At 36.1% G+C, this 107986-nt stretch overlaps 6 protein-coding genes and 1 pseudogene across 16 annotated transcripts; 1 reads left to right on the forward strand and 6 right to left on the reverse strand.

Annotated features, from left to right (window-relative positions):
- Positions 1 to 7055: 7055 nt before the first annotated feature.
- LOC147532017 (pentatricopeptide repeat-containing protein At3g02490, mitochondrial-like) lies at positions 7056 to 9126 on the reverse strand. The gene is made up of 2 exons (XM_086649885.1): positions 7157 to 9126; positions 7056 to 7059 (listed from the first exon to the last, which is right to left on the reverse strand). Exons 1-2 carry the CDS (start codon positions 9124 to 9126, stop codon positions 7056 to 7058), a joined length of 1974 nt encoding a protein of 657 aa, XP_086506011.1.
- Positions 9127 to 23784: 14658 nt separating this feature from the next.
- LOC147532018 (uncharacterized) lies at positions 23785 to 31288 on the reverse strand. Its single transcript, XM_086649886.1, has 5 exons — positions 31052 to 31288; positions 30691 to 30861; positions 25146 to 25914; positions 24322 to 24971; positions 23785 to 23826 (listed from the first exon to the last, which is right to left on the reverse strand). Exons 1-5 carry the CDS (start codon positions 31286 to 31288, stop codon positions 23785 to 23787), a joined length of 1869 nt encoding a protein of 622 aa, XP_086506012.1.
- Positions 31289 to 45111: 13823 nt separating this feature from the next.
- On the reverse strand, positions 45112 to 47463 carry LOC147532019 (uncharacterized). Its single transcript, XM_086650669.1, has 2 exons — positions 47271 to 47463; positions 45112 to 46116 (listed from the first exon to the last, which is right to left on the reverse strand). The coding sequence occupies exons 1-2, from the start codon at positions 47278 to 47280 to the stop codon at positions 45260 to 45262; spliced, it is 867 nt and encodes a 288-aa protein (XP_086506795.1). The 5' UTR covers positions 47281 to 47463; the 3' UTR covers positions 45112 to 45259.
- A 3832-nt stretch (positions 47464 to 51295) lies between these two features.
- LOC147532020 (cytochrome P450 711A1-like) lies at positions 51296 to 83010 on the reverse strand (annotated as a pseudogene).
- A 2145-nt stretch (positions 83011 to 85155) lies between these two features.
- On the reverse strand, positions 85156 to 91414 carry LOC147532021 (cytochrome P450 711A1-like). Of its 10 annotated transcripts, XM_086649134.1 has the most exons (7): positions 89816 to 91400; positions 89656 to 89746; positions 88755 to 88950; positions 87130 to 87282; positions 85911 to 86682; positions 85722 to 85817; positions 85156 to 85632 (listed from the first exon to the last, which is right to left on the reverse strand). In XM_086649134.1, exons 4-7 carry the CDS (start codon positions 87273 to 87275, stop codon positions 85300 to 85302), a joined length of 1347 nt encoding a protein of 448 aa, XP_086505260.1. In that variant the 5' UTR covers positions 87276 to 87282; positions 88755 to 88950; positions 89656 to 89746; positions 89816 to 91400; the 3' UTR covers positions 85156 to 85299. The 10 variants fall into 10 exon arrangements, with proteins under 10 accessions (XP_086505260.1, XP_086505255.1, XP_086505261.1 ...); XM_086649129.1 differs by having other exon boundaries at positions 88755 to 90601; positions 91243 to 91414; XM_086649135.1 differs by lacking the exon at positions 89656 to 89746 and having other exon boundaries at positions 91243 to 91396.
- Positions 91415 to 96172: 4758 nt separating this feature from the next.
- Positions 96173 to 100018, forward strand: LOC147532022 (nucleosome assembly protein 1;2-like). The gene is made up of 11 exons (XM_086647123.1): positions 96173 to 96454; positions 96562 to 96605; positions 96714 to 96809; positions 97775 to 97867; positions 97950 to 98037; positions 98122 to 98183; positions 98579 to 98763; positions 98836 to 99013; positions 99105 to 99148; positions 99339 to 99540; positions 99687 to 100018. The coding sequence occupies exons 1-11, from the start codon at positions 96391 to 96393 to the stop codon at positions 99753 to 99755; spliced, it is 1125 nt and encodes a 374-aa protein (XP_086503249.1). The 5' UTR covers positions 96173 to 96390; the 3' UTR covers positions 99756 to 100018.
- An 868-nt stretch (positions 100019 to 100886) lies between these two features.
- Positions 100887 to 104285, reverse strand: PM-ANT (Mitochondrial substrate carrier family protein). 2 transcript variants are annotated; one of them, XR_015228292.1, is made up of 3 exons: positions 103734 to 104238; positions 101143 to 101834; positions 100887 to 101039 (listed from the first exon to the last, which is right to left on the reverse strand). XR_015228292.1 is itself a non-coding variant. In XM_086650661.1 (2 exons), exons 1-2 carry the CDS (start codon positions 104076 to 104078, stop codon positions 101205 to 101207), a joined length of 975 nt encoding a protein of 324 aa, XP_086506787.1. In that variant the 5' UTR covers positions 104079 to 104285; the 3' UTR covers positions 100887 to 101204. The 2 variants fall into 2 exon arrangements, 1 of the variants encoding a protein (XP_086506787.1); XM_086650661.1 differs by having other exon boundaries at positions 100887 to 101834; positions 103734 to 104285.
- Between the last annotated feature and the right edge of the window lie 3701 nt (positions 104286 to 107986).

Here is a 107986-nt window from a genome sequence, read left to right on the forward strand (position 1 = left end):
TTCTAGCATCGACGACTCACATTATTTTGCATCAAATGGTCGGAATTAACTCATAGTTTATGACCAAAACATTTTCTTCTGTAGAAGAAGTCCACTTTTGAACCAATGCAAACTCCATTATTTTCATATAAACTTTTATAAACTACTTAAGTTTAGTACAAAACACTAAAAAAATTACATGATTCATCCATATGTAGCATTCATCAATTCATTAACATGAACATAACCTTCATTCAAAAATATTGAAATATTTATATAATGTTCCCAACACTTTGTTCACATTCATCCATCTAGGAATTTAGTTTTGTCAAAAAATTACAACCGTAAACTCTTAAATCAAAATAACTTAGCTCGTCCAAAAAATAACAATCTTTAAATCAATTAAGTATCTTTATGTTATCCAAAATATCAAAAAATATAAGAGTTACTAATCTAGTTCAATCATCGATCATAACAATTTTTCTCAGCAAGTCAGGGTTGCATCCACCTTAATTACTAACTTTGGGGACACTTCTTAATGAATTGATGAATTGATGGAGTTTGCATTAGTTTAAAAGTTGACTTCTTCAACAGAAGAAAAAGTTTTGGTCGTAAACTATGAGTTAATTCCAACCATTTGATGCAATATAATGTGAGTCGTTGATGCTAGAACTAACAGTAATGAAAAATTGACAAAACTAAATTCCTAGTTATATAATGAAGACGGAAAATGGTTGCCTACAAATAGAAATCAATGCATGGGATAAGTAGCTCTAAAGTGACACGTTTTGAGGAGGTGCCTCCATGGTTAACCCCTCACGCCAAGCAATGTGGAAGAAACTTTGGCCCAAAACTATCACCGTGATGGAACATCTTATTTTTGGTCCACAAAACCTCAGGCCTCAGGGTCTAGGGAATTGTTAAATGCACTCACCATTTTTGCTATATGCACTCACATCTTTTTTGCTTTCAAGATGAAATACCTTTGATGCGAGTGTAAATGAAAAAATTGGTGAGTGCATTTAAAACTTCCCGCTCTTATGTTGGTTCCTTTTAGTTGGACCTTAACGTGGCCCAACGAAGAATAAGTAGATTAAAAGTACCCCAAACCTCAAACTTACTCTTTATTTCATTAGTATTATAGGCACTCACTCTTCATGGGGGATAAGATTCAGAGCACAATAAATAAATTCTTTTTACCTAATTTATACTCAAAAATTTATGATAAATGTTTCACTCTTGTATTCATTCATGTACTTCTTTTATCATTTAGACATGCTTTACCCTTTAATATATTCATGATATGTCCATGTCAAACTGACGACCATTCCAAACCCAACAAGGTAGTAACTCAGTCTCCACTTAAAGTGATACATTATCATAAATACATGGCATGATTTAAAAATGACCATTATAACATTATAAAAGATTGGTTTGTTAAGCAATTATGTCAGGACAAAACTAGAAATTAGCGTTAGGAAGGGCTAAGACCTCAATGGGATACAATACTAGGTCAGACCAGACACTAGGGTCGAGCTGGATTAAGTAGAGTGGTTGAAGCGTCAAATTTTATAAGCTAAATATTTAATTAAAAAATTAAGAGGATTTAACTCATTAAAGATCATTACACCATCATCTAAAAAGTGAAATAAATATGTAAGACAACATCTTTATCCGCCTTTTAGAGACATCATATTTGCGATAGTTTAGATAGAGACATAAACGACGAAAGAGAAAGAAACATAAAGTAGAAAAAGGTAATTTGGGGAATAAGAAACACAGGATCCGTATAATCTGAACAAAAAGGATTATTTCTCAAATAGCCCCCAACTTTATGACCGGTTTCCTGCCTAGCCCCCTACTTTATCAAAAATTCCCATATGGCCCCCTTTTTAAGATTCCGTTATAACACCACACCGTTAACTAGTCATAACCTTCTCTCCTCCATCTCATCACCTCTTTATGCCACCTCATCGTCTTCACCGGCGAAAGTCGCCAGCCAGAAAATTTTCGGTCCACGACCTTCAAACATAAAAAAACAAAAATTTTTCCTCTCTCTCTAATTTTTTTTTCTTTCCTCTCTCTCTAGAACAGATCTAGAGAGAGAGAGAGGTTTGTTCATCACGAACGGACCTGGTATGTTAGTGATGAACATACCTCTCTCTCCAGATCTGTTCTAGAGAGAGAGGAAAGAAAAAAAACAAAAAAAGTTTAGAGAGAGAAAAAAATTTTGTTTTTGTTTTTATTTTATTTTTATGTTTGGAGGTCGTCGGCCGGAAAATTTTCCGGCCGTCAACTTTCGCCGGTGAAGACGATGAGGTGGCAAGAAGGTGAAGTGGCAGAGAAAGGTTATGAGATAGAGGAGCGAAGGTTATGACTAGTTAATGATGTTATAATGGAATCTTAAAAAGGGGGTCATCTAGGTATTTTTGATAAAGTAGGGGGTAGGCAGGCAACCGGTCACAAAATTAGGGGTTATTTGGTAAATAACCCTAATAAAAATTGACATAGCTCAAATTCACTATAAATGTGGGGTCTAACAGTAAACTAGTAACGGGTGAAAATGAAGAATTAAAGGGGAGCTAGTGGGGCCACAAAACAATAAGATGGAAACGGAGAAAAATATTAAAGGTACTTCGAAGGAAATTAGTAGTCAGGTCTCTAACATGCAATCCAGACCATCTACAAACTGGGCAAAGATGTTTGTCTTGACAAGAAAAACCCGTTTCCTTATTAGTGCCCAACTCTAGCCAGAGGTATAACATTGGTCCGCCCCTCCTAATTTTGCTCATGATTATGTCATTCGTCAAATTATTTTGTACAGTTTTGCTAAGTAAAATAGTGTTATAGGATGGTGCGGACCAGCCTTCTAAACTGCTAGTGATACTGTCCGCTTTGGCACACCTGGGCCTCACGGTTTTAAAAGGCCTCGCTAGGGAAGGGGGTTAACCTCTTAAGAGGAACACCGCACTCCGTCTCACCACCAATGTGAGATTGCTTTAGAACACATCCTCCTAAGACCACATCACAGTAGAGCGAATCGTGCTGATAACGTGTTATAGGATGGTGCGGACCAACGTTCTGGACTGCTAGTGATATTGTCCGCTTTGACACACCCGGGCCTCACAGTTTTAGAAGGCCTCGCCAGGGAAGGGGTTTAACCTATTGAGAGGAGCACCACCAATGTGGGAGTGCTTTACAACAAATAACATATTTTGAGATCTTATGTCGTTGTTTTTTTACTTTCTGATAGACAAAAGGGTTATTTTCTTCTTAGCTCCCTAGTTTGTGACTAGTTTTTTTGGCCCCCTTTTTTTTGTTAATTCAGAATTGGCCCATTAAAGTTAACTGTTAGTTAACTTTAATAGTTACGTATTTGTTTCCACAACTACTCTTATTATCAAAATAATTCTCATTGATCTGCTTCTTATTTGTTTTCTCTCTCTAACCTCCTTCTTCCGCAACACCAAAATTGCGATCTCAATCCATCTCTGTCGATGCCATCACCTTATGTCAAAAAACCACTACCAACACTATTCGTTCCACTCCATGTTCTACGCATAATAGCCCTCAACTACATCGCAAAACAAGCACAATTCCATGGGTTACCCACAAATAAAATAATGCACCCATTTGTGATTACTCAAATCAATTTTCTGCGTATAAATAAAAATTTATAAACTTCTAGATTAGGGCTAAAAACCAAAAGTTCGAGATAAATCAAATCGAGTTTGCTTCGATTAGCTTTAAATTAAACATCAGCTCAAAGATCTTGTGAGATCATTCAATTTAACTCCCAATTATTTTTTTTGGATCTAAAAGATCTTCAAAGATGAGCTCATATAGGATATAAATTAAACATCAGAAATTTCACTAACTACCAAATGCATGCAAATCAAAATAACAATAAAAATTAAACAGATAAATTATTTCTTGAAAGAGGATCCAAATAAGAAATCCTAAATTCCCCAAACATAGGCCTTTAAGACCAAAACTTAGTAACCTACGTCAAATTGAAATCTTAACTCAAATAAACACGAAAGCAAAATGGGTATTTAATCCCAACAGTAAAAACCAACTCAAGGAACCAATCAAGAATGCCCTAAAAACAACAAGATTGAAGTAAAATGAACATCTAAAACCTATGAGTCAAAAATCAAAATCATTAGACTAAACGAGAACTCCTCCTCAATTATCAATCAAAGAAAAAAAACCCTAAAAGAACTAGTTTGATGAAGCCACAAAGATGATGATGAATTGTTATAACTAAAAGTCGCGGAAGCTATCGAACCTACCCAGAAATTAATCCGATTATGAAGATTAATCGAAAAGCTAAGCCAAAATCAAATATGCGAACAGAATTTAACGAGGTTCGGCCTAAAGCCTACGTCCTCGGGCGAACAAGAAATCTTTATTGAAGGATAGATGAAGACGACTAACACAACCCGCAAGTTCGTCCCAAGATGGTACCGTATAGAAATTTACCTTCTATACTAGATCTTCGACAACCGAGAAATTAAACACCGCTCAAAACTATGAACAAAAAATTTCTCTCTCACTTGCTCTCTCTCTTTAGCTCTCTCTAAAGAAGAGTTGTTGTTGCTTGTGTTGGTGTTTTACAAAGACTCAAGACCCCTATTTATATAGGATATCAAGCCCCATAAACAGAAACTTTGCTTTCTAAATTACTTTGGTGCCAAAATTTAGAAACCACCTATATGGTGCCCAATAAACCGCCTATGGTGCAAGCCAACTAAACCGCCTCTTTTGAAATTGGAAACTGCCTCTCACAATTCTCCACCTCGTACACAATTTGATACTCTTCAAATTTTGGACGAACACTAGGATACTCCTTGTAAGATATATCTTCTTCTTGTAACTACTTCCGACTGCACCATATGACCATGGCTGCCTACGTACCCTTTTATAGGATCAAGCCTACCGTAGTTCTACCAACCCTTCACATAAAGAAAACCTTGTCACCATTACGCCCTTTCGGGCAACTTAACACGAGCCGATTTGTAGCAATTCCAGGCAATGCTGAAACTTGCTACACGTCACCACTTTAGTCAACATGTCCGCGGGATTCTCATCTGTGTGTACCTTCATGAGAGAAACATCACCTTCCTCTATGACATCTCGTACAAAGTGATACCTGACATCGATATGCTTAGTGCGAGCATGGTGAACCTGATTCTTCGCCAAGTGGATCGCACTTTGACTATCACACCATACATCCACGCACTCTTGCTTAATCCCTAGATCATCCATAAGACCCCACAACCACAATGCTTCCTTCACACCCTCGGCCATAGCCATATACTCGGCCTCCGTAGTAGATAACGCAACTGTAGATTGTAACATCGATCGCCAACTAACTGGAGCACCATGTACCTTAAATACATAACCAGTAGTAGATCGTCTTCTATCTAGATCGCCAGCATAATCCGAGTCAACATAACCGCTTACCTGACATGTGTCTCCACCAAAGCACAAACCCGTATCAACGGTACCCTTCAAGTACCTCAAGACCCACTTCACAGCTTCCCAATGTGTCTTCCTCGGGTTTGCCATAAACCTACTAACCACACTGACCGCCTGTGAAATGTCCGGACGAGTACACACCATAGCGTACATCAAACTGCCAACTGCACTAGCATACGGTATACGATCCATATGATCCTTCTCCACCGTAGTAGTGGGAGATTGTTTTCCCGAGAGCCTGAAGTGTGGTGCCAAAGGTGTTGACACCGCCTTTGCATTCTGCATCCCAAATCGAGAAACTACTCGTTCGATGTAACCTTTCTGATTCAAGTACAGTTTCTTACTTGACCGCTCTCTCTTAATCTCCATTCCCAGTATCTTCTTTGCAGCGCCCATGTCTTTCATCTCAAACTCTTGACTGAGTTGAGATTTCAACTTATTTATCTCCACCATGCTTCTAGAAGCAATAAGCATGTCATCCACATACAAAAGGAGATAAATAAAGTCACCTTCGCGAAGTTTCTAGATGTATACACAACAATCATAGTCACTTCTGCGAAAACCATGCTTTAGCATGAAAAAATCAAATCGTTTGTACCATTGGCGAGGGGATTGTTTTAATCCGTAAAGAGATTTCAACAAACGACATACTTGATTTTCTTTACCCTCAACCTTGTATCCCTCAGGTTGAGCCATATAAATTTCTTCTTCCAAATCTCCGTGCAAGAAGGCGGTTTTAACATCGAGTTGTTCCAGCTCAAGATCACTATGAGCAACAATACTCAATAACACCCGAATAGAAGTATGTTTCACGACCGGTGAGAAGATCTCATTGTAGTCGACCCCTTCTTTCTGTGCATAACCCTTGTGATGTAGAAACGCAGCGGAATTAAAGAAGACGAATAAACTAAACAAGAACGATAAAATAAAGATGAAATAACTCGAAAATACTGAACTTTATTAAAACTTCAAAGGGGGTTTTCTCTTCAATCTGAGAATAATAGACAAACTAGATATCCTTTTATAGGATTCTGGACTTTCCTAGATAGACTTGAATTAGACTTTCTAAATACTTAAATACTGCAACTGCCTAAATAACTTAGACTCAAATATGAACCTTTCCAATTATTGGAAATATTAAAATAGCATAATTCCTAAACCTAAATTAATTAATAATCATACTAAAATAAGGACTTCCTAATTCTACTCTCTCTGGCCGGTTGGTCCATGACCGGGTCCGGTCATGGAAATAGTCTCCACGCCGGGTGCCCCTGCATCAACTTCCCCTTCTCCCACGAGGTTCGTCCCGAACCGTTTCGATGAAGAAAACAATGGGATGCACCCGCAGACGATAACTTTCGCTATACCGATCCGTAATTCCCATTTTTCACGAAAGTAGCCGAGAATTCGAAGAAGACAATGATGGACTAACGAATCCAGTATAATTTGGGCCCCTAGATACGACGAGATTCGTAAAATCAACTGTAGTGAAGAAACATCCAACAAATTGTGACAACGACCGTCATCTTTTAGTGGGATGAAGATGATTCCGAACACCATATATTCCTCCATGAAAATTCGAACTTTCAAATTCAACTTCAATTCCATACAAAAATCAATAATATTCAAGACGATTCCCCACATATTTGAAGTGTTCAAATTAATTTGGGTTGCGAATTCGTTTGGCTTATACCCAACCACAGTTAAAATAACATGGTTAAAGTGATCCTTTGGATGAACCCTAGAAACATACCCTATTTGAAGTGTCCCAAACTTTGATATGTACTCTACAAAGGGTTCCGGGTAAGGTGGGTAATTGTGTTTCTTCATTAAACGTAAAAGCTTCAATGATTCTTCAAGTTTCCCGCTTTTCAGTAAATTATCAATCATAGTTGTAGCTTGCCAAGGTCTTAATTTACCAGTATCGACCATCTCAACGAACAAAGTATATGCTTTCTTTACGCTCTTCTTGTTACACAAACCGTTTGTTAAGACTTCTAAGAGATCGGAATCGGCTTCACCGTTCTTCTCTAACATCCTAGTGAAACAAGTTAATGCCTTTTCGACTTCAACAGCTACAATATGTCCTTGAATTAAGATGGTCCAAGTCTTAATATCTGGAGGACATCCTTGCTCTTCCATGTCGTCTAATATCTCACAGGCTTCCTCCAATCTCCCAGCTTTACAGAGTCCAAAAACCACTTGACTATAAGTGATATTATCTGGCTCATAACCTGCAATTTTCATTGTCACTAGAATCTTTTCAGCTTCGTCAAATCGCCCAACACTAGTCAAAGATCTGTGAATCCCATCATATTCAGATTTACTGAGAGAATAACCAGCTGACTCATACTTCTTCACAACTCTAAAAACCAAGTTTAGATCTGGGTTAGGAGACAAGGAGATGTGTCGTAAAAGTACACTGCAATTTTGGGTCGAAGGCTTGTAAGGACCATCCATCATAAACTCATAAAGCTCCACTGATTCTTTCATCATCTTTCTCTTTTGAAATTGTCTGGACAACTTTATATATGTGTCGAGATCCATCTCATAACCTACACTTTTCATCTCCTTTACCACGTCCCAAAACTTATCAATCGCTTCTTGCTGCCCAAGAACCTTAAGAACTGCATTATAAGTGACACAATCATGTTCAAAATTCTTATGACTTTTAGCCCAATGGAAGAACTCCAAAGCCTTCAACGGGTAACCTCTTAGTTCCCTTAAGATCTTTTCAACAAGATTTTGAGATAACGAAAGATTCAAATCCACTAATTTCTTCTTAACCTCATCATTCCAATCAGAATTCGTAACGACCTCAATCACGGATTTAACAACGGCATTTATAGAGTTCGCTTTAACCATCTTAGAGAAAAATTCAGTTAAAACAGCAGCATCACTAGTCAAATTCGCTTTACGAAAATTACCCAAAATAGTTCTATAAGTTTCCTCATCCATCTCACAACCCTCATCAACCATTTTTTTAACCAATACCCAAAAATCCATCATGGAATCCTTATGCTCCAAAACCCTAACCATCAAGTTATAAAGAGTAGAATTGGACTTAAACCCATGTTTATCAGATACCCAATTAAAGAAATTTAATGCCTTTTCAGGGTTTGATTCAATTTTCTTCAAAACATAAATAACAGTTTCATAACTTAAGGTAGGATGTGGTGGTGAATCTGGTAGAGTTTTGGAAGCGGTGTTTAGTGGTTGTGTAGAATATGGTTGTATAAGAGGTGGTGAATTCGGTGCTGGTGTATCATAAGAGTTCGGAGGGTGTGGTGGTGGTGGTGAGTATGCTTGCGAAAAACAATAAGATGGAGGTGATGGTGTAAAATATACTGGTGGTGGTGACGGTTGGTATTGAGAAGTTGACGGTTGTTGTGTATGATAGTTCGATTGAAGTGTTTCTGGAAAAACAATAGACAGTTGTGGTGGTGATGAATTTGCTATTATAGGTGTTGAACACAGTGGTGAATACGTTGGAGGTGTATAATTAGAGTATAGTGGTGGTGGTGGTGGTTCGGAGGATGGTGTCGGATAATAATAGGATGGAAGTTGTGATGAGTTTTCTCGTAAGGGTTCTCCCGGATTCCAATGATAATCGTACGAATCTCTACTCGCATACAAACATGAAGTGCATAAGCATTGATTCATTATCCCTTGATTAGTATAATCCGATGAATTATAATTCTTTTCAGGGATATAATAAGATGGATATTGATTGTACTGATCTGGAAAAAAAATTCCAGAATCGTTAGCCCAAAATTTTGGTGGCTCTGAATACCACATGATGTAGAAACGCAGCGGAATTAAAGAAGACGAATAAACTAAACAAGAACGATAAAATAAAGATGAAATAACTCGAAAATACTGAACTTTATTAAAACTTCAAAGGGGGTTTTCTCTTCAATCTGAGAATAATAGACAAACTAGATATCCTTTTATAGGATTCTGGACTTTCCTAGATAGACTTGAATTAGACTTTCTAAATACTTAAATACTGCAACTGCCTAAATAACTTAGACTCAAATATGAACCTTTCCAATTATTGGAAATATTAAAATAGCATAATTCCTAAACCTAAATTAATTAATAATCATACTAAAATAAGGACTTCCTAATTCTACTCTCTCTGGCCGGTTGGTCCATGACCGGGTCCGGTCATGGAAATAGTCTCCACGCCTGGTGCCCCTGCATCACCTTGGCCACTAGTCTTGCCTTATACCTTGTACCCTTGATTTCGGAAGAATCCTCTTTCTTCTTGTACACCCATTTACAACCAATAACAGACTTACCTTCGGGCAATGGGACAACCTCCCATGTCTGGTTCTTGTGAAGAGACTCCATCTCTTCTTGCATAGCAACCAACCAACTCTCTCTTTCTGCCGCGGCGATAGCTTGTTTGAAGGTGACCGGCTCGTCGTCTTCCACTGAGAGTGCATATTCAACCAGATTTGCCTGCCCGTAATGCCTAAGAGGTTTGTCTGACCCTAACCTCTGTACCGGCTTATATAACCGTTTCGGCCTAGTGTGTACCGAAACATCCTGCTGTTGTTGTTGTAAAACTTGTGTACCTTCCCCTTGAACCTCCTCATGATCGGGTTCATCAATTTCCTCATCCTGAGTATTATCCTGATGCTCCACCTGATCATGATTCCTAGAAACCCGTTGGTCTTCGGCTTCTACTTCCACTACTTGAGCTTTAGTAGACCCAACATCACCACAATTAGGCACCGTAGCTTTCGCCATAGCTACAATAGATGACTCATCAAACACCACATCTCTGTTGATTACAAACTTCTTGTCTTCCGTACACCATAGCCGATAACCCTTGACTCCTGTAGCATATCCTAAGAAAATTTCCTTCTTTGCTCTATTGTCAAGTTTGTTACCTTTAACATGGTAATAGGCCGTACAACCGAAAACCTTAAGTCTCCCGTAATCTGCATGTTCACCTGACCACACCTCGTAAGGTATGCCGCCATCTAAAGAAGAATGTGGAGACCTGTTCACAATATAACAAGCTGTAGCAACAGATTCTGCCCACCATTCTACGCCTAATCCCGAATTGGAGCGCATACATCTAGCCTTCTCAAGTAGTGTACGATTCAATCTCTCTGCGACACCATTCTGCTGAGGTGTGTTTACTACTGTCCAGTGCCTCACAATGCCTTCCTGATTACAAAACTCCTTGAATGCCCCATCCGTGTACTCGGTCCCATCATCCGACCTTAACGTCTTCAGCTTTCGACCAGTTTTGTTCTCAACCATTGCTTTCCACACCAGGAATGTGTTGAATACCTCATTCTTATGCTTCAGAAAATAAAGCCAGACAAATCTCGAATGATCATCAACGAATGTAACAAAATACCTGGAACCACCCTTGGAAGGTAACTTTGCCGGTCCCCAGACATCGGTATGTACGTAGTCTAATACCTCTTTGCTCCTGTGCTTACTTGTAGAGAACGTCACCCTGTGTGCCTTCCCGAACACACAATGCTCACAAAACTCCATGCAAGGCTTCTTCATGTCCTTCAACAAGCCTTTCCCGCACATCAGAGATAGACCCTTTTCTGACATATGCCCAAGCCGCATATGCCAAAGCCTCGTACTAGCCGTTGGATCCCTTCCACTGATTCCTACTGCTACATCTCCAGTAATTGTTGTCCCCAAAAGTTTGTATAAATTACCGTAACGAGTACCTCTCATTACCACCAAAGAACCCTTAACGACTTTTATAGAGCCATTCTCTATAATTATCTTACAGCCGTTCCGCTCCAACACACCAAGGGAAATTAGATTTTTCCGCAAATCGGGTATGTGTCTTACGTCCGTGAATGTTCTCACCACTCCATCGTGCATCTTGATACGTATTGTTCCGAGTCCCACAGTTTTACATATACTATCATCACCCAGTATAACTGTACCACCATCTATACTCCTATAGGTAGTAAACAACTCCCTATTTGGACACATATGGTGTGACGCCCCTGAATCAAGCATCCACTTATCGAAGATTTTCTCAGACACCTCTGTCACCGAGAAACATTCATCCGCCTCTTCTGACACATATCCCGCCTCTTGCATCTCTTGTTTCTCCTTGTAGCCTTCGTTCTTTTGCTTCAACTTTCTCTTTGGACAAGCCGCTTTAAAGTGGCCAAGCTCACCACAACTAAAGCACGTTTTCTTGAAAGAGCCTCTAGATTTGGATCTAGATTTCCCGCCCTTTCCCTTTCCCCTTTCATTACTCCTCCCCCTCGTTACAAACAACCCTTGTGCTTGTTCTTTGTCTACTCCACCCGACGCCATACTGCTAGTAGCAACCTTACGAAGGTCATCCGCTAATAGCGAATTTCTCGTATCTTCCATGCTTAGACTATCACCAACAAGCATCAAAGTTTGAACAAGGTTCTCATAGGATTTAGGCAATGAAAGTAACAATATGAGGGCTTGGTCCTCATCCTCAACCTTAACATCAATATCCTTCAAATCTGAGATAATCCTGTCAAACCTATTCACATATTCCTGAATAGAAGAACCCTCTTCCATTCTACATGTGAATAATTTGGATTTTAAGTAGACCCGATTCGTTAAAGTTTTCGTCATGAAACTGCTTTCTAGCTTTAACCACACACCCGCCGCCGTTGCTTCTCCGTTTACTAGGAACGCCACGTCCCTCTCAAGACACAACATAATGGTAGCTCGTGCTTCGAGATCTAACTCTTCCCAATCCTCATCTGACATATCTCCTGGTTTCTTTCCCGTCAACGTCTTGTGTAATTTCTGCGAGATTAACAGATTCTTCATCTGCATCCGCCAATAAGAAAAATCGTTTTTCCCATTGAACTTCTCTATCTCATATTTCCCTGATTTGACCGTACCACTTCTCGATCCCATCTTCTCTTCGTTCAATCTCAACAAGGCTCTGGTACCAATTGTTATAACTAAAAGTCGCGGAAGCTATCAAACCTACCCAGAAATTGATCCGATTATGAAGATTAATCGAAAAGCTAAGCCAAAATCAAATATGCGAACAGAATTTAACGAGGTTCGGCCTAAAGCCTACGTCCTCGGGCGAACAAGAAATCTTTATTGAAGGATAGATGAAGACGACTAACACAACCCGCAAGTTCGTCCCAAGATGGTACCGTATAGAAATTTACCTTCTATACTAGATCTTCGACAACCGAGAAATTAAACACCGCTCAAAACTATGAACAAAAAATTTCTCTCTCACTTGCTCTCTCTCTTTAGCTCTCTCTAAAGAAGAGTTGTTGTTGCTTGTGTTGGTGTTTTACAAAGACTCAAGACCCCTATTTATATAGGATATCAAGCCCCATAAACAGAAACTTTGGTTTCTAAATTACTTTGGTGCCAAAATTTAGAAACCACCTATATGGTGCCCAATAAACCGCCTATGGTGCAAGCCAACTAAACCGCCTCTTTTGAAATTGGAAACTGCCTCTCACATGAATAAATGTAGACTTATACGAGAGTGGGATTTTTTTGGGGGAAGGAAAGAAAGGAGTAGTAGAAATAAGAACACATTTTTCATCTTCCATTATGAAAAAAATAAAAGAAACCTACAAAACTAGTTTGGTGAAGACACAGAGAAAGGTGATGGTGACGATGAATAAATGTAAATATAAAGGAGAAAAGGAAGAAGAAGGTGATTTTTTAAAGAATGGAGAAGATGGGAGTTGTAGAAATATAAACACGTTAATTAGATGAAGGGTAATAAAGAACATGAAAAAAATAATCTGTTACAGATGGGTAAAGGTTTAAAAAAATAAAGTGGATCAAATTTGAATAACGTAAAAGTATGAAACCAAAATAAAGTTAGTCACAAATTGGGGAGGCGAGAAAGGCAGGGGCGAGCCCACATAGGGGCCGTGGGGGCGCAGGCCCCCACAGGCCCAAATGTGAGCTCCTTTAGCTGTTAGAGGTGCTTGTAGTGGACTCTTTAAATACCCAGGTTAATCATACTAAATCCTTTATTAACAGCCCACCTATTAAATGACCAAACCAACTTCAGCCCACTAGTAATTACATCTCTCAACCCAATTAATAATTGCCCATCCACCAAAGTAATAACTGCCCATTTTAAATACAACTCAATTAATTACCCTGCATGTAACAAAAACCAGTACCTATCCATCCCTTTAAAGTTACTTTAAAACCCTAATTCTGAAGTCCTTACATTCTCATCTTTTTTCTTAGTCTTAATATCAAAAGAAAACAAAATATGATTTCTCTTTTTTTGTTCCAAAAATGTGATGGAGAGATGTTTTAAACTAAAAACTGTGGATAAATTTGTTATTTTTTTTTTACTTAAATGTGCCCCCACATCAAAAAAATTCTGGCTTCGCTTAAGAGATAAACCGCATGACACTTGATAATTATTTTTGTTTTCTTAAGGACATCCCTATAAATTTTACACTCCACACTTTTGTGATTAATAATAAAAGTTGTGTATGGTGAGAGACTCCCCCTTCCCACATTTCTAGTGTTAATTATTATTATCAATTTTCTCCAACATATCAACTTGCTTTCCTTTAAGTGATCTTTCATTTTACTTCCCATACCACCATATCAACTTGGTTGGGGAAATCATGTTGCATTTTACTTTTCTATATCCCATCCTTTTTTCCTTTACATCAGTTTAAAGAATAAATATACTGTGTAAACAGTTAAAAGAGATGTACTACATAAGGGTTTTGTTGGTTTACTCATATACAAAGGGTTTTAACGTGAGTTATTGCAAATGAAATTTTATGTGTTATTTCACGCAAAAAATCAAGTAATTTGTTATTTTGGAACTCACGAGTCACGACCTATTCGCTTTTTTATGGTCCACGAAATTTTGTTGATATTTCACTAAAATGTACACAAAAAATTCTGAAAAAACTCCGTAAACTTAAAAAAAAATCAAGATTATGATCAAACTTAAAGTTCATACATTTCACGATCAATATTCATTCGGGAGATGCTACAATGACTTAGAGGGTGACTTAGAGGATGACATATATAATGACGTGGAGTACACTAAAAGACAAAGTTTTTTCAAAATTTGACTACCGTGGAGACCGCTTTTGTTTCCAAATAAGGAAACATGTCATCCTCTAAGTACCAAATTCTAAGTCACTCTATCATTTCCTTATTCACAAAAGTCTCTAAAGAACAAACATTCATATGCCTTAGGCCACCTGTCATATGAAAGAATGACCATAATAGTGATTGTTTCCCGATTCACTAAATCCTAATATGGTATTCAGGGCAGACTCACCTTGGGGCCTCTGGAGGCAAGTGCTCCCACAAGTCCAGATGTGGTTCTTTTTAATAAACCTCCCTAACTTGTATAAAACAGGATTTGACCCTAATAAAAGCCTACTCCGCTAATAATCCATTCCTAAGCTCAACTTTTGGTGTTGGTGAAAGTAGGCCAAGCATCAATTATTCGATGGGTGATTTTAGGGAAATAAAGAAATTTTTCGGGGTGCAAAATTTAGGGTGGAAACGAAAAAATTTAAGACTTTTTGTTTCCCCCAAACACCCAAATCCTTATATTTTTCAGCTCCATCTTCACTCTTCTTCCTTTCCCACTACCACCATCAACTCTGTCGACCTTTACACAAATTCTGGCGCCACCTTCAACATTTCTGGCGACACTTTTCTTCTTTTTTTTTTTTATTCTTTCTTTCTGTCTCTTCTCTCTTTCTCTCTTCTCTCTCTCTCTTCTCTCTATCTTCTTTCTATCTCCGGCGAACTCCGGCGAAGGGGCCCCCCTTCGCCGGAGTCGAGATCTGATTTCAAACCAGATCACGTCTGGTTTCGAAACCAGACGAGCTCCTAGCGGAGGGAATCCTCCCCTTCGCCGGAGATAGAGAAGACATAGAGTAAAAGTACAAACAGTAAAATGAGAGAGGGGAGAGGAAGCAAAATGTCGCCGGACAACTCCAATCCGCGACTTTGAGGGTGTGTTTGGGGAAAGGGTTTTAGAAATTTTTGGGGTTTCCACCTTTTTCCTCAGAAATTTTTCTTTCTTCCCCAAAACACCCACCATTTATTCAATCTCATGAGACATGAAAAAATTGGTTTTATGTGTCACTAACTGACTTACAATGCAATCCGGATCTATAAGTATCTCCAAAAATTAATCTATGTTTGAGCTAAAAGTATTTTGCGCTAGTAAATGCCTACCATATTTTCTACACGAGAACAAAAAGAGAAAATACAATTATGGAGATGTTGTACAAATTCCCCTTGGGGATTTCTATACACTGCCGCCGAAGGCTAAAGCTGCCATTCCATCTCTTGTAACCCAAATTTGAAGTGTGTTAGTGTTAGTAACTATATGTTGTCTTCCCATCCCCAATTTGTAGCTCCAACAACTTGAGAAAATTTCCAAATATCTCTAACATTAAGGGAAAATGAAAAAAAGTTAAACTTAATTTAGTTAGGTCGTGGCTTTGGGGCATAAAGAACAATTTTCAATAAATAAATTCTTTAGGGAGTCCATATTTTATACATTCTCGGAGCATATTTTTTTTTAGCCCAAAAATTCATTTGTTTAAACATCGCTCCTATTCTTCATCTTCTGCATCACCTTCACCCACAAATTCCGGTCAATACCACCACAAATTCCGGCCACCACCACCATTTTTTTTCTCTCTGATCTCTTTCCCCGTCCGCCATCTTCTTCTCCTCCTCTCTTCCTTTATCTCTTTCTTACACTTTCCCTCTCTTTTTCTCTTTAAAATTCCCAGCACATATGGGATCTGCTTGAGTTTAATCTTCTTCAACCCGAAGAGGATTTCTTCCAGAAATCTCATCTTTTTCATCTTCTGATGTGGTGGGTTTTTATTCTCTGGTTGTTCGGTTGATTTCTTCTTGCTAAGGAAATTAATATCATCTTTGATCTTGATTTCTTGAACATATGGAAAAGAATCAAGTTTCGACCTAGATATTTAGCACCTACGACATCAAAGGTACTAAAAGTTGACATCATTGTTGCTAAATTTCAAGAGTTAAGATTATTGGGAAGTGAAGAATATGGAGAGGGAAGTTGAATTTGCAGAAATGGAGAAAGTTTGAGATTTCATATAGAGAAAATATGTTTGGTTGTTTGATTGATGAATGAATGACAAGTTGAGCAGGTAATTTGAAAGGGGAATTGTATTTATAGAGAGAGATAGTGGTTAGTCGGTCAGGAATACGAAGAGGAAAAAAAGAAATGAAGTGGGTTGGCCATACTTCTCCAAGTTCCTTATATCCTACTTAGGGGTTTCAATTTGTGCTTTACTTTTCATAGGCGTTGCTTTATTTTTCATTGAGTTGAAGTTGGGATTTTCAGAGAGAAGAAGTTAGAAGTATGAGAAAGATAGAGAGGAAGAGGGGAATGAGGTAGAGAGAGAGGAGAGAAATAAAATAGTGGTGGTGGCATGAAATTATGGTGGTTGTAGTCGGAAGTGTATTGAGGTGAGGTGAAGATGAAAATTAAGAGTTAAAAACAATCAAATTTATGTTTGGGCAAAAAAAACAAATATGCCTTTAAGTCAATCTTAGTTGGCTAAGTATTTAGTCCCTAGAGATTTATCTTTATTCTCCAAAGCCACGGCCTTTAATTACTATGTTTGTCTTGTTGGTCAAGTTTTAGAAAAAGACACGTGTACTTTTTTTTTTGCGGGAGGGAAATACATGTGTATTTAAGTTGTAAATGTATTTATATTAGTATTTTCAATTATTAAACCATGTCCTTATAAAGAAAAGTTTTTGATCCACAGTCCGGGCGGAACTCGGAGGTGTTGGGCCAAGGCTATAACCCTAGCTACAGTTAACAAGCAAATAATATTTTTTGTCGAAATAAAAATGCATTAAACTTGAAAGCAGTTTACAGTAAATAGTAAATCTTTCTATCAGATTTTATGACATTTTGCACTTCTAGTATATGTAAACAAATTTCTTCTCTTGAATTTCTTCTTTTTAGAATAGTACTACTATAACTATAATTAATGTCTTTTACAGGTTCTGACTGGATTAAAATTACAAGATTGAAGAAAGGAATTTACTTATAAATTTGAAGAGTTTCTTTTTAAAATGATATATCAATTGGAAGTAAGGTCTGGGGGAGCGCACAAATATGAAGAGAAGTGATAGAATTATTTTATAACTTTGATCCCTCCAAAACAATGTTTCGAGGCTAAAATTCAGTTGACATCGATAAACCATCCAGAGTGATCCTTCCTGGACCCAAAACAACCGAAGTGGTTCCATTGAGCGCTCCAATCCACCAAGAAAGGGTCCCACAAGGTGTTAGCTAAGTTAAAAAAAAAAAAAAAAACCTCAAATCGAGCTATTAAAGTGCCCATATAAGTGTTAAAGGCATCTCTGTCTCTCTGGAGACAACTTAGGAGGAGTATCCGAGTATCTATTATATAAAACAGAAGGGAAAAAATGATTGGGACAAACATCTTTTTTTAATAATAAATATTGTCTAGAAGCCCTTGGACATTTACAATATAGTCCTTTTCTATTGATGTGGATGAATCAACGATCCAAAACAAATCTATTTACAAAAGAATTGATATTGTGCGTTGCTTTCTTCTACTTTCTACTAGAGCTCTATTTTTCTTTAGACTATCTTCATAAAGGGAATGAATTAGGGGTTTTCTACATTATCTCCTTAGAGGGAATGAACTAGGGTTTCCAACCATATTCTGTTCATTACTTCTCATCAACGGAGGAGCATCAGTTACACTACCTAATGTTAATTCTTCTAGGATTAGGGTTATGTCAAGACATTCTTCTAGGTATTATACGTAACTGAATTCATCTCATCAATCGATCTTCTAGATATGTTTTTATTCCCTCTATACAATCACATTATGTGTTTTGTCAACATTCTTCTGCTTAGGGTTTTTATTGTCACATTTTACAATTGTTCAAGGGTTTATATATAATATCTAGTCGGCGGCTGTTTTCTCAAGCACTTCACCATCCACTCATTCTACAGAGGTTGGTAGTGTGATCAATTTGATTCATGCTTTCAATATGACTGTTATTAGCCACTTTCAATTTGAGTCCCGCTTTTGGTTATTTACCATGGGATGGATTTAACCAATTTGAGTTTGATTGTAGTGAATCCAAGTTTAATTTGTGATTTCTTATTTTGCAGCAGAAGAACGAGGAGATATTAATCTTGCATTTCAAGTTGGTGGAAGCTCCAAAACCATTGGAAGGTAGTTTATAATTTGCACTTGATTATATTTTCTAGAAAATGTTATAGGGTTTGTTTTTTGGTGCTTAGAGATATAGATATGAGACAATGTTACAGAATTTTTGTCACTTAAAGTCTGGTTGTGAATTTGTAATCATGATAAACATTCTTAAGTTCTTTTAGGGGGATTTGCGCTAGCAGTGGCATAAGCAAAAGCTTAGCACAGTGGAAAAGCATTTGATACAATTAAGAAACACAATATTCATATTTGGGTTTTCAAATATATCTTTGTTTTCAATTTCGGTTATCTGCAACACGTAGCAGGTGATTTTTTAATGTTTTCTTATGCGTGATTTATAGTCCTCTTTTATTGCAGACTTTAAAGATGTAGCTAGAAGCAAAAAGTACTTAACAAGTGGTTTTTTTTTTTCGATCCTTGGTTGTAGACTGAAATCAACATCTTTCATTTTTCAGTAGGAGAAATATTTATATTGTTAGAGCTATCAATTTTATTTCTAGATAGCTAAATGATGCAATTTATGTTCGTTTAGCTGGTGAAAAAGCACAAAAAGTATGAAAGTATGTTTGTTTAATGTTTACATTTACTGTGATACGGGAAATCTATAACCAGTCTCCAATATTAGGTCTCATCCATATTTATACCAACGCCACAAGAAACATGTTTTATTATTATTGACAGTAAGTATAGGGACTTCTACTTTTTTTTTTTTTTTTTTATGAAGAAAACATAGCATAACTAAAAAGTTTACGGGGGACGTGTTTTAAGTCCAAAATCGCATGGTCAATGAGTCTAGAGACCAAAGATAATCTGAAATAGAAAATAAATCCACTCAAAGTAAATTACATGGCTATCCTCTCATTTTCTTTCACTACCTAACTTATCCTAAGTTAAAAAAATAACCTAAAAAAAAAAAATACCATAATAATATTTAGAGATTCATTAAATGATTTCCTCAAAAACACACTTTTCTTTCCGAAAAAATAGTTTCCTTTCCGTTTAGCAGAAGACATTTTTTTTATATTTGAATTAGAATTTCCAAAAGCAAACGAAGAGAGAGAGAGAGAGAATATCGCCCCTTTCTACTAAACCGAGTGGAAAGGGTGAAATTTTCGAGTGGGAGAAAGGGAGAAACGATTGCTGCTATCGTTCATCATCTACATTAGTGAAAAGTAAGTAAATTTCATTTTGATTTTCATCATTTTGATTGTTCCTTCAAGTTTTCTTATGATTTTGAATGATTTTTTCAACTTAAAACCAATTAGGGTTCGATTTGCTAGGGTTTAGTTGTTTCAAAGTGTATTGATGGAAGTTTTTTTCAAAACCATAAATTAGTTCACAGTAAAGAGTAAGTTTGTTGTTGCATGCAACAAGAAATTTCTAGGGTTACATTGTATTTGTTGTTGTTTAATTTCCTCTCATTTTCTTATGATTTTGGGTTACAATGTGTTTGTTGTTGTATAGTTTATTTGAACAAATAACAACTAGAACTTAATCTCTTTATAAAGTTTAGTCATGCCTACATCTTCTCTAAAAAGTTTTATTTAAGGGTTATTACTACCCAAACTTGATTGACAACCCTAGAACATTATATGTTGGTATATGATTAATAGTTCCAGAATATATCCGATTGTATAAACAGTTTATTTTTTTTTCTAGCATTTTTGAAGTTTATCATACAACCCTTTAATGGTAAATACGCAAAACTATTTTCATAAAAAACCTGACTTGTTTGACTAGCATTTTTTAGTTTCTTATAGAAACACATGAATTGTGGCTACCCAAAATTGTTTGTATGTTATTTTGGTTAACACATATTTGAAATTTAACTAGTATATATGTTTTTTGTTAGTCAATTTGCAGATTCAGAAAAATGGTAAGATTAAAGCTTCAGACAGACAGGAAAGTGGATTGTCGAAATTCGGTGGCTGCGAAGGATAATGTAACTCGAAAACCTGAGGTGCGAAAAAGTCCAAGAAATAGAATGTTACAACAGACATTGGGAAGTACGGTAGAACCTACTTCAAAGAAGAGGAAATCAAAAGAAGTTGTGGTATAGTATTCAATTAATGTTTTATTCTCAAAACTTATAACATAATATGCAGTTGATATCATTTTATGATTTGTATCAAATATCTATGAAAACAACTTTTATGTTTAAGCATTTTATATTATGATTCTATTTGTGTTGTGTATGTAGCAAAACGACCCACCCGGAAGGACAAAAAGGAAACTTTTGATAGATGAACAAGTTGAAAAGATAAAGACAGCGAAAGAGGTTACACCTGCAAAGTGCAAAGGTAAGAAGATAGGTCGTTCTGCGGAGGAAGCTCAATCCGAATCTGAAAGTGTAAGTTTTTTCCACAGAAATTCTTATTCATAACAGATGCTAACAGATTTAATATAAATGTTAGTAGAATACTTACAATTTAGCCAAATCAATTTCATTATGTTATAGCAATTTATAGGTTTTGCATAAACTTTCTTAATGCTTTAAAAATTCTTGTGTTGTTCATGGTTAATAATACTTGTAATTGTTATTTTATCATTGGTCAGGTGAAGTTATAGAGGGTTTTGGAAAGAACTCCATTGGTGGAGCTGGTTCTGGAAGGAGTACAAATTCGATAGGTATGGGTCAAAGATGGTTTATGATTTCCTAATGTTACTATATTGAACTTATAAGCGCATTTGTTGTGAAAACAGATTTTGCAGTATTTTAGAACCTTTTGTGTTAATTTGATAAACATGAAGGATGTCTTAAAATCCTTCATGTTTCAGTATTATAACATATGTTGTAATGTTTATTTCAATTATTTTTGTTTTGTTAACGTTGTTGTACAGAAAAAATGAATTTGGATTATGATAAAAGGAAATCCGGAGAGCGTAAAGTCTTTGCACTTTTACCTACACCGACGTTCAATCTTGATTTTGATACGACTATGACCAATGACTTTGTGGACGTGACCGATATAGCAAGATCCTTTAACTCTAATAATGAAGTTGGTGATTTTCAAGATGATAAAGAGGAGATTGTTGATCTTGGGTGTGATGTTGTAAAAAAAAAATCACCAAACTCGATGATTAAGAGGTTGAAGGGACAACCAAGATTGAGAAAACCAAGTGAAAAGGTTGCTAACACTCTGGCAGAAGTTAAGGAACCTATTGAAGTTGATCTCCAACCGTCACCGAAGAAAAAAGTAGAAGCCTTGGACAAACTTGGAAACTGGAAAAAAAGTCTCGTTTACAAGACGTTGTTGGACAAAGAGTTGCCCTTAATTGACGAATTTAACAAGAAAGGAAATCGAAGGTAAAGATTATCTTCTCAAATACGTGGTTAATTTTTTGTTAAAACATTTATTTGCTAAAACTTATATGTATGATTTCTTTTGAAGTATTGGTAACACAAGCAAATGTGAGAAAGTTTTAGAAGTATATTTATGTTTTTTCTCCTACAATTGTAATATTGCAGAACAGTCATCTGGTCAAAGGACCCTAAAAGCTACATTACTGGAAGGCAACTCGACCTGCTCATGCTAAACTTCGAGTGTGATGCACAAATAATAAATTGGTATGCATCGAAATTGTGGAACAGCAAGAAGAATGAGCGGAAAAATGTCGTTTTCCTGTCATCTGAGCTCTTTGTGAGTAATATCTTTCAATTACCTATGAAATTTTATTGATTTTACAAAAAACTCTAAAACTGGTAGGAGCATTTATCAATTTCAATTAGCATTTATAATTCGCACCTAACTAATACCATATTTTAAACAGAGTATGATAAATTTTAAATTCTCCGAGCCAAACATCAGAGCGCATCTTCATGAGAAATTGAAGACGGATTTTAGTAGATATATGCTTAAAATATGCGCTCCTCTCTGTACTCCGCTCCAAGGAGGTCTTGGTCTGGGTCAACATTGGACACTGCTTGTTTATTGTTTGGATAGTAAGAAATGGACACACTACAACTCCATGATCTTTGATCATCAGACTGCAAAAAGGTGTACGGCAAATGCAACAAGATTGGCTAGCATTATTTCAGAAGCGATTGTCGAGCTTGACCTATTCAAGCCCCACCCAAAAGTAGTGGTGAAGACTCTCATAGAGCCTACGGATAAGCAACAAGGAGAAGCGTAAGTTATTCTTCAAAACAAATAATTTCCAAAACATAATTTCATAAGAAATTTCCAGGTTTTTTCTAGCATTTTTGAAGATTCTAAAAGCATAATTTGTGGGTCTAAAATCTGCTGATGGAAGACTAAGTTGTTCATTATGTTGAATTGGTTTGTTGTTTAAATTTGACAGGCCTGATTGTGGGTTGTATGTGATTTTGCACATGGAAGAACTTTTTATCGAATCGAACTATAATCATTTTCCTAACGGGATGTCAAAAGATGACTGGACAAAACAAGCGCGAAGGAAGAGGGGTGAACTAACTTGGTTGTTGCTGAATGATTCAAAGAATATATGGAGAAAAAATGTTTAAGTTAAGATTTATCTTGTATTTTGTTACGGGCTTTGTGAAAAAACGAAGCAAACATGATTATGTTTTAAGTTCGAAGAACATCTTGAGCAGTTTTGGTTATATTTTTCAATTTTCTTTAATACCACAATTATATTTTAGATTTCGTTCAAAAGGTTTATAGATATATGATTAAGATGTAACTAAAACTTCTCGGACACTACTGAAACTATACAATTATAAGACGTGAAACGGCAAAGGCATGATGAACTCAAACCCTTAATGCTAAATCCAATGATAACATATATAACTGTGGAAAGAAATGTATCGTTCAAAAACATAGCAAACATTAGCAAACATATGGCTAAAACCAAACAGCTTTGATTATATTGAAAATTGCTAAATTGCTAGAAACATTAAAATAATGTAGACACAATTTCTCCCACACTACAAGCATTTTTCTAGTTTATCGATAATTTGTAAGTTAGTCTAGCCAAATCATAATACCAACTTCCACGCATATTATGGAAATATAAAAAGTAAAATGCATAAAACATATTGAAACATCCATCAAAATACATTCGAGTTTAACTACGACAATCTCTTAACTATTAAAATTTAATAGAAAGTAGCAGAATCCTCTTGTTTAAATACGATAATCTGTTAACATTGATCAAATTCTCTAAACAAATAAAAGACTTAAGTAGCATATTTCGGTTTCTAGCAGCTTAAGTAAACCTGCATAATCAAAATTTAATTTAGTTATCATATAGCTGCCGTGCATGAGCCACTATTGTGATAAGCCGGTTTTTTACACCGGCTGCAGACCCTCATTTTTTTGGGTATGTTTCCTGAGCTCTCTCTTCTTACTGTCCTTGGCCTTCCAGGTTTTCGCTTTGTTAACGGAGGTAGTGTTCTTGTTTCATCATTGTACTCCATTGGCTCGTCATAATTTGGTATTGGGTAGACATAGTATTGATAAGTGTTGACGAACGCTTGTTTGGTGAAAATTGGATCAAAAAAACTTGTTGTATCACCATCATAATTCTTGATGCACAACATGGCATGTTGACAAGGGATACCATTTATCGACCACCTACCGCAACTACATTTGAGATCAATGAGATTGACAGAATGAGTAGGAAATGAGCATACCTCGTACACAAGATCGCCAGCAGGGATTATTGCCCAAGAATTAGCCAAATTAAAACGGTATTCAAGTTCAATATTGATTTTGGGGCATAGGAAGTGACACCATTTCTCAGCTTTGATTCTCTTCTTGTTCATCCTTTTCATTATTCTGACACGGATAGAATCCAACATAACTGTGATAGGTAAAACCCTGTCATCACGTATCCAGTTGTTGAAGGTTTCTGCCAATTGAGATGAAATTGCACCGTAACGTGAACCAGGGAAAAAGGAATCAGCCCAATTTTCAGGGTTTAATGACTCAAAGAATCGAGCCACATTAGTCCCGCCCATATGTACCATCGATGCCATATGTTTGCGAAATTCTGACTCAGGTACCGCACGTGCTGCCTTAAATAGTAATGACTGGAAATACCCCGACTTCTTAGCCCCATTTTTCACCCTTAGATTCAGGTTATTTTTCAAATGCCACGCACAAAACGAATGCAACGAATTGGGGAAGACACCCTTAACACCTTTTAGTATTCCAGAGTGTCGATCTGACATGAATGTATAATTGGTGTTAGGATCAACACTTTTGTGTAGGTTTTTGAAAAACCATTCCCAGTTCTGATCATTTTCACTATCAACAACGGCGTAAGCAAGAAGAAACATGCCTGAAAACATCAATAGAAGTAAAAATTTATGTAACAGAATAAACTTAATTCAATTAGAGTTTAAGAGTTGTTATATTATATATGTAAAATGTTGAAAAAACCACCTTAGTGTTACAATATATTAATGAAATGGTAACAGAAAACGAAATGTTCTAAAGAATTCTCTGAACATACCATTGTTTCCGTCCTTCGCTACAGCTGCGAGAATGCATCCCTGAAACTTAGACTTTGCAAATGTGCCATCAACATATATGACGGGCCGGCAATGCATAAAACCTTTTCGACATGCGCCTAAGGAAATAAAAATGCGGATGAATCGACTGGTGATGCTGTCAACTTCGAGATCAACTATGCTATCAGGATTAGTTCGATTAATAGCCGAAGCATACCATTTTAATTTAGAATATGAATCCTCTTCTTGCCCAAATACAGTGCTTAAGGCTTTTTTCTTTCCTTTGTAAGAGAAGTAGTAGCTCAAGTTAAGTCCGAAGTCTTTTAGAAATGACAATTCTACATCCTTCGTGCTTTTGTTAGGGTTGATCTTAAGATCTTCGGCTATGAGACCTCCTACAAGTTTGCTTGATATTTTTGCCTTCGAAGAGTTTAGAATAAAATCAGTGCAGCCTATGTGATTTAAATTGAACTCCTTTAATAAGAACATATTAGGAGATCTCATGGGGGCATATCCGTGCACCTTAAAAGGACATCCATCTCCATGGCACCCAACAGTAACCCTATACCGATCGTTCTTTATAAATTTGTAACTTTTTTTCGTACTGATAGAGTAATGACCAATAGCATCTCGGAAGGCTTGAACCCCACCCTCAAACTCTTGACCGACGTGGGTAAAAATTGGACCCCATGCTTCTGGCTTAGTTATTTTTTTCTTAAGGTAAGACCCATTAGTATTTGCATCACTAAAATCCATGGAGTGATTGAATAGCTGCAGAAAATAATATAAAAGCATTAAATATTCTTGCTTTTTAAACTACCTTATTCAAGTTCATTCAACATATGCTACTAGAATGTAAAAAATGCTACTATAATCAGTAAGATGCTAGCGAAATAGTAATTGCTTATTAAACTACATTATCAAATGCATTCATCAAATGCAAGTAGAATGTAAAATATGCTAGTAGAATCAAGCCTTCCGATGCTAGAAAAATAGTATTTGCTTAATAACCTACTCTAACAAATTCATTCAACAGATGCTAATAGAATGTAAAATATGCTAGTATAATCATGCTAGGAAAATAGTGTATGATTTCTAACCTACTGTAAGAAATTCATTCAACAGATGCTAATAGAATGTAAAAAATGCTATTACAAACAATAAAATGCTTTAAAAATGATGTTTGCTTTTTAACATACTGTAACAAATTCATTCAATAAATGCTAGTAGAATGTAAATAATGCTATTAGAATCGATAAGATTCTAACAAAATGGTATTTGGTTTTGACGACATCTGTAACAAATTCATTCAACATATTGCTAGTATAATGCGAAAAATGCTATTAAAATACAGAATATGTAGGGAAAACAAATTTACTCTATAAAACTTTTTTATTAGAAAAAGATAACCGTCAACTGTGATAGAGATTTCAACATTCAAGTGATAAAAAAAAATTATTAAATTTAAGTTTTTTGTTAAAATAAATTAATTTTTTGAAGAAGATTATAGTAATACAGATTGTGTTAATAGGGATTTTTAGATTCTAAAAATTAATTTAAGTCAAACATACCTTACAAACGAAATTGTAGATGTTTAATTGGATCGAGGTAGAGATAAAAACCAAATCACAGATTCATACTTTCTTGAAGTTGAAAGAACATAGAGTTAGAGAGAGAGAAATTCGTTTTTTGGGAGAGAGCATCTCATTTTAGGTAAATATCCATTGAAATGGTAGGTTAATTTAGACAACTATAAGTTTTGGAAACAATATATTTTCTTGAATTCAAAGAACATAGAGATACAGAAAGTGAAACTCGTTTTTGGGAGAGATAAAGTAGTTTTAGGTAAATATCCATTGATTTGGAAGGTTGCTTTAGAAAAATAATTCTTTTGGAAATAAAGATTAACATTAAATGTCCACCATAATTGTATTAACTTAACCATTATAAACCTTTGGTTTACCAATGGTTAAAAAAAATTTATGAAAGGGCAAAAATGAGAAAAAATTAAAAGATTGATGTATGGGACCCACCAAATAGTGAATTTTTGGACTTATTTTACATTTTCGATTTATTTTGGTTTAATTTTATTTATTGATTTAGGAGTGGATATATGACTTATTACCCCCCCTATTTTTGGACCTTAAATACAAAACTCAAAAGTTTAATACAATGTTTTAGCATACATCCGTAACAAAAGAAGACCTCATTTGGGAAAGCTTAAATTTTTCACAGCTGCTTTTATATGAGCACTTTATTTGAAGTGCTTAAAACAAGTTAATTTTGGTTGTTTGGTAATCTCTATAGAAAGCGCTATTCATACGTAAAACTAGTAAAGTACATTTGGTAACAATAAGCTGAATGTAGTTTTATGACTTTATCCGACCAATGATATATTGAAGTATTGAACTAAATAAGTAATGAAAATAAACATTATAAAAATGAAATAAAAATAATGATCATAGGTGTGAGATAACTTAATTCTTAGATTAATTTTTAAGTTTCTCTTTTTTTTATTATGTTATGCTACATTAACATATTCAACAATAAATAAATAAAAAAAGTGAATCTCCATTTTGGAATTACAAGTATGAATTATAGTAACAAATTCAATAGGGTTGCCATTTGTCTTTTTGTAAGTTTTTCTAAAAAAAATCTTTTTAAACTTTGTCTCTTGCAAATTATACCAAATTTTAAATTTAAATATTATATTTCGAACGAATAGTTTATAGTTAGAAAAATAGAATCAATATGTGAAATACGCATGTCACACATGTACATAACAAATTAAATTTGTATAGGACTGCATCATTAGGGAGCCTATGTTGAAATTAAAAAATCTTAGATGCTCCAAAATAAGATGAGAAGTTGACCACCCCTTATTTAAGAGTCCCAATGAGTAAGTGACTATTGAGTTTGTTCAAGCATCAGTATGGAATTTACCTGGTTCCGCTTTATATAAACTACTATTTAGAACATGGTCTACACAAATTACATGAATTTTTTTTTTTTTTGATGAGAAACAAATTACATGAATTAGAAGAGGGGCAACAACGGTTGCTAGAATGCAAAGGTATAATAAAAAAAAATAATGATTAAAGCAGTGATGGTAAGTACAATGTCATTAATGGTTTCAGTTTTTAGTCAATGAGAAGAGTGGGTTAGTGAGAGAAATGAAAAAGGCTAGAGAGATATAGATAAAGAGAGTAGGAAGTGACATCTTTAACTAAAGAGAAAAATATGAAGTGATGTTGTCAACCAAATGGAATCGAACCCGGGATGTGTATGTCTATCGTCAACTCCCGTGATTGCTTCCCGAAAAAGCCAAACGTAGAAGCCACAAATTGTGGCTTCTGCTTTTTGGTTGATAAAGTGCTTTTAGAGATTTTAAAAAGCTGTGGATTATTTTGCCAAACATGACAAAATTTAAAAGCACTTAAAAATAAGTGAAAAGCTACTTTTCCACAGCTTTTAAGCTTAACCAAACGCGGCCGAAGGTATTACATTCCATATTCTTCTACTAACATTCCTTTACCCCGTTTAGCTATAGAGTCCGCCTGAGTGTTGCATTCCCGGTTGATAAATGTGAATATAGTACCGTCAAATTTATCACGGAGCTCTTTAACTTGTTGCATGATCTTTTCAGATTGCCAGTGGAGACTAACATTTTATCCATTGATAAAGTGGATGAGTGTTTGGTTATCACTTTCGATATTAGTGTAGTAATAGTTCAATTCTAAGGCCCATTTGATGTTGTAAAGTATGGCAATGCTTTCACATTCTTCCGCATTCTGACCTCGTACAGAGTCTGCCACTGCAATAATAAAAGCAGCTGTTTCATCTCTGATAATACAACCGATCCCTGCTGGTTCCGAGTTCTTGGAGAAAGAAGCGTCAACATTAATTTTAAGATATGGTGTCGATGGAGGTCTCCATATTTCCTATTTGGTTTTTTCCCTGCATACTTTAGGAATAAAGGATTCAATCTTAATAGGCGTAATAGTAGTGGCATTTATCCTTTCAATGATTTGTCTAGGATTTTGTTTTGTTTTGGAGAAGCAGTTTTCACATCTAGCTTTCCATATAAACCATAGAATTTTGGCGTGAAATAGGGACTTCTACTTATTTCATGCCTTGCGAGTGAAGAATAAGTGCCTTGGTATTACTTTATTTCTTTGATTTTGTGATTCAACATTTACAGTCGTGTGGACACCAACTGATCTTTGACTCTTAGAAATTTCTCATCCTTGATTTTCCATTATATGTACGCGGATATACTGATTTTGTCATATTATATATTGGTTGCATCTATAAAAATTATTTGTAATATTTTCAAAATTTTCAGATCAATACGAAAGTAATTTTGATTATAGATTGCGTCTTGGCGAAGGCACGGGCTATACCCTAGTGCGACAAAAAGAGGGGTCTTTAACACCTTTGGGGTGTGTTTCTGAAAGTTCCCTACTCCAAAAATAATGAAATTAAGTACCAAAGAGGGGATGACCAAGATTGTAAGGGCACTGGTGATGCAGGCGCATAACATGTGGGCCCACGTCCACGCGTGCCCACATCCTATTCGACCATAATAGTAGTCCTAGTTAGTATAGGATTAGGAAGTTACTTTAATTTGATATTTCTTTATTTTGAAGTTTCTATGTTTTGAGTATTTTATTATTTTAGGAATCCTAGTTTGAGTCTATCTAGGAAAGTTTGTTATCCTATAAAAGGAGGTCTAGTCTATTTTATTATTCAGATTGAAGAGAAAACCAAATCAAAGTTTATAGTTTATTAAGTTTATTCAGTTATTTTACCGTTCTTCCTTTACTTTATTTATCGTTTTTATATTTCCGCTGCGTCTACATCAAGTGGTATTCAGAGCCAAATTTTCTTTAACCAATCACAATGGTTAATCCTACCGTTCCTACTCCAACAATCAAAGAGAAGACACCAACTTTTGCATCCGAATGGGACAACATCAACAAGAAGTTATCCTCGGTTACAAAATTGGAAGAAGCTTTCGAAAATTACAAGAAGGAAACTATGGAAAAATTCGAAAATCACAAGAAGGAAACTATGGAAAAATTCGATCTAGTCAATGATTCGATCATGAAGCTATCTAAACAACTCGAAGGCATATGTAAGTCTCCCTATTTTACCACTACTCCTTCTTCTACTACTTCCATTCAAGCATCATTATCACTTCCAACCACAACACCAACTTCAAATTCGATACTTCGACAACCTAACACGACCCCAATCTCGATTCACATCAACCCTACATCACCACTATCACCGGTTTTCCCACTCACTTACATAAACCCCACAACACCACCATCTTCTCCTCCACCATATCCACCACCACCACCTCCGTACTCTTGTTATATAACACCACCATATTCAACAACGTATTCACCACCAACCCACATCACCTTCACCGACTCATTAAACCCTATCATAGGTTTTCTACACCCTACAACCACCGAACCTCCACCACCGTATTCATCCCCTTCTTCCAGCACCAACACATATAATGGCTACCAATCAAACTCTTATACTTCCCCCACTTCTACCGCCAACTTTCATGGCTACCAATCGAACTATCATAATTCCCCCACTTCCACCAACACCTATAATGGATACCAAAGTACATCCAATCTCCCTGAACCACCCCCACCTTCCTCCACCACCAACTTCAAGGGATCTCAATCCAACTCTTTGCTAAACCATAGTTATTTAGACTACAACCTGAATTCTACAGGCACTCCTAGTTTCTCCACTACTAATTTTTCAATCCCAACTACAAGCACCACCCAAATTCCAATTCCTCCCAACAGCTATCACCTCACAATCATACCTAACACCACAGTCTTCCTACCCAATCAACAAATTCCACAACAACTTAACCAACCGTTTCTTGATCCCATCCCAACCTTAGAGATTGAAACCCAACAACCCACTCAACTGTATCCAGCTCCCACAATAACTTCCCTGGTTCGACCAATCCGTACCCAACCCACCTACTACCGACCCATTGACAACCACCCCTCTCACCGAACCCGCGAATCCGAAATTCTCTTTCACCGAATCCTTCCACAACAACTGAACTATCACCCGCCCACAAGCCAAACCGCGATTCCCCAACCATCAAAGCTAACTACCCCGTCTCCTCTGTTGAATGACACTGCTACGGTATTAGGCAACACGTTTGAAAATGATATGAATTCTTTGACACACATTGATGATGTTGGTGAACCCCAGAACTCCTCTTTACTCCCTAGTCCACTTGCTTTCAATCATGATGATAACTTACCATCCGAAGTACAAAAGTTATTCATCATCGATGAAAGTGTTTCTGTTGAGTTTTCTCATGGAATTGATTCTGCTTTTGTTATTGGTGCGTTTGATCGTGGTTATGTTAGTCCAATTTCTCTTTGTGATGATTCTCAAGGACATGCATACTTTTCTTACCTACACCAAATTCAACATAAAGCAGCTACTCAGAACAAGATGAAAGGCTTGGTTGAGTACTCTACAATATTACAAGCGGATACTCATAACAATATTCGGATTATGGCAAGTTCTGAAAATTTTCATACTTTTACTTGGGAACCTGGTGATTCGTTTGTTTTTATTCATTATCTACAATTCGGTCGGAACTTCGATTTGGTATTTCATGTTGTTCTTAACAGAAACAAGGTTGAATACATATTGGATTGGAAGATAATATTCTTCATTGATTTTCCGCGAACGAGGAAGTTAGTATTTGCAATCTTCGTCAGCCACTTAAAAGATGATGGGAGATGTCGAAATTTATTGGATGCTTATTCACTATTCTTGCTTTGGAGTGAATCTTTGTATCCTATGATTCAGATTATAGTTGTTACTTTGGTCCAGATTTGTCTTCTACGGATTTTCAGCAAATTTCGTGAAAAGTGGGAATTAAGGATAGGTATGGCGAAGTTCATCATATGCGGGTGCATCAAAAGGTTTTCTTCATTGAAAAGGTTCGGGACGAACCTTCTGGGGAACAGGGTGCTGATGCAGGCGCATAACATGTGGGCCCACGTCCACGCGTGCCCACATCCTATTCGTCCATAATAGTAGTCCTAGTTAGTATAGGATTAGGAAGTTACTTTAATTTGATATTTCTTTATTTTGAAGTTTCTATGTTTTGAGTATTTTATTATTTTAGGAATCCTAGTTTGAGTCTATCTAGGAAAGTTTGTTATCCTATAAAAGGAGGTCTAGTCTATTTTATTATTCAGATTGAAGAGAAAACCAAATCAAAGTTTATAGTTTATTAAGTTTATTCAGTTATTTTACCGTTCTTCCTTTACTTTATTTATCGTTTTTATATTTCCGCTGCGTCTACATCAACTGGAATTTTTGGTAAGAATTTATGGGTCTTTCATTTGATTTTGTGATAACTCTTTTCAGTTTTTTAAGGGCGTATCGGATTGTATTCTTCCTTTTTTAAAACTAAAGACGTATCTTCTTAATCTCATATTTTCTCATCAATTCTTTTTTTATTTCATGAAAAGCGAAATATTTAGTAACAAATCAAACATAATGGAATTCTATTTCACTATTACTTGTAAGATAGAACAAAAAAATTCGCCCTAGTTGTGATTTTTTTCATCTATATGTTTCCATATGATGTTTTTGGGGTTTTACCTCAATTTCGACCCCTCAAATTGTAAACGAAACTGTCGCAATATGAAACTGCACCAAACTGTGTAGAAAAAATAATAATTGGAAGTCCATAAAATTTGGGAGGATATTCTTGAGGAGAAAATTCTTTCTTGGGAGATTTTGGAGATAACTGTTCCGTTTTGATGCAAGAAAAAATAAGGACGGAGAAACGTGGGATGATATTGAGTAGTTTCGATTTTTCTATAAAGATGGAAGTACAAAAATCAAAACTGAAAGTAATGAGGTGACTCTAATATCCTTTATTTGTGTATTTAATTAATCAAAATTAAAAATTCTTATCGTTAGATTTAAACTGAAAAAGGAAATAGACTACCAGACTCATCTCTCTTATAAACCGGCTGACATTTCTATTATAATTGAGTCTCTTTTACATGAGATTATTTTGTTGGATGAATGTCCATGCTGAAGCCACAGAGAGAATATCCAGCGTGTATAAAAGACGTGTTGGTTCAGCATAAGATTTAGTTATCTAACAAGTTCAAGTATCATATTTCCGCAACCAAAGATTCAATCTTATATCTTTTCCCATAGATGGATGGGTTTGTAATAAGAAAAGATCGAATATTCACATACCAGCAATCAAAGATTAGTGTAGTCAAGAGACAGTAGAAGAAGTAACAACAAAGTTGAAAAATGATAAAAGTACCCCTTGTTGATTCTCCAGGTGGCCTCTTCACATGGGAGGTCATTAGCGCAATTTCTACGAAACTCAATTTCTTGTCATGTTCATTTAACCAAGTTCTGGAAATTCTATGGGCACCAGTTCTTTTTTGGGTCTGAAAATTAAGAAATTGCCCATAGAATATCTAGAGTTTTTTTTTTGAAACTCTTGTCAACAGAAAAAAGTTCTAGAAACTCTATGGGCACCAGATTTCTTTGGGCCTGAGAATTAAGGAAGGTGTTACATATTTTCATGGTTTTATATATCTTAGTTTTTGAATCTTTGACAAACTAACTTAGTTTTTTTTTTTTTTGTTGAGCAGAAAAGAAAATACAACCAGACAGAAGTAACTAAGACCAACACTAGTACAGCGAGGATGGAAGGTCAGATATAGACAGCCAAACCCAGGAACCGACATGTATCTTACTCCACTTGGCTAGTTGGTCAGCTTTGTAGTTGCCTTCTCTGTGGATGTGAGAGTAGATCACACTGGTGAACTGTGCTTCTAGCTGAAGAACTTTATCTAAGACTTTGCTCGTTTGCCAGGATATTTCCGAAGTCTCCCTGTTGAGCCATTTCACCAGGCTACTATTATCGCTTTCGATCTGTACATACTGAATATTTTTTTCCTTGACCATAGAATAGCTTTAAAGATCGCCCATGCTTCACATTCTTCCGCATTTTGACCCCTCACATTACAAGCCATTGCTGCGATGAAGTTTGCTCTGTCATCATGCATGATACATCCAATCCCTGCTAATTCCTGAGCATTAATAAAAGAGGCATCGACATTGATTTTTCTAAACGGTGGTAAGGGTGGTAACCAAGGAGTAGTTCTATCAATCTTTCTGTTAGTGGTTTGGATTGGAGGGATAAGGGCCATACATTTAATCTGGTCTATGAGTTTCATTGGTACTATTTGTATGTTAGAGAAGCATTTATCACATCTTGCTTTCCAAATCTGCCAAAGTATGTTAGCAAAAAGATTGCTGATATGATCGTCAAGAGTTTTCCACGAAATAATCCATTCAACTAGATTAGTGATATTGATAGAAAAGAGATTAAAATGGAACCAAATCACCTGAGCCAAATCGCAGTGTAATAGTATATGAATCAGAGTTTCTGTCTGTAGACAAAATTCACAATTAAATTTGTTTCCCACATACTTACCAATTTTCTCTCTAACCGGTAGGCTGTTAGTACAACATTTCCAAAGGAATAGTTTGATTTTTGGCTGTATTTGCATATCCCATATGAAGGCCCATTCTTTATTTTCTACCGGATAATGTTCCGCACGAAGATAGTAATACATAGATTTGATAGAGAATTTACCTGATTTGGTGAGAGACCATCTGGGAATATCCTGCATTTGTTCCTGTAAATTGATACTTAAAATAGAATTGCATATATCACGAGTAAAGCATTGGTTTAAGATCGTCAAATTCCACGTATTATTACTAATTAATTGAGAGACTCCAGTAAGAGTACTATTCGTGGGGTTACTAATAGGGAGAGGGTAATTGGGGATCCAGTAATCATGCCAAATATTAATATTCGTGCCTTTATTAATGTCCCAAAAGGTTAAATTGGTCACTTTCTCTACCTGTTTGGCTAGGGATTTCCAGAGCCACGAGTGGTGATTCTTTGCAGTTTTAGGTCTGTGCTCTTTGGTGAAATACTTGGCTTTGAGAATATCAGCCCAAGGAGAACCTGAGTCACTAAGAAGTCGCCAGACTAGTTTACTGAGAAAGGCTTGGTTGTCGAGATGCGGGAAACGAAAACCCAAACCTCCCAGCTTCTTTGGGAGACAGATGGTGGACCAGTTGATAGTATGGATAGAACGAAGTTTTCCCCACCAGAAAGCTCTTTGCAGAACTTCGATGCGGTTGCTTATACCTTTTGGAATGGCAAAGCATTGCATTTGGTATCGGGGAACGGCCGCTGCTATTGCATTGATAACAACAGAGCGGCCAGCCGGAGAAAGGAGAGAGGATTGCCACTTAGAAAGTTTATTTTGAATTTGAGTAGTGAGGGACGAAAAGACTTTCTTTTTGTTGGCATTGATGAAAAGATGGGTACCCAGATACTTATCAAGATTGGAGGATTGATGCACTTTAAAGTTGCGAATGATCATACGTTTGAATTTCGGATGGGTGTTTTTGGAGAAAAAGATCGTAGACTTATTGTAATTGATCATCTGTCCCGACGCCCGACAGAAGATATCAAGGATGCTCTGCAGCGAGGAGATGTTGACTAACGAATTCTGACCAAAAATAATACAGTCGTCTGCAAAGAGAAGATGTTTGAGATTGATGCTAGTGCCAGGGATAGGAAAGCCTTGGAAAGGCTTGTTCAGATTATTCGATTCCAGCAGACGACTCAGGCCTTCCATCGCCAAGGTGAACAGGAAAGGGGAGAGGGGATCACCTTGCCGAATGCCTCTACTGACATTAAAGGTGGGGCCAGGCCGACCATTAATCAGGACAGCCATGGTCGAAGTGGAGAAACACGTCTGGACAAGACTAACCCACTTGGAGTCGAAGCCCATACTTCTCATTATGTTTGAAAGAAAAGACCATTCAACACGATCGAAGGCTTTAGACATATCGAGTTTGAGAGCGAAGAAGCTTTTGGCCCCCCTACAAAGCTTGAAAGAATGGACCACTTCTTGACTAATGATAATATTATCCGTGATCTGCCTTCCCGGAACATAAGCCGCTTGAAACGGGGAAATAATCTGAGGAAGGACGAGTTTGTGTCGATTAGCCAGGATCTTAGTAATGATTTTGTAAGTGGTGTTAAGGAGACTAATGGGACGATAATCGGCTGTCGACTGGGGAGTTTTGGTTTTAGGGATAAGGCAGATGTGAGTGTGATTGACCTGCTCAGGCAGGTGATTGTGAAGGAAGAAATTGGAGACTAGCTGAATGATATCAGGTTTAACTGTATCCCAGTTGGACTGGTAAAAAAATGGAGGGAAACCATCCAGATCCGGGGCCGCCTCCGGTTTAAGGGATTTGACTGAATTATGGATCTCCGTCTCCGTTGGGATGCTAGTGAGAACCAGATTCTGGCTACTGGTAATCTGAGGCTGAAAAAGGTCAAAAATCTCAGTAGGACAACTAGGGTTTTCCGAGGTGGAGATGTTACGCAGATTGGCCGAGAAAACATTGGCGATATCAGAGGCTTCCTGGATCCAGTGATCATTGTTGTCTTTGATGGCAGATATACGATTTTTCCGATTACGATTAATGGCTTTGGCATGAAAGAATTTAGTGTTTTGGTCACCAAGGTGAATTTGATCATTTCTGGATTTCTCTTTCCAGAGACTCTCCAGCTGGATATACGCTTCCTCTAGTTTTGTTATTTAGCTCCTGGTAGCTCTCCGAGCTGTCCGTGGTTTGGATAGCCTCGGTAAGGTTGCGAATGCGAAGATCGATGTTGCCGAACACCTGCTTGTTCCACCTGGCTAACTGAATAGCTAGGTGGTTCAGTTTGGGTTGAGTAGAATTGAAAGTGGGAGACCAGTGGTCCTGAATGAACTCCCGACACTCAGGGTGAGACATCCAAGTCCTAATGAATTTAAAAGGTCTATTGCCCAGGTTAGAGGGAACATGAGTAGTTAAGAGAATCAGGGTGTGATCAGAACCCACTCCGGGTAAGTGCGTGACAAGAGAGGAGGGAAAGTCAACCAGCCAGCTATGGTTAGTGAGGGCTCGGTCCAAACGCTCCTGAATGAGCTTACCATTAAACTGTCTATTAGTCCAGGTGAAGGTTGGGCCTTTAAAGCCCGCGTCCCGGAGGCCCAAGGAGTTAATGACCTGGTTAATCTTGGGTACGTAAGTGGGGATTTCCTTTCTGCCTCCTTCCTTTTCAGAGGGATGTAGAATCGTGTTCAAGTCCCCCATTACGACCCAGGGGATAGAGGGCTCAATCTTGTGAAGACTAATAGTGCTCCAAGGGGCCATCCGGTTGCCATTACCGTTAATGCAAAAGTGAAGCCCGAACTAACGTGGGTGCACATAGTATGTATCATGTTTTCATCAGCCCAAATAGTATTAATGTCAAAGTCAAAAGAGCAAAACATCCCAAGCCCTCTCGCTTTCTTTATGGGTTCGACGACCACAAGCTTGTAGTTGTCACCCAGTCTGAGAGTGTTGTGGAGCTGCTTAGAGGTGCTCTTAGTCTCCGAAAGAAAAATGAAGTCCGGTCTATTCGTTTTAATAAGTCTAAAGAGGTGTTTACGGTTTAAGTATTGACCACAGCCTCTGATGTTCCAGGCAAGAATGGTTAGGTCAGGTTTCAGAGGTTCCATAGGTCTAAAGGCTCCCCGGCCTCAAACAGAGGGCACAGAAAGGGGACAACAGAAAATAGCAGGCACCACAGGAAAGAAGAATGGAAAAAAGAAAAATGCACCACAAATAAACACTTAAACACGACTAAAAAGAACAAAGTACAACTAAAACGGAAAGTCCACAGAGAGCTAAACAAAAGTAACAACAAAATATAAAGGCACTCCTACTGCCCCTAAACAGCCCAAGCTCGGTACTACTAGCCAAAGAACCAGAAAGGATTCTAACTGAAAACGTGGAGGAACCACCAATCCAGGAGAATCAAGCACGGCTAAAAGGTTCCAAACCAGAAACCTCAGCCAAGAACTTTGGTTACCAGTACCAGACAACAACCCAAGAACTGCCAAAAGATGAAAAACAGAAAGCAAACAGACCAAAACGAAAACTAAACGAGAAAGATAAAACCCACAACCACTAAAATAAACTAAAGGCCCAAATGGATCAAGCAGACTGGACTGGATGGGTGACACCATCTCCTTCATCCCCTTGCACTAAAATGTTGAGGCTTCTGGACAGAATCATCGACTCTTCAAGGAGAGTCTGGGTTTCCTGGTTATCCTCAAACAATGATTGAATATGGTTATCTTCATCAGAGAAATCAGTCGAACTGATAGAGTGGTGACTAGCCTGTGATCGAGTTCTCTTGCCAGAAGGATTGAACAGGAGGTGGGGAGGAGTGGGGCGATGAACTGGTGATGGTGGAGGGGCTAATAGGAGAGGTTCAACAGGTTCAGGAGAGATAACAATCGTTTCATCCATAGGATCATCTAACGGATCAGAATCTGAGTTTTCATCTTTACCAGAGTAGTAGTATTGTAGAGGAGACGGACACCTACGAAGAGGGTGTTCGATGATGCGGCAATGCTGGCAGATAGCTCCAGGGAATTTCTTATAACTAATTTTGATCTCTGTAACCGTATCATTGAAAATGGGGTTAACCACAGCAAGAAGGGGGATCTCACATCGTATAAGAAGTTAACTCGAATCACCGGATTGTTGACGCAGCCGAGATTTCGAGGGCGAATCTGGATGATCTTTCCCATGCTTTCGAAAATTGCATCGAGGTCTATCTTGTTCTGAATGGCCAGAGGGATCTTGTGTAATGTGCACCACATAGGTTCATAGAAGAGGTCGTCCGAGGGTTCAGAGAGAGGGAAAACAACTCGTTTTAAAACCAGAAGCATTCCCCCAGAACCCACGGCCTACCATAGTTGAGGGTGTTGAGAACAAATAGGCTTCTAGGTTTGATTAAGAAAGTGTTGATGGGGCCTGGAGTGAAAGCATAGTCACAATCTCTGAAAAACGTGATTGGGGGTACAAAAGGCTCTTGATAAAGGTAAGTGAGGCTTCATAGGGATTACACCACCGAGCTACGAACCCTTCAGAGATGGGTTGTAGCTCTGGTTTTGTAGAGGGTTTAGCAAAACGGATGGAAAGTCTACCTCGAGAGGTGAGTGTTGATTGGGATGCCATAGTAGACCAGAGAGGGAAAGAGCAAGAAGAAATGGGTGTTCTGTAAGGAGTAGTGGAAAGGAGAGGAGCTTTGGTTGGGTATAAGAAAGGATAGAAGAAGGACAAACCAAGAAACCCGACGAAACATAAAAGCCAATATATCATTATAGGGCTGCATGCAAGGGGATTGGGGGGGAGGTCACCACCAGCGCAGACTACTCTCGGTTTCCGGTGGTGACTGATCCCATTCTAGAGAGAGAAAGGAGAAAGGAAAACGACAAAAGCAGAAAAACCAGAAGAAAAACTCTAGACAGAAGGAATGAAGTAAAGACGAAAAGAAGAGAGAACCAGAAGAGAGAAGGAGCGAGAAGGAAAGGTTAGTACCTTGATGTGATGACGGTTGGGTTTCCCACGCTGTATCTTTCGTTCGCGAATTAAATACGACTTGAGTTCTCCCCAATCATCGAGCTGTCAGTTATCGGGAATGATCAAAGGAAGGATCTTCTGTTCGATTTTTCTTCTCTTCAATCTCTCCCGTGATCTCTGATGGGACATGAAAATGTCTCATCTGAATCTCTTAACTCGGGTTAGTTAGTCCATTTCGAGCGGTTACTCTGATGATTTGCTTGTTTTTCTTTCTCAGGTCTCAGTTATGGAGTTCAATACGAAAACATCGTGATAAAGACATACTTGAGGGGCATTTTAGTCATTTTAATGTCAAGGGTATTCTGGTCAATATTGTTCTCATGTAAAAGTAGAGTCCAAGACGAATCCGTGGGTGAAAACGGATGTCGAATCGGAGTCCGGAGCGAAAAGTTAGCTGAAGTCAAAGATCGGAATGAAAAATGCTTGACCAGATCAATCGGATGACACGTGGCAAGAAATTAATGGGTAACAGGATTAATCAGGACGTTATTGGTGTTCATTTCGGTATGGTCTTCGGGTCCAGTGGGATAAAGTCGAATGGCAAAATGAAAAATAATCTGGTACTCCCGTGCGTCCATATTTCGGTGCTCCCGCAAGGATCAGTGGTCCTCCTTTACGTCAGAAACACGTGGCTGCATCGAAACCTATGTCGTACCACCTTTTAGTCGTCCGCGAAGCAGCAAATCAGGCCTTCTTAGCCACCACGTCACCTCCAGCACGTGAATAACAAATTGGGCATATACAGCTCACTTCAAATCCAATCTTTCCCACATCTTTTTTGGAATTTCTTTTATTTCCTTCTATCTTCTCCAACTCTTTGGAAAGAAATATTTGAAAACCAGTAGGGAGAGAGAATGAAAGAATATGCTTTGGAAATAGGTGAGTTGTTTTCTATCTCAAAGAAGATTGTTAACAAGATAAAACAGAGATTGAGATTGAAAGAGAAGGCATAGCTGGAAATATTTTTAGAGAGAGAAAGAGAGATGGGTAGCTAGAGAATATATAAGTTTGAAGATATAAAGGAGGGATTGATTCTCAGAGATGAAACAAATAGTTGGAGAAGGAAAGGGAAGTTTGAAAGACTGATATTTTTGTAGAAAGCTGGAACCGAATTAGATATTAGAGAATACAGAGAGAATCAAATATTGGATTGAAGAGGTGATTTCCACAGAGATTGCTGTTAGCACTTTCATGTTGGTTTCATCATAACAACCAACTAAAACACTAATCCCTTGATCTTTGAATCTCATGCTTGTTACAAGTTACATGAGTAGAAATAAAGGAAAATCAAGATAAAAAAGTATGTACCTTTCTCCATTGTAGTAGATGGTTTCTTTAATCTTTATCTTCAACTTTCTTCTCTTTTTTTCAATCTTTAACCTTCTTGCTTCTATATGAGATGGAGTAAAGTAAGTAGAGATGAAGAAGACTCTTTTCTCTTTCTCTTCTCTAGCTCTCTAAGTGATGGACAAGAACTAGACTTTCTAGAGCAAGAGCCCCTAGCTTTCTTTCTCTAAACTCCATCTCTATTTATACAAGTCTCTAATCCATCATAGAGGTTGTATAAGAAGCTACATGGGTGGCAAGTGTCCCTTAATGCACCAAACAAGAAGCCACTTGGTGTAGACACAAGACAAGTGTCCTCTTATGTGTCAAACAACAAGCCATTAGGTTTAGACACAAGACAAGTGTCCTCTTATGTGTCAAACAACAAACCATTTGGTGTAGACACAAGACAAGTGTCCTCTTATGTGTCAACCAACAAGCCATTTGGTGTAGACACAAGACAAGTGTCCTCTCAAGCTTATAGATTATCTTGGATTGAGTTTTCTTAAGCCCACTCCTTTATGGGCCTTGATTGTATGGGACATTTAGGTATGGGCCTTGTACTTGCTCTATTTTGCATAGAGCACACATAAAATGTATAAGCCCATCTTACATTCTCCCACTTGGCCCATACAATCTAAGGCAAAACAAAATAGATTTATTTTTTAATAAAATTGGTTTTTTTTTTTTTTTTTTTTTTTCGAAAGACTCGATCAAGGGCTTAAGACTAAGAAAACAGACATGCGCGCATTTTTAACAAAACATCTCAATCCATATCTAGTACATCATAATATCATCAATAAGAAAGTTGCTAATGCGAGTCATGGCGGTTACACGTCTTAAAACGACACGTTTCCTTCCATGTACCACAACACAACAACCCACCTATCATGATCATCATTAGGAGTATAGTTACAAATCTATATACATAACTAGATTTGCTTCAATTCAGCTAGAAATCTTATCAAGACAATTTCTATCTTGCTAAGACTATTCTTGTTGTTTTTCAACTCATTTTCAATTATGTGCATATATGAGTAAACAAGAATATAGAAACATAATATCACGAGATCTCAAAAGTGTTTATAGAAACTTCATGCTTATTCAATCCATATCATTATAAGGATTACTAAGACCCATTGTTGCAACATGTTCCTTAAATGTCTTAGTGTTCAAACCCTTAGTTAATGGATCAGCTACCATAAGCATAGTACTTACATGTTCTATAATCACTGTATGTTTCCGAACCTCCTCTTTAACGATAAGATATTTGAGTTCGAGGTGTTTGCTTCCCCTTGAGCTCGAATACTTATCATTCTTAGAGAAGTATACTGCGGCGTTGTTATCACAATAAATTCTCAGCGGCTTGTCTATAGAGTCGACGGTTCCAAGCCCTGAGATAAAATTCTGCAGCCATAAAGCATGAATCGTGGCTTCATAACATGCCACGAACTCAGCCTCCATCGTGCACGACGCATATATGCTTTGCTTAATGCTTCTCCAGGATATGGCTCCACCTGCTAAAAGAAACACATATCCTGAAGTAGACTTTCTGCTATCAGCACATCCAGCAAAATCAGAGTCTGAGTAACCCTTTACTTCCAGATTATCAGTTCTTCTGAAAATAAGCTTATAATCTTTAGTTCCTTGCAAGTACCGCATCACCCTCTTTGCAGCTTTCCAGTGAGCCATTCCTGGGTTACTTTGGTAACGTCCAAGCATACCCACTATAAAGCTAATGTCAGGACGGGTACAAATCTGAGCATACATAAGGCTCCCTACGGCAGAGGCATAAGGAATATTTCCCATTCCTTTCTTTTCAAGATCATTTTGTGGGCATTGCATGAGATTGAACTTATCCCCTTTCATTATTGGTGTTTCGATTGGTGAACACTCTTTCATGCCAAATCTCTCTAGAACTCTTTCGATATACTTCTTCTGAGACAATCCTAATAAACCTTGTTTGCGATCTCGGAAAATTTCAATTCCGATAACAAAGTTTGCCTCATCCATGTCTTTCATTTCAAAGTTCATAGAGAGAAATTTCTTGGTGTCATACAATAAACCAAGATCATTAGTGGCAAGAAGAATATCATCCACGTATAAAACCAAATATATGAACTTACTCCCACTAGCCTTCTGGTATATACATTGGTCAACAATGTTTTCTTTAAATCCGAAAGCTGTAATGGTATCATTAAACTTAAGGAACCATTGTCGGGAGGCTTGCTTAAGTCCATATATTGATTTATTAAGCTTACACACCATATGTTCCATCCCTGCTTCTGAGTAGCCTTCTGGCTGCTCCATGTAGACCTCTTCATCTAAACTCCCATTCAGAAAAGCTGTTTTCACATCCATTTGATGAAGCTCTAGATCATAATGAGCCACCAAAGCCATAATGATTCTAAAAGAGTCCTTTCTAGATACAGGCGAAAATGTATCATGATAATCGATGCCCTCTTTCTGAGTGAAACCCTTTGCAACAAGTCTGGCCTTATATCGTTCAATTTTGCCCTTAGAGTCGAGTTTAGTCTTAAAGACCCATTTACACCCGATTTTCTTACACCCTTCAGGCAATTGAACTAGATCCCAAACTTTGTTCTGTTTCATCGATTTCAACTCTTCATTTATTGCATCAATCCACTTAGAAGAATCATCACTTTCAATTGCTTGTGAAAATGAAACTGGGTCTTCTTTACTCGTTCCAATGTCGTATTCAGATTCCTGAAGGTACACCAAATAATCAGGCGAGATAGCAGGCTTTCTTATTCTCTGAGACCTGCGTAGCTCTAATGGATTATGAGGTTGTGGGCCAGTCATTTGTTGTTCAACATCATCAGTGTGATGACTCCCAATAGGAACAACAATCTTTTCAGAGTGTAAGGGAATAGGAACTGCTACCCTTACTTCTTCAATAACCACATTTCGTGGTTCAGGACTCCCACTAGTCTCAAAATCCTCCAGGAACCTAGCATTACCAGTTTCAACAATTCGAGTTGTATGGTTAGGACAATAAAATCTATAGCCTTTGGATTTATCAGGGTATCCAATAAAGAATCCACTGACTGTTCTTGAATCCAATTTCTTTTCATTTGGGTTATAAATCCTAGCTTCCGCTGCGCAACCCCAAACATGCAAATGTCTCAAACTGGGTTTCCTTCCAGTCCACAACTCAAATGGAGTTTTGGGAACTGACTTACTAGGAACTCGGTTTAAGACATATACAGCCGTCTTAAGAGCATCTCCCCACAACATAACGGGTAGAGTGGAACTAGATATCATGCTCCTAACCATATCCATTAAGGTTCGATTACGCCTTTCAGCAACACCATTCTGTTGCGGCGTTCCAGGCATTGAATATTGTGCACAAATGCCAAGCTTTTCAAGGAGTTTGGCAAATGGACCGGGATGTTGACCCGATTCATCGTATCTGCCATAATATTCACCACCCCTATCCGATCTGATGATTTTCACTTTTCTTTCTAGTTGCCGTTCAACTTCAGTGATAAATACCTCAGCTACACTTACCGCTTGAGATTTATCATGCAACAAATATATGTATCCATAACGTGAAAAATCATCTATAAAGGTGATAAAATATTTTTCTCCACCAATAGAAGAAGTGGAGAAAGGTCCACAAATATCGGTATGAATGATCTCAAGAAGATTTCTGCTTCTTGTGGCTCCTTTCTTGGTGTGTGTTGTTGTTTTTCCTTTTATACAATCAACACATGTCCCAAAATCAGTGAAGTCTAGGTTCGTGAGAATCCCATCCTTCACTAATCTTTCCATTCTTTCTTTCGAGACATGTCCCAATCTTTTATGCCACAAGTTAGCAGAATTTTCTTTAATCCTGTTACGTTTAATTCCAAAATTAACATTATAATGCAGGGTTAAAAGAGTTTTTGCAAACTGATCATCAAGACTGATTTTATAATGTTTACCACTTACAATACCAGAACCCACAACCGAAGAGTTTTTAACAAGATCAAAACGCTGGTTACCTAAATTCAAAAAGTACCCCAAAAGATCTAATTGAAACATAGATATCAAATTTCGAGACATCGAAGGAACAAAAAGAGTATCAGCCAAGTCCAAAATGTAACCAGTTTTTAAAACCAAACGATAAGTGCCTATAGCAAAAACTTCAGAAGGGGACTCGTTTCCCATTAAAATAAAACGCTCAGTCGGACTTGGGGTTCTGCTTGTAAGGAATCCCTTTCTTTTCAAACCAAGCCTTACGTTTTGGACAGTCAGCTAGAAAATGTCCTTTCTTTTTACAGAAATGACATTTCCATTTAACCTTCTTCTGAATATGGCCCTGGGATACTTGAGCAGGTCCATCATACTTTGGTGAATTAATTTTCTTTCCTTTCTTTGGCTTCCATTTATTTTTCTTTACTTCTTGAGAGACCATATGAACTGAAAAACTTTCTTGTTGCTTAAGCCTTGTCTCCTCTTGAACTAACATACTTGAGAGTTCATTTACATTCCATTGTTCTTTCAGTGAATTATAATTCATTTGGAATGTACCATACTGAGGAGGCAAGGAGTTCAAAATAAAGCGAACAATGAAAGGTTCATCCACGTTCATACCAAGTCCTTTCAACTTTGCTGCAATGCTTGTCATTTCTATAATATGCTCTTGCATTCCCTTAGTACCATTAAACTTCATGGTAGTTAGTTGAGCCATCAATGTGCCCGCTAAAGACTTATCAGCAGCACGAAATCTTTCCTCAATTGCCTTGATGAATTCCTTAGCATCATCAATTTGAGGAAGAGAAGACTTTATGTTGCTCGCAATTGTCATTCGCATAAACATTAGGCTTAATCTGTTCGATCTCTCCCAGGCCTCAAACAAGTTCTTTTCATCCACACTACTAGAGACAGTAAGAGCAGTGGGTTTATCATATAATAATGAGCGATCCAAGTCAAGAACACCTAAGGTGAATCTGACATGTTCACTCCATTCAGAAAAGTTTGAGCCTGTGAGCATGGGAACAGATGCAGCTTGCGAATGAAGTGATATAGGAGCTGAAACTGCAAACATCAACCATCACATTATATTATAAGCAACTAATAAAAATATTAGGATCGATAGCAAATTATCCTATAAACAAAAATGGCACCATCATAATTTATCCTTTGGGACTAAATTAAGACATACGTGCAAACAACACAAGTGATCATCATTAATCATTCATTTATTGTATCATCTAACCACAAAAAGGTTTGTCACCTTTGGGCAACACAAACCAAGTTGGTTAAGTCATACAATACCACACATCGATTAATTATTGTAATTCATCTTTGGACAAATCATAAGACAATAATAATCGACCAATTAATTAATGATGTCACAACATTTCATGCATAAGACTATAATGAACTATAACATATGTGTTTCTCTACTCCATAAATTGCTTTGGCAATATTTCATAATGGTTAAACACATAATTTATTGTTCACTAAGATCTCATTTTATTTAAATAAATCATGAGTCACACTAAATACAAACATTAAGGTATTTAATTAATCACACATACTCATGTTTCTTTAATTATGTATTCATGTGCATAGGAGTAGTAGCAAGTATGTAAGAACTATGACCATTAATTAGTTCTCACCATGCAACCAATAATTACCAAACATTGGTTTAACCTTATTCATATCTTCACAAATTTTTATCATATTACTTAATTTCAAAGTAATAAAATAATGAACTATTATGACATAACTTGCCTCCACCTTTCTCCAATGAAGAAAATAATACATGAATACACATATTAACACTTAATTGCTAATCTCTACAAGCAATTAAGGGTCTACCGGAAAACCTTTCTCCGGACACCGGAAAAAATTATAGAGATGCATTTTCCATAAATAACCATAATATACACATGCATGAACTTCTTATACATAATAGTAACTCATGCTAGTATACTAACATCTCTCTAAATAAGATCATATCTAAATCATGAATGCAACTATAAATCTATATAAATAACTACTCTCCTTTCAAGAACAAACATGAGATTCATCAACCATGGGCTCTGATACCACATGTTAGCACTTTCATGTTGGTTTCATCATAACAACCAACTAAAACACTAATCCCTTGATCTTTGAATCTCATGCTTGTTACAAGTTACATGAGTAGAAATAAAGGAAAATCAAGATAAAAAAGTATGTACCTTTCTCCATTGTAGTAGATGGTTTCTTTAATCTTTATCTTCAACTTTCTTCTCTTTTTTTCAATCTTTAACCTTCTTGCTTCTATATGAGATGGAGTAAAGTAAGTAGAGATGAAGAAGACTCTTTTCTCTTTCTCTTCTCTAGCTCTCTAAGTGATGGACAAGAACTAGACTTTCTAGAGCAAGAGCCCCTAGCTTTCTTTCTCTAAACTCCATCTCTATTTATACAAGTCTCTAATCCATCATAGAGGTTGTATAAGAAGCTACATGGGTGGCAAGTGTCCCTTAATGCACCAAACAAGAAGCCACTTGGTGTAGACACAAGACAAGTGTCCTCTTATGTGTCAAACAACAAGCCATTAGGTTTAGACACAAGACAAGTGTCCTCTTATGTGTCAAACAACAAACCATTTGGTGTAGACACAAGACAAGTGTCCTCTTATGTGTCAACCAACAAGCCATTTGGTGTAGACACAAGACAAGTGTCCTCTCAAGCTTATAGATTATCTTGGATTGAGTTTTCTTAAGCCCACTCCTTTATGGGCCTTGATTGTATGGGACATTTAGGTATGGGCCTTGTACTTGCTCTATTTTGCATAGAGCACACATAAAATGTATAAGCCCATCTTACAATTGCTGGATATATTCCGTAGGAAATATATGCAAGAGAGAAAGAAGAGAATCAGAAAAATATAATTGATTTTGCTTTTCTTATAAAAGGGAACTTCATCTTATGATCAAATCATCTCGACTAGGGGGTCTTCCTCTGGTAGCTCAACCAAAACAGGAAATTACAGAGAGAGAGAGATAGAAAGAGAAACCATCATCATCATCTTCATCTTTTCTACTTCTTCTTGTATTGTTTCTTTATTTTTGTGAGAGAAATAAAGAAACAGAGATTGATAGAGAGAGATTGAGTGATTGTAAAGAGAGAATAGATGGGAAGAGTTGAGAGAGAGAGAGAGATATTGTAGAGAGAGAAAGATTGAATCAAATTTATAAATCCATTTTCATCTTCTTCTTCTTCTTTATTTATCATCACTCGGTTATAGACATTAGAGATTGTTCATAGCTTGTTTAGAGAGAGAAAGAAACAGTATAGAAAGAGAAATAAAGAGAAAACAGAAAAGGAGAAGAAAAACCAGGGAAGAAAAATTATTTTCTCACCTGGAAATAGTTTCCGGGAAGATGAGAAAATAATTTTCCCTAAGGTCCTGTTTGGCTGCGCAGAAGAAAAAAAAGCGAAAAAGGTGTTTTCTCTCCGATTCTTTACTTTATTTTCCAATTCTTTTTACATAATGCCTATGAGTAACTAATTTTCCTATCTAGGGTTTTAGATGAAGTCATAGTAATCATATTTTCGATAAATTTATTAAAGTTTTTATTATTTTAACGATAAAATCTTCCGGGTTTTTAGACCGTTCATGGACTAAAACCTGAGTTATATAAAGAACTCTCTAATTAGATCAAAATTAAATTGTCGTTAGAAGTGATTATATGGATGAATTCAGAAAACCTAGACTCTCTCCCATTTGACTTCTCCCCAATTGAGTTTCACCTTTTTAATCGTTTTATTATTTTATTTATTTATTTATTTATTTTTAACACCAAAATCCTAAAAACCAATTTCAAAATCAAAACCGAGTTACTTCCAAGTCTTAGAATAGGTTTCACTTAGTCTCTGAGGAACGAACCGGTCTTACCGGAAATATTACAACTTGACACCCGTGCACTTGCGGGTGTAGACCTATTTAGGGTAACCTTTCTAGGCCCATCAATCTCTACGGTAACTGCCTAAGGAGTGCGAGTAACGAGGTGGGGAGGCTGAGTGTAATGATGGCTATGAAAGGGAAAGTAAAGACCGATGCTTGTTCCCGAGAACCAGAGAAGGAGTAATGGTAGCGCCGCCGCTTGATATTGAAGAGGAAGGTGAAAAGGAGAGAAGAACAAAAACCCTAGGTGATGTCACCTGGGAGACTCTCTCTCCTAAAAAAAACCTCTCCTCTCAGCCATTGTGTTGTTTGATAGCCTGTTCTTAGAGAGAGAAAGAGCAGAGATGTGTGGGGAATCAACAAACTAACTTAGTTGTCATGTACATTTCAAACATTTTGTTTGCTAAATTCTATGTAAATAATGCACACGTAGATGTTTTTGGACAATTAATATATTTATGTGGTGACATTCTTTATATTTAAAACAATCATTTTATTCTTCAAAAAATATTTATTATATCTATTATCTATTATATAAAACAGAAGGGAAAATGCTGACTGGGACAAACATCCTTATTTAATTATGTATATTGTCTAGAAGCCCTTCCCTTATATTACAATATAGTCCTTCTAAGAAATAAAATAACATATCTAAGAAAAATAAGTTATATAAAGAAAAAAAAAAGATTCTCGGGTTTAGAAATAAAATAACCCATATAAAATAACTATTTCTTGCACAACACAGCTTTGGAAATAAAATAACCTATTTCCTTTTTCTTTTTTCTCATAAAATTTATTTCCAAAATAACCTATCAATTGGAAAAATAACAAGTTCTAGGGTTTAGTATTCATATCATTCAGTTTGATATCTTCATTATTACATTTCTTGGTAATATGTGTTTAGGACAACTTGATGTTCGTTTGATTTCTTTAATAATTTCGTTGAATGTTGATTGATATAACTGTCCGTGCCTTCGGGCACGGGTTATACCCTAGTATATACTAAAACAGAAGGGAAAGTGATAACTGGGACAAACATCCTTTTCTAATAAAGGATATTGTCTAGAAACCCTTCTAAAAATTTAAAATATAGTCCTTTTTAGAAATAAAATTACCTATTTGAAGAAAAAAAAATCGCGTCCTTAAGAAAAAAAAAAACTAATTTAAGAAAAAGGAAACAAAAGATATTTCAAGGGTTAAAAAAAGAAATTAAAATAATTCTCAATAAAATAATAACAATTAAAGATATTTGAAGGGTTAAAAAAGAAATTAAAATCTCTCCCAATAAAATAATAACTAATTTAAGAAAAGGAAACAAAAGAAAATAATACAAAAAAAAAATTAGGGTATCTAGAATATAACAATATTAAATATAGAAGGTCGTGTGACATGTTTGGAGAGAGCGCCTAAAACAATACTATGGAGCGACTCTAGAAGTACTAAACTAAAATTTCGTCACATTTGATTAATACAACTGTTCGTGCCCTGGGGCACGAGATATACCCTAGAAACCCTTTAATAAAGGATATTGTCTAAAAGCCCTTCTCGAAATTTAAAATATAGTCCTTCATAGAAATAAAGTTACCTATTTAAAAAACAATAATCGTTTCCTACTTAGAAATAAAATAACTAATTTAAGAAAAAAAGAAACAAAATAAACTTCAAGGGTTAAAAAAAAGAAACTAAAATCTCTCTCTCTCTCTCCCTCTCAATAAAACAATAACTAATTTAAGAGAAAAGAAACTAAAAAATAATACAAAAAAATAATAAATAATAAAAATCTCTCGCTCTCAATAAAATATAACAATAAATTTCGTAACATTTGATTGATACAAGTGTCCGTGCCCTAGGGCACGGGATATACCAATTTTCAACTTCAATGATATCTGGCCCCCTAAATCTCGGCCACGCCCCTGGAGTCCAAGGGGTTCTCCTATAAGTGACGATGTAGAAGGAGCAATCAAGAGGAAGGAAATCAGGGTACTATAGTTAGTATAAAGATTTGTGCTTTCATGTTATAATATATTCTTAATGGTTTCGACAATTGCAACGAAATCATTATTTCAAGCTCAAAACAATATGTTTCCGTCAGATCACTTAAAAGTCATGAGCTAAACCTAGGGAAAACAAGTTAATGAAACAAAACAGGTTAGAACATCGAATGGCGGATAAACCTTCGGAACAAAACATCCATCCTTCAGAGACAAAAGCCAATTAACTACAATTGTCATAAAATGCCGAAGCGATCATTGGATGAATATCTTTACACTGGTAGAACATAATTTTTAATTGACATAGTGCAAAATTCATAAACTAGGCTGATCTTTTGATCACTCTCAAGTTAACACCATATTTAAAGTTGAGTGCAATACCATACTCTAAAGCCAATGGGTTTTCCACGTTTGGTGAATGTTGAAACATGTATCTTCTATAGAGATGAATCAATGTGAGCTTTACCTCTTGTATGGAAAATTTCATTCTAATACATTGTCGTGGACCAAGTCCGAACGGAATACGAGCATATGGGTGTCTGTCTTTCTTTTCGTCACAGTTAGGATCAAACCTCTCCGGCCGGAACTTTTCTGGTTCAGGAAAATACTTGGGATCTTTTGCTAGGACACCAAGGTGCTAACCAGATCCATGCACCCTACAACACAAGAAGGGAAATGCTAGAGAGCCCAGCTTTGGTGGCCATAAATCAGTCCAACTGAAGTGGAATTCACTAAAAGACAAAGTTTTTTCAAAGTTTGACTGCCCCGGGGTTGTCTTCTAGTGAATTCCACGTCAGCAGGGCTGATTTATGGTCACCAAAGTTGCGCTCTTTAGCATTTCCGACACAAGAAACTTTACAATTCAGTATCCGTTCATTCTGACATAGGCGGAACTAAATGTGGGCCCGCGGGCCGGCTCGAGCTCGTTTAGAATATTACTTTTGGGAGGACATAACCTCCTATCTCTACTTGTCTTGATGCTTCCCTTGCAACCAATGGAGATACAGTATAGAACCTCATTGCTTCCTTGATCACCTGTCAAGAAACAATCACATAAAACTACTTTAGTATTACCTAATATGCAAACCTAAAATTCATGGTAGGTTCATATCAAACCAAATATTGCCTGATCAAGGAAACTTATGATGAACATCATGAGTAGTAGGCATCTGATCAAGCACCCTGAAGCCGCCAATCTCTTCCAAGACCTTCTTCTCAACTTCGTAATGAGCTGAAACTAGATGAAGTATCCAAGATAATGTGAATAAAGTCCTCGTTGATCCTCCTAGAAGATATTCATAAGCTAGTGCACTAATATAGTCTGAACTAAACACATTTTTAGCAACCTTATCTGATTCTTTAGCATTTAGTACTAGTGATAAGAAATCTTTCGATCCTCGATCTTTGTCTTCCTCTCTTTTCTCAGAGTTAGTCCGTGGAAATTAGAGATCAAGATAAATCTTTAAGCACTAGGAGACACCATATATCAACATCTAATACTGTAAAATCAAATTTAGCAAGGTTAGACGTCTCAAAATAAAACGAAAATATAATACCTTCACTGGTGTTGTTGTCGAAAAACGGACAACATAACGGCTTAGCTGGTTAGATTTGGAGAGATGAACGAATAAACTGATTATCTTCGTTGGCTAGAGACTCGTGCAGATAACGAATTATATAATAAACAAAAGGGAAAGGAGAGGAGAAATAATAATTCTGATTTTATTATAAACAAAGTAGAACATTAACAAGACAGAACACTAAACTTCACTTAGAGAATTATGTAATGAAGAAGGAAAATGGTTGCCTACAACAATTTTGACTAAAGTGGAAGCTATCGAACCTATCCTAGAAATTGATCCGATTATGAAGATTAATCGAAAAGCTAAGTCAAAATCTAAATATGCAAACAGAATTTACGAGGTTCGGCTTTAAAGCCTACATCCTCGGGCGAACAAGAAATCTTTATTGAAGGATAGATGAAGACGACTCACACAACCCGCAAGTTCGTCCCAAGATGGTACCGTATAGTAATAACCTTCTATACTAAATCTTCGACGACCGAGAAATTTAACACCGCTCAAAACTATGAACAAAAAATTTCTCTCTCACTTGCTCTCTCTCTTTAGCTCTCTCTAAAGAAGAGTTGTTGTTACTTGTGTTGATGTGTTTATTACAAAGCATTCAACCCCTATTTATATAGAATATAAGCCGGTTAACTTAGTGTCAATTTAGAAACCAACCAATTTGAAACTTGCCAAATTGAAAAACCGCCATTCTCAATTTGGATTTCACAAACCGCCTAATCTTGATTTCCAAACCGCCTCATCATGTTAAACCGCCTCCCACAATTCTCCACCTCGTACCCAATTTGATACTCTTCAAATTTTGGACGAACACCAGGATACTCCTTGTATATATCTGCTTCTTGTAACTTCCTCCGACTGCGCCATATGACCATGGCTGCCTACGTACCCTTTTATAGGATCAAGCCTACCGTAGTTCTACCAACCCTTCACATAAAGTTTACCTTGTCGCCATTACGCCCTTTTGGGCAACTTAACACGAGCCGATTTGTAGCAATTCCAGGCAATGCTGAAACTTGCTACACGTCACCACTTTAGTTAACATGTCCGCGGGATTCTCATCTGTGTGTACCTTCATGAGAGAAACATCACCTTCCTCTATTACATCTCGTACAAAGTGATACCTGACATCGATATGCTTAGTACGAGCATGATGAACCTGATTCTTCGCCAAGTGGATCGCACTTTGACTATCACAGCATACATCCACGCACTCCTGCTTAATCCCTAGATCATCCAGAAGACCCCACAACCACAATGCTTCCTTCACACCCTCGGCCATAGCCATATACTCGGCCTCCGTAGTAGATAATGCAACTGTAGATTGTAACATCGATCGCCAACTAACTGGAGCACCATGTACCCTAAATACATAACCAGTAGTAGATCGTCTTCTATCTAGATCGCCAGCATAATCTGAGTCAACATAACCGCTTACCTGACATGTGTCTCCACCAAAGCACAAACCCATATCAACAGTGCCCTTCAAGTACCTCAAGACCCACTTCACAGCTTCCCAATGTGTCTTCCCCGGATTTGCCATAAACCTGCTAACCACACCGCCTGTGAAATATCTGGACGAGTACACACCATAGCGTACATCAAACAGCCAACTGCACTAGCATACGGTACACGATCCATATGATCCTTCTCCACCGTAGTAGTGGGAGATTGTTTTCCCGAGAGCCTGAAGTGTGGTGCCAAAGGTGTTGACACCGCCTTTGCATTCTGCATCCCGAATCGAGAAATTACTCGTTCGATGTAACCTTTCTGATTCAAGTACAGTTTCTTACTTGACCGCTCTCTCTTAATCTCCATTCCCAGTATCTTCTTTGCAGCGCCCATGTCTTTCATCTCAAACTCTTGACTGAGTTGAGATTTTAACTTATCTATCTCCACCATGCTTCGAGAAGCAATAAGCATGTCATCCACATACAAAAGGAGATAAATAAAGTCACCTTCGCGAAGTTTCTTGATGTATACACAACAATCATAGTCACTTCTGCGAAAACCATGTTTTAGCATGAAAAAATCAAATCGTTTGTACCACTGGCGAGGGGATTGTTTTAATCCGTAAAGAGACTTCTTCAAACGACATACTTGATTTTCTTTACCCTCAACCTTGTATCCCTCAGGTTGAGCCATATAAATTTCTTCTTCCAAATCACCGTGCAAGAAGGCAGTTTTAACATCGAGTTGTTCCAGCTCAAGATCCCTGTGAGCAACAATACTCAATAGCACCCGAATAGAAGTATGTTTCACGACCGGTGAGAAAATCTCATTATAGTCGACCCCTTCTTTCTGTGCATAACCCTTGGCCACTAGTCTTGCCTTATACCTTGTACCCTTGATTTCGGAAGAATCCTCTTTCTTCTTGTACACCCATTTACAACCAATAACAGACTTACCTTCGGGCAATGGGACAACCTCCCATGTCTGGTTCTTGTGAAGAGACTCCATCTCTTCTTGCATAGCAACCAACCAACTCTCTCTTTCCGCCACGGTAATAGCTTGTTTGAAGGTGACCGGCTCGTCGTCTTCCACCGAGAGTGCATATTCAACCAGATTTGCCTGCCCGTAATGCCTAAGAGGTTTGTCTGACCCTAACCTCTGTACCGGCTTATATAACCGTTTCGGCCTAATGTGTACCGAAACATCCTGCTGTTGTTGTTGTAAAACTTGTGTACCTTCCCCTTGAACCTCCTCATGATCGGGTTCATCAATTTCCTCATCCTGAGTATTATCCTGATGCTCCACCTGATCATGATTCCTAGAAACCCGTTGGTCTTCGGCTTCTACTTCCACTACTTGAGCTTTAGTAGACCCAACATCACCACAATTAGGCACCGTAGCTTTCGCCATAGCTACAATAGATGACTCATCAAACACCACATCTCTGCTGATTACAAACTTCTTGTCTTCCGTACACCATAGCCGATAACCTTTGACTCCTGTAGCATATCCTAAGAAAATTGTCTTCTTTGCTCTATTGTCAAGTTTGTTACCTTTAACATGGTAATAGGCCGTACAACCGAAAACCCTAAGTCTCCCGTAATCTGCATGTTCACCTGACCACACCTCGTAAGGTATGCCGCCATCTAAAGAAGAATGTGGAGACCTGTTCACAATATAACAAACTGTAGCAACAGATTCTGCCCACCATTCTACGCCTAATCCCGAATTAGAGCGCATACATCTAGCCTTCTCAAGTAGTGTACGGTTCAATCTTTCTGCGACTCCATTCTGCTGAGGTGTGTTTACTACTGTCCAGTGCCTCACAATGCCTTCCTGATTACAAAACTCTTTGAATACCCCATCCGTGTACTCGGTCCCATTATCCGATCTTAACGTCTTCAGCTTTCGACCAGTTTTGTTCTCAACCATTGCTTTCCACACCAAGAATGTGTTGAATACCTCATTCTTATGCTTCAGAAAATAAAGCCAGACAAATCTCGAATGATCATCAACGAATGTAACAAAATACCTGGAACCACCCTTGGAAGGTAACCTTGCCGGTCCCCAGACATCGGTATGTACGTAGTCTAATACATCTTTTCTCCTGTGCTTGCTTGTAGAGAACGTCACCCTGTGTGCCTTCCCGAACACACAATGTTCACAAAACTCCATGCAAGGCTTCTTCATGTCCTTCAACAAGCCTTTCCCGCACATCAAAGATAGACCTTTTTCTGACATATGCCCAAGGCGCATATGCCAAGGCCTCGTACTAGCCGTTGGATACCTTCCACTGATTCCTACTGCTACATCTCCCTTATTGTTGTCCCTAAAAGTTTGTATAAATTACCGTAACGAGTACCTCTCATTACCACCAAAGAACCCTTAACGACTTTTATGGAGTCATTCTCTATAATTATCTTACAGCCGTTCCGCTCCAACACACCAAGGGAAATTAGATTTTTCCGCAAATCGGGTATGTGTCTTACGTCCGTCAATGTTCTCACCACTCCATCGTGCATCTTGATACGTATTGTTCCGAGTCCTACAGTTTTACATATACTATCATCACCCAATATAACTGTACCACCATCTATACTCCTATAGGTAGTAAACCACTCCCTATTTGGACACATATGGTGTGACGCCCCTGAATCAAGCATCCACTTATCAGAGATCTTCTCAGACACTTCTGTCACCGAGAAACATTCGTCAGGGTCTTCTGACACATATCCCGCCTCTTGCATCTCTTGTTTCCCTTTGTAGCCTTCGTTCTTTTGCTTCAACTTTCTCTTTGGACAAGCCGCTTTAAAGTGGCCAAGCTCACCACAACTAAAGCACGTTTTCTTGAAAGAGCCTCTAGATTTGGATTTGGATTTAGATTTCCCGCCCTTTCCCTTTCCCCTTTCATTACTCCTCCCCCTCGTTACAAACAACCCTTGTGCTTGATCCTTGTCTACTCCACCCGACGCCATACTGCTAGTAGCAACCTTACGAAGGTCATCCGCTAATAGCGATTTTCTCGTCTCTTCCATGCTTAGACTATCACCAACAAGCATCAAAGTTTGAACAAGGTTTTCATAAGATTTAGGTAATGAAAGTAACAATATGAGGGCTTGGTCCTCATCCTCAACTTTAACATCAATATCCTTCAAATCTGAGATAATCCTGTCAAACCTATTCACATATTCCTGAATAGAAGAACCCTCTTCCATTCTACATGTGAATAATTTGGATTTTAAGTAGACCCGATTCGTTAAAGTTTTCATCATGAAACTGCTTTCTAGCTTTAACCACACACCCGCCGCCGTTGTTTCTTCGTCTACTAGGAACGACACGTCCCTCTCAAGACACAACATAATGGTAGCCCGTGCTTCGAGATCTAACTCTTCCCAATCCTCATCTGACATATCTCCTGGTTTCTTTCCCGTCAACGTCTTGTGCAATTTCTGCGAGATTAACAGATTCTTCATCTGCATCCGCCAATAAGAAAAATCGTCTTTCCCATTGAACTTCTCTATCTCATATTTCCCTGCTTTGACCGTACCACTTCTCGATCCCATCTTATCTTCGTTCAATCTCAACAAGGCTCTGGTACCAATTGTTATAACTAAAAGTCGCGGAAGCTCGAACCTATTCTAGAAATTGATCCGATTATGAAGATTAATCGAAAAGCTAAATTAAAATCTAAATATGCAAACAGAATTTACGAGGTTCGGTTTGTTGGGATCCCTCCATATAATTAAAGGACTCCTAATTGGAATAGGATTTCCCTTATTCCTTGTTTGGGGAAAAAATAGAAGTTTCTATTTTTTCAAGCCTAAAAAGGAATTCCTATTTCTATTGGTAAACCTCCTTATTTATCATTATAAATAAGGAATGAAAGGGAAGAGATTATATACAACAACTTCCAGAACAAAGAGAAGTCAGAGAAAGAGAGATTTCTGAAGTGGTTCTTTCAAGAGAGATTGAAAGAGCAGAATATTGGTTTGAAGAAAAGAAGATTATTAATCTTGTGAAGCAATTTAGTTTGTGGTTATCTTCTTCAACCTTTAGTAATCTAGGATTTGGTCAAATCCTAAGGAGTAAGAGATTTTATTTCTTTGTTTCTTTGTTCAGTTTATCCACCATAGGTTTGGTGAAGAGTTGTCCAAGAGTGTTTCTACACATCTTGAAGAATTGTGTAACCCATTATTTAATTATAGTGGAAGATTTCTGGACTAGGTCCCGTGGTTTTTTACCTTCTAGCTTGGAGGGGTTTTTTGCCACGTTAAATAATCTTGGTGTCTCTACTTTTACTTTCACATCGTTTATCTTCATATTCCTGAACAAGTTAATTAGGTTATTTTTCCTAACAAGTGGTATCAGAGCTAAGGTTGGATTTATTGTTCAGAAATATGGAAGTGAATACTAATCGCATGATTAGTTTAGATGGAGAAAACTACTTGATGTAGAAAGCAAAAATGGAAGATTTGTTATACTGCAAAGACCTAGCTGCACCCATTGAAAATCACGGTACAAAACCGATGAAGATAGATGAAGAAGACTGGAAGGTATTAGATCGTAAGGTTGTTGGATTTATTCGACAATGGGTAGAACCCAGTGTTTTTCATCATGTATCGACGGAGACTTCCGCTTATAGTCTATGGAAGAAATTAGAAGAATTATATGATCAGAAGACAGCTGCCAAAAAGGCTTACTTGTTCAGAAAGCTAGGAAAATTACAATATAAAGAAGGAACCTCAATTGCTCAACACTTGAATGAGATGAAAAGTCTAGTAAATCAGCTTTCTGCAATGAAGTTAGTTTTGGATGATGAGTTGCAGGCCTTACTTCTTCTAAATTCTTTACCAGATAGTTGGGAGACATTGGTGGTGTCTCTTAGCAATTCTGCTCCTGATGGCATAATGCGTATGAATCACGTAACAGGTAGTTTGTTGAATGAAGAAACAAGAAGGAAATCATCGTCAGACGAGTCTCATTCAGAGGCACTTGTTACAGAAAGACGGGGGAGAAGTAAAAGTAGAAAACCTCATAACCGTGATAAGTCAAGGGGGAGATCAAAACCAAAGAAAGAAGTTAGATGTTTTGGTTGTGGAAAAATGGGTCATTACAAGAGTGATTGCAGGAAACCAAAGAAGGAAAATAAAAAGGATGATGAAAAACAAGATAATGTTGCGGCAGTTGCATCAGGTGATGACATTATCTTACTCTCAGGTTGTGGAGAGACTTGCTTAAGTATGACTGAGTCAGAACTAAAAACAACATGGTTGGTTGACTCAGGTGCTTCGTATCATGCTACTCCATGTAAGGATTTCTTTAGATCTTACAGAACTGGTGAACTTGGCAAAGTCAGGATGGGAAACTTAGGTTTCTCAAAAATCGTAGGAATTGGAGAAGTGAAAATCGAGACGAGCACAGGGAGTACAATGATTCTTAAGAATGTGAGGCATATACCAGATCTTCGATATAACCTAATCTCTACCGGAGTATTAAATGATGAAGGATACTACAGTCACTTTGGTGATGGAAAGTGGAAGCTCACAAAAGGGTCAATGGTGATAGCAAGAGGGAAGAAGTGTTGTACTTTATACAGGACTCAAGTAAAACTGTGTAAAGGAGAATTGAATGCAGTTGAAAAAGATTCTTCCACTGATCTTTGGCATAGAAGAATCGGGCACATGAGCGAGAAAGGACTTCAAATCCTTGCTAAACGACAAGACTTACCGAACGTAAAAGGTATAAATTTAAACACTTGCTCTCATTGTTTAGTAGGAAAGCAACATAGAGTATCCTTTCAAAGGAATGCATCTGAAAGAAAATCCAGTGTTTTGGAGCTTGTTTATTCTGACGTTTGTGGACCTTTAAAGGTCAAAACACTTGGTGGTGCTTTGTATTTCGTTACTTTTATAGATGATGCTTCCAGGAAAGTTTGGGCATATGCCATAAAGACCAAAGATCAGGTACTTGCAGTTTTCAAGAATTTCCACAACATGGTAGAACGGGAGACAGGAAAATCATTGAAGAGCATTCGCACTGACAATGGAGAAGAATACATCGGGCCGTTTGAAGAGTATTGCAAAACCCATGGTATTCGACATGAACAGACAGTTCCCAAAACTCCTCAACAAAATGGTGTAGCAGAACGCATGAACCGCACTATTGTGGAGAGGATCAGATGTATGCTCTCAGAAGCAAAGCTGCCTAAAAGCTTCTGGGGTGAGGCAATGCGTACTGCATGTTATCTGATCAATTTATCACCTTCGGCACCATTAGATGGAGATGTAGCTGAGAGAGTGTGGGCTGGGAAAGAAGTCAGTTATGAATACTTAAGGGTGTTTGGTTGCAGGACTTTTGTGCATATACCTAAAGATCAAAGAGCAAAGCTTGATGATAAAGCCAACCAATGCATCTTTTTAGGGTATGCAGATGAGAAATTCGGATACAGGTTATGGGATCCAGTCGATAAGAAGATTATTAGAAGTGGAGATGTGGTCTTTCTTGAAAATCAAACTATTGAGGACTTCGGGAAAGTTGAGAAGCATGAAAATCATAGTAATGATCTCATTGATCTAGATCCACATATCTCTTCTAAGGTTATGCATGATAATGCAGGTGAAGAACAAAATCATGAAGATGAAGCTCATGAAGATGTTCCTATGGGTGATGATGTTGAGCAAGGAATGGAAGTTCAACATGAACCACTAGCTGAATTGAGAAGATTGACTAGAGATAGAGCACCATCTACCAAGTATCCTCCACACGAGTATGTGATGGTTACAGATAGTGGAGAACCACAGTGTTATGAAGAAGCCATAGATGATGAACACAAGAAGGAGTGGTTGAAAGCTATGCAAGATGAGATTGAATCATTGCATAAGAACAACACTTTTAAGTTGGTTGAAAAACCTAAGAATAAGAAAATTCTTACAAATAAGTGGGTGTTCAAAATCAAGACCGAAGAAAGAAATTCACAACCACGGTATAAGGCACGCCTAGTGGTGAAAGGATTTGGGCAGAAGAAGGGTATTGATTTTGATGAGATTTTCTCTCCGGTGGTGAAGATGTCCTCTATACGGTTAGTATTGGGATTGGCTGCAAGTATGAACCTAGAAATTGAACAACTAGATGTCAAGACCGCTTTCCTTCATGGTGACTTGGAGGAAGATGTGTATATGGAACAACCAACAGGGTTTGAAGTTAAAGGTAAGGAACACTTGGTTTGTAAGTTAGAGAAGAGTTTATATGGGCTGAAACAAGCACCAAGACAGTGGTACAAAAAGTTTGAATCATTCATGAAGGATCAAGGGTATCACAGGACGGCTTCAGATCATTGTGTTTTCGTTCATAAATTTCCTGATGGAGATTTGATTATATTTCTACTTTATGTTGATGATATGTTGATTGTTGGTCAGGATGCTAATAAAATTAGCAGGTTAAAGAAGGAACTAATTAATAAGTATTTCAATATGAAAGACTTGGGTCCAGCAAAACAAATTCTTGGCATGCATATCTCTCGTGATAGAAAAGCTGGAAAACTTTGGCTATCACAAGAAAGATACATTGAAAAGGTTCTAGAAAGGTTCACAAAACCAGTGAGTTGTCCATTAGCCAGTCACTTCAAGTTGACTCGTGATCAGTGTCCATCAACTAGAAGTGAGAAAGAAGAAATGGAGATAAATTCCTTATGCTTCAGCTGTAGGAAGCTTGATGTATGCAATGGTGTGTACAAGACCGGACATTGCATTTGCAGTTGGAGTAGTAAGCAGATTTCTTGTTAATCCAGGCAAAGAGCATTGGTTAGCAGTGAAGTGGATTCTGAAGTATCTTAGAGGTACGTCTAAAGCTCGTATATGTTTTGGTAATGATAAGCCAGTATTAGTTGGTTACACAGATGCAGACATGGCAAGAGATGTAGACTCTAAAAGGTCTACATCAGGCTACTTATTTACATTTTCAGGGGGAGTAGTGTCATGCCAATCTAAATTACAAAAGTGTGTAGCTTTATCTACTACAGAGGCAGAATATATTGCCATTACAGAATGTTGCAAGGAGATGTTATGGATGAAGAGACTGTTAGAAGAACTTGGTATGAAACAAGATAATTATGTTATTCATTGCGACAGTCAGAGTGCCATCCACCTCAGTAAGAATTCTAGTTTCCATTCTAAGTCCAAGCATATAAATGTGAGATACCAGTGGATCCAAGATGTTCTTGAAGAAAAGGTGTTGAAGATCGAGAAAATCCATACTGACGACAATGGTTCAGATATGATGACAAAACCATTACCCAAAGGCAAACATGAGCTATGTAGCAGTGTTGCAGGTTTGGGGATGGTAGGTCCCTCTTCATAAGTCGGGAGGGGGAGTTTGTTGGGGTCCCTCCTTATAATTAAAGGACTCCTAATTGGAATAGGATTTCCCTTATTCCTTGTTTGGGGAAAAAATAGAAGTTTCTATTTTTTCAAGCCTAAAAAGGAATTCCTATTTCTATTGGTAAACCTCCTTATTTATCATTATAAATAAGGAATGAAAGGGAAGAGATTATATACAACAACTTCCAGAACAAAGAGAAGTCAGAGAAAGAGAGATTTCTGAAGTGGTTCTTTCAAGAGAGATTGAAAGAGCAGAATATTGGTTTGAAGAAAAGAAGATTATTAATCTTGTGAAGCAATTTAGTTTGTGGTTATCTTCTTCAACCTTTAGTAATCTAGGATTTGGTCAAATCCTAAGGAGTAAGAGATTTTATTTCTTTGTTTCTTTGTTCAGTTTATCCACCATAGGTTTGGTGAAGAGTTGTCCAAGAGTGTTTCTACACATCTTGAAGAATTGTGTAACCCATTATTTAATTATAGTGGAAGATTTCTGGACTAGGTCCCGTGGTTTTTTACCTTCTAGCTTGGAGGGGTTTTTTGCCACGTTAAATAGTCTTGGTGTCTCTACTTTTACTTTCACATCGTTTATCTTCATATTCCTGAACAAGTTAATTAGGTTATTTTTCCTAACAAGATGAACGAATAAACTGATTATCTTCGTTGGCTAGAGACTCGTGCAGATAACGAATTATATAATAAACAAAAGGGAGAGGAGAGGAGAAATAATAAAGTCTGATTTTATTATAAACAAAGCAGAACATTAACAAGATAGAACACTAAACTTCACTTAGAGAATTATGTAATGAAGAAGGAAAATGGTTGCCTACAACAAAAAATCAGTGCATGGGATAAGTAGCCCTAAAAGTGACTCGTTTGAGGGGGTGCCTCCATGGTTAACCCCTTACGCCAAGCACTTTAGGAGAAAGTAGATTAAAAGTACCCAAACCTCAAGCTCACTCTTTACTTCATTAACATTATAGGCACTCTCCATATAGCCACTCACTCTTCATGTATGGGGGGGCAAATAGGTTATAACATTCAAACCAAAATAAATGAAATTTGTTTTCCTAATTTATACTCGATAATTTATGATAAATGTTTCATTATTGCATTCATTCATGTACTTCTTTTATCGTTTAGACATGCTTCGCCCTTTCATATATTCATGATATATCAATGTCCAGTTGACAACCAGTCTACCATTCCAAACCCAACAAGGTATTAAAAGACAAAAGTAACCCAGTCTCCACTTAAAATGGCACATTATTATAAATTCATGGCATCAAGACGTGATTTAAAACTCATCATTATAACATTGTAAAAGTTTTGTGTTGTTAAGCAATTATGTCATGACAGAACTAGAAGTTAGGGTAGGAATGGCTGAGATCTAAATGGGATACAATACTAGGTCACAGGGGTGTGGGTGAAGGGGTGCGACCGGCGAACTGGGCCCCCCTCTTCTCCAGAGCCCCATATCTGAAAAATGAAATCTGATAAAAGATGTTATAATTTAAAAGTCAAATAATTACGCGGTACCATGTTAGCTCAGTTGGCTCATGTCTTTGCCTTCAATTTTTTTTTTTTTTTTGATGAAAGAGTCTTTGCCTTCAATTTAGTTTCTTTTTCTTAGTTTTTCCATCTTATGGGGCAACGAAGACTTGATTTGGGCTACGATGTTATAAGGCCCAATATTAATATTTTATATACCCCCAACATAGACATCTAGGTAGTTAGTAGGTTAGTTGGTTCCACCGTGACTCTAGATGACATGTCTTCATTATTATTTCATAGAACCAGCAAACATGTTTATTTAGACGAGTTTGATGCCAACGGTAAAGCTAAAAAAACAAAAACAAAACTAGATATATAACATATGACGTTTCAAATTTTTTTCTTCCTCTCCTTCCTGTCATATTTCTTTTTCTTTCACTCTTTTAATTCAATAGAATAGATTTTTCCATTGTCAAGTTACAAATTTTTGTTTCTGTTCTTCTATTGATTTTGAAGAAAGAATAATTTGTTAATATACATATTATAATGAAAATGTAGATTCTGTAACCATATGTTTATTTTAATGTATTATAATTCATACATGGAAATTGTGATTGTCTTGGATTTCTTACTTTGAATACATGAAATATTTTTTTTAATTTTTTTAAAAATAGACTAGTTATACAAATAAGTTTTTTACAGTATGAATTTTTAATTAATAACATATTCAAAGTTAATTAAGTTATTACGTGTAACCTATGATTTTTTTTACTCTTCTATTGCAATATAAGTGTCCCGATTAAAATTTCGCACCGAGACTTAAAATTCTCAGCCACGCCACTGCTAGGTCATTCTAGACATTAGGGTCGAGCCGGGCACTTATTAAATATTTCATTTAAGTTGAAGGGTTGAATTGTCAAATTTTATAAGCTAAATTTTTAATTGAAAGTTTGGAGAAGTTAACTCGATCATTACACCATTATCTACAAAGTGAAATAAACATGTAAGACAACATCTTTATCCGCCTTTTAGAGACGTCATATTTGTGATAGCTTATACATAGACAAAAATGACGGCGGAGAAAAAAAACATAAAGAAGAGAAAACACAAAGGTAATTTGGGAAAGAAGAAACATAGAATTTGTATGGAGTCTTTTTAAAAAGAGAGGAAAATTATAAGGCCCAAAATTCGGGTCAAAATATCAAATGAAGCCCAATCCGGAATAATAATGCAAAAAAAACCCAAAATTTAAAATTACAAAACATTCATGAAAATTTCTGAACAAAACACAGTTTACTCTCAACAATTTTGTAAATGTACGAACAAATTTGTTTTTGTTCACACATAATTATATATGTTGTCACAGTTTCAAAAGTGTTGTAACAGTTTCAAAAGTATTGGCAACAGTTTAAAAATTGGGTTTATTTTACATTATTATTCCTGAGTGGGTTTTTTTTCGTATTTGGGCCCAAATCTTGGGCTTTTCTTACATAAAGACTTTTAAAAATAGACATAGCTCAAATTTACTATAAATATGGGGTCAAACGGTAAGCTAGTATAAGGGGTGAAAATAATGGATCAAAGGGGAGCTTGTGGTTCCTTAACAAAAAAAAAAGGGGAGCTTGTGGGGCCACAAAAGAATAAGATGGAAAAGGTCACAAATTAAAGGTGCTTCCAAGGATATTAGTAGTCTCCTTCAACAAAAAAAAAAAAAGGATATCAGTAGTCAAGTCTCTAACATGCAGTGGATCTTTCTTTGGAAGGAGCTGCCAGAGGAACTTTCTCAGTTGTATGCCAAGATACTTTGGTTTATCTGGAAAGCGCGATGTGATAACTGTTTTAATGAAACTAAGCAAAACCCGAGACAAATTATTGACAGAATCAATAACAATACAATCACTCCCCTCATCATGGGGACAACGACCAAAACCAAAACTAAAAAGACTACCAAGAGTAGTTCCTGGACTCCCCCGGAAACACCTTTCCTCAAAATTAATGTGGATACCTCTTTTACTATCATGACAGAACAGGCAGGTATCGGAAACATCATTCGAGATGAAGACTCAAACTTCATCATAGCGGCAGCTGACTCAATTCGTTGCCAAAATGCTGAAGAAGGTGAAAGTATAGCAATTCTCCACAGTATGAGATGGGCTTTAGAGTTGAAGATATCACACATCCACATTGAAAGTGATAATCAATCCGTGATTAATTTCACCAACAGCAACAATGTGGGCATACACTGGCAGACGAGATCAATTCTACAACAGGTCCAAACCCTCAGGAGACAATTCGAAGCCACGATATTCTCATTTGTTCATAGAGAAGGTAACGCTCCAGCTGACGCGCTAGCCAAGTGGGGACGAAGACACAAGAGTAGGAAAGTGTGGAACTCCATACCATCTTTTATTAATGCGCTTTTGTAATTTTGTTTCGTGTGTTGTAGACTCTTTGGTTTTAGTTATGCATGGTTTGTTCATCAAAAAAAAAAAGTCTCTAACATGCAAACCAGACTATCTAAAAACCGGGCAAAGATGTTCTTCTTGGCAAGAAAAACTCGTTTTCTTATTAGAGTCTGTTTGTTATGTGGGAATGTCTGAGTAAGAAAATAAATCTTTTTCTGATGGGAAAAAAAGTCAAGTTTTTCTCTTGTGAATGTGAAGTTCAAGTGTTCGGTAAGAAAGTAGGAAAATAGGGGTGCCTCTAGAAAACGATCTACTAATTTGGCTTTTGGGGAGCGCCTTTACAATTTTAGCCATTGGTCTCATTTTCTCTGCCCTATCCCATCTAGGTCGAGAGAGTGAGAGAGTGTGAAGATAGAGAGATAGTACAAATCGGTAGAGAGAGAGGGGGAGTTCAGATCCATAAAATGAAATTGTGTTTTTGATTCAAGCTAAATCACATAAATCATACTTGGAGTTAGGTTTATGCAAGATTCACCACAACTTCTTGGAATCAAATTTGGTTTTTGCAATTAGGGTTACAAGAATCATACTTGAATCAAATTGGGTTTTTTTACTTCAATATGAGTTATAAGAATCATACTTGGAATGGGGTTTTGCAAGATTGACCACCACTTCTTGGGATCATATTGATTTTTGCAATTACAGTTACACAGAATGATACTTGTTATTGGGTTAATGCAAGATTTCTCCATCCCAAAATCGATGAGAGAGAGAGACATTGAAATCGTTCCAATACAGTATGTTAATGAAGTATTAAAGAGGCTAATAAACAGATCTATGAGGTATCATTTCGTTATTAATATTAAGAGCTCATTGAAATGATTTTACTGGTAAACGATTTGGTGAAGCTTTATAGTCGAGAGATGGAGATTTTGACGCCTACAGCAAGAGAGATGGAGAGGTAGAGAGATGGTGAGGTACAGAGAGGAGCAGTTGTGATAAACTCGGAGAGGAGAGAGATCGCGTCAAAAAGTTGGTCCTTTTTCCCATTTTCACGCGTTTCAAACAGACCCTAGAGGGGGGTAGTGGTTCAGGACATTGGAGGACACTCAGAGACAAAATGTTCCAGAGACATTTTAAGACATTTCGGGACATTTGTCCGTAGACAAAATGTCTTTATGGACATTTCAGGACATTTGATTCATAGACAAAATGTCTCAGAGACATTTCAAGACATTTGGTTCATGGACAAAATGTCCTGGGGACATTTCAACATATTGAATCCATGGACAAAATGTGTAGTAGATATTATTATTATTATTATTATTATTATTATTATTATTATTATTATTATTATCTCATCATTGAAGGATAATTGGTAGACATTTATTATTTTAATATTATCATTATTGTCAAACCATATGAAATAATATATTTGTACTCATATTTCAATAATATATTTTTCGACTTTTGTGGACATCTGTGGATATCTGAGGACATTGATGGCAGTTGGTAGACATTTATTATTTTAATGTAATCATTATTGTCTAATCATACGAAATAAATTTGCCTTACTACTTTTTTTTTTGATGAAATTTGCCCTACTACTTTGAAAATATATTTTTCGACTTTCGTAGACATCCGTGAATATCTGTGGACATTGATAGATATTTAGTTGATATTTATTATTTTAATATTATTACTGTCTTACCATATGAAATAAAAAAATTAATTAATATTTCTAAATATATTTTTCGACTTTCGTAGACATCTGTAGATATCTGTGGACATTGATGGACAATTGGTAAATATTTATTATTTAATATAGTTAAATATTAATATAATAATAATATAATATAATATAATACAATATAATATAATATAATAGTGATATAATATAATAATAATAATAATATAATATAATATAATATAATATAATATTATAATAATATCATTTGATAATAATAAAATTTTATTATCTTCCTCAAATATATAATATAATAATAATAATAATAATAATAATAATAATAATAATATAATAATGTAGTAATATAATAATAAGATAATATTATTATAATATAATTGGATAATAATTATTATTTTTATTACCTTCTTTACTCAAATATATAATAATAATATAATAATAATAGTAATAAAAATAATAATAATAATATAATAATAATAATAATAATAATAATAATAATATAATAATGTAGTAATATAATAATAAGATAATATTATTATAATATGATTTGATAATAATAATTATTTTTATTATCTTCCTTACTCAAATGTCCCCAAGTGTCTTCCATATTTTGAGAGACATTTTCTCTCCAAAAGCTCTCCAAATTTACACTAAAATGTCCCCAAAACCAATTTGTCTTGAAATGTCCCTAATTTCGTGTCCCGAACGAATAACATAGACATTTGGGGACATTTGAAATGTCCATAACCAATAACACGAACATTTGGGGACATTTGGGGATATTTGAAATGTCCCCAACCAATAACACGGACATTTGGGGACATTTCAAATGTCCCCAACCAATAACACGGACATTGGGGGACATGAAAATGTCCCCCAAAGTCCCCAACCACTACCCCCCCCTAAGTGTTTTGATGGAGACCATCTTCCTATTGGGCCTCACGACCATGGTGATAGTGGGCCTCACGGTCAAGAAGCTACATTAGCGTAGTTTCTATAATTAAGTATTTAGGGTTTCCATAATTATGAGTCTTAGCAATCAAGGAAAGTATTATTAGTAGTTATCTTATTTCCTTATTTGAGTCTATCTAGGAAAGTACAATCTCTATATAAGAGAAGTCTAGTCTGTCTTTGTTAACCAGATCAGAGAATATTATCAACCAAGTTTATTATTAATCAAGTTATTAATCAAGTTTATTGTTTATCGTTATTTTATTAGTTTTATTTCGTTAGTTTAGTTTATTAACAATGGTGGATTCCATTACTTTTACGCTTTCGCAACAATCTACATCAGCTGGTATTCAGAGCTCTAAAAATCTGGGAACAAAAGATGAAATTTTTTTCATGGATACATCTCTCCTTGAGTGTTGGAAAATTTTTCCACGTTTGGATTGGGATCCCTTTCGAGATTCAAAACAATTTTATGTTGAACGAAAATATCCTGAAAAAATTAATACCGTTTCTAAAATTCCTCTATTCGACGGTCAATATCATATAAATTTTTGGATTCAACATATGGAAGATTGGTTCATAAACCAAGATATCCACGATGAAGATAAGGTTTTTCTCATCGAACAACATATGTCCGAAAGAATCTATGAACAATTCAATGCAATGCAATGGGGACTCATTAATCAAGGGAAAAAATTTGTAGACGATTGGACTACATTGAAAAGCATCTTCAGGTATGTTTTTCTTCCTTTATATGAATATTTTTCATATATTGAGACAAATATTAAATCAAGTAGACAGTTCTCAAATGTTACTTCGGTCACCGTGCTCGATAGTATTGAAAAAGAAGTTCTTGACAAAAAGAACAAAAATTTCTCAATGACTGAGGAAAAAGAAGAACAAAGTGAATTATCCGAAATTCCTTCGACTACCATGGTCAATATTATTGAAGGAGAGGTTTTTGATAAAAAAAAATCCTAGTTTTTCAATAATGGAGGAAGAAAATTTCGATGAGACAGATCAAGAAGAAGAAATTCAACTGACTAACACAAGCTCGAATAAATTGTTTGATCCATATATGATTCCGGGAGACGAATTAGTTGTGTCGAATCATAAAATACTTTCTCCTCCATTGATTTCTTCATGGCTTTCAACTTCAAAGAATCATACAAACCAATCTTCATGGCCCTCCATTGTTTTTCCAAGAACAAGACAGGTTGTATATGTGACCTCTTTTGTCAAACTAAAAGACGACGGGCGATGTCGCAATTTACTAGACGTATCTACGTTGGTATTGCTTTTGCGAGTATCTTGGCAATATATGTTTCACATTATAATTGGTGATATTGTCAATATTTTTCTTCTTCGGATTTTCGGCAATTTTCGTGAAAAGTGGGAACTAAGGATTGCCTTCAAACTCGTCGCCGAAGTTACCTTCAACATCGCTGATATATATCCTCATTACTTGGACGATCCGCTTTATGACAACACCAACTTGGGGGCAAGTTGTTCCGCAGCGGGGGAGTATGATGGAGACCATCTTCCTATTGGGCCTCACGACCATGGTGATAGTGGGCCTCACGGTCAAGAAGCTACATTAGCGTAGTTTCTATAATTAAGTATTTAGGGTTTCCATAATTATGAGTCTTAGCAATCAAGGAAAGTATTATTAGTAGTTATCTTATTTCCTTATTTGAGTCTATCTAGGAAAGTACAATCTCTATATAAGAGAAGTCTAGTCTGTCTTTGTTAACCAGATCAGAGAATATTATCAACCAAGTTTATTATTAATCAAGTTATTAATCAAGTTTATTGTTTATCGTTATTTTATTAGTTTTATTTCGTTAGTTTAGTTTATTAACAATGGTGGATTCCATTACTTTTACGCTTCCGCAACAATCTACATCATGTTTGAATTCTAGCAAGGGGTGTAGCCTTGGTCCACTGCCTCCTAATTCTGTTCATGATTATGTGCCAAATCAGTTTGTACAATTTTGCTAAGTAAAATAGCATATTTTGAGATCTTATGTCATTGTTATTGTACTTCCTGATACATAAAAGGGTTATTTTTTTAGCTCTCTAGGTTGTGATTAGCTTTTTTCGGGCACTTATTTTTTGTAAATTCAAAATTGGTCTGGTTTTTTAAATTGTTAGTTAACTTTAATTGTTAACGTCTTGGTCTGGTTTTTTAAATTGTTAGTTAACTTTAATTGTTAACGTCTTTGTTTCCACATTACTCTTATTATCTAAATAATTCTCATTGATCTTCTTCTTATTTCTTCTCCCTCTAACCTCCTTCTCCCGCAACACCAAAATTGCAATCCATCTGCGCCGCCGCCATCACCTTATGCCAAAAAACCATTACCAACACAACTTGTTCCACTCCATGTTCTGCGCATAATAGTCGTAAACTTTATTGCAAAACAATCACAATTCCATAACTTACCCACAAATAAATAATGCTCCCATTTGTGATTACTCAAATCAATTTTCTGAACATAAATCAAAATTTATAAACTTCTCGATTAAGGCTAAAAAAACAAAAGTTTGAAATAAATGAAATCGAGTCTGCTTCGATTAGCTGGTCACAAGGGAAATGAAAAAAAGTAACTTGTGGGATCATTCAATTTAACTCCCTATTGTTTTTTGGATCTAAAAGATCTTCAAAGATGAGCTCAAATAGTCTATAAATTAAACATAAGTTGTAATAAATTTCACTAACTACCAAGTGCATGCAAATCAAAATAACAACGAAAATTGAACATATAAATTATTTTCTGAGATTAATTATGGAGAAGGTTAAAGAGCATCCAAATCACAAATCTCAAATTCAGACTGGGTATTAATCCCAACATTAAAAATCAACTCAAGAATCAAGAATGCCCTAAAACCGACAAGATTGAAGTAAAATAAACATCTAAAACCATGAGTTAAAAATCAGAATCCTTAGACTAAACAAAAATTCATCCTCAATTATCAATCAACGAAAAAAAACCTATAAAGACAGATATCTTTTTAGAGAAGGAAATAAGGGAGTAGTAGAAATAGGAACACATTTTTTACCTTCAATTATGAATCAAAGAAAAGAAACCCCTACAAACTAGTTTGATGAAGACACAGGGAAAGGTGATGTTGTGGTGAGGTGAGGATGAAGAAATGTAAATACAAAGGAGAGTGGGAAGAAGGGGGTCATTTTTTTTTTTGAATGAGGAATATGGGAGCTACAGAAATAGAAAGACATTAATTAAATGAAGGGTAATAGAGGAAATGGGAAAATAAGTTTGTTAAAGATGACTCGTAGTTTTTTTAAAAAAAAAAATGGACCAATTTTGAATTACAAAAAATAGGAGGTTAACAAAGAAGCTGGTCACTAATTAAGGAGGCTGAAAAAAAAAATAACCCTAAACAATAATAGTTGTTTAGTAATATCTCTGGAGATTCTAAGGTATATGGGTCATAATACTTAGTGTCTAGAGTGAAATTTGTGTTCAGTTTATTGTTTTGTTTGTTGAAATTTCAAAAAAAGAAAGAAGCGAAGACAAGGTGACACTTGAGAAATCTTTTGTTTTTTGAATTGTATCCCTATGACTTTCTATATCTCACACTTTTGTGATTGATACTAAAAGTTGTTTATGGTCTCACATATCCACACTACCCGTGTTAATTATTATTATCAATTTTCTCCAACATATCAACTTGCTTTCTGTAACTGATCTTTCATTTTACTTTCTATACCCCATATATCAACGGGGTACGCGAACATATACTTTTCTATATCCCAACTTATTTTCCTGCGCATCAGTTTTAAGAAAACATATATGTGTGTGAACAGTAAAAAAATGTTCAAGATAAGGGGTTATTTGGTGTACTCATATACAAAGAGTTGTAAATGAAATTAATGTGAGTTATTGCAAATGAATTTTGTGTGAGTTACTTAAGGCAAAAGATCCACTAACTTGTTATTTTGAAACTCACGACTGCTTCTTTTATGGTCCACGATATTTATTTGATATTTCACTAACCTAGACGTTCATACGTTTCACAATAAACGTTCATACCTTTTTTATTGGAAGTAACAGAGCACCATAAGTATGAATAAAAGTGATAGAATTTTCTTATAACTTTGATCCATCCAAAACGACCCCTCAGGGGGCCAAAGCAGAATTATTTTACAACTTTCATCCCTCCAATTAGGGGTGACACTAAAGACCGCGAAGACCTAAAGACTGGTGAAAACTGAACCAGACTGAACCACAAAAAATCGGACCAAAATAATCTGGTTTATATTGGTCGGTCCTTTTTTGATTGAATTGGTCTTTAGGTCAGGTTCAGCCCATGGGTATAAGGCCTAAAATATTGTTCAAAAAGGGTTAAGGGTCCAATCTTCCCAAAAAGTGGGTTTTTAGTCCTTTTGCACTTTGGACCTAAAAACCCTTACTATATAAACCCAAATCCCGTCCATATCTCCGTACAGATTTTCCGCTATTTTTAAATTGGGGTCGGACAAAAATGTAAACAACATTTTTGTAACGTGATTTATGACATTAAATAGGAAATAACGGATATTTCCAAATCAATTTTCTCTCTCTTCTTTACAGATTTGGAAACCAAATCAAATCTCCCTATTTCCGAATCAAATCAAGGACCGAATTTTTCTGGGATCAATTTAGCGTGATTTGGGGGTTACTACACAAAATGTATATATCACTTTCTCTCACTTAACTTTCAAATTTGAAAAGAGTATATTTTCTAGGATCAATTTAGCGTGATTTGGGGGGTTAATATACGAAACATATATATCACTTTCTCTCAATTGAGCCTAAAAGGTTACCCTAAATAGGTCTCCACCCGCAAGTATACGGGCGTCAAGTAATAACCCGGTAAGACCGGGATCGATCCACGAAGATAGGAAGGTAATAAGAATATCGAGAAAGTCTAGCCCACCGGTCTAGGTGTCAACCACTAACTCAGGATAAAATGAAAAGATGATAATTGGGGTTTTGATTGGTTTATAATAAATAAACAAATAAAACGATCTAATCTAAAAGTGAGAGGTGAGAGTGATTCGGGGAAAATGGTCGAGCAAGAATCGAATGAGGAGGATACTTCGATCCACAAAGTCGATAGTGACTAGTACTAATGATCTATAAGCATGAAAAGTCAGTTAACTTCGCTCATTTACTTGGATTGGTCAACGAACTCTTGGTTTAACTCAGATTCCAGTCCATGAACGGTCTAAAAACCCGGAAGATTTTATCATTAAAAGCAATAAAACTCTTGTCACATCAAAACATGTTTCACGAGTATCCGACTACAAAAGTTAGCTAGACATGGCGATACAAATAATAAACGGGAAGAAAACAAAGAAAGTTAAGGTGAGAATCTCCCTATTCCGATGAGGCGCGAGACTAAGATCGACGGGAAATATATGTATTGAAGTGTTGTCGATCTCCCTGTAAAAGAATGCAGGAGTCCCTTTAACAAAATATAATAGGTGTCCTCTTAACCAAACTTGACCTCCCCTTAACGACAATGTCTTCTTCTTCCTTTCAAAAACAATCCACCATTAAAGCTATAACTAAGCTTTCTCTCGCTAGAAATTTGAACACCAAAGCACAAGGAAACACAAGGGAAATTATCAAGTGAGTAACTCAAGCATAAACCCTAAAATTTCCGGCCAAAAAGATGGCCGGAATCACCACAAAACTGTCCGACCAGATCTGCAATATCCGGCCAAGAAATTGAAATCCGAGCTGCTCTGAGGTTCGGCCTAGCTTCCCGTGCTCCCGGTTAAGCTTCCCGTAAGCGTCTCGTGCTCTGTTCGCCAATACCGAGCTATGAAAGCTTGCTGTTCCCTCTCGGTTGCTGCCCGTCCTCTATTCGCCGGCGTCTCGAGCTGTTGAGGGAAATCCCGAGCAGCTCTTCCCGTGGTTTCTAGCCAAGACCCGAGCTTCTTCTCTGTACCGTGAGCTGTTGTTCAAGAGAAGCTAGCTGCTGTGAAGGCTGATCCCGATCTGTTCTTCAAGTGCCCGTGCTTTAGATGTGCTGGCCGGCCAAAGCTATGGCCGGCGGCTACTTCCTCTCACTTCCTTTCCCTCAACTCCCCTCCTAAACCCTAAAATCCTCTATGAGAAGATGACCAACCAGCCTTCTCTTTTTTTCTAAAACCCTTGACTTGGTAAGACTAACTTTGAATTGGGCTTATAAAGAGAGGTGCCCATAAACTTCTCCTTTGGTCTTCTTCCTTGGGCTTTTGGGCCTTGGATTTTGGGCTCCATTAAGTAACCAAGGGGTGCCTGCATAATTGTTTCTACTTCTTCTAATTTTCAGAAAATACAAAAATGTCCTTCGGCTTCTTTCCTCCGTAACTTTTCCGTTCCGACTCCGATTCAACTTCCGTTTTCACCGACAGACTCATCCTTGACTCCATTTGCCGTCTAACCTCTGATTTTCTAAAAATGACCAAAATACCCCTGGTGCTATATCCTTCCGGTTTCTTCCACATGAGACGAAAATGTGACGAATTGCTTCGTTTTATTCCGAATGTAATGTCAAACTCCAAATAAGCTTCCTAACAAGAAAAATACATAAATTATTAGAAATAAAACCCGAAACGAACTAACTCATCAAAGTTAAAGTATCCAAATGTGGCATTTTAACGCCACATCATCTATTACTTCATTTTTGTTGTTGTTATCCAAGATTTCTGCAGTAGTAGCCATGAAAGGATGCTATGTAACATAACATAAGAGTCTAGAGAGAGAAAGTGAAAGAGAGAAGAATAAACAAGAAGAGGAAGACAAGATGAAAGATGGGTGCTTAAGGGTTGAATTTGGTTTATTTGAGATTTAGATGTATGATGACCTTTTACATTGAAAACAAAATAGAAGTAAACTAGAGAGAAAAGATGATATACATAAGCATTGAAACAATTTTAAATCCTTCGAAGTTGCCTATTAAGAAATGGATCAACTGTAAACAATATGTATACATATTTTTAACTTACTAGCCCTTCAACAAGGTTTCTAATTTGTTTACAGTTTCCAAATTCTAACCTGCCTCATTAAATTTGAGGAAGTATTTCATGGTTTTCCTTCAAATTCTCATATTTTGGCTAGCCATATAAACATAATAAGTCTAGCATTCCCGTAATTATTATTCATTAATATAACCAGATTAATGAAAGAGGTTATGTACATGAACTCACCTTTGAAGAAAAACTACACCTGATTTTTGCTATGAAATTTATTAGAATGGACATGATGATTTTGTAATTAGATTGCTAGCTAACGTAGAGAGAGAATGGATTTAGAAAGAGAGATAGAGATGTTTTAGAGAGAGAGGTGGATTGAATGGAGATGATGGTTTAGTAATTAGAATGCTTGAGAACTTTTACTATGCCTTCATGAATGATGAGAGAGAGGCAAGCAACATCACCATTACTGAAAAGTTGTTTGGAGAAAAGTTTGACGAGTAGTCTTTGGAGGAGAAAATTTTTACCCAATAAAAGGTGGGTCAGCATTTTCTCTCTTTTTGGAGAAAATGTGGAAAAAACAGTCACGTGACTAGATTTTTCCTTTTCCCGAAATTACCTATCAAACAGGGGAAAAATTACTATTTAAGAGAAAGTGTTTCCATTTTCCCCACGAAAATGGCTATCAAACAGGGCCTTATATATCGCTTTCTCTCATTTAATTTTCGTTTTCACTTATACATAACCAAACATCCCTTACAAATTATGAAACATGTTCATAAATTATGTACAATTTGCGAACATTACAGCAGCATTTGTTTTCGTTTTTACTCATACATAACCACACATCAAATACAAATAATGAAACAAGTTTGTAAATTATGTGTTAGTTGTGACGAGGAAACCCTCATTTGTCATGTATATACCGTAATTTATCCAATGGTTCACATTATTTATACCAGAACTTAACGTTTTTTACACAGGTATACTGCAGTATCTTCTCAACTATCTGAGTCATTCAACAAACAGCAGTTACACGCTTTAAATCATTCTTGATAAACTTGAAATCATGTCTTGTGTTTATATTATACTGTTGAAGGGCGAATCGAAATGCTTTAGTTTTATCTTCTTCCCTACGTTGGATGATTCTATAGGAATTTCCATCAGTAACAACTAAACTACAAAACAAAAATGTAAATAATTGTCAACAATACATATCATTATGAAAAACTACAATGGAAAATGTTATAAAGTATATAGATTGTTTTATAAATTTCATAGTATTGTTTAATAAAGTATATGTATTGTTTACTTTCTCTTACAACAAAATTGTACGGAATCTTCACTGGTTCAAATGTGTAAAGCGCAATAAATTACCTATAATTGTTTGAAAATACAAATTGTTTACATTCTGTTACAATAACATTATACGGAATCTTCTCTGGTTCAAATGTGTCATGTTCAATAAATTACATACAAATTCTTTTAAATTACACATCGTTTACATTCTGTTACAAAAAAACGTGTCATGTTCAATAAATTACACATAATTTCTTTTAAATTACACATCGTTTACATTCTGTTACAAAAAAAACGTCCAGAATCTTCTCTGGTTCAAAAATGGTACAGTTACCGGGATCTGATATAAAGAAATGTTCTACAAATCAACATCTGAAACCTAAATCTAATGAAAAATAAATTAATACATGGAGACAAACATAACATAATCGAATATAATGAATTAGTAAACAAGGATTTAACATTAATATCGTAAATCGAATATGAAGATCTTAGAGAGAGAAAATCATGAATAATGATGAATATTTGAAAAGCTGATACAGAGATGAAACCGATTATAATGAAAATCATAAATATCTTTGAAGAAGATGATGAAAAACATTAAAAGAAAAATTAAACTTGTTGCTAACCTCGAAAGCAACTGTTGATCTTCACAATGGTGGGAACTGAGTCCTTTAATGATGGAAATCAAAAAAACGATGAAGATTTCAGCCGGTATAATGAAGATGAAACAGTTTTTCGAGAATAAAAAATGTAGAATGAATAAAGGATTCGGTTTTAGAGAGAGGAAAAAGTAATGGTTTTCGTTTTTGGATAAGAATGAAGGTAGTCGTTTTTGTTAATAGGATCGTGATTGGAGAGAGAAGGTGGGAGATAAAAATAGAAAACAAATATTTGAGGATTTTGAAGGAAACGAAGTTTTTGTTTATATAGAAGGTTAGTTTAGGTATTATGATTTAATATGAATTTTAGGGATTTGTGTTTTCTCTAGAGATGGATACAAAAGGACTAGCTTTCCATTTATGTTAATATTTTGGTTTATAAACCCACTAGGGTATATCCCGTGCCCTAGGACACAGACACTTATATCAATCAAATGTTACGGAATTTATTGTTATATTTTATTGAGAGATTTTTATTAATTATTATTTTTTTGTATTATTTTTTGTTTCTTTTATCTTAACTTAGTTATTATTTTATTGAGAAAGAGAGATTTTAATTTCTTTTTTCAACCCTTGAAATTTATTTTGTTTCTTTTTTTTCTTAAATTAGTTATTTTCTTACTAAGAAGGAAATGATTATTGTTTTTTAAATAGGTAACTTTATTTTTACGAAGGACTATATTTTAAATTTTGAGAGGGGCTTCTAGACAATATCCTTTATTAAAAAAAGATGTTTGTCCCATTCATCGTTTTCCCTTCTGTTTTATATAATAGATTTTTTTTGTATTATTTTTTTTGTTTCTTTTATCTTAAATTAGTTATTATTTTATTGAGAAAGAGATATTTTAATTTCTTTTTTGTTTTCCCTTCTGTTTTATATATTAGATTATTTTTTTTGTATTATTTTTTTGTTTCTTTTATCTTAAATTAGTTATTATTTTATTGAGAAAGAGAGATTTTAATTTCTTTTTATAACCCTTCAAATTTATTTTGTTTCTTTTTTTCTTAAATTAATTAGTTATTTTCTTACTAAGAAGGAAAGGATTATCATTTTTTAAATAGGTAACTTTATTTCTACGAAGGACTATATTTTAAATTTTGAGAGGAGCTTCTAGACAATATCCTTTATTAAAAAGGGATGTTTGTCCCAGCCATCGTTTTTCCTTCTGTTTTATATAATAGATTTTAGGATTAGAGAGGATTAAAAGTGTGTTCAAGGGTAGATTTTTAGACCATAAGGCCAAAAATTATTCTTATTCCGATACGATATTGAGTGAAAGAAAAATTAGCGAAATTGTTGTCATTGTTAGATTATATTAATTTGATCTGTTGGCAAAACTAGCCTCAATATAATCTTTTGATTGTTAATATTTGGTTAAATAAAATTCAATTTAGGTTTAAACCGAAAAACCAGACCGAAAGACCAGTTTTGAAATGGGTGGTCTATTTTCTTCTATACGGGCTTTTGGTCGGGGTTTTTTTACATATAAAAACTGGATCATTATAATAGGTACATGTTCAAATAGATCAAAAAACTGGTCCACCGGGACCGGTTTCACCCCTACCTCCAATTGCTCCACACAGACAAATCATAAATTGAATTTTCTGCTTAACTAATCTTATTACAACAAAAAAAATCTTAATAAAACAGTTTGCCACCTCGAAACCGTCACAATAAAACTCGATTGACGTCGATAAACCATCTAAAGTTACCTTCCTATGGTTTCTCGACAAACAATTTTTACGAAAATGGTTGTTTTCATTTGGGTCGTGCTATACCCAGAACAACCAAACCGGATACTTTGGAACCCCACGCGGAAAGGGTCACATAATGTGATGGCTAAGTTAAAAAGAAAAAGGAAAGGACGGTGTGCTAGTCAAAAGACAATAGATGAGGTCACAACAAAGTTAAAGACGAACCAGAATGATCATTCAAAAGTGAAGAGATCGTTTCAACAAAAAAAGTGAAAAGATCATGAACATCCCTAATGGGACTCTAAAACTTCGAGTGTCATTTAAGATTTTGATTTTTTTTTAAAAATCCTTCTCCATTAGGACACTTTATTAGACACTCCTTGAGGATGTGGAGACATTTATTATGGATTTATTGATTTTTTTTAAGGGATTTATTGGTTGGAAGCCCAGAAAGTCAGGGGTTAATAAACTCCTGTCCTAGCAAAGAAAAAATATGATGCAGGTCCAAATAGGCAGAAAAGTGTCAGCCTTTCTCATTTTTTTTTCATCCTAAATACCCTTGACAGTACAAAAAAAAATTACATTTTTCTGACAAAAGTACATCTTTCCATTTACTGCATGTTCCAGTCCAAGAAGGAAATCTTCTTTAATAGATTTTGGTCAGAGACTTCATCATTTTCTATATCTCTCTAGCTTATCTTTTCTTTTTCTCTCTCTCTCTCTCTCTCTCCTCTCTCTCTATCTCTCTCTCTTTCTCTCTCTCTCTCTCTTTCCTCCCTCTCATCGTATCCTCTTCGACTCTCCTTCTTCTAAGTTCTGGCGAAGTAAATGGTCCCTTTGCCGGAACACTTCGTCTGGATCTGGAGTCCATATCCAGGCGAAGCTATTTGGTTCTACCAGACAACGCTTTGTCTAGTAGAATCATACCATCTCGTCTGGTTTTTGAGACGAGGTTTCTGGCGAAGGAGTCTCCCCTTCGACAAACCATAGAAGAGTATAAAGAGAGGGAAAGAGAGAGAGAGAAGCGGGAGAGAGAGTAGAAGAGTTAATGGTCGCCGGAATTAGCTTTGGTGGTGTCGTCAAAGTTAATGCTCGCCGGAGTGTATGGTAGTGGGAAGGAAGATAGAGGAGGAAGAAAATAAAAAGCTTTAAAAGTGGCAGTGTTTGGAGGAAACAAAAAAAAAGATTCCACCCGAAACTTTCTTCCCCGGAAAATTTTCTTATTTCCTCGAGACACCGACTTAGATTTTCTTTCATATATTTACCTTCCATTTTTTTCTCTCTATATTTTCTTCAACATCTTTCTCTCTACACAATTGAATGATCTTCTTCCTTTAGTGTTTATGATGAAATCCGTGAAGCAAAGATTATGGGACTTAAAGATTATTTTTAACATATTTGAAGGATTCAACATGGAGTAATTTTCTTGAACAGATGTAGAGTTTTTTCTTAAATAGATCTAGATTTTTTCTTTTTTTTTTGTTTGTATGATGTTGATTATGTTGATGATGATGATCAATAAAGAGGGATTGCTTTGTTATCCGATAGTTGTAATTCATTAGATTATGTACTGTTACACAACAAATTTTCCTATACTTTCTCCTCCGAAAGTGTAAGAAATTCTAAAAGTGTATAAGACACAATCATATGTACAGTACATGACATTTGATTATGTAGTGTACATAACAAAATGTCCTATACTTTCTTTCTAGAAATTATAATAAATTTGAAAAGTGTGTAGGACACAATCAATGTACAATACATTTAATTATGTCATATGTATAAGACATAATCGTATGCCAAATGTACTGTATGTAAAAAAAAAACGTTTTGTAAATTTTCAATAAAATAAGCTCCGTTTTGGAAGGAGTATATAGGACATTTGATTATGTTCTGTACATTTTATTATGTGCAGTACACAACAAAAGGTCCTAAACTTTTTTCTGAGAAAGTGTGATGAAATTGAGAACTGTATATGACATAACCATATGTACAATACAGTTAATCATGTACAGCACATTTGTTTATGTGTTGTACATAACAAAATGTTCTATAATTTCCAGAAAGTGTAAGAATTTTGAAAAATGTATAAAAACTAATCTATTTACAGTACATATTATGTATTTTCATTAGAAACCCAGAGAAAATAGGGAGAGATTGTATATTGAGAGAAAAAGTAGAAATTGGAAAGAGAATATAAATTAGAGAGAAAAGTGGAAATTGGAGAGAAAAAAATAGAAAAGTAATTTTAAAGCAGTAATATTTCCGTTTGTAAATAGAACAAAATATGTGTCATTATCCTAGTGGATGTCACATATGTAATTTTACAAGAAAATATGGAATGTACATCACTTTTTTGATTCGCACGGAAATTTCTTCAAACATAAATGCAATATCGTGTAAAGTACACCCTAAATTCATAATCTACATTTGTTTATTGTCAGGCAACTGACTTGTTGGCCTGTTACTGATTTTTTTACTGTCATAACTCTCTGGTTAATATCTCCTCGCTGCAGAACATTCTTGATATTTTTTGTAGGGCGTCTAGTCAGATGATTAAATTCAACAAATCTACGATCTTCTTTTCTAAAAACACCCACCCGAAATTCAAGCGTATGATTATTCGTAATTTCAAAGTGCATCAGTCCTCGAATCTTGATAAGTATCTCGGCACTCATCTTTTCATTGGTGCGAATAAAAGAAAAGTTTTTTCGTCCCTAACTACTCAAATCCAGAATAAACTTTCTAAATGGCAATCGTCTCTCCTCTCTCCTGCTGGCCGCTCTGTTGTTATCAACACAATAGCAGCGGCTGTTCCCCGATACCAAATGCAATGCTTTGCCATTCCTAAAGGTATAAGCAACCGCATTGAAGTTCTTCAAAGAGCTTTCTGGTGGGGAAAAACCCGTTCCATTCATACGATTAATTGGTCGGCTATCTGTCTTCCTAAAAAGCTTGGAGGTCTAGGTTTTCGTTTTCCGTACCTTGACAACCAAGCCTTTCTGAGTAAACTGGTCTGGCGCCTCCTTAAAGATCCTGGTTCTCCGTGGGCTGAGATTCTCAAAGCTAAGTATTTTACCAAGGAGCATAAACCTAAACAAGCCAAAAACCACCACTCGTGGCTCTAGAAGTCTCTTTCCAAACAGGTGGATAACGTGACTAAACTTACCTTTTGGGATATTAACAAAGGTACGAATATTAGTATCTGGCATGATTACTGGATCCCTAATCACCCACCACCCATAAGCAACCCCACTAATAGCACTCTCATGGTAGTTTCTCAGCTGATTATATAGTAATAATATGTGGAATTCGACTATTTTAACTCAATGTTTTAACAGTGACATTTGCAATTCTATCTTGAGCATTAACTTACAAGCACAGATGGAGGATATACCCAGATGGTCTCTTACAAAATCAGGTAAATTCTCTATTAAATCCATGTACTACTATCTTCGTACTGAACACTATCCTATTGAACGAAAGGAATGGGCCTTCATCTGGGATATGCACATACAGCCTAAAATCAAACTATTCCTTTGGAAATGTTGTACTAACAGCCTACCGGTAAGAGAGAAAATTGGTAAGTATGTTGGTAATAATTTTAACTGTGAATTTTGTCAGGAACATGAAACGATGATTCATATCCTACTATATTGCGACTTGGCGAAAGTGATTTGGTTCCATTTTAATATTATTTCTATTAATATCACTAATCTGCTTGAATGGATTATTTCCTGGAAAGAACTTGATGAACAAATAAGTGGCCTCTTTGCTTACACCCTTTGGCAGATATGGAAAGCAAGATGTGATAAATGCTTCTCCAATACTCAGATAGTACCCATGAAGATCATTGATCAAATCAAGTGCTCTACTTCTATGTCAAACCTCCACAACATAAATCGAACGATGGATAGGACTATCTTATGGTCGCCACCAATACCGCCTTATATTAAAATTAATGTGGATGCCTCTTTTATGAATGAACAGGAATTAGCAGGGGTCGGCTGTATTATGCATGATGACCAAGCAAACTTCCTTGCGGCTATGGCATGCAATGTTCGAGGACAAAACGCTGAAGAATGCGAATGTTGGGCGATCATCAAAGCTCTCCAGTGGTCCATGAAAAAGAAAATTTCTTATCTACAAATTGAAAGTGACAATAGTAATATAGTTCAACTTCTAAACAACGAGACATCAGATATATCCTGGCAGACAAGCAAACTCATCGACAAAGTGCATCAGCTAGAAGCACATTTCTCCATAGTTCTCTACACGCACATTCACAGAGAGGGAAACTACAAAGCAGATCAATTGGCCAAATGGAGTCGTATGCACGCGGGATCCTGGGTGTGGCTATCTCTTTCAGATCTTCCAGTTTCATTATACCAGTGTTTCTCTTAGGCTCCTGTTGTTAGTTTGGTTTGTACTTCAACAAAAAAAAAACCATATCCTTATTCGAGTTCAAAACAATATGGTGCTCTTAAGTAACTTGTTTAATATCAGGAAAACAATTCCATTGAAATAAAAGAGTTCCATGGAAAGTCTTCCATGGAATTTATTTCGTGGAAATAAGAGCTCTTTCGTTTGGTAGTTATTTATTATTCCGTGGAATTACAAACTTTATTATTTGGTGGACAACAAACTTTTACGAATATAATATTCAAATAAGAGTTTTGATTTACTCTTTATGTAGTCAAAATGACATTTTTACTTTTATGTTTCAGAATTACTTTTAACAAAAAAAATGTTTCAAAATTACATTTTCATCCTTATGTTGCATAAATTACATTTGTACCCTTATGTTTTGAAAACTATATTTTACCTCTATGTTGTAAAATTATTTAACTTAGTGTCACTTTGCTAATTTAAGAGTAAGAATGTCAAGCTGTGAATAAAACAAGATAAAAATGTATTTTACTACTATAAAAGGGTAAAATTATCATTTTAATGTAAAAGTGTAGACATGCCATTTTTACAAGATAAAGGTAAGAATGCATTCAGACCAAATAACGGTAAAAATGTCATTTTGATATCATACGAGGGTAAAAATGTCATTTGACAACATAAGGGTAAAATGTCAATTTGATATTATAAAAGGGTAAAAATGTAATTGTGGCTATATAAAATCAAAATGTCATTTTGACAACTTTATAAACATGTCATTTAGTAAGGACAAAAATATCATTTGCCCAATGTATAAATAAAAGTTTATTTTACTAAATTTTATGGGTAAAAATGTCATTTTGAACATATATGGAGATAAATATTAAGTTTCAAGTATCCGAATATATTAAAATATTTTTATTTTGATTTTAACTTTTCACGGAAAGTAATTCCTAGAGGGAAGCAAGGAATTAAAAGTGGACTATTTCATGGAAATAGATTCCCTAGGGAATTAAAGCCATAGAATTATATTTCGTATCAAACGGTGGAAATACTTATTACTATGGAAATTCTTTTATTTCCATGAAAATAGGAGATATCAAACACACCCTAAGAATCATGAGTCAACCCACGGGAAAACAAGTGAACGTAACAAAACAGGTTAGAATGTTGGATGGCGGATAAACCTCAGGGAAAATCGGTTAATGGAACAAAACATTGATGCTTCAGAGACAAAAACCAATTAACTATGGCTCTCGCCGGATGCCTAAGCCATCATTGGGTGAATATCTTTACACTGGTAGAATAGAAATTTTAATTGACATAGCGCAATATTCATAAACGAGCTAGGGTGATCTCTTGATCACTCTCAACTTGACACCATACTTAAAGTTGAGTACAATACCATACTCTAAAGCCAAGGGGTTTTCCATGTTCGGTGAATGTCGAAATACGTATCTTCTATAGAGATGAATCAATGTAAGTTTTATCTCTTGTATGGAAAATTTCATTCCAATACATTGCCGTGGACCAAGTCCGAACGGAATATGAGCATATGGGTGTCTGTCTTTCTCTTCGTCACAGTTAGGATCAAACCTCTCCGGCCGGAACTTTTCTGGTTCAGGAAAATACTTGGGATCTTTTGCTAGGACACCAGGTGCTAACCAGATCCATGTACCCTACAACACAAGAAAGTTTACGATTCAGTGTCGGTTGATTCTGAAAAAGGCGGACCTGTGGGTCGGCTTGGGCTCGGTTAGAGTATTACTTTTGGGAGGACATAACCTCCTATCTCTACTTGTCTTGATGCTTCCCTTGCAATCAATGGAGATACAGTATAGAACCTCATTGCTTCCTTAATCACCTGTCAAGAACACAATCACATAAAACTACTTTAGTATTACCTAATATGCAAACCTAAAATTCATGGTAGGTTTACATCAAACCAAATTCTTGCCTGATCAAGATAAGGAAACTTATATTGAAGATCATGAGCAGTAGGCATCTGATCAAGCACCCTGAACCCGTCAATCTCTTCCAAGACCTTCTTCTCGACTTCGTAATGAGCTGAAACTAGATAAAGTATCGAAGATAATGTGAATGAAGTCGTCGCTGATCCGGCCAGAAGGTGTTCATAAGCTAGTGCACTAATATAGTCGGAACTAAACACATTTTTAGCAACCTTATCCGATTCTCTAGCATTTAGTACTAGTGATAAGAAATCTTTAGATCCTCGATTGTTGTCTTCCGCTCTTTTCTCAACGATCTGATCGAGTCTTCTTGTTAGTTTTCGATTAGTTTGATGTACCTTCCAATCTGTAGTCCATGGAATTCTTGTAAGTATTTGCTGAAATGGGTCTCTGAGTATGGGAATGAGTAGACCAAGTATGATTGAGAATGATCCTGAGAGATCCATCTTGAGTGTAGTGGTTGAATATATATGGTGCTTGATGAAGTCCGCGATTTCTTCATTGTTTTGACTTTCGACGGAACCGTTCACCAAAGGGTCTTTGGAGAGGCCAAAATCAAATCCGAATGCGGCTTGACCGATGATATCAGTCGCCAATTTTAATGATAAGTTAGAGATTGTGATGTCTTCTTGTTCAGAGGTAGGAAGATTTTGAGCTGCAGATGCTATAACTGATTGCATTGTAGGCAAGAGACTTGATAGGTGCGAAGGTTGGTAAACTGATATTATGGTGTTTCTCATAGTTGACCATCTTGTATCACTGCAAAGTCAAAAGTCAGTCAGATATCTCTATTCGGTGGTGATTTTGCATTTCTTATTGTCTGAACCTTGCTCACTGACTCTTTTAAATTTGAATCAAATGGACCCAAAATTACCTCAATCAGCTATTTGGACGAGTTGGACATCATGGGTAAGACAAATAAACAAACATTCTAATATCTGATAAATTCAAACCTCGAGTTAGATTCCAGGTCCGACTTAGAAAAAGACAACCACTAACTTAGTGAGTTAAATAATTACTGTGAACCCTTCGTGTGACTCAATTCGGCTAAACCTAAACTAGCAAGAGTTATGATTGAACACTTTTGTCTGGTCTAATTTATGTGTCGATCAAAAGTAATCTTGATTACTCGTCGAGTACCCAATAGGCATATGCCACATAGATTGGGAAACAAATGGGTAATAGAGAAATATCAAATATATATACCTACTGAAGAAGAGACCCTTCTTGTGGATACTGGAACCAGATATTGGAGAAGGTAGGCTTCGATTACAAATATCTTTGAATTTCTTTATTCCAACTTCTCTACAAAGTTCTGCATCCGCTACAATTACCAACGGTTGCCTACCCATATGAAACCTGTTCTCATTAATCCCAAATTATCATTCAATTAGTAAATAACAAAATTATTTTTCCTATTTTAATTTTTCCCCTTTCGGATATAGTATGATGTATCTTTTTTTGTTTCATGTAATTAAGATGAAACTCGTCCAAAGAGAAATATTGCTCTTACCAAACTAATAGGAGCTTGCAAATGAGAAGACAAGTAATTCGTTTTTTGAGGTCAAGTTCTAATGACACGAAAGTCTAATCATGGCTGCCACTAATTCTTATGTAGTAATTAAGAATGAAATGATCTACTTAGCAAAACTATAAACCAGTCTACACCATTCAATAATTCTCAATAGAAAAGGAAGCAAGAAGAAAAGAAAAAGAGGTAATAAATGAAGCACCTAAACACAGGACCATAGCGTTTGGCAAGGACACTGAAGACATCAGGACCATGCTTAGCAAGTAAAGGAAGGTGTCCTAATAGAGGAGTTGTAGGTGGACCAGGTACCCTTCTAACTCCCCAATAAGGTGCATATAAATACACCACAAAACCCACCATTGCTGCTACCAAGGTGAAGAAAATTGATGTTGTGGGTACCCTTGTTGAGAGCCAATCAACATTTACCCAACCTAGTAGGAGAGTAGTGTCCTCTGGTGAAGCCATTAAACTTACAGAGAGAGAGAGAGAAAGAGAGGTTCCAAGTTCTTAAGAAAGATTTTAACTACTAAATAGTGAAGCTTAGAAAGAAAAGTTTCAAATTTGGTGCTCCCTTAATGATGGAAACTAAGAAAGAATCCTTTAGAGTGTACCCACCAAAATAATTCATTACATAATTTACATTACCTTTTCTAAGTGGGAAGTTTAAGTTTTGTCTAGGAATCCTCCAATCTTTTTGTCATGTGCTACTTTCACAAAGGCATCTCACTAAACTAGTGACGACGCCGTGACGTCAAATAATTCTACTGTTGTGATAGGTATAACACGAACCAACGTCACCAAAGAGACAGATATTTTCATTTTTCACATTTTAATAGAAATACTCAAATTAAAAACCTCAATATCAACCATAACGCGATTCTTTCGGTTCTTTTTGTATAATATGTATGTATTCACTTGTGGAATAACAGGACCTTAGACAAGAGAGTCAAATTTGGATTGTTCTCTTCACTCATTTTCTACTTGCATGATTTTTTTTTTCTTTTCTCATTGTCTAAATCTGAATTGCTTGATTTAAGTAAACCTAAAATCAACCATTCAAACTAGTCGGACATTAGAAGTCATATTATCTTCCAGGCGGAGAAGTAGAACTTGGTAAATTTTAACAGTTCCGGTCAACCAAAGATCATCTCAACCCTTCGAAACCAGAGCTAGCAGCCTAATAGGACCACGTAAAAAGCTAGTAGAACCAAGCAGATAACCCAGCAAAGAAAGACAGACATGACATAAGATGATAAAAATTGCGCAAGAAAGCTAAGAACACAAACGAATAAAACCTTACCTCAAAAACGTACTAGACCAAGTTGGTGGACAGGGTGAGTTTAGATCTCTCGATCGATTTGTTATGAAGCATTTAACTATGAGGAACTGATCCTTCAATATTCAATCTCTTACTTCAGCCCTGAAAAATATGTTTCTTCTGCTAGATAGGATTCACTTGCGAATTCAGAACAAGAATGTCTGCCAGAAGACAACTTCTGCATTTTTTTTCCAAGAGAAAATCAAATTACAATAACCAATAAGTGAAGCTAAACCTGGGTAATGATAAAAAGCTAAAGATTAACCCTTAAAGTCTTCCTCAGCAGTGATACATCAGCATAATTCCATTAGGAGAACATGAACTCAACCCTTCATAGCTAGAGCGATTGATTCATTTCCAAACTATGAATGCGGAAATCTTTCAAATCAAAGTACTTCGAAGAAAAAAATTAAGTGAATTGAACACTTCAAGTCTTCAACTTAACTATGAAAATTCAATACTAATACGGATCGAGATAAAAACTAACTTAAGAAGCAATTTGCCACCAATGTTTCCTTCGCCTACTTCCATGAAAATGATGCCCACAGATATGTACTAAAGGGTGAGACTAATAAAGTACTAATACTTAATTACAGTCATGAGAGTTCTTATGTATACATATATGTTTTCGGAGCTAAGTCAGGGAAATCCATGGCGATCTCATAGAGTGAACTCGTTAAATAATTATCGTAGTTGTTTATAAACTTCATCAAAATCAATAATGTCAACTACAAGAACACTTGAAACCTAGAAGGTGAAAGAAAGAAAACAACTCCCTATTAAAATGAAGTAACGAACTCGTACTGATTTCTAAGCGTGAATATCAATCATGTGCAAAGGCAAACACTAAAACCGGTGGAGCTCTTGAGGTGATGTTTTTGACCAGTTAGGTTCAATCCAACTGCAATTCAACAGCTCCTTTGTGTCATAAAAATCCTAGATAGAAATTTGACTTCCGCTAGAATGCTACCTGTCTGTATCAAGAGAATAAAGTAAGACCCCTTCACCATGTAATCGAGGAAAGTAGATTTTGTTTTCTATACTTTGATTAGAGCGATTGCCCATATACTGGAGATATAGCTGATGAACAAGCATGCTTTCCTAAACTTTCAACTTTAACCTATATCATTCTACGGAGATCCAATCTAAATATCTGAACCAATTTTCCAAGATGCCGTAGATCTACTAATAAGAAATTTCCTTCACCACGTAATTGGGGGGAGTTCTATTGTTACTTTTGTCAAGGGAATTTAAGAAAATATGGTTTTACTGCCTTTAGGCATCAGTAGCCAGTCGCCCTTCGAGAAACGTTTAGCAGGCATTGCCAACCGATTTTCTCTACATACTGCATGATGATGAGTATAATCAACTGGACGGAGATAACTTGCTATTTGCTCCAAGATGTCCCCCCCAAGCATACTCCAATTTGTTCCCTCGTCTTCTAATTCTCCTCCATTAATTGTTTTCTCCCGATCTTCCTCATCAAACAAATTGGTTTTCCTTTATCTTTATAATGTTATCTTCCTCTGTCATTACTGGATATTTTTCTGTTCTTCCATCACAAACCCTATAATTTAAACCATATCAAATGTTTGTTACAAAGAGTATAAAATAACGTAATGAACGTAATTACTCTTAGTGAAGGCATCATCATCATCTAATCGTATGAAACCATGGCAATGGAAACTCCTCACACGACAAAGAAACTGATATACCTTGGCCTTCTCAATCAAATTGATATAAACTCTTATCTCCGAGCATAATATAATAAACACAACCTCTTGAAAGACCGAACTTCGCCGCTGAGCGACAAGTTTCAGTGTTTTCACCTGGAAAGAAGACATGACCACCCGAACTTTTGATATATGCCACCAATACATTAAAGAGAAATCCAACCTCAATATATGTATTGAAATGACTAGCTTGTCAAAACTTTTCAAACTGTTAATTTGTTGATCTTGCAGACATCACGATAAACACACCACATAATGTGTTAGGCAAGGATATAAATAGGAGTTCGGACTTAGGGCAAACGACCTAATTTTAAGTGTTTGATGATCCTGAACATCCTCAGACCCAAGATTTATTTTGATTTCAAATATCCAATCTTCAACACACAAAGCATATTAGCATATAACTTCCTTTTAAAGGAAACTAGGGTTCTAACAAATGATTCACCTATAACATTTCTAGGTGAGTGTTGTGTTCTGCATTGGCTATTTTCAGGGTAACAATATACAAGGACATGATCATAGTGTTCATATCCATCAGGAAGTAAGAAAACCTTGGAATCATCAGTACCAGTATAAGGAGGTGAGGTCAAAACACAAGATCTCAAACTATACTAATCTAATAAGAACCAATAAGGAAAGTAGGCAATTCAATTGTCTCTAATGATACAGGATCTCAAAGAATAGAATCCCCAATTTGAATTCTTTCATTTTATTAATAGAGAGTATAATCAACCAACCTTGGTGAGAAGGTGATTGCCAATACGATTTAGGATTCATCCTCTTACTGGGTTCACAGATGTCCATTGTTTCTTCCTTCTTCTCCAGTAAAGAGATAAAGGAGGTCTCACTTCTCGGACTCTGAAGCAAATAAGCAAGTGGGTTTAAGAGGGTGTTTGATTTTTGGGAAGCGATTTTCACTTAATAAGCAAGTGGGAGCTTATTTTTTTGCACTTACTTTCTAAGTGCTAAAAAATACATTTTTATCCTTCTACGAATATAATAATTACCAAGATAATTATAACTAAAAAGAAAATCTTAAACAATTGATGAGTAAAAACCTTTTTATGACTTTAGCGATGACTATTTTCCTTCTTCACTCATCCTTCACCTAAGCTTTTCTCCTAAATTTTTTTCACATCTCTTCCTTTATTAATCACGGAAGCACCCAAACTCCATGATGCAACGTAAGTTCGTTGTCGTTCATAATTTTTTGTTATCCGAGGTTAATATTTTCAACATAAAGTATTCATAAACCAAAATTCTATTGTATCCAAACTCGCGAGCACAATGAATTAGTGTGAAATGCTAATATGTAAATACTTTAAGGTCAAAATAGACAATTTCTTATTTTTATGACATTTAGAATCAATATAAAAACAAAACTCAAGTACTTAGAAGTGATGGAAAACAAACGCTTTAGCACGTACAAGTGATATCACTTACTGGTAGCACTTACAAGTGCTATCACTTACTACGTGATAATCACTTAGTAAGTGATATCAAATGTAAGTGCTATGGCGTTTGTTTTTCATCGGTTCTAAGTGCTTGATTATAATTTTTATATTAAATCTAAATGTTATAAAAATGGAAAATTGTCTGTTTTAACTTTAGTGTATTTACACATTAGCATTTCATACTAATTCGTAATAAGTTCGTTAGTTTAGGTAAAAGAGAATTGCGGTTTACGAATGCTATGTCAAAAATATTAATCGTAAATAATTAAGAATTATGAAGGTGAAAGAACTTAGTTGTATCATGGAGTTTGGGTGTTCCATGATTAGTGAAGGAAGATATGTTAAAAAAATGTAGGAGGAAAACTTAGGTGAAGGATGAGTGAAGTTAGAGAAGAATCATAGCGGAAGTCACGAAAAAATTCTGTATTTATCAATTGTTTAAGATTTTCTTCTTAGTTAATCTTATATTGGTAATTACAATATTAGGAGAAGGATAGAAATGTCTTTTTTAGCACTTACAAAGTACGTGCAAAAAAATAAGCTCCAATTGGAGCTTATTTTTTTGCACTTACTTTGCCACCACTTAGAAGTGATTTTCACTTATTAAGTGAAAAAACAAACGCCCTAAAATTGCCGGCCCGCACTTAATAAGTGAAAATCACTTAATAAGTGTACAAATCAAACACCCTCTAAGTGTTTTTATTCTACAATAAGTGCCCAAATACTACTGGCATAAAGCCCGACAAAATTAAATGACCTAAAGCCGACGAATTAAATGGCCTAAAGCCTACAGAAACTACTTTATTTATAATCAAGTTCATTATTCCTCAATTTGCACTTCCATGGGATCGAACCTAAGACCTCTGCGTATGCACTTATCAACTGGGCTACCTGTTGTTGGCTCTTAAGTGTTTTGGTACTCGGTGCTGAATTAAGAATCGCAAGTTCTAAATGCGACCCTTATTAAGGGCAAGTCCAACCTGGGTCTGTTGAGGCGGAAAATTCAAATTTTCGACCTTAGCCGACCCATCCAACCTGGGTTGGTGTCAGCTCAGCCCCTTCTTTGAACTTCAGTTAACTCAATGTTTAGGATCGGCTGAAGGTTCTCAACGGTCATGTTTGGGATCTTCTCTAGCCGTTGGAGCTTCTCCAATTTCTTTTTTTATAAATGTAATTACTTTTAATTTTCTTTTTTAATTTTTTTTTTACTCTAACAAAAACTCACATGTTAATAATTAGAATACATCCCACCAACGTGTCGGTACCCGAATAATTATCCAACCTTGGGAAAAAAATATTATTTCGAAAATAGTTCAAACACGTGTTTCGCACATACACAAGATCACACACGTTTTTCATACACCCACAAAAAGTCCACATGCGTTCCCACATGCACCAATTTTATGGCTAAAGAGAGGTTAGGGTCAGAGCTGAATTTTTTAGGTTGAGTTAAGGCTGAAAATTTTGGTAAAAAAATGATTTTTTTGCCTAAGACAGACTGGGGTTGGAGTTGCTCCAAGTGTTATAGACGGCGCCTTTACTCACAAACATTTACACGGGCTGCTTCATGGAGACATCCTAAAAGTAAAAGATATTGCCAACAACTAGTAGCCTACTTGGTAAGGGCAAATCCAATGTGGTTGGGTTGGGGCTCCTAAATTCAAGTTTGGGAGCCCCCATTGGCTCCAACCCGAGAGCCCTGGGGTTGGGAGCCCCACCCTCCCCGGCTCCCAGCCCTAAAAGTGGTCGTTGGGGAGTTACCTAACGGTCAAATTTTTATTTAAATAAAAAAGGTGACCAATACGTGGACAATCGTTTTTCTTATATGGACAAATATTTTATATAGATAACCAGAAAAATAATTTTTTTTATATGGACACCCGTTTTAAGGGGACAACTCTCTCTTTATTATTAACCCAAGTCCTCTTAAAATTAGATGTATTATTTTAAATCCTCCCTCTCCATAAACCCTAAACTAGTTTAGTCTTCTTTTTCCTACTACTTGATCTTTACCACCAACATCCAAATTTCTAGAGAGAGCATGGTCCTTGGTTTCTGTTGGTCAAATAAAATAACTAGGGAATGACGACATTTTATCTTTGGTCACACTTGAAATTACAGTAGAGAAAGAGGGAAGGTGAGGGTAGAGAGAGAACGAGATAGGTGGTAGAGAGATGACTGAGAATTGGATTTGGTTACAAATAACAAGGAATGAAATTTTTAGTGATTTGAGGGTTTCTCCATCTTTTCCTTCATACCTTAAGCATCCCCCACGACCCTCCCCTACCAATTCGAAGGTTAATTTGTTTCCTTCTTACTGTAATTCAAATCAATTAAAACTATACAACTGGGATTTAGATCAAGTAATTAGTTAATATGTTTAATTGTTTGGGTACTGCTTAAATCTATTGATACCTGAAAGTCGGTAATTGATTATCAATAACAGTGACTGTTTCGGGAGTTTCTCTATTGTGATGCTTAGAGGGTTTAAGACTTTTAGAGGGTTTTGCAGCTTTCAGGAGTTTCTCCATTGAGATGTTGTCTCCATTGTGATACTTTCTTGTTGAAATTTAATTAGCGAGAAGAAGAAGCCAGCTTCTATGGCTATGGGAATGGAGTAAGGAGTAAGAATAAGAGTACGAAGTAAGAAAGTAAGAAGAAGAAGAAGAAGATGATGAAGAAGAAGAAGATAGATTAGGTTTCAACTATTATTTTGGTAATAGTCCACAAATTAGGAGCTCTTGATATTTAAGACTTTATGGAGTTGTCTCCTTATTAAATTAAAGTCAATTAAGTCAAGCATAGTTGACTTGCATCGGACCCGAAAATAGTTGTCCATATAAGAAATATGGTTGTCCACGTATTGGCCACCATAAAAAATTGTCTAATTTTTTCAAAAAAATCTTAATTGTTCTAAATCTTTTTCTTTCTCTAATTTTTTTATGGTATTTTTTTATCTTTTAGAATTCTCTATCTCTCTCTATAAATATCAAATTTTTATTTTATATTTGAAATAAATTATTCATAGTTGAAAATTGAAATTAAGTGTCCGCACACGTACATCCCACACATACATAATTTGGATTTGGTAGTTCGACATTGGAGTTGAAAAAAGTTAGGAGCTCCCAAAATTGGGAGTCTGTGGCTCTATATTGGACTTGCCCTAAGTACATCTACTCTCCAATGCGGAAGTCCAAAGTTCGATTCCATAGAAGTGCAAATCTAGGAATATTGATCTTGGGTATAAATAAAGAGTTTTTGTGAGTTTTTAGGTCATTTTATTTCGTTGGGCTTTAGGCCATCAATTTCGTCGGGCTCTAGGCTAGTAGTAATTCCCCAGTTATCGTGTTTATCACATCGTATTGATGTATCAATGTCTTTGTAATACCATTGTGGTCAATATTAAATTGAAAGGAAGAAGATATCGAGGGCATCCAAGATTTTCCACGGTGCGAGATGTACCACAATACCTTTGTAATGACCATTGTAGTCAATATTTAAAAAAATTAAAAAAGTGTCGAGAGCATTTAAAATTTTGCGCGGTGCGAGAATGCTGAACACCTTCCACCTCCCTATTCTTTTCCTTACCGGAAACGTGATTTTTTTTTTTTTGTAAAAGAAGGAAAGATGAGTTGTGACATGCTGCTAATGTCCCACGAATAAAGGAATGTGCCGAGAGGAATAAACTTTGAATAGAGTGATAAAGAAAGGAAAATGAAAGTGATTTGACCAACGGTTAATGGATGGAAATGTGCAAATAAGGGCCAAAATAAAATCCATCTTTTGGAGGGTCATTAGTGAGTTAGTCATCTTAAGGGGTCATGCATATTTTTAAAAATGGACTCCTAAAGTCATCACAAATACATTGATACATCAGTAATATGCAATAAATACGATAACTATCGAATTAAATCATAGAATAAAGAAACCTAAAACCCAACTAAACTACTCGTCTGTAAAACCCAACGAAACTAATGACCCAAAAAGTCATCTAACTACATTATTTATACTTGTAATAACTTAAATTCAATAAACCATGAATTTCACTTTTGTTCAAAATCGAACCCGTAACCTGCAGGAGTATATGTCTTTTTCTTTTTTGTGAAAGAATCAATATCACATGTTGGGCTCCCCCATTTCACCAAAAAAGAAAAAAAAAATTTGTTGGGCTCTCTCTTTAACAAATAAAAAGCGTTTGTGGGCTCGTGTCATTAGGTTTTGGCTGGAAAGTGACAATATAGCGGAGAACGACTAACTCAACTTTCAAATATATTTTGGTTTTTTGCCATTTCTCTTTCCACACTAACCAAACCTCTCTCCCCCTATTCCCCTTTTCATTCCATCCCTTCCTAGGGTTTTGGTTTCTAGGGTTTAGTTTCTTTCGTTCTTTTTCATTCGAGTTCATCACTCTCTCTCTTTCTTTCTTTCACTATGAGTAGCAAGGATCAATTCAACATGGGCGATCTTGGTGCTTCCTTGCCAGGTGCAGCTGCTGGTAAGGAAAAACCTAATCTTTATTCATATCTTGTGATTCTGACACTCTGAACTTCGATTTTTTTGTGGGCAACTGTTTCATCTTCTTCACTTCTTTCTTACATGTAGCCCTTAGTGCTGAGGATCGGGCTGGACTTGTTAATGCCCTAAAGGTTTCATTCTTTCCTGTTTCTATCTAGTTTTTCTTTTATGTACTTGCTTCTGGGGTTTAGGGTTTTTTTGCTTTTGGCTGATTTTTATGGCTTATTGGGTTTGGGCAGGATAAGCTTGAGTCTTTGGCAGGACAGCACACTGATGTACTTGAATCTCTCTCTCCAAATGTCAGGAAGCGCGTTGAGGTTCTCCGAGAGATTCAGGTTTGTTATGGTTGCTTGAATCATTCAGTTCTAGGGTTTCTAAGTATTTTGCCTCACTGGGGTTTATTGATTGTTCTGTTCTATCTTAGAAGCTATGTTTATAATATGGTTTTATGATGATCCATCTAGTTAGTTTGATTAATCCTTTCCTTAATCTTAAGGTCAATTCGTTTTAGCATTGCTGCTTGATTCTTATCATAAGATGTTGAGGTAATTGTAAACTCTTAATAGACCTTAGTCATTGGTATACAAAAATACTCGAGAAATTCTGATTTACTGTCCAAAAGCATGAGTGCATGACTTTAATTGTTAATCAGATCTCTTGATATTTTTAGTTGTAGTATCTATTGATGCATGATGCATTCATCCAAGTGAGTTAGTTGGGTTAGATGCTTGGGTGAATTATTGCATGTGAGCCCATCACTCACGCTAAATCGCTAATTCCTATCGTAGTTTTTGAGATGTCAAATGGTTAACATCCCATTAAATTTTGGATATGTCATGGATTCTTTTTCTTGACTTAAATTCTTGGTTCGTGATTTGCGTACTTCATCCTACATGACTTTTTGTGGTGCCAACTTTTAGTTATATTGGTTTCCTACTACCAAGTAATAATTTCTATCTGAATATAACCTCTTTCAGTATAATTTATGAATTATATTTCTGTGTGCTCTAGTACTTAGTCAGATTGATGCTTTTATGGAAATGAATGTCTTTTTACACATATTTCTCCAACTTCGTTAAACTGTGATCCTGTTTAGGTCTTCCCTTTCCTCTGCTTCTCTATAATTAGAAACAACTTTTCTTCTACATTTTCTCACAGTTTCCCTCCGTCTCTTTACTTTATCTTGAAATATGCTAAGAAATGGTGCAATTTAAGTTGCTTTTATCCAATAAGATACTAATTGTTGGGGGCAGATTTCTGTTGTGTACGGGGTTTTGATATTTTCTCCCTCAATATGCAGAGCGAACATGATGCTTTTGAGGCGAAGTTTTTTGAGGAGAGAGCTGCACTTGAAGCCAAGTACCAAAAGTTGTATGAACCACTTTATTCTAAGGTATATCTACTTTAAACCGTACGATCTATGGTTAATATGTATCTGTTTGAAGGGCACTTATGATTTCTTATTTACATTACAGAGGTACGATATTGTGAATGGTGTTGTTGATGTCGAGGGAGTCACTAAAGGAGCAGAAGTGGATAAAGAAGCAGACAAAGACACAGAAGGTGCCCATAGTACATAAGTGTTAATAAGCTACGTTTATTAAAAAAAATTACTTATTTTGTATTATGTATCAATTTCTTTTACAGAAAAAGGTGTTCCCGATTTTTGGCTGAATGCAATGAAGACAAATGATGTACTAGCTGATACGGTAAGGAGGGCACACACTTTATTATTTTTAAGTGGCTTATCTTATTCTGAATAATTTGAATTAATATTGAGGGGAAAAAGAGAAACAAGAATAGGGAAAAAGCAAAACAAAAGAAAAAAGAGCAAAGACAAAAAGGGAGAATGGCAATAAAGCATCCTCCCACCAAGGAAAGAACAACACAAAACAACCTAGCCCCCTAAAATTATGATTCGAAAGAATCACTGACATGATAGATTAGAGACCTCCCTTGGGGCTAGGGCTCAAAAACCAACCTAAACTACTTCCTTCCTGGCTCCAAACAAGCTCCCTTTCAAAGATTTATAGCTCTCGGAGAAAACCTAGAGGTTGTACGCTTTAATCAAATGATTGTTTTTGTTGATTGTTTTCTTTTCCAGATTACAGAGCGTGATGAACCGGCTCTCAAGTATTTAAAAGATATCAAATGGTGTAGAGTTGAAGACATGAAGGGTTTCAAGCTCGAATTCTTTTTTGATACCAATCCTTATTTCAAAAATTCTGTTCTAACAAAAATATACCACATGGTAGATGAGGATGAACCTGTTCTAGAAAAAGCGATCGGGTAATTTTTCTTCATCACTGTGCTTATTTTTTTTTTTCCAACTAAAACTCACTTGAAATTGGACACTACCAGGACGGATATCGAATGGTACCCGAGCAAAAATTTGACACAGAAAATTTTGAAAAAGAAGCCAAAGAAAGGATCAAAGAACACAAAGCCCGTCACTAAAACTGAGGACTGTGATAGCTTCTTCAACTTTTTTAAGCCTCCAACAATCCCGGAGGATGAAGATGACATTGACGAAGAGACTGTAAGTCCTACTTTTCTTCAAATAATTTAAGACATAGGTTGTGTAAATTGGCACCTCATTAGTATTCTAAGTTTCTTTCATCTGCTAGCAGGCTCAATTACTTCAAGAACAAATGGAAGAAGACTATGATATTGGGTAAGTTGATTTTTTTACTTAGATATTTGATGATGTCGAATACTCATGTAGGTAAAATCTCTTTAGATCTTGCCAACTTGGATATCTATGTGTATTCAGTGATTCATGTTATCTTTCTCATGTACATTTTTTTTTATGTTGTAATGGTTGAATTTCGTGAATAATTTGGAAACTGGGGTGTTCGATGAAGGTCCACCATTCGTGATAAACTGATTCCACATGCTGTGTCGTGGTTCACTGGAGAAGCTGCTGAGGCTGAAGATTATGAAGAAATTGATGTAGGTGGTGAGGATGATGAAGACGAGGGTGACGAAGATGATGATGATGAGGAAGATGAGGATGAAGAAGATGACGACGATGATGATGAGGAAGAGAACAAGAGTAGAAAGAAGGTAAAATATATTTCACTCTCGAGTTGAATAACAATCTTCTTTTCAGATGTTTCTTGTTTAAAGTATTTTTAGACAGCCATAATAACAGTTTTAATCTAGAACTAAGATCAATAGAACTGACTCTTGGCTTACTCTTTTAACTGCAGAAAAGCGGAAGAGTGCAACGGGACGAAGGTCAACAGGGTGAGAGGCCTCCTGAGTGCAAGCAACAGTAAGAATTGAATCAAACAGCCCAAAGCGAATATTGTCTGATTATAGTTTAGAGATTGGCTTGAGTTCTTGGTGAAAGAAGACATGGAGAGAAAGAGTTGGTGAAAAAGAATGGTTGGAGTTTGGTTGCAGTTTTGATTTTATATATGTTACTATTATATGATATTATCAATCATTACTCTTGAATTTTTTTTTGGTTGGGTTTGGTTTTGGAATGTGGTTTGGAGGTAAATGAAATTAATATGAATTATGTTGAAGGCTTGTCACATGCTGAAATTTCTTCTACACCAAATCTGGCCGAAATTTCTCTCAGCTGGATCACTTCTCTCTCTCTCTCTTTGTGCAGAACTCTGCAGATCTTCTGTTTTGGCTCGTGTTCTGTCCGTGTCCCTGTCTACGTGTATCTTTCTCTGTAGTAAGGTTTTGGTTTCAGAATGCTCTCTAACCATATTAGAGCATCAATTAGTAGGGAGATAATCGGGTAATCGGCCCATGTTAACACTTATAGGACTACTTCAGTCTCGTAGGTTTCCCTCGTAGTAATGGCGGGTGGATGAGAGGTGTTTTGGAGAGAGTTAGAGAGAGCTATCTTAAAATTTCCCTTTGTAAGGGCCTTTCAGTCTTGGGGTCGCTCATTTTGTTTATATTAAAATTTCCCTTCGTAAGCGCTTTTCAGTCTCCGGGTAGGTCACTTTGTTAATGTTTCAGCCACTCCATTAGGTACCAAGATAACTGTCCACCGCTAGCTGTTTCAGCCGCTCCATATAGATAGCAACCTAACTGTCCGCCCCTACCTTGAGCTAAGCTAATCAGCAATTCTTTGGGGCCAGCGTATATGTTCTGCGAAATTTTTTAAAATCGTTGGCTCTTTGCATTTAAAAATATTAAGGTGGCTCAATTGGAGCCACCAGGTCTTGAGTTTTATTCAGATTCCTAGAAATTGAAGTTTCGTAGCCTCGATGTATGATCTTGAGTTTTATTTAGATTTCTAGTTTGGTTGTCTCGATATACAAATTGATCATAAATCTGGCGGTTGTTAAAGTGCCACATAGGTTTGTATGTGTGCAATAAGACAGGATAACCCATTTGCGAAATTTCGATAAATATTCAGACCCATATTAACTAGTACTAGTACCTTTCTTACTGATAAGGAGGAAATAATTCACGTAATGTGCAAACAGAGAATAAAATTTTAGTTGAATCAGTGTTCTGTACACAAGAAACAGCAAATTCTCTAAATGCTCTGACTAGTCCTTTTACCTCCTCTTTAGCATTCTTGATTTCTGTATCTGTTCAATGAAGAATAAAACAAAAGAAAATTATCTAAATAATGATGCTCTATTCCATTATCGCCTTATACCGGCACAAAAACGTGGAAGCCCGCCATATTACCTTAAGAAGAAAAGCAAATTGCTGTTCTATACCAAATGAGACTGACTTCAAATCACTTCCTGCTACGACCCTTCCGGATTCATGAACTTCTTAACCTCATCATAAAGAACTAAAATAGCAGCAGCACCAGTACCCCTAAACATGTTCGAAACTGCCCCGCGATAGAACGAAGCTACCCCTTCGGTCCTATATATCTTTTTCCAACAATCCCACGTACTAGAATACATACGTTCTTCCAACCCAGACTGCATCATCATTCGTCTTCGAACAGTATCCAATGGGTAAGACAAAAGACCAGCTGAAGTGGTAACTGCTTGAGCCACCATCCAACGTTTCCATAATTCTAACTCGGGTTTAGATTTTTCTGACATCATTTCTTTCATAGTATCGAACCCACCAAAGTATAAACCACGGTGAACAATCATCCCATGGAGAGAAGCAGGAAGGCCTCTATAGATTCCTCTGATTCCATCTTTTCTGCGGATTGAGGTTAAGAAGTGGCGGATTCCTCTGAATTGACGAGCTTCGTTATTTCCGACATCTGCTGCTAGGCGTGTGTGAGCGATGTCGAGTGGGTAGATGATAACTAGTGTTGTACAACCTGCTCCAGCTCCAGCGACAAAGTTGGCAGGTGCACCAGATATAAAATTACCTTGGGATTCTTCACTTCTTAAAATATTTTTGTAAAGATCCTGTAAAGAGAAACCAACGCTTATGAGAATTCACTCATAAAGGAAAAGTACTTACTTCCTTTGCTTCCCCATGAAAGGTTATATCAAGGATATTCATGCACAAGCATGATTCATGTTGCAGTAAGCTCATTAACTTCCTGTCTTTCTTTACAACAACAAATACCAAAGATTAAGTTTAATGTCAACAAACTGGTGAATCGAGAATCTTGTTTACTTCATTTTATATGTAAAATGTTCTATATAAGATTTGGACTTCTTGACAAGACGAAGAAATTTAAGGAACACGGATATCAAGTCAGAATCACTCTGAGAATGTAAATTATGAAGTTACATGTTTGTTGACTAAGCTTTTTTGCTTTTGTGGGTAAAAGGCGATAATGGTTTGCTTCTTATTTAGGTTAGAAATTATTGATGACGAGCGAGGAGCTCTAAGTGTTCATATAACTCAGCACACCTGCTATAAGGAGGTCTGTATTCCGGCATGTCAATCAGAAGGATCCGATACAGATTATGTAGTTAAAGAAATCAGTCCACGAGATTATTACAGCACTAGCTAAAAGCGAAGGATTATATTTTTCTTCCAGACCTTTTGACAGTATAGAGAAGGGAATATCAAGAGATTAGATAGGCATATAGGAAATCAATCATTACCTACTAAAAATCATCCACGAAAGGCGTTTGTCTAGTCCTAGTATCTATTTGGTGTGTGTTAACTGATGGTTAATTGCTTCATGTTCATGCTTCGACCTCAACTCATTGCTCTTGTTCATCGACAAATGGCTAACTACATCTTTTTTTTATTGGATTTGAAGGTACCATATATAAATCTTCCAAATTATTAGCAAATAAGTTATGTCTCTATAGCAAAATATTCATGTCTCGTACTGGATTATATCTCAAAAGTAGCATTAGTAGTTCATTTCCATTAATATGCAAAATTGCAAATGCCCTGTAACATGCTACACCCAGTTATAGCTAAGAACCATTCCAAGAAATGAAAGCAGATATTCACATTAATATTTCATGACACACTAATTGACACAAGTCATCTGACCATGGCTGCTACTGTTTTCGAGATCTGAGGATGCACATCTCCGTAAAATGTGAATAATGGAAGATTAGATTAACCTATGTCGAATCATGTGTACTGAAACTTGTATCAACCTAGCATTGTTCTAGATTTTGACTGATCATATTCCTTGGGTGAACTTTGGGTAGATGGTGTAAGGTGTAGACTCTACTGTTTTTTTGTAAAGATGATTATATCAAACTGAATAAGCATAAAAACTTCCATGAAATCTATATATACATTCATAACTAAGCTTGAAGGCCATGGTCAAGTTATCCTAAAGGCCATTACACCTAACCCTGTAGGCCACGAGAAGTAAGCACTCTAGGGCACAATAACTAAGCACTCTAGGGCACAATAACTAAGCACTAAACGCCATGATAAGTACTTTTTACTTCATTCGTATCTATATTAACTTGAATAGGCATGAAGGTAAATCATACCCCGACTATCGACTCCACAACCTCCAAGATTTCGGATGTCTATAACCTAATATAAATAACCTATATATAAGGGCAAACTAAACAAGAAATGGTGACTTGACCAATAATACAAATGGATATCTCATACTTGATAAAAAAAAAAAATGGATATCTCATACAGAAGAGGAATCACATTCCATAAACTCTAATTTCATCAATTTCTTCCCCAATATTTCAAACATAAACAATCTTTATGGGGGTTCAATCTATTCAGCAAAACCAAGCAACATGAACCAAACCAAGTCAAGTTTTTTTCATTACATTGAAGAACAACACAAAATAGAACATACCCAAATTCCAAACAAGCAAAATATTTCAAAAATGAAAATCAAAGAAGTAAAATTTTACCTTGAGAGAGAAGTTGAGTGCAACAGAAGGATAATACCTAATAACACTACTTCCATTTCCTCTCCATAGAGAAAGAAGACCTTCTTCTCTAACAGTTCTAATAATACAATCAAACATCCCTTTAAATCTTCTATTTTTTCCATTAACAATAGCTAAATTACTCTCTTGTGTTTGTAATAATAGTTTTGCCCTTTCAATTGGGGCAACAATTGTATGAACAACTCCACCCATTACAGCTCCAGCAATCAAATCTTTTTGAAAATTACCCAACCATTTTAATGATCTCGATCTTGTTTTTGTTTCTATAACTCTATAATCATATTCTTCTTCTTCCTCCTCTTTCATTCCTTGGGTAGCTTCAACTTCTATCTCTCTCTCTTTCTCTCTCTAAACCTTCTCTTTCTAGTTCTTTGTTAATGGGTAATGGAGAATGAATCAATAGGGTTCTTTCTTCTCTCTAACCTTTTGAATCTCTTTCTCTCTCATCCCTAGACCTCGAGATAATGATAGGCGAGCTAGAAATTTGGACAATCAAAATGTTTTTCATTAATAAGTCACAATTTTTTCTCAATGATGTTTTTACAAATTAATCCCTTCATTTGTAAAGTCATTTGTAATAACTCCTTATTTTAGTAGAATTGACCAAAGCTTCATTTTGAATTTTTTTTAGGTGTTTCCATCCAAGTGAATTATTGCTAGTAACTAGATTATGACCAAAGTTATTTCTACCCATAAAACTAAAATGTCTAAAAGAACCTTGAAAATCTAGAAAATATGTGGATTGGGTCGGTTGATGATTTTCGAAAGAACGGGTATAAATCAATGTAAACTCAGACTATAAAGAAAACGCAATTTTTATTTTTCTTCTAGACGAGTCCGATATCGAGATCTTTTCTTAGAACGCGATTGATTTTTAAGATCATTTCCCAATTTAGGCCTTTCACTAGTTAGTCCTGGTAAAGCCTCGAGACAACGCATATCTAAGGGATTCTTGGGTTCAGACTGAAGAAGCAATGTCCCTCTATCATTATGAAAGTGACTGCAATCTTTTTCTATCTGTGAGGTAAGATACTTCTGTTTAGCAACACCTTTGGATGGCAAAACCTTAAAGTGAACGACAAGGTTCATACGAGTACAGACTTGCGCTGGATACCTAGGCACCCATTAAAAAATGCCTAAAAGAACCTTGAAATCCTAGAAAATATGTGAATTGAGTCTTTGATGTTTTTTAAAGAATTGGTAGTCCGATGTAAATTCATTTTAATACAAGTTTTTGTAAATAGACTTTGTTAATGGAATACATGTGTTTTTGTCTGTCTTTTGTTATTGTTAGGATGTGGGAATGCATTATATAAAATGAAAAGAAAACCATTAAAGAAAGAGAGTATTGCTTAGAATATATGTGGAAAATTACAAAAGAAATTATAGAAAGCTCTTTGTTTGAAACAACGTCCTTAAAAATAAAGTTGTCTGCAATAAATCATAGGTATATGGATTTAGAAGTATGTCTTTTTCTGAAGTCAAATGGTTTCAGAGTTCACAAATTATTATGAACTACAGTACGTTTGTTTATTTTATGAGTCGTCAATCAAATATTACCCCTATGCATAAGTATGAATTCTCCATTACCATTATCACCGAACTGGAATTTTATATGGTCGATACCAGTCATCCCTAGAATTAAGATTTTCATATGGAAAATATGTGTCAAAGCTTTCCCGGTTAGGGAAAGAATAGGTAAATATATCGACAATAATCTGAATTGCCCAAACTGTAATGCAATTGAATCTATAGATCATGCTCTTCTACACTGTTCACTAGCAAAGAACATATGGTTTTACTTCAACATAATTTCTGAACAAATATCCTCTGTGACAGACTGGATTTTCACATGGGAACAAAAATCACAAAGGAGTATCATATCTATAACCATTCATTGTGCGACTATACTTTGGAACTTACGGAAATCACGTTGCGACCACTGCTTTCAACATGAAATCAATTCGATAGATCAAATAAAATCTATGATCATAAACTTCCCGCAATATACAGAGAATACACCGATCAAAACCAAAATAATACAGGATAAATGGAACCCACCTAATATACCTTTGGTGAAAATTAATGTAGAGGCTTCTTTCATCGACATCCAGAATATTGCAGGTACAAGCTTGATCATACACAACAACGAGTCGAGATTTCTAGAAGCACATGTGACAACCTCCAGAAGCAGAAATGCAGAGGAAAGCGAAGCGATAGCTATTCTAAATGGAATGTTATGGGCAGAATCCCATAACTACAGGAAAATCATCATAGAAAGTGATAACATCAATGTTATATAATATTTATAGAACCATAGAAATGAAATACAATGGCAATCCAAAATTTATATACAAAAAATACAGGACATCAAGCAAAGGTTGGAAACAGTTAAATTCTCGTATACGAATAGGAAATTCAATCAAGCGGCAGACAAATTGACAAAAGTTCTGCCCATAACTATAGGAAAATCATCATAGAAAGTGATAACATCAATGTTATACAATATTTACAGAACCATAGAAATGAAATACAATGGCAATCCAAAATTCATATACAAAAAATACAGGACATCAAGCAAAGGTTGGAAACAGTTAAATTCTCGTATACGAATAGGAAATTCAATCAAGCGGCAGACAAACTGGCAAAATGGGCAAGGAAGAGGAACATGACACAGTCTTGGAAGAATATTCTTTATATTATTTCTCGTATGTATTGTAATCGAACTCTAATTGTTTAGTTCAATATAATATCATTTCAGCAAAAAAAAATCAAATATTACTTTTATTTTATGTTTTTGTCCTAATCTTTAGAAGTAGACACAATGAGGAAATGGCAAAAAAGTGTCATAAAATGCTTTCTTATTGACTTAGCCACTTAACGAGGAAAACATATACGAATCTTTGTCTAGCGGAGTTTTATTCATTTTGTTATGTCCCACCAATATAAAGAATCAAACCCATGACTGTTGGATTAGTAATAAATTCATTATTAGTTTCTCCGTAGATGTAAGTCGAGATTATGGAGGAAGATCTTTGGTCGAATCACGTTAAATTACTATGTCAACTAGTATTCCAATTTATCTCTTTAATTATCACCTAATAGTGAAGTTAACGTTAATAGGCTCGACAAAAGTGAATTGCTCAAGATTAAAACTCGCTAATCCTTTGCAGGCCTACTTAGAGAGGGATTATGTGTTTAATCTCTTATATTTATTTCATACATTGTCTAAAAATTCTTCATGTAGCTCTTTAAATCTCATGTGCATCATTGAGGTTCTAAGTTCTAACTTTTATATCTGTTCCGGAGTCCTGGATGCCCTTTATACCATAAGTTTTGTTACATTGATTTCAAACGTGACATTGCTACTGGTTAGATTGCTTTCTTGCATGGTTATATACGGGAAGATCACGGAAACGAGTTTTTCTCCTCAAAGTACAAATGGAAGTATGGAACAACTATCTGATGAGAGTTTTTAGTCTGCTGTGATATCTACTCTAGTCTACAAGTGTTGGTAACTTTACTCTATACGTTTTATATGTATCGATACAATCTATATATCTATTTAGTGATTGGTCTAGTATTAAGCCAAGGAGGAAGCAAGTATTCGTGGATTTCTGTTCTGAAGAATGTAGGAGGGTCCACGAAAGACGGTGTCGTTGGAACTGATGCTGCTCCTATATTGCCAGCCAGCAGGTGGACAATTCGAAAAGCAGTTGTGGCGTACATTTTGTTGGCGTATCTCCTAATTTCAGGTGTTGGAGCACTCATTGAGGATTAAGTAAGGTAAGGGAGCCGAAACCTAAAGGAACAGCAATATATGAAGATGACTTTGAATCATTTGCTTGTTGAGCTTGATGGGTTTAAACACAAGGATGGTGGTTTATCACGGAATTCCACCTGTCAAAGGAAATTCTCGTTTTTCGCATCTCTATCTTTTTCGTGGTATATGTCAAATTAAGAACCTGACTAGTGGGGTTCTCGTGGTATACCATTTCTCAAAAAAGACGATCTTGATCTCCAACAAACAACATCTCTGGCAAGAGCTATGGTCACAAAGTACCAAATGAGCAAAGAAGTCGGACTGGTTGCTCACGACTATGATGATAAAGAAAAGAGTATGAGCACAAAACTATACTTCTTATCGAAAATGATGTAAGAGAATTCTTGGTAGGGCACTACCGGTAGAAAAAAGCTTTATGTCTTAGCTAATG

Source organism: Eschscholzia californica, unplaced genomic scaffold (genome assembly GCF_041429995.1).
Source record: "Eschscholzia californica isolate CP2 unplaced genomic scaffold, dmEscCali1.0.p SCAF_6, whole genome shotgun sequence".
NCBI lineage: Eukaryota > Viridiplantae > Streptophyta > Magnoliopsida > Ranunculales > Papaveraceae > Eschscholzia > Eschscholzia californica.

Coding starts and splice junctions, on each gene's coding strand:
- LOC147532021 (XM_086649127.1), bottom strand. CDS start 87,919: ATGGCTTCACCAGAGGACACTACTCTCCTACTAGGTTGGGTAAATGTT. Junction 86,683..87,129: donor AAGGGTCTCTTCTTCAGTAG/GTATATATATTT, acceptor TTGACTTTGCAG/TGATACAAGATGGTCAACTA. Junction 85,818..85,910: donor AGTTTCCTTATCTTGATCAG/GCAAGAATTTGG, acceptor TGTTCTTGACAG/GTGATTAAGGAAGCAATGAG.
- LOC147532022 (XM_086647123.1), top strand. CDS start 96,391: ATGAGTAGCAAGGATCAATTCAACATGGGCGATCTTGGTGCTTCCTTG. Junction 97,868..97,949: donor ATGAACCACTTTATTCTAAG/GTATATCTACTT, acceptor TTTACATTACAG/AGGTACGATATTGTGAATGG. Junction 99,541..99,686: donor AGAACAAGAGTAGAAAGAAG/GTAAAATATATT, acceptor TTTTAACTGCAG/AAAAGCGGAAGAGTGCAACG.
- LOC147532017 (XM_086649885.1), bottom strand. CDS start 9,126: ATGAATCAATGCTTATGCACTTCATGTTTGTATGCGAGTAGAGATTCG.
- PM-ANT (XM_086650661.1), bottom strand. CDS start 104,078: ATGAAAGAGGAGGAAGAAGAAGAATATGATTATAGAGTTATAGAAACA. Junction 101,835..103,733: donor CACTCAACTTCTCTCTCAAG/GTAAAATTTTAC, acceptor TTCTCTTTACAG/GATCTTTACAAAAATATTTT.
- LOC147532018 (XM_086649886.1), bottom strand. CDS start 31,288: ATGGTTGGGGAATCGCGGTTTGGCTTGTGGGCGGGTGATAGTTCAGTT. Junction 30,862..31,051: donor TGGGATGGGATCAAGAAACG/GTTGGTTAAGTT, acceptor ACTATGGTTTAG/CAAAGAGTTGGATTGAGATC. Junction 25,915..30,690: donor GAAGTGGGGGAAGTATAAGA/GTTTGATTGGTA, acceptor TATTTTCTGCAG/CTATTCAATCACTCCATGGA.